The sequence below is a fragment of the Thunnus albacares genome, chromosome 10 (assembly GCF_914725855.1).
Source record: "Thunnus albacares chromosome 10, fThuAlb1.1, whole genome shotgun sequence".
Taxonomy (NCBI): domain Eukaryota; kingdom Metazoa; phylum Chordata; class Actinopteri; order Scombriformes; family Scombridae; genus Thunnus; species Thunnus albacares.
This window is the reverse complement of record NC_058115.1, coordinates 9,133,293-9,255,188: the sequence shown is the minus strand read 5'-3', so window position 1 is coordinate 9,255,188 and position 121,896 is coordinate 9,133,293. Positions and strand designations below refer to the sequence as shown.

The window sequence follows — 121,896 nt, the reverse complement described above, 5'->3', positions numbered from 1 at the left end:
AGGTATCATGGTTCATATGAAATCATGCAGCCCTGTAAAGGAAAACACATTCATCACAGTGGCACTACACAGAGGTGCTCACATTTTACATCCCATGACATTTAGTTTGACCTTCCAACGATCTCAAATTTGGTTATTTATAGTAATAATAATTAATATGATTATCATTATTATTATAACTGTAAATTAAGAGATGACAAAGTGCTTTACAAAAAGGCAAAACAAAAAATAATGAAAATACATTGAAACAGTGAAAACTAAGATCATGTAAGATGAACACTGTAAAAATAAGGAAAATGACAGACAATGATCAGCAACAATCAATGGAAAAACTGTATCTGAAAAAAAAATGAAAATACATATATATGCTATATTGTATATTTATACACTTCAAATGCATTTAAGAAACGATTTAAAGGAAATAAATCTTCATGTATTTGTAGCACTTTCTAATAGGGCATCTGTTAAACAAGATTTAAGTTGTAATCACTGGCTTTATAAATGGTTAATAGATTATTGATTTCTTTTTTATAGATTAATAATAAGAAATTTAAGAACTTTTATGTCGGCAAATCCCTTCAGTTGTTAAAATTCTCCACTGTAACCTACCTGTCTATTGGTTTATTTCTGATCTTAAAAACCTTAATTAACCATTAATAAAGCCAACAGTTATAACTTAAAAACCTGTAATAAAGAAAACTAATAGTGTAGTTCAAATATAAACTATTAAACAAAATTGTCTTTGTCTTTACTTCTAAATAACACCACTTATAGTTCTATTTCATTTTTGGAGGCATTGTTTGCCTGGGGGGAGGGGTGATGGGGTTGTTATTACACCATATAGTTTTTTGTTAAACTTTTGTAGTGAAAGATCTTTGGCCAATAAACAACTCTAAATCTCTTAAATAACAAATTGGAGTATTGATTTAAAAATGTCTATTGAATTGAAACGTATGAAGATTGGTTCAGCATAGAAGGAGGTTCATTCAGTGGGTGCCTTCTTGTTAAAAACAGCTTCACGCTGACACACATTCACATCTAGGACCTGCTCACTACAGCCACAGTCCTCTACAGAAGGTCCTTTAGGGTATTTGGTAGTAAGGCGCTTTGCTCAAGGGCACCTCAACAGTAGTTGCAGAGAGAAAGAAGTGTCACTTTCCCCATATTTTCCCTTTCATCTTGGGGTATGAACTAATGACCTTCCCGCTTCTTCTTTAACATGTGTTGGCTACTAAAACCTTATTAGGGGCATTTAGAGTCCAGGGAGGACTGCAGCGTTGTGGCGTTCAGCCATAAGAGTTTAAGTCTGTCAGTCCACTGCTTTACCGCACCGTATGATGTGAGGACAGTTTCTCTCTGAGTTCAATAAAGGAACTAGGATTAAAAGGCCTTGAAACGACCTCTGTGTCATAATTGAAGGAAAAATACAGATCAGTGTTTCGCCCTCCAGTGGAAAGGTGCTGTGTGTGTGCATGTGTGTGTGTGTGTGTGTGTGTGCTTTCTGCTCCTCCTGTGAACCTGACAGAGGTGACGTCACTTAATCTGGAAGTGATTCGACGAGACTATGATGCTATTGGCTATGATTCAGCAGAGGGTGTGTGCGTGTGTGTATATGTGTGTGTGTATATGTGTGTGTGTGTGTGTGTGTGTGTGTGTACTCTAAGTCAACATGGCCGAAGCATAGCGCTCTGGAGCAGTCTCCTGATGATGAGGTAATTTCCCCAGAGTTTAACTCTCAGGAACACAACAGACATCCGTCCATTTCCATCCGTCCATCCCTCTGAACTCTTTCATCCTTTATGATTCCTTCACTCTTCCCTTTCTACCTGCGCCAATGGTTTACCTTGAGTTGTCCTTCATCACATATACTGTACATGTGTGATCCACCTTTTTTCCTTGTTTCCTGTCCTAACTTTTGTCCTCTCCTTCACTCCTGCACTCATTCAGTCTTTTCATCCCAGCGTATTCTCCTTCTTTTCTTTTCACTACATCTTTGCAAGATGGACAGTCAAGCAGCAACATTAGGTCACAAGTCTAGTAAAAAGACCCATTTTTCTTGAATATGGTCATATAAAATTATTTTAGCCTCAATAAATGACTGTTAGGTTTTATATATTGTTTGCCCCCTAAAACCCGTAGCTAATTTTGGAAGTTATGCTCTTAACCTCTGTGTTAATGCAACACAATATAGTAAAGTTTGAAACTAGCTAGTAGTTAGAACCAAGCTGAAGCTTAGAAAGGACTTTATGCACAAACTTACAATTAGCCGGTTCAAACTAATCCCGATCTTTGCTTTAACATCCCTCCCCTACCACCACCACGACCAGAGCTCCTTCAGCATGAAATTATTACATTTCCCCGAGGTTAGCCAAGCGGTGAGGATGAAGAGTACGAGACACGCAGACAGGCGGTGCTATGGGAGAGCGAAGGTAGCTTTAGAAGCTGATACTCACAGGAAAGACTCATTTGTCACCCTTGTCTCAAAGCCATATGTGATTGCCAAAAGTGTGTGTGTGGCGGGGCAAGGATCATCAGAGTGTGATGCATGCTGATTTTTTTTGGGGGTGGTGGTGTTGGGGGTGGGAGGTGGGAGGTGGGGGTGTCTGAAATGGCTTTGAAGCAGCATCACTGCCCTCAGCCACATGTCTACCCATGAGATCTGCTCTTCTCTTTCTCTCTCCTATGATTTCCTTTTACTCACTCTCTTCTCTCTCTCTCTCTCTCTCTCTCTCTCTCTCTCTCTCTCTCTCTCTCTCTCTCGCTCTCTCTCGCTCTCGCTCTCTCTCGCTTTCTGTGTCTGACCACTAAATGTTCTCCACTCGAGGCACATGGTGATTATGGTGGGTCCACATGAAGACATGTCAGTGACGTTATGAAGAACTGAGCAGTGTCTAACTTTTTGGTTCAACGCAAATCTGTGGCCAGCTGTTACCATAGCAGTTTTTGGGTTTTGTGTGTGTGTGTGTGTGTGTGTGTACCAGGTATTCCTCATGTTGTGGGGACTCGCCTCACTTATGGGGACAAAAAGCAAGTCCCCTTAACGTAAATCATCAGTTTTAGGGTGAAGACTAGGTTTAAAGTTAAGGTTAATTTAAGGTTATGTTAAGGTTAGGGTAAGTCTCCAGGGAAATGAATGTAAGTCAATATAATGTCCTCTGAAGTGATGGGAATATTACTGTGTGTGTGTGTGTGTGCGCGCATGCGTTGTATGTATGTCTTGGGATCAGGGAAAGGGACAAAGTCATTTGTCACTTGCGGCTTCACATGTCTGGTATTGAAATTGATGACAAATCTATGAGGTGTGTGTGTGTGTGTGTGTGTGTGTGTGTGTGTGTGTGTGTGTGTGTGTGTGTGTGTGTGTATGTTCACATTTTGTTGGCTTGTAAGTTGGTGATGTCATGCATGAGAGCTTATTTTTTCTCACACTTTATGAAGCCAGCCATGCCCCTGCAGACTTTCACAGTTTGCTGACAGAGCAGGCAAAGACTGTGTGTTTGTGTACATACATGTGCATGCGTAAATGCGTGTAGCCTGTGTATTTTCATTGCTTTTACTGGACGTTTGCTGCAGACCACAGGGAAACACCGGCATTCAGACTCCATCATACACGCCTGCCTGTCCACCATTATGACGCCCACTGCCTATGCGCGTCTGCGTGTGTGTGCACAAAAACATGAGTGTCCATTTGTGTATGTTTTGCTCTTTTCACTCTGAGAGGCACAGAAATTCTACCTAACAGGCGTGTTAGAAAGTTTGAGAAGTAAACTGGACGGACGGCGAGTTTAATCTGCTGTTAATCAGCTCCTCGGAAAACTCACTCAAGCATCAGACACTGCAGATTGCTCTGCCTCTCCCTGTAACTCTCTCTCTGTGTTTTTCCTAGTCATCACTTTACTCTCCCCCTGAATCACTCCATTTCACCCCCACCTGCCTCCCCAATCATCCCTTGTTTCCCTCTGTGGTCGCCTCCCCACTCCCTCCTCTGCCTTTTTTCTCTTCTTCTGTTGTGTGTGATATGCTGAGAAGCCCTCAGGATTAAATCTAAGTCTTTTGTTTATCATCTCAGCTATTACTGCTAATGCTGGCTCTGCCTCTCTCTCACTGCGTGTGTGTCCACGCATGCATGTGTGGGCAAGCTCTCAGATCAAACACAGCGTAAGACGAGCCCATAAACAAGCCTTCAGGACCACTTAGGGTTTTCTGGGAGAGTCTGTGTGGGGGGGGTACACAGAGGGGGAGTTAGGTACAGAAATCAGCTGCTCTGTTTATGTGCCTTTCAGTGGTGATTACCGGTCCAATCTGTCTGTTTAACAGAGGAAATATCATAGCCTCGCAGAGTGCGGGTGTGCTTATGTGTGTGTTTGTGAGACTGAGGAGATGCTTATGGTACAGTTGCAGTGCAGAAGGCTGGAGAGATGCCACAGATTTGCGTTGAAGTAGAGCGCCGGTGCAGCAGTAAGTGTTTATTTACTTATATGTACAAGCCTTACTGAGTCAGGAGAGTGAAAGCAGAGGAAGCAGAAGACCACCACAGACCAGAGGACTGAGGATATGTGTCAGACATACTGTACGGCCTTGGCACTGGCCTGTGTTTCCACACAGTGCAGTGAAGGCTGTGTACTGTGTGTGTGAGTGGGCACACATGCTGGCAGGTAATACCCAGCCTGTAGGAGGGAATATATTTAGAGTCAGTTTACAGACTGGAATATTCATAGAGATGAATAGGCTACATTATACACTCAGCATATTATTTCCAAGTCATTACTGTGCAGTCAGTGCAAGTTTGAGTCATTTGTATGTCATGTATTGAACAGCACATAGCAGGTAAAGTGTAACTGAAAGTGTAAATAGTTCAAGTCTTGTGGTATTAAATTCAGTCTGATGAATAGAAGCTGATTTTTCCTGATGGGAAACATTTTCTAGAAAGAGAAACATGTTGATAGTTTCAACTGCGGCCACTAGATGGCGCCAAAGCGATACAAATTAACCCTCAAGCGGTGCAATAAATGAGAGTGTAAGTGGTTTCTGCGGGCAGTGTCAAACCAGGAAAAACATAAACTAACCAGTAGCACCCTGTCTATATACGTGTTGTGTTTTGAGGTTACATACAGAGAACTTCGTTTCAGTTTCGGATGTCCTATTAATCTCCTCCAGCCACCGGAAGCGCTATTAAAGCCGAGGTTGCAAAGTGCGTCACACACACACACCGCGGAGCCTGCAGTCTAGCACCGGTAGTCTCCCCCGTTTTTTCTGTCCGCACAAGAAACCCGACCCGACGTTTCTACTCCAACATGGTGAAGATTGCTTTTAACTCGGCTCTGGCGCAGAAGGCGTTAGGAAAAGATGCGCCAGCCGCTGAGAAGGTGAGGAAACGGGCTTCAGCGCAGTGTCTGGTCCCGGTGTCTGTTTTTCAGACCGTTAGCAGGCCTCATGCAGCAGCTGTGACCGTGGACTTCACCCATGCACATTTTCAGAAGGCCGGCATGCGTTCCTCAAGTTTAGACGTGTTATATTGTGGTTTGAAGTGTTGTTTCGTTTTTCAAAGTGGATTGAGAATGATATTGCACCTGATGCAGCAAACTGCCGGACCGCCCATCTTCCGCACAGCTGTTGTGCAGAGGCCAAAGATTCAGTGGGATAAGAGGATTGTTGAGACAAAGCTTTATATGATGTTGATTTTCAGTGCATTCAGTATAATTATTCACTGTATAATTACATATGTGTGTGTGGTCCAGGTATCCCTCATGTTGTGGGGACGTAAATCTGTTTACACAGTCATGTTGTGGGGACTTGCCTCCCTTATGAGGACAAAAAGCAAGTCCCCACAACATAAATCATTAATTTTAGGGTGTAGACTTGGTTTAAAGGTTAGTTTATGGTTATTTTAAGGTTAGGGTTAGGGTTAGGCATGTAGTGGTTATGGTTAAAGCTAGGATACGTCTCTAGTTAATGTAATGTCCCCTTAAGTGATGGAAACACAAATGTATGTTTGTGTGTGTGTGTGTGTGTGTGTGTGTGTGTGTGTGTGTGTGTGTCTAGGATCCTGAGCTGGCCTCTGCTCCAGTGAGCACAGAGGGCTCCACAGGTCGCTGTCTGCTCACCCTGCTGGGCATCGCCTTCATCCTCAGCGGGCTCATCGTGGGGGGAGCATGTCTCTATCGATACTTCACCCCAAAGGTTAGTGAGTGTGTGTGTTTGCTTGTGTTTGTGCATATTGTTCATTGTCAGTATTCTATGTATTATTGTCGTGAGACTCACAGTGGGTTCTTCTGCCTGATTAAAGTGTGTAAACTGTGTCAAACAGCAACACCCTATGTGCCACAGAGGATGTGATGTGATCCAGTACATGATTTAAACAACTATAAGCACCTGCTAAGGGTGATTAGCGTACCACATTTGGTATCTTAAATCTAAAAAACTGCTTAGAAATGTTTAAACTGCATCTTGTCTAGAATCAAAATATACATATAGACAAACGTGGGACACCATTATGCGCCAGATTTTCTTATTTCATTTAAGTGCAGCAGGTTCCTGTCTATATCTGCATCTATATTGTCTTATAAAGGCAAAATGCCAAAAAAAACCCCAATCCTTGAAATGCCTTCTAAAGAAGTTAAGAAATCCTTTAAATATAGTTGGGCCGTTGGATTTAAAGCAACTGAATTTCAACCACATGTAAACATAACAGTTTAAATAATGTCTCAGAGCCAAGTGTTTGGAGTAACCTGAGAAACATAGTTGTATTCAAAGTACTGAAACTACTTTGAATTCTCTTCTTTAATTTTGGCCAGAGACATGCAGGAAGGATGGTGGGGGAGGGAAGGGAGTGGGGGTTATTTGAGTTTAGGAAGAATTATTATGGCTGCCTGTGACTGCTGATAGGACCCTCTCGCCTTGCTTTGGTGTGAAACGAGTGCTGACTCTTGCTCATTTCTGTCTTCAGAAAAAGTGCAGGCTTCACTTATTTGAATCTTGCTGTGTTGCAAGTGGGAGAGTTTCACATTCAATATGGTGTCTCTGTGTTTAGGGGTTTCCTCTCTTATGAAACTGAAGCAACGCCTTAACCATCTTATCGAACTGTTATTACAGTAAACACCTCATTTCAAATGAAATTCAGCTTTGCTCAGGAGACTCATCCTACATGCATGCCGTGGTATTGACGGCTCAGCTTCTTCTTTCTTTAGTGCGTCAGATTCTGTCTTCTGTCTTGTTGCAACAAACAGTACGTTTCCTATAGCCGAAGCAAACATTTTGATATGTACCTTTTAATATCATATCACATTTCTCCCTGTAATGTGATACGGTTAATATAGATTGTACTGAGAATAAACACCAGTTACTCTTAGCTCATAATTTTGGTTTGGTGTCCCTCACAGGCTACTATTATTACACTAATATTCGACAAGTAGTGAGAAAGGTCGCAACAACAGGATACCAGTGTTGCTCTGTCTCTGCAGGAGGTGTAAATTACACCAGGAAGTTGTTTCATAAGTCATTACAGGAACATGATAAGACCATGAGTTTATCTTGCTTTTTTTATATAAAACAATATATATTAACATATATAATATATTCATATAAGTACGATTCTACTTTCTACCCGTTAGTGGTAGAAAATAATTAAATGCAGCCAAGTTTAACAATTTTTACTCTGAGGCTGCACATCTTCAGACAAAAATTTTATAAGAGGATGTTTCAAGACTAAGAGTTTACAGCCATGTTAGCAGTTCTGTGAGGCTATATTTAGCCTGTATTTAGTAGTGCTTTGAGCCATAATGCTACACCAGCATGCTAACATGCTCACAATGAAAGTGCTAACTGATGTTTAGCCGACATATTCAACATGTTCACCATCTTAGATTAGCCTCTTAGCATGCTAACATTTTCTAATTAGCACCAAACACAGAGTACAGGTGAGGCTGATGGGAAAGTCATTAGTTTTTGGTTTATGTGCTCATAAACCAAAGTGTTGGTAAATTTTTGACCTGGTGCTGGTGCTAGATGAAAAGTTAAGGAATTACCAAAGTGACTATGATTCATCCTAGGGGGAACATGAATGTGTGCACCAAATTTCATGGCCATCATTTCAATGGTTTTTGAAAAATTTTACTCAAATCCGCAAATTTAAACCTCATGGTGGTGCTAGAGGAACTGTCCGGGGGTCACCAAAGTCATCAGGATACAACCTCTGAGGACTATGAATATCTGTACTGAATGTCATGGTAATCCACCCAGTAGTTGATGAGATATTTCAGTCTGGACCAAAGTGGTGGACCGACTGACAGACAGTCATCCATAGATAGTTGTACAGCAGAGGCCAAAGACAAACCACTGGCTGCATAGATCTGAGACCAGTTGAAGTACACATGGTTACAGAAGCAGAGACCCACTTTATCACCATGTGAAAGTCACAATGTACTTTTGTTGTGAGTGTTTCTTGCTACTGAGAATGAACAACCAAATTTCTGGGGCAAGTGGTTTGTGCTGATTTTCATCACAAAATAACTATTTGAATTTGTTCACCATAAACTGCTAATGTCTAAAAATATAACAAGATCCGAGAGTGTTTTTTCTTTAGCTGACCAGCTATATCTGGGCACCATCGTTCTTTTCTGTCTTCGTTCTGTGGAACAGTGTGATTTAATTTTATTCTTGTGTCCTCCAGAGGCTGTATCACGGCGCGATGCAGTTTAACGACGTGTCAGCCGGAGCTGGAGGAGAGAGCGAGCCGTACTACCTGCCACGGGTGGAGGAGGAGGTGGAGATCTCTGACAGCATGGCCGTCATCAGTGTGCCCCCTCCTCGCTTCAGACCTGGAGATCCCGCCTACATCCTCCATGATTTCAACAGGGTGAGAAAGGAAACTTAACACCTTTACATACAGTACTTGTGCGCTCTGATTCATGTGGTTTAAATTCATTCCTGATTACTTCACTCATGTGTGTTTGTGTGTGTGAGTAGAAGCTGACGGCATATCTGGACTTGACTCTGAGGACCTGCTTTGTGATTCCTCTGAACACCTCAGTGGTGCTCCCCCCTCAAGACCTCATTGACCTCTTCTCACAGCTGATGGTGAGTAGTGATCAGCTGTGGATCTGAAGATGCAGCTGCCAATAGAAGACACCTTGCTCGAATGATAAAGGAAAAACTATACTGACACTCTCTCAAACTCATGCATAAGCCCTAATATTAAGGACTAAATATTACTTGGGGAAATCCAGATTTATAATTGAATTTAAAGATTGTTTTTGTAAAGAAAAAAATTTAACTTCCTATATCTGACGAAGTACGCATTCTCGGATATTAGTATTAGAGATAGACTCTGTATGAGTCATATTCACTAGAATTTGCCTGGCGTTTCCCTTTTTTTTAAGATATGAGATATGAACACTGGTGTCAGTCAGTGGAACCTAGAGTAGGTTTTCTAAATCATTAAGTTAATGTGTTTGTTTGTTTTTTTTTATCAAGGACAACTGTGTCTTGGCAGTATCAGAAACCTTTTTACTCACATGCCAAAACCTTTCAAAAATACTATTTACCACCACAATATTTATTTTTATTTATAAAGAATATGTTGTACCACCTTAACTCAGATTTTTAGGGTATATTATCAAGTTTTTGTAGAGCATTTGAAGTAGGAGTGGAATGTGGTCAGCATGTTTTATAACAGTTACTCCCAACACAGTTTGAGAGCACGGAGAGTTCAGTTGGTTTTAAAAAAGTTATTCTCACCGAGCTATCCAGTATAACGTGCAGCATTTGGTGTGTAGTGGGTGGTGGTTTCCGTCAGCAAATTTCATTATGCAGTCTTAAAATGTTTCATAAAATGCAGAAGTTTGGGGATGATTTATTAATTCTTCCTCCCACTCCCCGCTCTTAGTGTTCACACTTGGCTGCAGTCATAATTCACTGAGCTGCTTTTTTCTTTGGAAAGACTAAAAGTGGTTTAAGATGTATCATGATTCCCTCATGATCCTTTCTGTCTGTCTCAGTCGGGCTCATACCGCAGCTACCTGGTGCACGAGGACCTGGTGGTGACAGAGCGTATTGATGATATCAAACCTCTGGGCTTCTACATCCGCCGGCTGTGTGATGGCAAGGAAACGTACAGAATGCAACGCCGCGCCAGCCTGCCAGGTCTGGATGTGCTGGACAACTAAAAACTTTAACAGACATTTTGTTGTGATTGTTTCATTTACATCTGAAGAGCAACTGCATGTGTTTTTAAATTTTATACTTCCATCGTTTCCTTCTAGTTGATGCCACTTTTCAAAAATGTGCCTCTGTTTTAAAGTCAAACTGAAATGTGGATTCTCCTCACTCTTTATGTAAGGAAACATTAGCTCACTTTGATAATGATACAGCAAATATTGTGCAGATTTTTCCACTTTTCAAAAGAAGTTAAAACAGCTTCTAGGCTTCAAGTCTCTGAGTTATTCCCATGGTAATAGAGTTGCGAAGTGGGAGGGACCACTGATTCCGACTCACTGATGGGACTAAGAAATGGCTAACATTGTTAGTGCTCAGCTAGATTAACCGAAAATTCCCCCTCTGGACCATACTAATGTAGGGGGGTGCTGCCATTGCAGAAAAATGAATATGAATAAACATGAATTTCTTTTTGTGTAATTACAATTTTGACCAAATTTGTACACAGGTGAGAACAAAGACCAATGATATACGTATATACTGATTTCTCAGGAAAAAAAGACTTTAAATTTCAGTTTGACTTTAAAAAGGAAATGTGTCAAACATGCAGTCAATTCATTATTTAAGACTAATTTGCATGTATCTTTGTGTTTGTCAGGTGGAGGCATCCAGAAGCGCTCTGCAGACGATTGTTTCACCTTCCACCACTTTGAAAACAAGTTTGTGACGGAGACCCGGATCTGCAAGGCTTGATGGGAAAGCATGAGCATAGGTCAGAGAAAGTAATGGAGAGTGCCAGAATGACGGAAAAAAAGAGAGAGAGTGGGAGTAGGCGAAGGAGGGAACAACTTTTATCGGAAAGTTACTTTTGTATAAAATTCTAACTCCAGTTTTTGCCTCCCCTGCTTTTAACCCCCCAGTGATATGTGAATTTAAGTTACAGCACTCTAGCATAAACCCTTTCTCTGCTATATTTCCCTGAACCTGCATATGTCATAGCTCTCTTGCTCAAGTATTCACTAGCTAGTCTTGTACCAATAACCTGCATCAGCCTGTTAACCAAGGATTTACTAAGTTTCATTTCTTATGTTAGTTTTTTGTTCTGTTACTGTTGCTTCCTGCAGACTGATCTCATTGTTGTTACTGTGCTACAACATACAGTCACCTACAGACGAGAGAGTTGTTAGTCATTCTACTGGATATCCTAGTGATGCTGAGAAGTCATTCATATCAGACCTGTCTGTGTGTCAGCCTGCTGTTCCAACTCTTAACAGACATTAAAAGGGTTTGTCTCCTGCTGACGAGAGAAACTACGTGTTATAGTAGGATATAGCGCAAATCACCCTGGAAATGTATGGTACGGTACAGTTGCAGTATGTAACGTGGTTGTCATTGTCTTTTATGGATGGTACCAGAGATGCACAAGCCCAGAGCTTTCAGTCACTATTTTGTAGATATTTCCCAGAGTGCCCTGCTGCTCCCAGAGGCCTCTGCTGTCCTGCTGTGTGATGATTTTATGTCATTAATGGTGTCAAACCTGATGGTGAACAGTCTAGCACCCTATATGACCAGTGTTTGTGTTTGTGTAGAAACCTCATTTGTGATAATAAACATGAAGGATGGTCGATGAAGGAAAAGGAGTGTATAAGCTAAAGGGAAATTTCACCAAATTTGACCTTGAAAATACTTGTTCTTTCTGCCAGATTTTTTTTTAATTCTTATGAATGAATTTGTAGTCCTGTGATGAAATTATCTTTACAGAGACATTTAGTTGCTGTAGGTTCAGAATCTACAAGTTTTGCAAAATCCTAGATATTTTAAATTGTTATAGGAACATATTTGTAAAAGAAAAAAAAAAAAACTTCAGCAAACCCTCAAGTATGGAAAAAAAGACCTTTTGCCAACTAACCTCCAAAATAATTTTCAATGCTTTCCCACGTGATGCCTGCATAGAAAGACAATCAGACAGGAAGTGAGCGTGTGAAAATGTTTCTGTCTCAGCTTTTTAACAGACGATTAAGAAGATTAGATCAACAAAAAAACAATGTTGTGTGCAGCTATTGAACCGAATCTCACTTTGTTGTTGAATAAAGCTGTTTCTTTACCTACTGAATATTTTTGCAGTTTGCTTTATTATCACAGCGCCAATGAAAACAGCACTTTGGAACATTAACGTTTTTATCATCCTCTGCAAGCTGTGAGCTTGTCATAAAACTGGAGAGTCTCTAGTGGAAAACTGTGGCTGCTTCAGAGGTTTTCCGGTATTCTGTATTTCCTGATGCCTATTAGAGATGTTGGCACTGATGGCAGGTTCATCCCTCATAACAGGAACTGCTCACTCTTCACCAGGGCCATATAAATTTAGAAAGAGCAAACACACCTTTTATTGAAAAAATAAATAGAAAAAGTTCCCATTTTGAAACTCACATCCTGTCTTACATGTAAATGACGTTTTCCTCTGTTGTAGGAACGCATAGATTTCATCTCAGGGTTTAGTGGGTGAGTTTAGAGAGAATGACTGTAGTCTACTCATCTTGTAAGTCCTCTCCAGCTATGCAGGACAAACGCCTGGTGAAAGTCATGCTCTCTGTTATCTCTGGCTTGCTCAGTCGCCGCTTGAATTCATCCGTTGTGAAATAGTACATGAGTGGGTCCAAGCAGCAGTTCAGGCTGGCCAGGCAGAGTGTGACAGGGTGAGATCTTTGAATCAGGTCCCTGAGGATGCAGTCTTTGAAAGTGTTGGCCTTGACCATGAAGTCCAGGGGCATAGTGATATGGTAAGGAGCAAAGCACACTAAGAAGACCACAGCACAGCTTAGCACCATCCTTAACGCCCTACGCTTCTCCCCTCGGTCAGAAACCGCCCCCACTGTTGACTTCTTAAGGCTCCCCGCAGTCAGGCAGGTGCAGGCTATCACCAGGATGAGCGGGATGATGAAGCCCAGCAGCTCAGCTATGATTAAGAGGGCCAAGGCTGCTGGGGTACTGATGTCCTGCATGGGCAGCTCTGAGAAACACACTGAGGTGAGGTTACCATGACTAGAGTTAAGGTTTGTTTTATTGCTGGGATTCCTCAGCAGAGGGAATGGTAGACAGCCCAGGCAGACCAACAGCCAGCCGAGGCCACATATTAAGTTGTCTCCTTTTCTCCTGGATGAGTTATACCTCAGTGGTCGCATGATGAGCTCACAGCGGCGCACGCTGACACACGCCAGGAAGTAGATAGAGGCGTACATGTTGACGTACTTCAGGTAGAAGCAGATCATGCAGAGAGACTGACCAAAGGGCCAGGATTTGTTCAGGTAATAGTAGATCCGCAGAGGCAGAGAGAGAACCTGAGAGGAACAAAGAGTGTCAAGATGGTGGTACAACTACAAACAAACAACAGCAAAAAACAACAAAAAAAAGAAAAAGAAGCAAACAAAACCCTCTTATTTTTGTCTTATTGTGATAACAGGTCAGTTAATGCATCCGCTTTTTTTCTGAAACAATCTACTGTAGTTAAAAACCATCATTGGTTAATTGTTGAAAGGATTGGTTCACATTGTTTCAAGTATGTTGTTGAAATCGTGGTAGATACCCACTTGATTTGAAAAACTAAGACCACCGTTGCCTCATGTTAGCTACAGCTGAACACTGGAATGCATTTTTGCCCAGCTTCTCAAATGTTTTATATCACTGCAAGTTCAATAACCTTTGCAGTCTGAACTGTTGGTTGTACAAAACAAGCAACTTGATGATATCACCCAAAACTTGGAACGCGTGATGGACATCTTCCAGAATTTTTGATATTTAATAGGTTAAAACTTTATTTTAATTTCCCTATAACACACTATAAAGTAGTTGTAAGGTGAGGACATTTTTAAAGGTTTATGTATGTATGTATTTTTCCACAATTATAACTCCTCCCGTGAAACACCTGTAAACGGTGTATAAATTAATAATAAGGGATTGACACAATTTAACAGTCATCCCCAAATAAATTGTTATATAAAATATTATTGGATAAAAAATAATAATTTAGTCATAAATTATTGGATGAATATGAAATATGTTATATCCATTAATTATATTTATTAAGTGCTTATAATTTATTGTATTTATTAATGTAGTATTCATTATGCTCCATGACAACTACGTACACTCCATCTGCTAATGAAGGCCCTGAGATTTGCCTGAAAGTCCTGCAAGAAATCAAGTAAGTGGACCTTGAGTTAAAGGTGCAGTGTGTAGAATTTAGTGGCATCTCGCAGAACAGACTCAGCATAAAAGGAATATAATATTCAGTATATTAGTATATTTTAATTACTGTATAATCACCTGAAAATAAGAATCATGTTTTCGTTACCTTAAAATGAGCCTTTTGTATCTACATAGGGAGCAGGTCCTCTTCCACGGAGGCCGTTATGTTGCACCACCATGTTACACCAATTTGGTTGTAATTTACAATCTCACCACTAGATGCCACTAAATTGTACACACTGGTCCTTTAAGATTTTTTTTTTTTTTGTCAAACAAAAGAATGAACTTTCAAGCTCAACATGTCATGATTTGTACACATATAAACACAGTTAATATATGTTTTAAAATACAAGTTAAGATTTCTTCATGTATGTTTGTTCATATATTGCACATAATAGCTATGTTATTCTGTATTTATCAGTCATTCATTCAGTCATTCAACTGTTATGGATGCTCTAATTATTGACAAATACATTAATAAACACTGAAAATGTATAAATCTATTTACAACTACATTATAGTGGATTATAAACAATCTACTAAGTGTTATACACTGTTTATACATGCTAAACAGGGGGGTTTATGTGTTTAAGTTTTACCAATTAAACTCTTAATTGAAAAAAAAAATTTATACAATTAATAATAACTCTAACCCTTGTAAATTAATCATTAATGAAAATTATCATTACTTGCAGCCTTTCCATTCACCCAAAGGATTTATCTTAACATGATAAAAACTTATCCCTAGTCAAATTATATTAAATGAGATGTGACAACAGACAGACTGATGTATGAGATAAACAAAAACCTAAGAAAATAATCATATGTATAAGAGACGTAGAGAGATTCTTACCTGCAGCAGGTCGGCCATAGCCAGATTCATCATGAACACCACAGCCTTCTTGGTTTCTCTGATATAAACCCTGAACACCCACAGCGCCAGCACGTTACCCAGCAGGCCTGGCGCTAGGATCACGCTGTACACCACTGCATACACATAGCGTTGGTATTCATGTAGATCACTTTCTTCACAGCTTACGTTGGTTGAGTTCATCTTAAGCCAGGGGCTGTTTTACTGTTAACTGTTAAGACAAGCTGCCCTGTGAACCAACAGGAAGCTTGTATCAGGGGAGCTGTTTGTAGTCTGGTGATGGGTGAGCATCCATGTTGACCATCATGGTGAGAAGCAGATCATGCTGTGCCACTAGAGTCCTGTTCCCTACAGCATCCCACAGAGATAAATAATGTTCTATTTCAGTGAAGTTGAAGACAGACCTCCAGAGTTTCAGTCTCAGAAGCACTTCATCCTGGTAGGAGAGAGAAAAGTGGGTCAGTTCAAAGATGTTTCTAGACAGATATGTAAAACTGTGTCCAAGCACCATAAAGCCGGAAAGAAAAACCGTCCGTCTGTCTGACTGTCAGGTGCAATGTAAGCTCACAGCATGGAGGCCTGCATGAGTTTCCTCTCACTTACCAGAAAACAGGCAGATCAGGCATATCTGAAACTCTGAATCGATCTTGTGCAATAGATGTGGTTGTCTGTCTGAATGTGAGACGTGACTGTGACAAAGTGGACACTTGCTCTGCCTCCCTTCCACTGCATGCTGGGATATGTGAAAGCAGGTATCTAGACAAAACAGGTTGATATTTGTCACTGTAAATCATCCTCTAATGGCCGCATGTTTTGCATGTTGTCCAGATAGCCATCAGGTAATGAGTGAGAGCCTTTCTTGATCAGACACATATCACATTGTACAGCACATACAGACACTCGCACTCACATGCAAACACGTTCACACCTGACACCTCAGCATCAGCCTGTCCTAACGCCTTTTAAGACTGTGCATTAGACAACATACAGATCTTTGTGTGTGATCACAGCTTTTGCAATGGCATTTACAGTAAATGTGTCAGCCCACAGAGACATAAATGCGACAATTTCCCACACAGCGTTCCCTATTCAGCATCTCCACCTGCAAAGGGGCCTATAATAAACCAGTGTGAAATGCCTCTGTGCAATGCATCAGTGAAACCCGTGGTTGACAGATCAGACTAGGCATGTGGTTAGCGGGTCCGACAAAGGCAAACCAGCCCTCAGTCTGCTAAGATATGAGGAACAACTCTTTCTGTGGTGAATCCACCATTTCAGTGTAAGTCATACCTAAAAGACTGTTTGACAGTTCCAACAGCACAAAATGAAAGTCATTTCAGAAGGGTTTAAAGAGTTTTAGACAACCTACACTTGATTTTTGCTTAAAATGGAAATGCACAGTCATATCTGGAATTGAACTACTAACTTGTAGGCATGGTACACCTACTTCTGTTAACAATACTAAGTCTATACTGTTTCTGTGTGGGTTTCTTTACTGTTTGGTACAACAAACCGTTCATGAAGGACTAACAACTAACAATTATTTTCATTATCAATTAATCTGTCAATTAGTTGATTAGTTGTTTAGTCTACAAAATGTCAGAAAATGGTGAACAGTGTAGATCAGTGTTTCCCAAAGCCCAAGATGCAACCTAAAATGTCTTGTTTTGTCCCGACAGATAATCCACAACCCAAAGATATTCAGTTTACTATCATTTAAGACTGAAGAAACCAGAAAAGAGTCCAATTTCATAAGCTGTCACCTGAGAATGAAGTCATTCTTTCTTTAAAAAAATTACTCAAAATGATTCATCGTGATTACACATATATGTTGTGTCATCTGTCTGTGAAGATTCATCCTTTTGTGATGCAGTTTTCTCTCTGATCTGAGCTGATTGGGAACAAAGCAAAGAGAGGCTGTTTTGTTTTCAGTGTCCTGGTCTTTCACACATATTTTACAGCTCAGAATTTATGGGGTGAATATCATGTGGTATTTCGAAACTGAAAAGAAAGATTTGAAAGGTTGAAACTCAGTGTCAAAGCTTGAAAACAAATAAAAAAGGTTTTGCAAGACTGAAACTAAGTTTTGAAGACTTGTGTAATGTTTTGATAGGCTGAATTTTGCTTTTTATCTCTACAAACATTATTCTGTATTTGAGTTTTCTTTCTTCACAACTGCAGCTTTTTTACTGTGTTTCTCCAACACATTTTCAGTTTCAAATTTGTCACTGTTCTCCCAGTGTATTAGTTTGTTTGAAACCTTGTAAATGGTGATCTGAAAACTGGTGCATATATGTTGTCAAAAAAGTTTTGAAAAGAGTTCTGAAAGGGCAAATCTTTATTCTTTACTGAAACTTAAGTAAACTTATGAAACTTATTTTGCACTTGTGTTACAGACTGTTCTTTCAGAGCAGAGTTTACAACACCCACTTTTCAGATATCTGCCCACACAGTTGTGAACTTGCGAGTCACGTGATTGCTGGCAGTGTTGCCCTGCAGCTCTGGTCTGAAACTGTCAAAAAATAACACCTGTCTGGCTGAGGTGTCATGTGAAGCATTGTCTGTTTTTGATGAGGGTGGCCGCTGATCACAGCTGGATCAGCTGTCAGTTAGCTGTGGAATTACAACTTCTGGGTCCTACGGGCCCAAAAAGCATGTTTCCCACACACAATCATGGGAAAAGGAGCGGCTGTAAAACGGTGGATACATTTTTTTGAGCACGACAACACCCACAAAATGACTTGTTTCACTATCAAAATTTGATCCATTCAGTCCGATCACATTTCAAAAGTCTCAAAGAACCACATGATTGAACTGTTTTATTCCCATTCAAGTTAGCTGGAAGGCTAAACCGCAAGTGTCTAAGCTGGTGGAAGTCTCTAGTGAGCATGCTCTTTGGGTGCATAAGTGGGTCATAGAGTGTGTGCAGTATGTTTTCATCTGGGCAATTTCTTTACAGCAGTAAATGGATTTTTTAGCTTAATGTACCACTGAGCAACTTTCATAGGAATGAACGGGGCCCCGCCTCTGACGCTGTATCCAGTTCTCTTTATACATCTATTGTCAGCTTTAACAGCTGTAGCAGCTTTTGATGGAGTTTGTGTCTGCACACGTGCGCTGTTCTAATACTAATAAAAGTGCACAGTTAGTATCACCATCAGAGCAGCAGTGTTTATCTCTGTAGCGAGACAAATACCTGCACATGAATAAAAACCTGCATTCTGTTTTTATACTGTGTACTGTGTCCTGCTCAGAGGCACAAGAACCATTTCTACTGCCAGAATGTGTTTATATTATTTATGTATGAATTATTAGTGTCTGTATTTGTTGATATTATGAGATTCATCATTTAATAACCCAGAATATGATCAGAGTGTCTTTTGAACACTGGAAATTATTTATTAGGCTAAATGTTTCAAGGAAAATTGAAATTATGTAACTCATATCAAACCTGACACTCAGGAATTTACAGCCTCACATGTGACTGAATGAAAATGATGATAAATGATGTAAAATGTAAATGTGTTTAAAAAATGTTTCTAATAAATGAAGTTGTTTACAGTTCTTTTGTTGATCAGACACAATTAAGGAGTGGGAGTGATACACTTGAGTTTAATCAGTAATCTGTCTCCACACAGTTATGATGTGATGTTTCAGATCAGTCTGATCAGCTGCAGCATCCAATCAATAACTTCTTTCCAATAAGGGGGCGTGCCTGCCAGTAAAAGACTTCCATGGAGGTTGCTCTTGTGTATCGTCGCTCACGGCTCTTCAGAGATCCCTCCTTGCTCCTCGCTCCTCAAAGTAGAAATAAGGAGCAGGGTAGGGATATAACCAATTTAACTCCTAAACCTAAAGCCATGTTGGCCAATCAGAAGCCTGAAAAAATTCAGGCCTATTTCCGGTAGCTACCTGTAATGTAGCAATGTGGCAGTGACCTCTGTAGTGCATTTTGACGCCTCTGTTCCTCAGTACAGTGGAAAAGTAAGTGAACATTTATCTGTAAACATATAAAAAGTCCTGTTAGCAAGGTTAGAACCAGCACTAATTTGTCCACATCTGCCATTGCATGAAATCACCGCTTGTAAACAAAGGAGATAACGGCGCATATTCTAACACCACAAGTCAAAAACTCAGTTTTCCTTGTCCACACGTTAACACTGAAAACGGAGTTTATAAAAATCTTCACCCTGAAAGGAGTTTTCAAAAGGTCAATTTTCAGTGATCTTAAATGTAGCTTGCATGTGGACGAAAGGCCAAAACGCATAGAAAAAGTTTTCAATCATACATGTATACATGTGGTTCAGACCTCAGAGTTTCAGACCAGAGCTGCAGGACAATGCTGCCAGAAATCACATGACTCACAAGCTCACAACTATGCGGGCAGATTTCTGAAAAACAGGTAGAAACTGAAAATGTGTTGGAGAGACACTGTACAAAGAGAGCTGCAGTTGTGAAGACAGAAAACTCAAATACAAAATAATATCTGCAGATATTTTTATTATGTTTTTTTCAGCCTATCAATACATTATGCAAGACTTTAAAACTTATTTTCAATCTTGCAAAGCCTTTTTTAGTTTAATTTTAAGCTTTCAAACACAAGTTTCAATCTTTCAAAGCTTTTTTTTTCAGTTTCAAAATGTGAAATGATATTCATTCCATGAGAATGTTGTTTTCCTGATGAACTGAAACATAGCAGGAATACTGTCAACACTTACTGCTTTTTGAGGACATTTCTGAAACCCTCAAGGACCATTTTATCTGGAGTAGAGGACAGAGGATTTGTACATCATCCAGGAAAGTGCTTATAAATCCCTCATTATAACAGGACAGATACTATTTGGAACATCATTGCGTAAAGAGGACTGACCACTAGTACAACTACAACAGTTTGTTAAAAATAACAAAGATGATGCACAACTATTAAACATTAATCTCTTCAGGGTTCAACATAGGCTGTCTGAGTGTGTTACTTCTGTACTGGAAAGTCCTTTTAAGATGAGGTGTTTTCCGAGTAATACTTAGGATTATTTATATCTTTAACTGTCAGACATACTTTACTCTGCACTGTTCTCTTCCCAGAAGTGGCACAATAAGTATTCAGAGACTTCAATTAAGTAAAAGTACCAGTATAACAATGTAGAATTACTCCATTATATGTAAAATCCCCACATTTAAAATCCAATTTAAGTAAAAGTACAGATATATTATCAGCAAAATGTATTTAAAGTATCAAAGTAATCATTATTCAGGAAAGTGGCTCCTGTTAGTGATGTATTATTATTTATTACATTGTTATTAATACAGAAGCATCACTTTGAAGTACTGTTCTGTACTGTAGCTAGTGACCTTTATATACAGTTAGGTGGTTTAGTGGTTTCCAACCTAACTCCAGTTCCAAAGGGTCACGAGATAAGTCTGAGAGGTTGGTGAAATGATTAATGGGGTGTGAAAAAAGAAGACACTACTTTCCATTGACACAAATTTGCATTCATTTTACTGATTTTTCTCTAATCTTTGCTTTTTTGTGTGAAATATTGGGATAATTTTAGCTCTTTGGGCTTTGAACAGTTATTTAAATTGAGTCAAATGAGAGGTTTAGAGGGTAAATGTCTCTTTTTGGTGGTTCTGCTAACAACTCATAGACATCTTAAACATAATAAGAGGCCCCAACTACAGTCACTGCTTTTTTGTAAGGAGTTGCACGCCAAAAAGCTTATCATATGTCTTTGTGTTAAAGTAACTATTAACTGTAGCTGTAAAATAAATGTAGTGAAGTACAAAGTACAACATTTCCCTCTGAAATGTAGTGGAATAGAAGTAGAAGTAGCATACAATATTAATACAGTTGTATGTACAGTACTGGAGTAAATATACTTCATTTACTTTCCAGCACTGCTTCCCAGTGAAGACATTAACAAGCAAAGGAATTTTAGATAAGTAAAGAGGGGATTTTAGTCAATTTGGATGCTGTACAGCTCTGCTTTTATAGATATAAACCCTCCACAGCACTCTGGCCTCTCTGCCTTTTATCCTGCTTCACAGCACTTGGAAAAGGCTCCCAGGGGACCCCTCAGTCTCCAGTCTCCCTTTTAGCTTCAGTGACCTTTGGCCAATGTGATTTTTTCAGTGTGATTCTTCTCTCATTACTTGTAATCTCACATGTACAGTATGCTTCTGTCAGAGGCTGTCTACATGATCTTGAAGGACTTCTTAGTGATAATCAATCTCTTAATTTCCCCCTTGCAGCTTGTATCAGTGGACCAACATGTACAACAATGACTGTATCAAAGCTGTGATGACCAGTAGTCACACATCATCTCATTATGAGAGAAATATCTTTCTGTAACTTATGAGTTTTTCAGTACTCTGAGAGGAAGACTGACGAGTTACAGTTGGGATTTAGAGTTTTATGAAATTTGTCTGTTTCAGAAAAGAGTTGCTCTTGATAAGCCCCTACCTTAGGATGGAACAGTTTTAGTCCTCAGGTCTTGCAAATGGAAACACATTCTTTTATTCGCTGTGAATCATCTCTCTGTGGGTTGTTGGCGCGTTACAGCTTTTCCATTCAGACATTACATCCTTCGTGTATCAGCATCCAAAATGTTGTCGGTGAGCACCCAGTTCCCTCCACGTGCACTGGTCCAACAAACAAAACATGTCACTACCCATGTCCCAAACAACACACAGATGTGGCACAAAGTCGTGGACAGAGAGAGGAACACAGGCCTACACACATGCACACACACACCCTCAACACATTCCTCACATTGGAGAAACATATGAGATCCCCCATGAGGCATGACTCTACACTTCAAGCATCCAGATGTGAACTGCTTCTCATACAAAAGCTCAATTCTTAAAAAAACATATTGACAGTCAACACCTCACCTCTGTCTTCAACCTTGAAGCTACGTCGCATTCACAATCAAAAAGCAGAAGAGTTAAGAATCAGCCAACACTCATGCAATCCCCTCCCTCCTCCCACCCCCAGTTTCACTGCTCCACCCTCCCACCGCCTCTCTCCCCTCACACTATTTTCTTCTCACTGTATCTATTTCTCATAAACAATAACAACTGTCTTTTTCTGTTCTAATAAAAAGTTATTTCCTGTTTTGATTTTCTTACCATTATCTCTTTATCGCTTTCCCTCTCTCTCTCAGAGACATACTGTGCTGTACTGGGGGATTTTAGCACACAGAGGGCTTCCTGTGAGTGGGGGGGGGTGTGGTTAGCAATCATTTCTGACACCATGACTTCCGCTATTCTGCTTGAGGCAATTATTTCCTTGCGGACGATGTCTATTCACCATGTGTGTCCTCTTGATGATAGAACTTAAAAAAAAGATTATAGCATATCAGGACTAAGAATAAATGCTAAAACTGAAAAATTGGAATGTTTTTTGAAAATAAAATTTGATAAGGGTTTGAGGGGAGGGTATATTGTGGTGGGTTAACCAGACACTTGTTAGTTTTCTTGTGGTGGGTTGCGTGCATGTGCCTGTGGGCGGGGATATTCTCAGAGTTGGCTCAGACTTGGGTTTAGCAGATGCAGGAGGGCAAAGGGCTGAATTTCAGTTTAAACACCGACCTCAGAGCCTGACAGTTTACCGGTTTTGAGAGCAGCTGCAACTGTTGGCAACTGTCTTCACCACTTTACACTGGGAGAGGAAGTTTAGCAAAAATGAGCGGGCACCTGTTTTCATTTGCTGTCACTCAGAGAAGAACCTCATTATGTAACTACCTCAGATTCCCAACACAGACAAAACACATTACACTCACAGATAAGAAAGAAAGCGCAGACTTTTATTTGCAGCACATTCGTACACTTTTACATAAAGCTTTAAAGTTTATGTCGTAGCTTATTTAAAGTTGTTGCATTTTTACTAAGGCTGTGGTTTGAGAACATGAGACATATGATACAGAAAATAAACACAGCCCGTTGTAGGTAAGCCTATCCTGTACCCATTCACTGTGAAACACACAAAAGGCAGACGCCATTTCAGTTGCTCATCTGTTCTGAAATGTGTCCTCTAGGAGGCTCTTCACATTGAAGTCAAAGCTCGCTGGATCAGGTTGTACGTAACAGCGGTAACATTCGTGTGGTATAATTTTATTGTCCAGTTTGGATCTTGTAAGTCTGTTTTCAAGCTCATCAAGATCTATCTGTTTCTCCAGAGGAACAACCAAATCTGATTAATGCTATTCTCTGTCTGAGTGGTTACTCCTCAAGCTCATCATTCTGTGCGGTGCAGAACGCTGGGACGGGGAGCTGACCGGAGAGGAGAGGAGTGTGGAGGTGAAGGAGGAGCTGCGTCTGGTGAGGTGCGATCTGAACTCAGCTGTTAGAAAGTAATAGAGCAGAGGGTTGAGGCAGCAGCTCAGGCTTGCCATGCACAGAGACACTGGGTGGAACTGACGCACTGCCAGACTCATGGTGCAGTCGGATATTATGTCCTGCGACACCATCAGGTAGAGCAGGAAGTTGAGGTGGTAGGGGGCGAAGCAGAACAAGAAGAGGGCAGTGCAGCTCAGCACCATCTGCAGGGCACGCCGCTTGTCACTGTTTGTGTACTTCTCGTGATTATCTGCTGACGTGACTGACTGAGTGCGAGAGCGTGAGAGCATGGTGGAGTTCTTCTGATCCTCCACTGTCTGTCTCTGGTGGAGGGAGCGGGCGATGCGGATGGAGCTGTAACAAATGCAAGTCAAAGGAATCAGGAAGCCAAACAACTCAGCGAGAGCCATCATGGTGACTGCCAGAAAGGGGGACAGATGACGCATGGGCAAGTCTTTAAAACAGCCGGCTTTAGCAGAGCTGGAGACCTGAGGGCTTGTACTCAAAGACGACACATAGAGCTTGATGTAAGTGGTGGGATGTTGGGTAGAAGCGGCATCCAAAGGATAGGACATGTTCGAGATCTGTGTACCCACGCTAGCAGTGGTGGCACTGCTGCTGCTGCTCCGCATAAAAATGAAAGGTGAGCAGGCCAGACTGACTACCACCCACACTATAAAACTGATCAGCACGTCGTAACGCCGCCTCCACTGGCGAGCAGAGAATGGGTTGAGCAGGAAGACACACCTCTGCACACTAATACACACCTGAAAACAGAGGAAACAGAAACAGTGATGCAGAATTATCTACCAGTTTCACAGTCAGAGGAAGTACATTTGTTCGGAGAAGCGAGGCGAAGGGAGTCACTGGCATACATTCAAATGACTTCCTGTTATTCCCAAAGGAACTTTTTTATCAACAAGGACATTTGCTTGCTTTTAAATGGAAGAGAAATCCCTAAACTATCATTTGACCTTCCTTGTTCTCCCTAACCTTCAGGATATTCCAGATTATTTTCACTGTGCTGCCTGCTTACCAGGAACACTATAGCGGCGTACATGTTGAGGTATTTGAGGTAAAAGCAGAACAAGCAGAGGTTGTGTCCAAAGGGCCAGGTATGAGCGAAGTAATAATAGATCCTGAGGGGCAGAGAGAGGATGTGGGCCAGGTCGGCTAATGCCAGGTTTATCATGAAGATCACTGCCTTGGTCTTCTTACTGTGGAGCAACATACAGAAAAGTTAGCTACATGTCCAAAATGTATTTGAGGCTTTATATGTGTGTGTGTGTGTGTGTGTGTGTGTGTGTGTGTGTGTGTGTGTGTGTGTTTGAATGTGCACACCTAATGTGTCTGCAGAGGACCCAGAGGGCAGTGGTGTTGAGCAGCAGCCCAGGAATGAAAAGCAGCAGGTAGAAGTAGGTGTACATCGAGTCCATGCGCTGCTCCCAGCTGGTCATATTGTAGCCACATTGTGAGGAGGAGGACTCCTCCCCCGATCCAGACGTATTCAAAGTCATTCCCTCTCTAGCACAGACACTGTTGGTATAATTCAATTCAATTATTCTTCATCTTTTCACTCAGACGCCCACAACACCTGCAACAAAACAAGGAAAGGTTACAGATAATGGAACTGATACTCCAAACATGATGTAAATGTTCTCATAAGGCACTCTTTATAAAAAGTAGCAATTAATGTTGTAATTAATGGCTTCATTAGTGGTCAATGACACATTTACTAATGCTTTATAGGTTAGTTGTAAATCATTATCAGTAACAGCATTTGCGTTTCCCAGTTGTGACAAATTTGTGAGGTCATGTTTATCCTCCTGCAGCATTTTAGGAGGGTCTTGTATTCATCAAGAAGACCACACCAATGGATCATGACCATTTATTAACATTTGCTGTACAAATGCAGACTTGATAGATTGTTGAAATAAATCATAACAAATTACTTTAATAACGTTTATATCTCCAGACATGATGGTTTTAGAAAGAGTAAAACCCAATGACATTCCAAGTCTGCACTTGTAACTGTTAATAAGTCATCCTAATAAATGGACTGTGGTCCAGACACCCTGCAGCCTTTTTCCAGAAGGTAAGTGGTTCGGAAGGTTCAGCTCCTGACACAGTAAAGCTTGAAACGGGCATAATGCAGTCAATTGTTTTGAGGGGCACAGTCTCACAATGCATATATTAATGTTCACACCAATTCTACTTTGACTTCTATGTATATGATCAAACTATGTAATATGTTTATGATACATATTACATACTATATTAACACTACATTGCATTTAATAGCAATATTGAATGAGAAAATGTTAGTGAAACTTAGGGCTAACGTTTGCTGGTTAGCTAGCCAGCACTGTTGATTATTTAATGTTAAGTATAGAAAGCTCACAAACACGTAGCTGCTGTTTTTACTGACACTATTTAGCTCTTGACTCTGTAAAAAATCTCCTTTATCCATCCTGTTTTGTAGGACACATTTCAGCATTTTGACAAAAATAATAATTTAGCTGCTAATAATAGCAAAAGACAACAAGCTAACACTAATGTTAATGACTTGTGGGTTACAGTTAAAACAGCTGATGTTAAAGTCACTCCAAATAGGGAAATTTTGAAGCTCTAAGTAATTTACAAATTCATTCAAGTCAAACTTTTACAGTATGAGCTGAGATTGGCTGTTCGTACATCAGTTAACACAACCCTAATTTGCAATGATTCACAGCTTCCACACAGCTAGCTCTGCTAGCTTCACTTTTAAGTTAAATATGATTAAATACATACAGAAAAGTGACTTTTGTTATACACTATATTGTTAAGGCTAATGAAAAACACAGGCTGTTGTGAAAGTAGAATTTAACCAATTTCTAACGCTATCATATTTCACATGTTCCCTCAAGTTGAATAGGCACAGCAACTCTGGCAAGAGATTAAGTTATCATATTGTTGGATAGTGGTCCCAAACCTTTAGGACTTGTGACACTTGAAAATAAAGTACTGTCTACTTGTGACCCCTCATCACAAATTAGTATAATCCATGCACAGTTAAACCAAACAGAGATTTTACGCATCCAATTGCTTCATTTCAAGGACTAAGAGGCCTGAAGAGCTGAAAGTATCCAGTATTTCACAAGAAAGCTAGAAAGTATCAGAGAAAAATCTGATAAAGGCATTATCTTTGACATATTTGGTGACCCCTGAAGTTTTTCCACAGCTAACCACTCTGTATTTTTAAAGTATTAGTAAATTTATTGACCATTAATAAAGCCCTTTGTTGCAGTTTATATGCACATATAAGGGGTGCCATATTAGCAAGTGGTACCCAAATATTACATCAAATATATTACAGGATATTAATAATATAATATGTTACAGCAAATGTGACACAAAATATTTTTCCTGCATGTATCATCTGGATGTGTTCCAGTTATATTTTCTTAAGGTACTGGGTTATGAAAACAGCAATAGAACATGTAATAAATCAGATGTCTGGCAAAAGACTACAACAGGAAATGTCTGAAAGAAAGACTGAGCATTTATTCTGCTTATCACCGAAGCATCGCCCTTCCTTCTGCCATTAAGGCAACACCACACCCTTCCTCTGCTAGCATTGAGAGCAAAGAGAGAAACAGTGACAGTTTTTTTTCTTTCTTTCTGTCTCTTTACTGTCATTTTGATCAGATTTGACTGGTTACCATTAGCTGTTGTAGGGACTGCCCTATCAGTCTGCTACAGTCAGACAATGGGTTGCTTCATGTTACCTGTACAGTAAACTGTTGTGCTACAGTACGTCCTGAGGCTTAAATTTAAGGAAGCAACATGAAAGTCCCTTTTTGTGGGTAGTGGTGAGGATAAAGTTGTATTCTTTTATTTTAACTGCATTGCTGTGTGAGAAACATTTGTCACTTCGAAAAACATTTGAATAGTTTTTCAAACCTTTATCATAATTCGTAAAATTTAAAAAAAATTTAAAGACATTTTTAAGTGGTTGGATCAAATAGAGCGGAAATAATAAGATTTAACCTGCACAACTACAGTGGAGACAAATAATACAAGTAATTTTTTATTCACATTTTACAATACTCTTTGATTTGAATAATGATGCCTATAAACTCGTGATATGTTGCACGCTGATAGATTTGGATATTCAAAAGCTACGTAAAATAGGACTTAATAACAAAACCCTTGTCATCAGCAAAATGTGAGGCATGAATGTGACCACAAATGTTCAGACAAAGCACAGCAGTGTGACGGACTCGTGGACATTATTTCTATTAAAAAAAAACAAAAAACGCTGTCATTACCTTGTGCTTTGCTGTCTTCTCCCTAAATGATCAGCATGGATGAAAAGGGGAGGTCAGACCAAGGAGTGACCACCACATGCTCCAGCAGCGTCTCAGCTTCACACTCTTCTGTAAACAGCAGACGGATGCACGAGCATGCCTTCCTCTTCAAGCTCTGCTGTATAGGTCAACAGCATGGCGCACTTTTTGCAGCTAAGAGAAACCTGTCAATGTGTGTGTGTGTGTGTGTGTGTGTGTGTGTGTGTGTGTGTGAGCAAGACAGCAACAACCCACCAGTGATAAGGTTTCTGTTTGAATGTGTTGTTGCACGAGGTGGTGGCATCTGGTGTGGGCTGTTCTTAGGCTCCGCTGGCTCAATTTTTTGGGTACGGTAAATGAGGGGAAGGGGAAGCTCTGCCCTTACGTCTGCAAATGTTTTTCTGTCGTATTTTACGTCACTGAGTATTCTGCAACTGAGACATAAATGGTACTCTCAGTAGGGAGGGTGAGTGTGCGGTTTAGAAAAAAGACTGACAGCTTTTACAGGTAAACAAATAAATTTAACGAAAGACAGACAGATGGGCAGACAGGCACGAAAATATCAGTTCCTCTTATCTATGAAATGTTTAGGATTTCTAAAAGCAAGTGATCTGGTCAGTGGACAAAGCAGAGACTGACCACACTGACTGCTATTCACACATTTTGCATGTACACATCTATACTATATGCAATGGTTATTCATCTCCCTTCAATCATTAATATATAGTCTGGTCAAAGGATCTCATTTTGCATCCTGCAACTTTTGGAGTTGATGCAAGCGTTTGCCCGCTTCCCCTATCAGATGTTACACTTCCTTTTTTAATGCTGTTGTTTATCAAAGCATAATTAGGTGTAAGGTAGATTTGCATGTAATGGTTGACTTTTTATTTGTGCTTTAGAAAGTCTCGATTTTCTTTTTTTTTGTGGTTGCTGATACACAGGAGTGGCTATTTCCCTTATTGACATATGGTAACATTTTCAGTTGAGTGGGTCTAACAAAAAATGTTTTCACGTGCTTCTGAAAAGCAATACCACAACTCAGTAGGGTGGCAGCGGTTTCATCTACCCTGTTAGTTTCATACCATTAAGCCTCTTGTAGTGCTACAGTTGAGTTTCACACGAACAAGCAGTTCAATATACAGCAACAGGAAGATGATCAACAAACACAAAGAACTGAAAGTATCACAAGGTGATTCAGTGTCAGTGAAGAAGTGGAGGTCACACGTGGTGTTTTCACAAAACATTACTCTTTGTTCCAACTTATGGCCACTAGAGGTCAGAACAGGCCAATACTCAGTTTACTAAACATGTGCAGTTTTTTCATTTACAATCAGAGGAGCAGATTGCTCCTTTAAAGGAGACATTTGAAGTGAAAGCTGTTGTCCTCTGTTGCATTTGTTTTTCAGCCACATTCTTGACACGAACCAGTCCAGGAGTAAAGGCCGGTTGTTGCATGTTTTTCTTCACTCCCACTCTCCTTATTTCCTGCTCCTCTTCTATCCACTCCAGTATCCTCCTCTTTGCTACCCTTGACCCCACAAACATCTACTGTTGTCTCTCTGATTTTGATGCTGGTTACACATGGTCACATCACTCACAGTAACAGAGACACCTACTTGGATTACTAGATTTTTTTCGCTCTCTCCTCCTCCTCTATGTACATACCACTGCAGCAGGTATAGAGAGACCTGTTACATTCCCAAGTAAGGCCATGAATCTGTAACTCTGCACTGGTCTATGAATAAATGGATAAACAACTTGTACTAACATCTTGTATAATGTCCCAGACTGATATCAGTTCCCTTCTCCTGGAGCCTGTAGCGTACATACAGAAACATGTAGCTGACCCTGCTGCTGGATGTTATATTAGCTCATTGTACTGTCACTGTTAAAGGCCTGGTCAATTAGTGCATATAGCTGGCGAGCGTACGGCTAACATGGTAGCAAGCTGGGAACATGCTAGCACTAGGAAGTCATAACAGCCCTCAGAAATTCTTCCTACTTTCTCTCTATTGTGCTGTTTTCTTCCCACTGGCATTTTGTTCTCAGTACTGTACATAATTTTATTCAATTAAGAGTTATTAGAGAGGGAAGGAAGCTCTCCAAGCTTGCTAGCTTGTTTAGTTAATCAGCTTGTTTACTCAATTGATAACGGTAAAGTTCACAGTTTATTCAAGAAATATAGTTGTGACTCTTGTTTCCTAACTGTCTTCAAACCATTCCTCTTTTGTGGAGCAGTTAGCATTTCGACAGAGGGAGGGTTGAATATAGGTGGATGATGAAGCTGATAAGTTATGATACTTCCATTTTTGACTCTCCGGCCTTATGTTCCCTCAAAAGGTTAGTGATGTCAAGACGGTCAGCCATTGGTCAGCAATACAAATACAAATTTGTGTGTCATTGTTCACCAGAAATGAACACAATACAAAAGATTCACTATGAAATTAAAAGATTTTGATGCAACAAAATCAATTAATTTCACTGTTGTATAATGCTAGCGTGACCGGGTTCTTATTCTCAGTGGGGTCAATCATGATAAAAATTGATGGCATACTCAAGGATAAAATATTGATCAAATATTCCCCCCGCCCCCCAAAAAACATGCACCCAAACTCAGCAATACTAAATTAAAATGCCCAGATCTGCTGACTATAATGTCTTCACTGTTTTGTTCTTCATGTAGTGTAACACAATGATTTTGGGTGAGTATTTAGTCAACAGTGTTCACCCGTACTTTGGAGTGTGTGTGCACATTGCAGTATGTAAGAGACTTTGAGCAGATCTGCAGTCTAAGGCCAGATTAAGACAGAGAGACCTCATTCAGGAGCAAACAATGGACCATTGCTCCAGTCATAATAAGCATTTGGCCTGTGACACAGCACACAGGCCAAACTCCTCGACTGGATCAGAGCTGCCTTCTGCGCCCACAACAAGATCACATTGGCTGCTTGGTGAAAAAAAGAGCCTGAGTAGAAAAACTCCTCTATGAGTTCAAATGAACAGTCATGCTGATAAAGGCCGGTTCAGAGTAGGTTTGACCGAACGAACAGGCACGAGGCGGGGGACAGAAATAATAAATGCAGCCAAGAAAGCAATTCAAAACAGTCATTTAATGGCCTCAAACTTCAACATGAGACACGTTTAACTCAGCAGGTCAGCGCACTGCTGTGCTATAATAACAATGGGTCTCACCACTAAAGAGTGTCATAACATTAATGTCTAAAATGATATACTGCATTGTGAAAGCTTGAAGTTTATAACAATAAAACTTAAGGGCTCAGTGTGTTACAAAAGTACTTAACAGCATATTTCAACAATGTGGACGGAAATCTCCATCTTATCCACAATCCAGTGCATGTGTAAGTGTTTGTGTGTGTTACACCTGAGTGATGATGTGTTTGAGTCTCTTTTAGAGGCTCTGCGTGTCCCTAGACTATCACAATTGTCCTGGTGTGGCTGGGTCTCTGGTCCCCGTAGTGTTTGCTCATAATAAACAGATACATTCCTCTCCTCTCCAGTGGTGGATTAATCTGTAAAGCCAGGGCCATACCTCAGGATTTACCTCAGGATTTAACTAATCTGCTGAGTTATGCGTTTGTCACTTCCAGGACCAAGCAGCTGATTGATTTATTTTTCAAATTCAGGGCTCCTGTCTTTCAAACCCACTCTGCCCTTCTTTACCTTCTGTCTTCCTTGTTGGGTCAGAACTCACTCTCAGACATCTTTGTCTCTTTTCCATTGCTGGCCAGAGCGTGTGTGTCTCTGGGGAGAGTGTTTGCTGTGTCCTGGGTCTCAGTGTCACTGCGAGGGATACTCTCAGGCCGGGAGCCGGACCCTTTGCCTCCCATGGTCAAGCTTTTCTGGAAGCTCTCTGAGGTGAAGTAGTAGACCACGGGGTCCAGGCAGCAGTTGAGGCAGGCCAGACAGAGCGTGATGGGGTAAAGAGTTCGGGCAAAGCGCTCCACAGTGCAGTTAGCCAGGGCCTGGGTCCGCACCAGGGCGTACAGGAAGAGGATAGAGTTATAAGGGACAAAGCAGATGATGAAGATGCCAAGATGGACCAGAATCATCCTTAGGACACGTCTCTTGCTGTCACAGCCATGGCCAACAGTCACTGGGCGACGCAGCGTTCGTAGAACCAGCGAGGAACATACCAAGTTGGCCATGAGGGGGAGGAGGAATCCCACAATCTGGAAAGATAATAAGATGCAAGACAAATATCTAATGTTATGTCTCTGATTAGCTTAATAAAGATGATAAAATTGTATAAATGGTGTATATTTTAGTTTGTGCGACTATCAGACCCTTCACCTCGATGAAGATGGTGATTTTGGACAGGTACGTCTTCCAGGTGCTCTTGGAGAAGCCCTCAAAGCAGGTTGTGGCTCTATTTGTGCTGTTGATGGTGGAGAAGAAGGTCACTGATATCCCTCCTCCCACAATGGTCAGCCACACGGCGGCACACACCAGCGCTGCGTTCCTGCGCGTGCGGATAGAGCGGGAGCGGAAAGGGTAGACTATTGCCAGGAAGCGGTCAACGCTGATACAGGTGAGGAAGAGCATGCTGCCATAGATGTTGGTGATGAAGGCTGTTCCTGATACCTTACACAGTCCATCTCCAAATGGCCAGTGGCGGTTAACATTGTAGAAGACCTTGAATGGCAGCGTAAAAACAAATACTAAATCGGATAATGCTAAATTAGTCATAAACATTGTGGTCTCGTTGCGCATCTTCATCCTGAAGCAGAATACGAAGAGCGCAGCACAGTTGGTGATCAGGCCTAAGACAAAGACCACACTGTAGACCACCGAGTACAAGTTGTACTTGAAGGAGTCGTCGATGCCACAGTCTTCCATTCCAGTCTCGTTAAGCACCAAGCTAGCCATGATGAGAGCTTAGAGGTGAAGGGTTCTCCACAGCACGAGGTTACACCAAAGTCTTCAGGAAAGGGGGGAGTCAGGGCGGATATCTGGGGATCAGAGTTGTCAGCAGGGGATCCACCAGTCAAGCCCCCTCCAAGCCATCGTGGACATTCAGACACACAAATGGAGGCAGAGACAGTCAGGATGTACGGCTGCAGGGTTGGTCAGTCCTCCTGTGGAGAGAAAAGGAAAAAGCCCATGGTCACTTCCTCACAATAAAAGTTATGCACCAAGGAGCAAACAACTCCAACTCCAGTTATATAACATGAAGCATAATGGTATACACGTTTAGCCATTACACCTTCAAACAAAACTCTGAGTATGTTTAATATTTGAATGTAATTGTACAGAAGATAGAAATGTATTCTGTGTTACTTGGATTTTATAACTCAATCTTACAAAAAAAAAAAGACCATATAAGAGCCAACATTGCCAATATTTTCTGAGAAGACACCAGGCACAAATGAAACCTCCAAAAAGTCATTGTTTTGCTTATAAATGAGATACTATTTATCAGCATCCAATATAAAACCAAAACCTATTAACATTATCCTCTTGCTTGTAAGTGTATCTGTATGCGGTTCATGTGTTATCTGTCAGTATAAATAAAAGTCTCATCTGGTCAGAGGGTTTCAGTTCTCATGGCTGTGTGGCATGCAGCACTCAGGCTGTCATCAGAAGTGAGAGAGTTATATAGCTGCCAGACACAGGAGCATTTACTGTGGATTAGGAGGTTAAACACACTCAAGCTACATTCATTCATGAACCAATGTTAAAGAGCTCAATGTAAAATCCACTTTCAACCATAAAAGTACAGAAAGGATCTGAGGCTAAGCTCCAACTGGAAGAAGTAAATAACATTTTGGCTTGGTGCAAAAGCAGTGCAGAGCTGCTCACACTGTTGTCAAACCTGAAGAATTAAATGCTTTGACATTTTAAGATAAAGATGGTTTTCTACTCATTTACATGAAGCAATATTTAAGGTCAGTGAACTGTCATTGTGCAAATGTATTGGCTCTCTCAGTGTAGAGGCTTAACATTCTGCACTTCATCCTTGATGGCTGAGGGGATGACCAAACAGTTAATCAGATCATCAACAATTTGCATTTTTTGTTGTTTGTAAATTGATCATTTCTTCATTACTCAAATCATCAGATCCATACCTTCCTAATCTATTAAATATTTGATTACAAATGTTAAGTTTGGAGTTAATCAAATAACTAAACCTTTAACCCTTAAACCCTAAACTGACTTTAAATAGAGATTACATATTTCCACCTTTAAAACATTAGACAGTCAACAGGAAACACATTCAAGCCCCTATGCGTATATTTTTTATGATTATAGCATCTTTCAAATTTTTCTGATGGTGTAAATATGTGGCGAAAGTTGTTATCCTGTGTGGCCAAGTCATAAACATTCAAATCTTACATATACAGAGGCAATGAGTGACTACAACAAACCTCTCTTTCAGTTTGGAACTCATTGAACCTACTGTACAGGTAAACAAACATTTTCATTAAAACTAAAACGGATGTAATGTGCAACACACTATCAGTAGTTTTCCCAAGAAACTAAATATTGCTCAAATTCCAAACCAAACAGGTATGTGCCAAAAAACAGATCCTGGACTAAATTGCTGACCACTTCAATGGCTCTCAGCCAAAAACAGATGTTGTATTTCAGTTACATTTTCCTCTACCTTCACCTCTCTCAGTCTTAAAAGGGAAACTCCAGTGATTTAACACATCAGTATCAGTCATAAGGAGAACTACACGGCATGTGAAAACAGTTGTATAATCTCTTCTGTGGTGTTTCCAAAATGTGAAAAAGATATCCCTCATGATGTCACAATGGGTTATATTGATTTGGGCTTGGAGGTTGCAAATTTGTGACGGAAAGGCAACTTTACACACTGGAAGTTTGTTGTTTGAAAGCCACAGGCAGGCAGGGAGGGCCTGACAACAGACAGTCAAGTTGCATTCTGGGAATTGTAGGATCCAATGTTTCTGGAGCTTATCAGGGACTTAAATGTCGGGACATCTCGGCCTCTGCTGCATTGATTTTGACCGTTCTTTCATCTTTCTTTACAAAAATCTTTCTCCCAGGTGTCCCAACTTTTAAATCACCAGAGTACTCCTTTAACTAGCAAGACTGGCCTAATCTTGTGTTATGCAACAGAGCAAAACTAGCAGTGAGATGGTTGGTCTTTGGCATTGTGTGTCAAAATCCTGAGTTTGTCTGGATAAGATTCACTCTGTCTTTTCACCACACACACAAAAGCATGCTGTGTGTGTGTAAGCAGTCCATCAGGCCTGTCCTGTGCCAGCTGCAGTGTGACATCTTTACTGCGTTTTCACACGCCTACCAGAAAGCCTCCACCGGCCCTTACAATGCCCTCACTGTACCCGTCTGCACCAAATACACACTTACATATGCACATTCTCCACACGTGCATACACAAGCAGGCAAACACCTACATGTGCCAGTCCTCACACACACACACACACACACACACACACACTGTTGGGTTCTGTGTACTGTGGCTCGGTCCCAGGACCCCTGACAGTGCCGGCTTCATATTCAGCTGATGTTGTTTCTTCGGGCAGCCGAGCCTATAGAACATTGAATTTGGCTGCTACACAGTTTGTGTTTGAAAGAAACAAGAACCGCCTCAGCTTCAGACCTAGAGCAGAGACACATTTAAAAATGTTGTGGATTACTAGAAGTCCTGCTGAGGGATTTCAGGCCTGTGTGTGTACAGGTCATGGACAGCTGCACAGTTACAGGGTTTCCCCCCCTTATAGTCAGCCGCGGCAGTGACAGAAACAGGCCTCTGGGACCCGCTGATCTGAGCGGATCGAGTTCAGGCTCAGCTCACATCCAGCTGTTCCCTTCTCTCACTCGCTAGGAGGAAGAAGGCAGGGAGGGTTGAAGGTGGAGGACAAGCAGGCGCACAGTGTTGTGTTTGAGAGGACATCTTCACACTTTACAGCCATGGCAGCTTGCGTTACTACACAATACAGAGTGTATTTTTAATCAGGGCGGTCTTGTTTGAACTTTGCCCTAAATTACATCACAAACTACTAGGCCTAATATCCTTAACACAGGATACGACTTTATAAGGTTCATAATGTTCAGTTTTATCAGCTCTTAAACGATTAGTTGATTAATTGACAGAAAAAAAGAGGTCATTTCAGTTCACTGATTTCAGCTTTATGTGAATATTTGCTGGTTTTCTTCTATAATAATGAATTGCATATCTTTGAGTTTTCAACTGTTAGTTGAACAGTACTGTTACTTATAAACCACACAATTGATCAAGGAAAAAAATTCATAAGTATCGTGCAGCTCTAATTAATTTGAACCACTGTTTGATAAACAAAAATGTTCAGTTTTTGTTGAGACTATGGAGGAAAAAATAGGTGCTAGAATTCAATTAGCAGTTCTTGGAGCTGTAACTGTAATTTGTAGTGATGTTTCTGTGAACTGAAATGGCCTAAATGAAGGGTGTTTGTGCTGTTTTCTCACTCCAAACACATTAATTAAGTCTTGTGATACTCAGTAAATATGTAATACAGCTAAAAATGTTCAATTCCTATAAATAAAAATGTTCTTTCTAAGTTAATCAACACCTACTTGTTGATGTTACCCTATAACTGGTGTGTAGTAAATTACATTAGATTATACTGAAATATGTTAATTTGTTCCTCCAGCCACAATATTTAAAGCCAATCTAACATCTACAGCCTAGAGAGGCATTTTTCTTTATTTTCAACTATGATAGATGACAGATGCCTACAGCTGCTATAATTACTGTATTTACGTGGTCTCAGAGGTTGTGGGCTAGCTGTGGAAAACAGCTACTCAGAAGGTTTTTTTTCTCTCTCTCTCTCAACCAAAGACAAAAAAATGTTATTGTCTTGATACGAAGCAGTGCAAACTTACTGGCAGCTGAATGGATGTTGACAGCTCACCTCCCGGTCACTGATGTTTGTCAGTCTGGCAGCAGTGCGGCGGCGCAGCTGTCAAAAGATAAACTCCATGTTTTTTCTCTCAGTGTTGCTGCTGCTGCTGCTGCTGAGTCTACAAACTTTTCTCGCTTGGAGTTTCCAACTAACCCGACTCAAATAGAAAGGAGCCGTTCTTCTATGTAACGAGAGAAAACTTTTCCTCCCGGTGTGAGTTCTTCAATTAGTCCCGGCGACTCACTCCGTCCGCTAGAAATGGGAACGCATCACATCTACCGCGCCTGCGTGTGAGCGTGCGTGTACGTAGAGAGTTGCTTGCACTGCCACAGGAAACGAGACAATAGCACCTCGGTCAGGCAGTGGGCAGGAGGAGGAGGAGGAGGTGGTGGTGGAGGAGGAGGAGGAGAGTGAATAGCAGATTGCGAAGAAGGAGGTAAAGAGAGAGTGAGTGAGAGAGATAGAAAGTGTGAATGTGTGTGTGTGTGTGTGTGTGTGTGTGTGTGTGTGTGTGTGTGTGTGTGTGTGTGTGTGCGTGTGTGTGTGTGCGTGGTGTGCGCGCGCGCGTAGAGGAGGATCTGGGGTCATCAGCGCACAGTTTATATAGACCAAACTCGTGATATGTTGCACGCTGATAGATTTGGATATTCAAAAGCTACGTAAAATAGGACTTAATAACAAAACCCTTGACATCAGCAAAATGTGAGGCATGACTGTGACCACAAATGTTCAGATAAAGCACAGCAGTGTGACGGACTCACAGATATTATTTCTATTAAAAAAAAAAAACAAAAACGCTGTCATTACCTTGTGCTTTGCTGTCTTCTCCCTAAATGATCAGCATGGATGAAAAGGGGAGGTCAGACCAAGGAGTGACCACCACATGCTCCAGCAGCGTCTCAGCTTCACACTCTTCTGTAAACAGCAGACGGATGCACAAGCATGCCTTCCTCTTCAAGCTCTGCTGTATAGGTCAACAGCATGGCGCACTTTTTGCAGCTGAGAGAAACCTGTCAATGTGTGTGTGTGTGTGTGTGTGTGTGTGTGTGAGGAGGATCTGGGGTCATCAACTCACAGTTTATATAGACCAGACACACACTTATTATTGCACATGGTTGTTTTGATTAACTTTACTGGAACATCATGTTAGTTTATCAAAGTAATAACAAGCAGTATCTGAGACATTTTGCTTTCGAAGGGGCCAGTGGTGAAAAGTAACTTTACTCAAGTACTGTAGTAAAAAAAAAAAAAAAAATCTAAAGTACTCATACTGAGTATCTTCCATGTTACTACATACTCCACAACATTTCAGAGGGAAATACTGTACTTTTTACTCCACTACTGGTTACTTTTTAGATTCAAACATTCAAAACAAGTAATCAACAAATTAAATCTGATACATTGCTATATATTAAATTTTAAACATTAATGCATCTAGTAACAAGTAAATATTACAATCTATAACACTGGAAGGGACAATTATTCTATGTATTCTATCATGGTAATACCACTTTTATTTAGGTAATAGATCTGAGCACTTCTTACAACTTATTCCAACAATCAAAGAAATCCATCCAAGATAGAATATAACTTTCATTAATCATTCATTCATGTTTCTGTTTGCTGTTTAAAACCAGTTTCTTAAAATAACTTGCAGTATATGTGTTTATTCTTGCACTAAAATGAAGTTTAATGAGTAACAAGTAGTACGTTAAATTGTAATGTTCAGAACGGTATTTGTTTCTATTGCGTTTTGTTTATTTCATAAAATTAACATTTTTTTAATTTCAAATTGCATGTGCATTTTACAGTGTAAATGTAGAGACTTGTATGGGCCTAGAAGGTCTCATTGACTCCATACTGCAGTTAATTTACTTGTGTATATCAAAGAATTCCCATAGTGAGAGACTGATCTTCAAGCTTCAGACCTACTGCTTACCAACTGTGAAGTGGAATGTTGTACCTGAAAATGAAGATGAAAGTTTATATAATAAAAGGTCGAAATGGGGTGAAATCTATAGAAGCTCAGCCAATATTACATCAGACAAATACACTGTGATTATGATGCCTCAGAATAACAGCATAGTGCTATTTTAGCTGATCAAAGTCCTGCCACACCATTGTTACAATACAATCTTCATGTCTGAACCTACCAAAACAGTTATTTTTAGCCAGGTGACAGGGCGGTGTTGGACAGGTTCCCATTGTGTTCAGACTGGCATGGGGCTGTGTGTGGGTGTGTGTGTGTAAGCGACAGAGAGAAAGAGGGACACTTGACAGAGGAAGTGGTCTTTGGGGGTAGCGTCTGGCAGGCTGACCACTCCACAATAGCAGCAGGGAGGACAGGACATCCTGCTTACTGCATAAGCTGAACTCAGAGCACACACAGACACACACACACACACACACACACATACATTTAACATGCACACATGCAGTGAATTAAACACCGCCAGATGTCTTTAGCCACTTGATTGTTGGTGTTGAAGTGAGTGTGCCGTTAAGACGTATGAGTCACACATTGTGATAAAAACATGTTTCCTTATTGAGGTTACATGACATGATTCCAGTGTTTTACTTCATTTAGACAGCTGACACATGGCACTGCTTCAATAGCAAGTATTTTAAAATCTTCTCAAAGAGTTTCCCATTAATTTGGTAAAGACATAATTTTGGCAGCAGTGACTAGCTAATTATAGAGGTGATATAATGGAGTCCACATCTTTAGCACAGTGGTGCTTTAAGCTAAGTGCTAACACCAGAATGCCAACAGGGATACTATGACAATGCTAACATGTTATTGTTTAGCAGGTGTAATGTTCTCCATGTTCTCAATCTTAGTTTAGCATATTTTTAGCATGCTAACATTCACTAATTAGCACTAAATACAGTTGAGGTGTGACGGGAATGTCTTGAGTTTAGCAGGTATTTCTTCACAAACCAAAGTGGACAAGTTGAAATTTTGATATGATATATGGCACTGGATCCGAATCCATCCAATAGCTGTCAAGATATTTCAGTCAGGATCACACTGGTGGATCGACCAACCAGCCAACCAACATTGCTATCCAGCTCCCCTAGCTATCTAAAAAGACATTTAGAACAACACATTATCATGTTTGTATGATAATTACATAAGAACATACAGTATTTTCTAATTATACCCAGTACTATTAAAAACACTAAGTTGACCATAATATTTTTGAAATGTGAAATTTTCCTCACAAAACTAAATTGAAATTGTCATGACAACCATTTTAGGTAAATTCTTCAAGTTCAGGTAGGGCTGAAGTCCCAAAAATGTGATTGACAAGTTTTCATGTCCTTTGAGTAAATGTTTTTGTACAAATAAATAGCCTACAGAGTGTTTGTTTATTCTGTTTAATCAAAGAAGAGATATTACTGCAAAAGACTACTGCATGTTCCGGGTCAGTTACTTAAAAAGTTACTTTGTGTAACTCCCACAAAAGTAAGTTGGACAATCTGTCTGTGATGTCAGCCGAAGCAGCCAATTGGACCCAAGAGACAGAAAACCCCAAGGCAGACCAGTAAAAGCTGCTGAAATTTGATGATTGGATAAGCCGTAAGACAAGTGAGGTTTGATTGGGCTGCAGAAATATCCCCCAGTCCTTACACACATCCTCCCTCCTCTTTCTCTGTGTTTGGTAACGGTAACTAAGCTCTGCTGCACCGGCCAAGGCTTTGTGAGTCACACCAACCAGAACAAAGACCCTATTACTGCAACCCCCCACACCCCTCCTCCACCCTCTCCTCTCCCTCCCTCCATCTCCTCTCCTCTCCGACCTCTCTGTCCTGCTCTCCTTTAATGCGATGATGAGTGTATTTCCTTTGCTTTCCTCCCTTTGCCTCCGTCCATCCTCTCATTCATTGGCTCCAGGAGGGTTTAGGGGCAGCCCCATCGTGCCATACATACCACTGCCCTGACAACAGGGCTGGACAAAGGCAGCAAGGCAGTACAACACGGGAGCTGTGGGCTTCACAGGCTTTATGGACTGATAGTAACATGACTGCAGTGGGGTGTCCTAAGCGTGAATGTGTGTATGTCTAGAGCTGACCTTAGCCCCTGTGAGCCAGCGCTCAGCTTTGACCTGAATACAGGCCGACTCATCCACAGCGCAGCGGAGCCCGGATCAATGCTCCTGGCTGTGACTGAGGCCACAGAGGGACTGTCTGCAGCTACAGCCTGAGATCAAGCAGGAGCTGTTTATCCCACAGCACTGATAGGTGCAGCATGAGCAGCCATGGGTAAGCGCTCGTTCTCCAGACTGAGAGGCGAGGCAGACAGGCTGACCAGACTGACCCCGGCCTGTGCAGACAGAGCCGGCTGTTTGTCTCTGTGATATAATGGGCTGATGTAGGCTACCTTGCCTCAGGGCACATAAAGTAAAAAGTCAGCTGTCACAGATTTGATCAGTCCATTTCCAAAGATGGTCTTTATAGAGGAAAATTGGCATGACTTGAAGGGATAGTTGAATTTAGCTCTATTCTAATCTGCTTTATTGGTGTGATACAGCAGATAAAAGATCTATGTTGCAAGGGCCGGAGCCATTAGAAATACTGATGTCATAAGTCAAAGTCCCCCCAACATCCCACCACGATACCTAGAAAAACATCTCAAAATGTTTTAATTATCTATTTGTTTGTTTATTGTTTCTTTTATTTTATTTATTGGATCATAGTAGGTCAATTTTATTTTCTGCAAGTTTTATTTAAAGGTGTATTATACAATATTCAGTACAAAAGTAATCCCTCTCAACCATCACTTATGACCCACTAGAAGTGTGTGGTGGTGTATTTATCTGCCCTCTGCCTGTATTTTCTTATTTTCTTATTATTTTGCTGTGTTCAGGACGTTTCTGGGTGTCAACCTTTGTGCAGTGGGTGTGTAGCCCCCAGTCAATAGCGTGCAGGGTGTGAGGTCTGGACTCGTAGCATAGTGACCAGGTTACATCGCTGTCTCCGTCTCTCTCCTCTGCTCCGCTCTGCTCTCTGTCTGTGTGTCATGGATGTATAAAGAGCTGCAGGTCTATGTGTCTGCTTGACGGAGGGCGGGGCTGAGCTATACACACGCAGAGCAGAGAGGCCACAGTGGACAGGATGAAGCTCTGCATTCACACAAAATCCGGTAATGTGGCACCTTCCTGCAGGGTTGTGCGGAGGTGTGTGGAAGTGTGGGTGTGTTTATTTCTGCTTTAGAACAAAACTACAGTGAAACAATCAGAAAATAACATTTTATTCATCTGAATCACAGCTTTGCTCTCTTCATTCACCCTCTAGCTTGCTTGACCACCACTGCTCTCTCTCTCTCTCTCTCTCTCTCTCTCTCTCTTACTTGCACAGTGAGCCGTGGGGACCAACTTTGAATGCTGTGTTTACAAACACCAACCAACAAATCCTGCATAGTATACCTTTAAACAGAGCAGTTCTTTCAAGGAAACTCCTCTGGAAATCAACATTAGCTTAACTAAAAACTAACTAATTTTAATTAAAGTAACTTTGTCTTTGTTGTCCCTATAATCAGTACCGAATTAAATCATTATTTCCAGGTAACTTTCTGGAAAATTACTGGGAAATTACAGCCGTGTAAAATAAGCGTTCCCATTTCATTTTCCTACATGCTGATCAAAATGCTGTTTCAAAGTCTTCCTCACTGTCAAGAATAAAATTCTGTTGGAGAGATGCTAAATCATTTATTTATGTTTTACTCATTCATTTGTGTTAACCTAAAAGTCTGAAAAAATACAGAGGTCATGATCTCAGTGTCTCATATAAAGGCAAATCAAGTTAATGATGAATGACTTTCTGATAGTTAGATGAAATCTGAAAGCTTGTTTATCATTTCTGTTATATTTGGTGTTATTAAAAACATTGGACCAAGACTGAATTTTTTGACAATGAAATTATTGGATGTTAGACATAATGTTCTATAGACATTTATAGCTTCCTTGTATTCATTTTATATCTCTATATTTTGACATGTCACAGTGTAAATAATAAAGTGAACAATGGCTGAATTCCATTTAGCTGCTTCAGTTTCAGGGTCCTGGTATTGTGCATGTTGCTAATTCACACTGTTGGGTAAATGTTGGTGTATCTCACCACTGTATACTAACATGGCCAATATCACACAGTCCATAGGGGGGTGGTAAAACTGCATGTCACAGCAGGAGGACATACTGTACAGTATAATGATTGGCAAAGAGATATGTTGCAGTGTTTCATCCATGGGGAACCAGGACTGTAGCTACCTTTGTGGACTTTGAGGTCATTTTTGTATTATTTCTGGGAATTTGAGGGATTTAGCAGTCAAGGGGGAGTTTATATTCTACCATAAAAAGAAACTTAGACATGGGGGGTATTTTACAGGCTCATTCCAACATGTTCAGACATACTTTAATTTGACTACTTTTAGGCCATTTCTACCTAGGGCTGGGTATTGACATAATGTCAATATGATACCTTTGAAACCAACATCAGTGTTAAAAGTTTTGCCACAATAAGATATAGTCTAAAGTTTTCTGATTTTAATTAGGAAATGTATGATTAAAGAATAAGCAAACAAGCCTACAAACCTGACCAAGAATTCAATATCAACTCTAGATAATTGCCACTTTACATGTATTACAGACACATTTTAGTCAGTACTGAGAATAAATGACCACGTTATTTCTAAAAAATCTTGTCTATTTTTCATTAGTCTACATCTTTTTCGTGCTTGAGGAAGTCACCTCACAATTCTGGATTTGAACTCATCATCACAATCTATTGTCCTCCCTCCATTGAAATGAAACATAAATTACCTTGACTTGTTGAAGAGGACAAGGAGGATCCATTGTTATTTTTAAGTCTGACCTCCCACATTGTTTGCTGATAAGTGACAGCTCCAGTGTCAAAGTACATTGTGCAGGGCCGCCACCACCGTTGCTAAACAGAGAGCATCATGGGAAGGAAGCTGCCACCAGTGTTCCTCCCTCACTCCTCTTCACCCCGTAGAAACACTTGAAGTTATAGCTACACACACACTGAAGCAGCCATACTAATCAGCCTGGCGCAGTAGCTGAGTCTCTTCAGCCTCTTCAGCTCTTTTCACTTGTTTAGAGCTTTTTACATATAAAAGCAGACTCTGTGCTTCCCTCTCCTGGACATATCCTGTACAGCAATAATCCTGAATTACTCACAATGGTGCCATGACTTTAAAGGAAAATGAAGCTGTGCCATTAAATGTGAAATAAATCTACAATAATTTTATATAAAGAGCATTTCTCCTCCTTGCTCACAGCATCAAAGTAGAACAGACATTTTTCAGCAGTGGCTGCAGTTTGTAATGTGGTTACATCACAGATTATGTCCAAACAGTTTACTCACAGGATGTACACCTTTGATCTTTCATATCCTCAGTGATAAATTTGTGTAATGCATGGATGATCATAGAGGCTGATATCAGAGCTAAAGCCACAGGATGGCTGGGTGCTGCCTGCAGGCATAAAGCCCTGTGTTTGTGGCACTTGTCTTATCAGCCTGACCCATGTTTGACTCATAAGCAGCAAATGCCTTTCCACTGTGTATGTACGTGTTGTCTGCACAGTAGAGTAGCTGGGTGGATGGCAAGCATTAAACAAATTAAGCTGGAGTCATTTCCATCAATTAGAAAAGAAAAACATTTTTTTTCTAGCTACTGGACCATCCTAGTTCATGTCAGGCACGGCTCTTGCTGTATTGCATCAGACATAGCAAAATGCTAGTTTCCATCTGTTGTCCCTGACAGTGTATACATGCACATATAACAATATAAAAATGATAATTCCACATGACACTACACCTACAGGACAGACCAGTGCATATACATTCAGAGAGGCATTATCAGACCTTAATGACAACATGACGGTCTGTCTTTCAACCATTTTTAACATTAGTTTTAAACTGATTCAAACTAATGCACTCTTGGTATTTGTAGTTATAGAATTCCACTGTTTTGTTGCTGCAATTGAAAAAGCGGTTCGAGCAACTTTGGGCAATGTTTTATGTAACAGTTTCCCCTTGTTAAAGATCTTGCTTATCTTATTTCACCATGAGCTGTTAGAATAAATTGTTTAAGGGTGGGGGAGCTAAACCATGTAGTATCTTATAAATTAAATAAACATTGGTCATACACAAAAAGTTTTCAAAGCTCAATAAGTTGTATTTTTTTGATAATATCGCAAGAGTGGTATGAGTTCCTTTTTTTCTCCTGTGCTTTAAGAGCTTGTTCAAACAGTTTACAAAGTGGTTGTGTTGTTGTTGTACAAGCCTGTGACCAAGAGGTGGCACAATAAGATAAGTCATAGTTTAGAAGTCATAGTTTGTGAATTATTGCTCAACAAGAGAGAGATGATATATAAACAGAACACATCTGTAGAAATGCATTAGGGGCTGTGAAAAGCAACATTAAATAATACTCTACTGAAGATATTGCCATGTGCTGTTTAACATTTGTCTACCAGAGAGTTGTATTTTATACTAACATCTTATCCTGGGCTGTCTGCCAGATCAAACAGCAGTGAGACTGCAGCATATTTACTGTCACGATTCCTGCCTCTGTCTTGTGTGTCCTTCCCTGTTGCCACTTTCCCAGTGTCTCTCTCCTTCTCTGTCCTTGTGTATGATTGTGTGAGTGGAGACAGGTGTACTGGAGTCAGAATGAGACCCCCTCTGGCTTCGACCCATTCCATAATCAAGACCTCTGCTTGTACTCAGCCCTGCCAGAGCCACACAGCCAGACTGTAGCCTCTGCACCAGTCAGTCTATGCTTCAAGCCGTTTGTTGCCTGTATTCATCCTGAGCGTTTTTGGTGTGGCCTGTATCCTCTTCTGATGCTGTTTCCCCTGTTCCCTGCAGTCCCATCTGCTCTGCTTCCGTCCCTGTCTCCTGTTCCCTGCAGTCCCGTTTGCTCTGTCTCCGGTGCCTGGCTCCTGTCCCTCATCTCGTCAGCCCCGCGTCCCTGCCTTGAACCCATGCTCTGCCCAGCTTCCACAGATTCTGGGATGGGTTGCATCAACTGGTCTTTACTAACTCTGGTCCTATCTGCTAAGTCAGTCTTTGTTAAGACCAGTCTTAAGAATGAACTTTACATCAGTTGCACCAACCAAACTCAGGCCTCGGGTGATCCGATCACAAGTGGACAGCTCTAAATACAGGTGTAAACGCACCCAAGACGCATTGAGGACGGATTGAGATCCGATCACTCAGACCACATTCAGAGGTGGTCTGGGCCGCATGTGACCACATTCATTTAGCAATGTAAATGCAATCGTCCTGGACCATATTGAAGGACCACCTACTCAACCGAGGACCTCTATTTTCTGGCAGACTAGGCAGGGAATTGTATTGCTGCCTCTGGGTCCAAAGCAGTATAATTTGGTTTGGTCTAATTTTCTGAGTGCATGTGTCCTGAAGCTGAGGTGGTCCTGGTGTAAAGACCTGAGTGGTTGATGTTTCGTTCAGCCTCAGGACCAGTAGGCAGAGGGGACCCCTTCCTGGGTTCAACTCCTGGCTGCGTAGGGCTTTGTATGAAAAGGAGAGTGGGTCACTTGTTTTAATGTGATTCCAGAAATTTAGGGCTCGTTTTTGAATGTTTAATAGTAGAGGATATTGGCCTAATTCAGCTCTGCAGGCAGAGTTGGGAGCTTTTCTCTGCACCTGGAGGATAATTTTGCAGAACTCTGTATGTAGGATTTCAATTAGATGTTTGTCCCATTTTGTCCAGTCTTGTTGAATCTGTGTTCCCCACACCTCACTGCCATATACTGCAATGGGTTCAATGATTGATTTGAATATTTTGAGCCAAGTTCTAATCGGTAGTTCAGTGTTTATTGATCTCTTGATGGCATAGAAAGCTCTTTTTGCTTTGTCTTTTAGTTCATTCACAGCCAAGCTAAAATTTCCTGTTTGAAATTTTTAGTCCTAAATATGTGTAATGATTTGTTTGTTCGACAGGGTTGTTTCCAATTGTGAAGCGGGTTTTTCCCTGTAGTCTGGATCTTTTCTGAAAAAGTTCTCTTTCTCTCTCTCTCTCTCTCTCTCTCTCTCTCTCTCTCTCTCTCTCTCTCTCTCTCTCTCTCTCTCTCTCTCTCTCAATTCAATTCAATTCAATTCAATTCAAATAAGCTTTATTGGCATGACAGATCAGAAATCTACATTGCCAAAGCAGTACAGAAAATTATAAACATTGACAGATGATTAATAATTATACAATAATATGTAAATATAAACAATAATATTGAATACAATATAATAAAAGGCATTTTTACAGATGTAATCACACAGAAACATTTACTACAGAGCTTATTTCTCTTAGATTATGACAAGACTTAATATATTTTGCAGCTATTACTGCACATTGACTTTTCTCCCCACATAGATAGGACAGTTTCTGAAGATCTTTATATCTTTATATCTGTCACAGTATAGTAGGAAGTGAAATTCTGTCTCAGCTTCTCCTTTATGACAAAGTGAACACACCCTGGCCTTCCTGGGGAGCCTGTTCTGCCTGTGACGGCCTGTTTCTATGGCCAGGCTGTGACCACTCAGTCTGTACATTGTCAGCGTTTTTCTCAGTTCTCTATCAGTCATGGTGGTCAGGTACTCTGCCACCATGTAATCTCTGTTTAGGGTCAAATACAATTCTAATTTACTTTGTGATTATATGGTTTCGTTCCAATATTCAATATAATTTTCTTTTTGTTTTGAGATGATTTGGTTGGGTCAGATTGATTTGGTGTGTGTGGGCAGAGCTTCAGCAGCAGCTGGCAGAGGGGACTCTGATCTTTGTTCAACTCTCTCTCAACTCAACTCAACTCAATTCTCTCTCTCTCTCTCTCTCTCTCTCTCTCTCTCTCTCTCTCTCTCTCTCTCTCTCTCTCTCTCTCTCAAACAAATTTGGTCTTTGTGAGCGAAAATGATGTCCGTGTTTATTTGCATTTAGAGCGGGGAAGTGAGATCCGATCACAAGTGGTCACTTAAGACGCATGTGGAGACGGATGTTAATACCAGGTGTAAACAGGACCTTGAGCATAGTCTTAACTAGGCCCAGTCTTAGCCATGCATGTCTATTTGAATGCTCGCACAACTATGACTATTGCCTAGCAGCGTGCGTTGCTAGGATACAATGTTAACAATCTCCTGCTGCCTTGCTGATTTGTAGCTAATCATTTCTAATTTGTGGCATAGTTATGGAAGATCAGAGAAAACGAAAAGGCAATTTCATTCTTTCATATTTAGAATTAACATGAGGTGATGATTTAAAAGGAAAAAAGGTTTACACATTTGTTTAGTAATTCAGCATAAATTTGCAGACAGTTTTAGGTATGAAATGACTAATTCAGCATAAAGACAGCACAAAGGCCATTACTGAAGTTTAAATGGGTGTAACTGAAGAAATAGGCTAATTATAGTTTCTGTTCAAGGTGAAAAAAAATTGTTAGAAGCTGCAATGCGGGTGACAAGTGCATTTCCGGTGACAGCTCTTCAATAAGTTCAAATAGATCCCTCCTACAAGATTGAAATCTCTTGATCAGCTTCTCATCATTGTGTATTTCCAGTGGATTGCTTCTGTCCCAAATAACTCTCTGCTGTCTAAAAGCCTGCTCATTGGAAAGGCGATATATACGAGACACGCTATCATCCTTACAATGTTGATCAGTGTTACAAGGAGTGTTGTTTGAAGTTGTTCATATAGAAATGGCCTACATTTTGACTTAATGCCTGCTCCTGACTAGGCATAAGGTTTATGCCCGATATTAGTGAGAAGAGGGCTTAAGTCTAGATTAACTATTAGGTCAGACTTAGAATGCCAAGTTATGACAGACTTGGCTTAAGACCAGGTGTAAACCCTGTTGGTGCAACAGGCCCCTGGTTCCCAGCTTCCAGTCCAAGCCCTCAACCCCAGGTTTCCGAGCTACCAGCCCGAGCACCAGTTTCTCAGTTACCAGGGCTAGTTTCCCCTGGCATGCTTTAAAAAATACCTTGTCCTACCATGTCCCTGTCTCCTTGCCTCTGTGTGTTTGCACTTGGGTTCACCTGCTCCACCCCCACGTAACAATTTACAAGTTTACATGAAGCAGATCATAATGTCCCACTGTTTACTTTACAAATTCTCACTTCTCTTATGTAAACCAAGGAAACCTGTGGTTGCAAATCCCACGTAAAGACATGTCTAACAATATTTATCTGTCCACTGTAACACATTCATTATACCTCAAGTTTTTACTATGTTTTTATGACATGCTTGTAGCTCATAATTTTCACATGTTACACTAAGAATGGCATCTTCATTAAAGTTGGCACTTTGTAACTTTTGAAACAAAACATAACACAACCTTTCTGTTACAAATGAAGAGTGTAGCTCATAAGCATAAAACACACACTTGCTCAGTTCAGTAAACTCAGGGGTTTTGTTGCTACGAACTCACTTGGCATGTTATGACCAGTAGTTTATAGTGACTAATTTTAACTAGTGTTAGCAAACTCTAGATAGATATTGCTGTGTGACTGACATTTACTGAGTCCACTGACTGACTTTTTGACTTGCCTGTACCTGTGCCATCACAAAATGTTGCAGCATGTCACACATAATGGTTTTAATAGTTTTATCACAAAAGTAAATGTGCACAGAAGTAAACACAGGGGCCACTATTCTTTTAAATACATTTTTATTATATTTTATGTAAATAATTTTTACAGTTTAATTATATTTTTTGTATTTTTTATTACATTTTATGTTAAAATACAAATTGGGAATGGACTGTTGTTTAGTTGAACACATGATCATTTACAATCAAAGCTTTCAGTGAAAGAAGCTCTTTCTCTTCTGTGGTTTGCTATAGAGGACAGCATAATGCAGCCATAAATTCAGCAGCCATAATGTCCTCCTCAGACAGAAGGAGAAAGCTGGCATGGAGGGAGGAGGCAACAGACCCAGCGGGGAACTTTGAGAGTCCTGAAGTGTTGAGCTGTTAGTATGAGGTCTGGGGTGCTGTAAGAGTTTTGAGTTTAGTGAGAGCCCAAGTTCTAGCAGCACAAGTATCCAGACCAGGCTGCAGCTGAGCTGAGCCCTGTGAGAAGTCCTGAATCTGCGGGTCTGCTGAGGCCAGCGTGAGACCAGCATGGCCTCCATTCCCAGCAACCCCAGCAGGAGCAAAGAGGCCAGGTGGTGACCATCAATCATCTGCTGACATAGCACACTCACCGCCTCCTTCCACTGGACTGATCCCCCCTCTGTCATGAGGCCCATCTCAACCTCACGGCCCGCCAGCAACCAACAGACCAGTGTCGCTCCAAGCCGAAGACCCCAATGCAGCAGCACAAGACTGTCAGTGAGAGCCAGCTGGCCCAGCAGCACAGTGGAGGGCTTGGTGGATATGTGGGGGGAGCGGAGCAGCAACAGGGCTCGCAGGCTGAACAAACAGCACACCAGCAGGGGGAGGCCTGCTCCGTCGGGGAACAGCAGTGCCGTCATCAGCTTCATGAGTAAGAACCGCCGCAGCCATCCTCTAGAGGCTGAGAGCCCTCCCTCTGTGACTGACTCAGGCCAGCACCACAAGCCTATCTGCCAGACTGACTGTAAAACTTGGTTTAATCTGTAGAGAGTTCAAAACGTGGAGGTGAGCTCTATGTGACACTCAAAGCACATGACAATTAACTGTTGGACAGTTTCTTCACTGCTCCACCCTTTGAAAACATACACACACACACACACACACACACACACACACACACACACACACACACACACACACACACACTGGTGGTTTATCTCTTCCATGTGATCCTTTTTACACCTTTCTCCTTCTTTATGACTATTTCACAGTGCTATATAAGTAGGCAGAGGCCCGAACAAGCAAACAAGCCACCAGTAAAGTCTTCAGTTTTACAGGTGCCATTTAACATGAATGAGGTTGAACCTCCTCTGGCCTTATCTACTCCATGTTCCCTTGAAAAAACATCAGTGTGGCATGCATTTAATTTGAAAACAAAAGATAAAGGTGCTTAATAGACTTAAATCTTTAAAGAAAATAAGTATAATTCAGTTCATGGAAGGCAAACAGTCACAGAAAAGTGTTCCTACATGTCAAGATGACTCATCCAATATTTACACATAGCAGGCCTTTTCCTGATACTTTTATTGAACTATCTATCAATCTATCAATGTATCTATCAATCTATCTATCTATCAATCAATCTATCTATCTATCTATCTATCTATCTATCTATCTATCTATCTATCTATCTATCTATCTATCTATCTATCCATCTATCTATCTATCTATCTATCTATCTATCTATCTATCTATCTATCTATCTATCCATCTAACTATCTATCTATCTATCTATCTATCTATCTATCTATCTATCTATCTATCTATCTCTAAACTTGTATACTATTTCTGCCTTACAGAGAATTGAATCATATTTACACAGGACTCACCTGTGTATTGGCAGGAAGATGAGATTGAAAGTCATTGTCCTGTGTCAACTAGATGTGAAATGATAGCTTTTTTTAAACCATACCAGCTTCAAAGAGGCTGAAACAGGAATGCGGGTGTGGATCCTTCTCCCTTCTCTTTTTCCGTGTTAGTTGCTTAAACTCAACTGTCTACTCATGTCATCATGACTGGTCTGGAGAAGAGCCAGACTGCATCTGAGTCATGTTGGTGGATAATCTGTGCCTAAGGGGGTTCCACACATCACTGACTTTAAACTTATGTATGTGTGTGTGTGTGTGTGTGTGTGTGTGTGTGTGTGTGTGTATGTGTGTGTGTGTGTATGTGTGTGTGTTTGTGTGTATGTTTGTGTGTGTGTGTGTGTGTGTTTGTGTGCGTTTGTGTGCGTGCGTGTGCGTATTTCCATGCAACACAGAGCTAAAAGAGGAACTCTGTGTGATCAGGGAGGAACTCTGTGTGAAAGTTGGTATCAGGGAGCGACTTCTCAAGATGTCTTGTTTATATAACCCAAAAAAATCTTAACTGCTAGTGGGGAACCTTTCAGATGGACTGATATTAAATATTTACTGTAGTGTGTCTGTACCTCCATATGAACCCAGAGGGAATGTGGGAAATGTTTCTGTGGCTTGGTGTCAGTCACTGAATAATGTATGTCCCCTGTTTGAGCGTAGGTGTGACACCTTCTGTTGGCAGAACTTTGGATGTGTTGTTGTTTTAGAGCAGGCAGGCTGAAACACACAACTGTATCCAGAGCAACTAGGGTGTGCCATGTTTAACCGGCCTTTGTCATCTCTGCCAAACAATGTGAGTCTCTCCTAAAATGACTAATCAATCGACTCACTTTGGCGTTACGATTTGCATTGCTTAATTCATTAGCCGCTACACTTCTCTGATGGTTGACTGGGAACAGGTGGTTTTAGTTTTAGTTTTAATTTGGTGCACATGACATGCACGTGATGCTGTTTAACTGGACAAATGTTTGAGTAAGTGTGTATCACAGAGCATGTGTGTGTTTGTGTGTGTGCTCTTGTATGGACAAGAGCACACACACAAACACTGTCCAAATCTAAAATGAGAAAAGTAAATTATGTTTAAGGTCAGAATAAAGACAGGAAATTATTATGGGAGGAGTTGAAGGACACAAAATGCCCAATTTTAGGCATGAGGCAGGAGACTAGCATCACAGTGCTGGTCTAGTAATGTATAGTGATGAATAGTCATGCATGAATGAAAGAGGCCATAATCATGCAGGAAACCTTAAGTTTTTTTTTCATACAAATCACTTCCATATCACCCTAACAAATGAACATTATGCTGCCTTCAGGTTCCTTTTTCAAATATAAAAAAATATTTAATAAAAAAAGTTGAATAATACAAACAAGAGGTTGAATTTGACATCAAAAATTTAGATTTTCTAAGCTCCTTAGGTTACAGGTGTTTATTATTTGTGATATTTATTTGCTCTACATGCATCCATATTGTGAGGAGCTGTTTTTTAAAGGATAGGTTCACAATTTTTCAAGTCTGTCTTCCAGCAAAACAACAGTCAGGTGCCCATATAAACAGCGAAAGAGGTTTTCCTCACTGTAATCATTCCTCCTGTTCATACTGGCTGTTAAAAGATCCTCTTCAAATGTGCTTTCAATGTAAGTGATGGGGGTCAAAATATACAGTGTGACCACATAGTCATGCACAAATGCATTTAAAGGTTTATCTGAGGCTTATATGAGACTTTAGCAGTCTGAGTTAGTCATATCAAGTGGATACCTGCCACATTTACAGTCTGTTTAGCAGCAAATTCCTTCTTTGTGTTTACACATACAGTGTTTCCCTATTGAACTGCGGTGGAAGAATGGTAACAAAAAGAGGGACTTTGGCACTAAAAAGACTGTAACATTGAAAGATATCTGCTTGATTTGACTCATTTGGATGGCTGAAGCTCCATATTAGCTTCAGATAAACCTTTTTGCACAAAAGACAAAAAGGACTCCCATTACTCACATTGTAAGTGCATTATGAAGGGATCTTCTAATGGTCAGTGTGAACAGGAGTCGTGTTTATGGCAAGAAAAACCTATTTCAGCGTTCATTTGAGCACCTGGCTATTGTTTTAAGAGAGACTTGAGAAATTGTGACCCCGTCCTTTAAGTGGACTAAAGTTGCAAACTGTATTTTCTCCCCACTCACAGAAAAATATAGAAGGATGTGTTTATGGTCCTGATAATACAAATTTAGTGGTAAAACAAAACAATAATTATGTCTCATAATTCAAACATATAATGTAATGTTGCATCATGCAAGACAAAATACACAAGCATTTTATTTTCATATAAAATCTCCACAGATGCTCCAAATGCGCTTACAGCTCTCTGTAGCTGTACAAAAACACATAACATTATTAAAGGTGGTATTTTCAGATGATGATGATGACGTGATTTGTGTCCATTCATTTCATGAAATACTCCCATGATGCCTTAAATTAATCATGTGTGGACACTTACAACTCACAGCCATCACAACTAAATTGCACAGATAACTTCATACGACCGGTTAAAGATTCACAACCTCTTGACTCACAACCGGATTACTATCAGTGATGACAGCTTTACTCCCACTGAAAAATAACTTGCATCACTTAATATGGATTCATAGAGTGCACTGTAAATTATCAGATCAGCAATAATGAGAAGCTTCCTGAAAGGGGATATAACTTGTTTTTCCTCTTTCCACAAATTGATCAAATCTGTTTGTGCGTGTATGTTTGCATGCACTCAATACACTAGTTTTATTCATGCTGGAAATATGTCAGATGTTATCTAAACAAGGCCTGGACCTGTCTGTTGGTGAATGGAAATGTGAAACATGAGAGAAAATACAGACCTCATATACAACCACAGAGTACAGAATCATTTGAATATAATGTATCTTTCTGTGAGTGACTTTACAGCTCTAATTTTTTATTATGTTTGCAAAATTAACAAATAAAGTGCTGTTCTATTATAAAAAACTTTGTATACTCTGTAGATGCGGTTCATGGTTTTTGAACAGTCAGATATACCACAGTTGTAACTGTCCTGAAGTATCCAGGAAGACAAAATCTCTACATCTACTACCAACGCGCTTTGTTCTCTTGCGTGTACAATGTCAGCAGCTAGAAAACCACAAAGTTTTTATACATGTTTTGTAAGCTGTTTGTTTCTCTCCTGTGGTTCTGGTAGGGTCCTTTTTACTCTGACACACTCCAGCAAACTGCTGATGAACAGTGAATCTCAAAGATAAGGTGACCTACATAAAGATCATAGTCTGCAGGGTATTACCAGTTTTGTCAGAACAGAGAAAGAAAAAAAAAAACATTTGAAGTTAATTGAACATTTGAAATTAATTTGAATTACAATTGAGCTTAGTGTAATCAGACCACCCAGGTATTAAAGTATTAATGGTGTTTAACAAGCCATGTTTTTTATAATTTACCTCCACAAATCTGATTAATCATGATGGATGTAAAATAAATGGACTAACCTTAACTGTATTTTGAAATTAGTTAACTCAAAGCAGTGCCAGGGAGCTTAACAACTTCCCAGCAATGCAAAAAGATACCACTGATCAAATAAAAATAAAAATAAAATGCCACAATTAATGTGTGTTAGCTCATGGCCAAAGAAAACAGCTGCAGTTCACTTCCATGAAAGGACTCGAGCTGCTGCTGCTGAAAAGACAGCGGGGTTGCTGGGTCCGGCTCAAATATGCATCCAGTAAATACAAGTGAACAAGTGGTCTTACATCAATAGCAGTGTAGGCGGTTTGATAAAAATAATCCTAACAACTACTTTTGCAGAGTTTTCAATCTTCAGTCTCCATCTTACAAGGAGAATGGAGGACAAGATACAGCAGAACAATGCAAAGGAGGTGTGGAATGGGATGAAGAAAATGACCCACACCACAGTGTGGGCCCAGTGGAGGGCCTAGACCTTGCAAATGAGCTACACACTTGAGCACATACCTCTGTGTGCTCATCCACTATATCTGCCCCCATTCGCACCTCTGCTGGTGGTTTCAATACCTCCATCAAAACCATCATCTCTTCCACCCCCAGTATGCCTCAGATCTCAGAGAAAAGTTCCCCGCTGCCACCTCCCATCACCCACTCCCAACACATTTTTAACAAAGGATGACACTTCTACCACGCAGACCTGAAAGTGATGAGAAGTGACAGTTTATCTGTTGCGCACTTAGTCACACCACACAGTCTGTCTGTCTGGCAGAAGTTACAGCAAATTGCGACATTACGTAATGACATCATCACCCAATGACATCACGTCATTTAACAACTTTTAGCAACAAATTGACCTGCCTGTAGCAACTTCCCCTGAAAATTGAACATTGGTAAAGAAGATATCTCAGGATTTGGCTACACAGGCAATACTTGTTAGCAGGATACATTCATTTGGTTTTGGTCTTTTCATGGGATTTGTTGACAGTAAGAAAAATAAGAATATGACCAAAATGATCCTTTAAGGAGGAAAAAGTGCATGTCCATGGCCGTCTTCTATTAGTAATTAGCATCAGTTTCTTCTAACCATTACCACAAAAATACCTCATTGTAATCATATCTTAACCATAGAGTTGACATATCAGATATGAATGCTTTCTGGAAGTACTGACTGAAAATGTTGTAAGATAACACTTTATTTAGTCAGTCCAGTGCGGTGGAAACTGCCTTCCCATGATCAAACGGACGTGCCAGTGAGCGTGCAAAGATAACATTATGTCAATAAGAGACAGTTCCCAGGCAGCTAGAAAGAAGCTAATCAGTGGTATAACATTTTGGTTTTCTGTGTGAGATGATTAAAGGCCACTAGGCCCATTTTATTTTGTGAAAAGGTGGAAGATGCTGAGATAGTATTATTTTTAAGATAAACCAAAGCGTCAAGGTCACCAATGAATTCAGCAATAATGACCACATGGTTTTGAATATGATTAAAAAAATGACGTGGAGTCTGGAAAATAAGCTCCACAATATGAGGGGTTATGAGAAGTATATAATATCATGTTTTATGATTTTGCATTAGGTTCTTTATCCCGGGATAAAGGCCTCGGTTTACTTTGTATTGCTCTTTATGCACAGTAAACCTATTCACATTGAACTCTACCAGCTTCAAGTGTATTTTTTGAGTCTTTCTCTTGTAAGTTGTGGGTGACCTGAAGATTTATTGGCCCATTTGAAGATTTTTCATGACACCATGAAACAAAAAGTCAAGTAAAATTAATTCAAGTAAATGGAATTCAATCTATTATATATCATTATAAACATGTGTATACTACACTGTCCTCCCAACTTCAATAAGAACGTGGGTCCAAACCTCCGACCAGCACATAAATATCCACATACATACATACTGTACATACAGTATACACATGATATTTACATATACACATACTGTACATACACATACACATATATACTGTATATACATACATATATACACACATATACATACATATACATAGGATGGAGAAGTGTGTGGGGTGGGATGGAGATGGTGGTAGTTAGCCTTCACAGCTGTATTATCCTGTTATCACAGTTATACAGTCTGAATGAGCTGTCCATTTGCCACAGTTCACAATTGGGTGGGTGAGAGGGTTTGTCACGGATGACACTGATCTTGTCTCTCATCCTCCTCTCTGCCATTTCCTCCAAAGTGTCCAATTCCGGCCCAACCATAGATTTGGCTGCACACCACTGCAAAGAACAGTGTGCTCAACTCCACAGACTGGTATAACATCCTCAGTAGCTTGTTGCACACATTAAATGAGCACAGTTTCTGAGGAAGAACAGTCTGCTCTGTCCTTTCTTAAAGAGGGCATCTGTGTTGTTTGAACCAGTCCAGTTCACTGTTAAATTTGCATTCCAAGATATGAATGAGTCAAGCAGGTAGTTCAGGGCCAGAAAAATGAAGCCAATGCGGAAGTGCCTTAAACCTGAATTCTTTCTAATGGCCATCATGGGGCGACTCCACTGGCTCCAAAAAGAAGTCCGATTGTATGGACGTCTATGAGAAAATGACCCTACTTCTCACTTGATTTATTACCTCAGTAAACTGTTTCCTGATGAGTTAATGATCTCAATCGCCAGTTTCAAGTCTTCTTCAATACAGCATGATGTTTATTTTGTAAATTATGGTCCCATTTAGAGTAAAATAGATGATAAAGCAGTGTATGCTTTAGGGCGTGGTTACGTTGTGATTGACAAGTTGACAAGTTGACATCTTTACTTGACTTTGCTGACAGAATCAGCGATCAACTCAGTTACACACACAGTTACATTTTATTCATTGACACTGTAAAACACAATGTGTTATTTGATGTGCTAGACTTTTTTGGCTTTGTTCAATACTTCAAAAGGGCGATACAAACTCTGTATAGTGAGTGCAATAGTTCAGTTAAACTTCATCTCTAAACAGCATCTCTCAAGGTATAAAACGGAGATTCTGCAGCTCCATTTTTGTGTCTTTTAGTCATGCAAATAATGGCCTACATATATATAATGACTCTTTTCAAGGCATCCAAACTTCAGGAAAAGAAATCAAATGTTGTCAGCTAGCTGATGATACTGCTCTCATTAAATTGTCTTAATGCTTTCTCTAATATATGTGCACTATCTCTAAACATTAAAAAAATGCACCCTTTTTCCACTTAAACTTGACAGTATTCAGACAACAGAATACAGAAGGTATTCCAGTCAAAGAAGAAGAAATATATTTAGTAATTAATATTTGTAAAAATCACGCAGACAGAATACAGTCAAATTTCCATTCCCTAATTCCAAAAAATGAAAAATTATTTATTTATTTATATTTATTTTATTAGAAAGGGATCATATACAGTTTTAAACATAAATGTTGCCATTTCATGCACTGTACCAGAGTTAGCTTATGGCTATGGCTGGTTTTCATCTAAAAGTACTGAAGGAGCTGCAGCTCTTCATATCATCAGGTAGGACATTACACTGACTTGTGGCTTTTACAGAAATGCTGACTGCCCGAATGCGGAGTGACAAAATGGTCTGGTACAATCACATAAAGAGGATATTCTGGAGGATTTTATAGAGTCCAAATAACGAAAATGCACAAAGTCACATAATGGAGGAGGGGCCAAACCACTTAAAATTTTATAAACAAGGCTCAAATTAGAATATAATCTAAAATTCTCAAAGCTCAATAAATTGTATTTCTTAAGTACCCTACAGTGATGGAACTGCATTGGCATTTTGTCCAGAGTTTTTAGAGTTTGTAACAACTCAAGAGGTTATTATGGCTGTTTCTCCAGCCTGCCCTCGACATGTAATACAATAAGACATATGGGAAAGGATTATAGCATGCATAAATATCTTGGCTGAGTCCAGAGAGAGACAATTTCTGATGTGTCTAAAGTTTGCCAGATTATTCTTTATGGTTTTTACCATTTTTTTAACATGATTCTTAAAAGTAAAATTTGGATCCAGTACCACACCATCTGTGTCCCATCTGAAACATTCATACCCTGGTACCATAAATACACTAGCAGGAGTTGATTCTTTCCATTCATCTAACAATTAAACAAAGAATGAGTTAAATTGAGCTGAATTAAACATTTTATCAAAAATAATGATAAGTTATGGTACTTAATTCCAAATCTTATCTTTAAAAAATGTTGGTATAGAGTTCCTTCTTAAAGGTTATTTTGATGTAAATAAACTTTTCAGTCATCTAATTTCACAGGAAGGCTCTTTTATGTTGGCTTCTCATCTATGTTTATAGATGAGAAGCCAACAAATCCCCAAAGCCCCACAAATATTTGATATGGAACAAAAATATCAAATATAAAAAAAAGGTCAAGCTTTTAAAACAAATGGGTCAAAACAAATATTTTGTTGATATCACAATTGATTAATTAGAAAGGTCACTTACTTACATACACTGAATTCTTAAAAAAAACATTTGGCATCCCAATACCTGTATGAGATTATAGCAAAGTACTTGATGCAATACCAGAATGTTTTTAAGACTGTTGCCAGGCAACCGTGTATCTAATGAACAGTCAGTGTTTAAGACGTTTAAGATGTTTTGTTAAATGGCATCAATATAAAGGATAATACATGTAATAACAGATGTTTAGACGCATGATACATTGCCCTGCAACTTCTCATAGCAAACACTATTGTAATAATCACTTTGAGGACATTAATTGGGAAATGATTTGGACTTGCTGTAACAAATATTTGGTCACTTAAATTCTTCTGGATTTATGTTGAACATGTATGTGATGTGTTATGTGGAACTAAGATTAATTTGCAGAAAAGAGAAGTTCTTCTTTATTATGAAAAAAAAAGGATATGGTCAGAGGTCATGTTTTTATTTTAAATCTTCTTTATATGGAAAGTTTTATATCCATAAATGCAAATGGTCTGAAAGGAAACAGCAAAAAGCTGTCAACTAATTGTATTCCTCATATTTTTGTACAATTTTTATGATGACTGAATAAAGGAAAATAAAAAACAAATAATTTTCAGGGGAAGTTGCTACAAGCTTGCTACAAGTTGCTAAATGACATTGTGGTGTCTGGGTGATGACATCATTGACATAACTCAAATTGACTGGCCATCTCTGCAAAAAATATGATGTGAAATGTGTTAGTTTAGATGTGTTTGTTTAATGTATAGTGTTGTTTGTTTATTATCACTTATTTTTATTTGTAAAAGTCATATAAAGACAACACATTTTTTTGCTCTAGTTTATGTTATTAATGAAAGCTTCTTAGCAATAACTTATCTCTTACTTAATCGTCAACTTACCGCACCCAGTAGACTGCCTGGTTGATGCACAGATAGGGGAGAAACACTCGCCTTGGCCGAGTGTTGCAATCTATTGCCACTTCCTGCCAGGCAAGCCATTGTAAACGCATAAACTGTCAGCTGTCATCACTTTCATGCACTTTTGACTGTGTGACAGAGAAAATAATTTTTGTGTCACCTAAAGGGACAGTGCATGCATTTTAGTGTTTGAGTCAGTTTAGTGTTTTCAAAAGTTGCTAAAAGGTTCCAAATAAATTTTAAAAGTAGCCAAATTTGTCACTAGGTGCTTTTTGGAAAAAAAAAAGGTTTCCAGGGTAGGGCTAGGGTCTCATTTTAAGGAGATTTTGCAGCAGCATAACATGATCACGCTACCTCTGTCTTTGCTACTGCAAGAGAAATGACATTTTGACAAATGACCAGTGCTGTCAAGTTTGCATTGGAAAAACAATGTTCCCTTCTTTCATATTTTTCCATTTTCATTTTGGAAAGGTCCAGAGCTATACATTTACTACAGTCCTTGTCAACACTTGTTGAGTCGTGTGTCTCCTCCAGTTCAACAACCCCTGTCTTTGATGAGTTTCACAAGATAAAAGACAAATGCTGTGTCCCATTTCCATACTGTATTGTACATGCAAGTTGTACACAGGATGTACAGTATACTAATCTTTATAGTATGGTAGTTTTTACTGTTAGTATACCAAAGTCAAGACACTATTTTATCCTAAATTTAAACTTAAAAATGCTTTTCCAAAAACTGAATAGTTATTTACTGTTTTTCTGAAGTGTTCTTGGAGCTGTTTCATCACCATCCACTTCATCTTATCTAGCTGTGAGCAGCTCCTCTGAAACACACTAAGCTCAAAACTGGTTAGAAGTTAGAATCAGTGTGTAGTACAACACTTCAGATTCACCATCCACTCAACCCCCTTCTGTCAACTTACATCTGTACATCTATAGTTACTGACTCTGTACCCGCCAACCGTGCATTGTGGCCTCCCACAATAATGGTTGCTATTCATGTAGGAGTGTCAGTGCTAGGATTCTGGTATTATGCATGCTGGCTCACTGACACACCTAAAGACGCCAATATTTTATGAGGTATAACTGCTTTTCCTGTTATGACAAGTCAAAATATTCACAGTGAAAAAAATAATGGTTTTGCTTAGAAATCCCATACCATTTGAGACATAAAGCATTTTTTCACAAATTTTTTTCACTTTAAATGGAGCTTAGCGAAATCTCAGTCAGGAAGATCTTTTGCATGCTCAGTCAGGTCTGTAGTTTTATTCCTCAAACCATCCTATCACTCACGTATGCTCACTCATAACTTCATTGCTGTCATTCACCTGGACGTCAATTAAGACATCAGCTGTTCACATCAGCTGGTCACATCTAACCAATAACATGGTGACACAGCTTCGTTATCAGCCTGTCATCTTGTGGCTGTCTTTTTAGATTTGTTGTTTTTCTCCCTCTCTGCCTTAGTGCTTACAGGCTGCCATTATGTGCGCCCCACCACCTCCCCATCACCACCCAGTCTCGGCAGATTCATCAGTTCATCACTTCATCAACCCCATCAGCCTTATCAGTCTCAACAGAAGACATCAGCCACCACCACCAGTGTCTGGACTCCATAGGGGCATTTATCTTGCTGCTGCTCAGAACTAATGTCCCTCGATTCAAAATCTCCTTGTAGAGTCTAAGCGCCGATGACTTTCGACAACTCTTAATCATCAATGTCATCTGCATAATAAACAATTCTTTTTGCTTTATTCACTTGTCTCTCCTGATTGAACTGACATCCTCCGAGAATATACAAAAACTTCTGTGAATATCATTCATCTTGACTAAAAAAAACATCTTTGCCAAACAGTAGCAAATTACTTGGATTTGCTGAACAAATACAATGCATTCAGCGTATTAAGTGCTCCAACTTCCTTATTGAATTAAGATCACTGCAGTTCATGATCCACAAAACAACCACAACAGCTTATGGAGCTTCTCTTGAATAGCATTTGTTGTCTAACACCTGTTGATGCAGACAGGTAGTATTTTTACCCAGTGGTCATGTACTCTGTTCACCTATATTTTAACTTGCTGCCCCTTATCCGTCATTTCTTGGAAGTGCTGATTAACTTGTTAATGTATTTTTAATGTACTATTAAGTGCCCTGATTGTGGAGAATATCTCTTGCCAGCAATAAGTCCTCAATCACTCTGCAATCCATAAACAATCAATCATATAGAGTAAAGTTGTATAGAGTAAATGTACTACAAATGTAAGAAAAAGCACTGTGGCTTCAGCCCTTAGCTGGCTACTTAAAGGAACTTGAGCAAGGGAGAAATTACAAATGTGTTTTCAACAGCTCTCAAAAGGGTCAAAACACTTACTGTAGCTCTCTGCTGCAGCACTTATTCTTTGTAGTGCACTTAATGCACTATCAAGCTAATAGAGTAATGACTCTGATCATGCGGAGATGCTGGTGTTGATACAGACAGGCCCCCGAGGGCAAGTGGGTTTGAGTGTGTTCTTTGCAGATGCCTAACCACTAAATGAGTTACAGATGAATTATCCTGCCCTTGCATAACACAGATGAGTTTGCCCATTTCCACTGTAGTTTCCGTACTCCATTTACTGAAACACGCTCATTAGCAACATACAAAGGAAATGCAATGGCATACACAAAAGTCTTTCATCATCAGTGATAAGCGATCACTTCGCTCCCTTTATCACCTCACACTATCTGGTCTCAGGTTACTGAACTTGTTCTCAACTTGCTTCGTACTGGAGAGGCTGCACCAAACTCAACAGATAACTTAACAAGGTTGCATCTTATGGTATCTTATGTGACACACTGAATAAAATGAATCAGCGATGCTGTCTGTTTAAGTGTTCTTCCATATAAACATATCAGATGGTACAAGATTGTTGACAGGTACTTCTCAGATTCCAGTATACACAAATTGTTAGAGTGGAACAGGTTAGACAAGCAAATACAAGCAACTCAGACAGATATTTGAGATGGCACATAAGGAGTTTGTTTTGAAACTCAGTTCGTCACATGGGGAAAAATCCAGCTGGAAATTCTGTATGTTCTGGACAAAGAGTAAGAAGAGGTGAATTCAGGTGAATGGCGTTCATGATGTCAGGAGCAAACAAAAAACAATGTCAGAGATGCTACTCTCCTCCTTTACCTTCAGTTCTCTTTCATTTACAGTAACTATGTGGCTGCATGTCTGATGATGTCATCAGACTTGATACTGTTGTGCTGCATACTAAAACCGCTGGTCGGTCCTACATTGAAAAGTTTCCAAACAACTGAAGGTCTAAAAAGGCAAACACCTACTGTAGTGTCCTCCCACAACTGCTGAGACATCTGGCAGATGAGCCAGAGAGGCGGAGGAAACGCACTCTGAGGAAGTGCTGCTGCTGCCGCTGCTGCTGCTGCTGCTGCTGCTGTTTTGTACAGCTACTGAGACTGAAGATTCACAGACTGACTGCACTGCTCTCACCAGACAGGAATTCAAGGGTAAGGAGAACTTGTCTGTGCTCATCCAGATTTATATCATTGAAAGTTGAAATGTTTTCACTTTTGTTGAAGCGGCAGTAACTGGCAGCAAATTAAAATAACAGCATGTAACTAAGATACACAATGTTATCATGCAGTGTTTGAGCAATGTCAACATTTCAGTTTGTACAGCGGATAAAATACATTCCTCTCATTTAAAAGACATACAGTAGAGACGCAACGCAACTAGATATCAGGATGAATGAATGAATGTATCTGCAAAGTGATGACTTTCATTAATGTTAAAGTTTACAGCATTAACATGCATTTTATATTATTAATGGCAGCAAAAAAGGTTTCTATAAAGTGCCTTTTATTTTAAAACTGAGGCTGCCAGTCAGACTCATCATTGTGCAAATTATTTATTTTATTTATCAGCCAATGTATACGTTTATAGATGATGACACAGACATTTAGGCTTCAATACAGTAGAGTTAACCAGATTATAATCCATCCGTCTGATTGCAATTTTGTCTGCAATTATAAACACGATTCCTGTCTTCTTAATCAACTTTAGGTATCTGCATTCCAGCTTCTCTCAGTGTAAATCCACCATGAACAATATTATCGCATCTCCCAAAAATGAACTTGCACAGCAGAAACAGAAATGGTCCGTTTACCTTTTTTCTTACCCAGAAAAAAAGCAGAACCATTGTCATGTGACAGGATAAACGCCTAAAAATGCATATCTAATTTCTAAATTTCCCTCAGAGTCTGAACTGCAGCAGAAAACAGACTATCTCTGAAACAATCTGCCATATCTATCACCACGCTCTGCAGTGTTCTGTTTTTTCTTGCGCCTATGTTTCTTGGGGTTAACTCTACAGATGTCTCTTTCATTTTGACACATCATGTAATTATTTTGTCTCTGCAGCCACAAGTGTACAAACAAATGGAGCAAGTCAATCTGACTGACGGCATAGAGAACGACTCTATTGAATGTCCATCCATCGATGACTTCCGTAATCAAGTGTACTCCACATCCTACTCCCTCATCACCGTGTTAGGCCTGGCTGGGAATGGCTTTGCCCTGGTTGTGCTGATCAGAACGTACCGCCAGAGCTCTCCCTTTCATATCTACATGTTGAACCTGGCTGTGTCCGATCTGCTGTGTGTCAGCACGCTGCCTCTGCGAGTTCTCTACTATGTCAACAAGGGCCAGTGGAACCAGGGGGATTTCCTCTGTCGTATAAGCTCCTACGCCCTCTATGTAAACCTATACTGCAGTATTTACTTCATGGCTGTCATGTCCATCACACGTTTCTTGGCCATTGTTTTCCCTGTGCAGAACCTGCAGCTGGTGACAGAGAGCCGTGCACGCCTGGTGTGTGTGGGTGTCTGGGTTTTCATTTGCCTGTCATCATCACCCTTCCTGATGTCTGGCCAGAAATTAGACCCCATCACAAACAAAACTAAGTGTTTCGAGCCTCCACAGGGTAAAGGTATAGAGAAACTGGTCGTGCTGAACTATTTGTCTCTGGTGGTGGGTTTTGTCGTGCCCTTCCTGGTCATCCTGCTCTGCTACGCAGGCATCATTCACACTCTTCTGTCCCGCACCCACGCTGCCAGACGCCAGCGGGGCGCGGGCACCAAAGCCATCCGCATGATTGTCATCGTCCTGCTGACCTTCTTAATCAGCTTCTTGCCGTACCATGTGCAACGAAGCATCCATCTGAGCTTCTTGTCTCAGAAGGACACCTCCTGCGCAGAGCGGATTGCCATGCAGAAGTCTGTTGTGGTGACACTCTGCCTGGCCGCTGCTAATTCATGCTTTGACCCGCTGCTTTATTTTTTCTCTGGAGAAGGTTTCCGCAGCCGCCTGTCCTCCCTGCGCCAGACAATGAGGTCCAGCACCGTGCACCGCACAGATAGGCTGAAGCCCATCACAGGTGCCGAGCTTAGGGAGAACCACCAGTTGAATACCAGTTAATTTATTCCACGCAGGAGGCTCATCGAACAAATATAGATTATGGTTAAAGAGCTCAGGATGTCTTGTGCTCATAAACATGAATGAAAATTGAATCAGGTGAAAATCAGGGAGAAAAAGGTTTTAACAAATGAGGGCTAGTTTGTTCATGAAATAACAGTTTAAGTCTCAGGAGGATGTTTTCAATTAAAAGTGATATTATAATAATTATTGCTCAGTATTTCAGTGAAGTTGCTCTGAATTATCTTATGAGATTAATCGGTACTTTGTGTAAATTGTAGCTCAAACTGTTCAATTACAAACATACATATACAGTGTATAAATGTGAGAGCAGGTAATATTGTAATGTGTCTTTATCTGGATATCTAACCTGAATATGAATGTATATCAGGAAGGGCTCAACTCGGCATTAAGCTGACTACTGTATACCTTTACTTGTCTTGGATATTAATGTTGTAATGACCATATAAGAAAATAGCTATATATATGTAATGTATATAATTTTGTCATTATGCTATGGTAACTTTTATTTTGTTGTCATTATCTAATGACTATTTTTCTCTATGTATTTTGTACTGTTTTTTTGCAAATAATAATAAGCTTATTTAAGCTTTTACCACCTTAAAGATCAACTTTGTCTGCACTCTGATTTTCTGCACTGTAATACGTTTAGTTTCAAACACTGGCTCTAAACTAGGAGGAATTTTTTGGCTTATTGAGCTCTGTAATACAACCATGAAATGTACTTTTAAACACCTGAAAATATGCTGCTGCATTCCTACTGCATTTCATGTCATGTATGATAACTTAATCAATAAATCATCAAGTGTGTGTCAATCATGGTCGGATTAAATTGTTAGGGGCACCAGAGCAAAAATTTATCCTGTAGTTCAGCCACAATGCCTGGTTGCTAATCCAGCCTTGGTTTTGGTTCATTGTAATCCACTCCAATCCACTGCATGAAGAGCTGCAAAGTCTGTCCACTGGGTGTCGCACCAGCACAGATATTGTTACTCCTCCTGTTGGTGATTCAGTACTGATCATTTTCCACTTTTGCTTCTCTATTATTATTTCTCAAAGACAAGAAAGCAAAGAGTTGCTGTTTTTGTGTCTAGTGCAGGATTGAAAGAGGGAATGTGGAGCAGTTTTACAAAATGCTTTTGCACTAAATGTAAAAATCACAAACCATTTCTGTCTGTATGGTTATCTGGAGCTATAAAACATGTTGTATTCCTAGAAAAAGGTAAAAACATCTTTCTATAAGATCACAATATCCAGACATACATTTAGCTTCCAGGTTAATTAGAAACACAAAACAACCAGAGACCAGACTGCTGAGGCCGACCCTGCTGATTAGAACATAGAGGGCCACTGTATTACCACTTCATAAACAGATAATATCAAGCACATGATCTGCTCCCTCCTCCGTTTACACAAAAAGATGTTTGTTTCAGTCGGCAAAGCAGGCCTATCTTAGAGATGGGACTCTGTGGTTGCACTGTTAGTGTACCTCACGGTGGAGAATACTCCATCTGCTCGCAATACAGGAAGTAAGGAAAGTCCCGGCTGAATTCCTACTCATTTGTTCCTAAAGAGGTTATGGATAACAGTGCACCCCGTTGCACTGCAGGGAAGCACTGATATGGTTTTATTTCTTTCATCTGTGCTCCAGGTTCACTGATCTTTAAGTGATTTGGCCTCAGAATTGATTGGTTCTTGGGAAAGGTTGTGGTTAAAATTTGTTTGCCTTTAGGGGGAACAGTCTCAGTTTTGCATCATGTATTAATGCCCTACACTTCATTGTATTCCCTATTGAAAAAAAATTGGAGGCCTTATCTCATAATTGTGAATTCTGTATCTCATAATTACAAGATCTCAAAATTATGACTTACTATCTCATAGTTATGAGAAAAGATTTAAAAATTATGAGATCTTTTCTCATAATTATGAGATATTAAGTCATAATTATGACATAAGGCCTTTGATTATTTTTGTCATTGGTGAATGCACTGCAGTTCCATAAATGCCCACCATGTGAGTTCAGAAACAATTAGAGGAGCTTTCCAGGAGATGTGCACCGGCATTCAGTCTGTTATGTTTTTAAGATGCATATATACTTTGAGACCCGATTTTTTTTTTTATGTGATCCTAATTTCTTTTATGCTTACATACCTTGAAAGGTACCTGTCCATAGTGTCTTATTATAGATTAAATTTTCACAAATCAATATTCACAAAGCAGCAAAACATTAAAAGAGCGCTGCAGTAATTCAGTAGCGTGCTTTCATAAAGTTGAGGGACTTCAAAATTGATGCAACAGAGGCCAAGATATCCGCCTGACTTCTAGGGTCAAGCCACAAAAATCCTGCATCCTACGCCACTGGCAACTACATGTGCCCAGTCTGTAACAGAGGCTTCCTGTTAAGAATTTGTTGTCTCCAACCCCATGCCAAGAGAACAACTCAAGTGACGTCACATGAGTACTTTTCTAAAACTTGAAAAAGCACCCCAAAAGTGCATAAGAGCAACTGCATACTCCCCGTAAGTAATAAATTTACTTAGTCATGTAAATCTGTGTTAAAGTGCAACTGAAATTAAATTTCATGTTGTTTTTCCTGCAACACAATACATATCTGCTCTGTGAACACGTCTTGTGTTCTCCTTTGAGAAAAAAATCCTAAACCAAAAGGGTGAAATTTATATTTTGGTTTCATGATAGCACCCCATATATTTGCATTCATCCGTTGGAGCACCATGTGTACTTTGTTTTGTACACTGTTTCCATACAGCAAATCAAATTGCTTCATTTTAAAACATATCTGTATAAAGCTAAAATGTGGCGTTATATCATAGGCGGAGCAGTCAGTCTAATAGCGAGACAGCATCCTGCTACACAACACGAGAGCCACAGACTCTAAACAACCCACATTAGCTTTCCTGATAATTTCAGTTGTACTTAAATACCATATGTAGGCTACAGGACATCAAGAATGGTTCTCTCTCAGCTTAGATCTAAATTAACGGATTTTTTGGCGACATCTGGGGCATCACAATAAGCTGTACACATATTGACATACAAAGTTATCATGGTGAGTGTGTTAGCAAATAATTGCTTATTTACACATCCAGCGGACATGGAGCAACATTAGTATTTCATTGGCAGTTCTGTTTCTGAGGGCCTGACAAATGAAAATCAAAATTCACTCTCCACTCCTGAGGGAAATATCTGCCTTTTCAGCTACTAAATGCTCCACTATGTTCACCAGCTAGTCTGTAACTTTGTTTGTGCACTGTTTGGTGCTGAGCAAGTAGCATGCAGGGGGTTTATCAGTGTTTTTTACTTACTTTACTTTCAAATGGCTTTTCTCTGCTTAAAAGCTGGAAAAAATGCTGATGAGAGCGTAGAGATTAAACCAAAACAATGGGCTGAAAGACACTACAACACTCCATAGAGCTGAGATGAGCCATAGAATTGGTGATGATTCTCTGTGGGTTCTCCACTATGAACAACCCCCTTTCATATTATACATAGCAATTTGATCCATGGATAGTATAAAATATTGATTAGAGCAGCTGAATACAATTCAAATTTAATTATTTCTGTTTTTTAAAGATTGTTTTGGGAATGTTAAGTAGAGATGCAGGTAGGAATTGTATGGAGATGACATGCAACATAGTTTCCCAGCCAGAATCAAACTGGAGACACTGAAGTTTAAGTGCTATGCATCATAACCTCTAGGCCAATGTAATTTCTCCAGATAGTGTCATGATCTCAGACACATCAGTTGATAATTCTGAATTTAAAGGACCAGTGTGTAGGATTTAATGGAACTAATGCCCTTCTCCCTCCCCTTCCAAGCACGTAGGAGAACATACAGTGGCCATTAAACTTGTGAAAAACATGAAAGGCCCTCTCTAGAGCCAGTGTTTGGTTTGTCTGTTCTGGGCTACTGTAGAAACATGGTGGTGCAACATGGCAGCCTCCATTGAAGAGGACCCGCTCCCTATGTAGATATAAAGGACTCATTGTAAGGTAACAAAAACACAATGATTCTTATTTTCAGGTGATTACACACTAATGAAAATATACTTATGAATATTATATTCCACCTCTGCCAATAGATCCCCCTAAATCTTACCCACTGGTCCTGTAAAAAAAATCCCACCCAAATGAAATGTAGAATGGGGAAATTTACAGAAAATTGTCCATTCTTGTCTTCATGCTTGTCACAGTTCATTGCTTTCCTGCAGTTAAGCTCTATTACAAACCTGAAATTTGGTACAACCAGACTTGATTTGCCACACAGCCTGGCAGTCCTCACCTTGATGATGAGCACTGGAAGTAGCAAGCAGCCAGCAACCCAGAGTGCCCAGTGAGGCCTGAAACTATGTTGGTATGTGCACAGAGTAACACTAAATCAAAACTGTCTGCTCCACAGCAGGGAAGCAGAATCACTGACATTAGATCTTTTGTCTCTGGTCCCTTTAGTATCTTAAGGTATATAACAATCAGAGGTTAGTCAGGTCAGTAGACATTACCCTGCCTTGTGCAGTTTACTGACTGTCACATCACATGATTCCTGCATACTGGAGTTCACATTGCCAATTCAAACATACCTCTAAAACATGTTAAGTCACTTACACGCAAAGAAGATGAAGGACACAAGCTGAGCACGGCTGTTTCTAATGAGTGCATACATGCTGTGTGTGCACGTTTGTATGTACACATTTGTATGTGTGTGCGTGTATGTGGCTGCCTACATGTGACACATACACTTTGAAGATGGCTATTCAACCCACATCAAAGGCCACATGCAGACTGCATTTTCTTTACCTCCAGAGTGTAAGGTTAAAGGCCAAACTGAAGGGTTATGGTCGTTCTTGAGTTCAGGCAGGAGGAAAGTGAGACAAACGGCTTACAGACAGGTTAATAAGCAGTCTGGACCCTGAAGAGCCACTGGAGTCGCGCTATGTCAGGCTTTTACTCAGATGTCTGTCATCAGCCACCCATTACACATTAAAAACAGACAAAAACACTTCTCAGACTGCTGCTTTGTCACACTGTGTGTTACCGAACACACCAACTCCTTGTTGCCTTATCCCAAACGTACTCATCCTCCAGACCCACCCCTCGCTCACAGAGTTTGTCATTACTCTGACGGGAAGCTTGTGAACAGTGCAACAGTGTCAGTGACAGCAATTGTGTATCCCGCTGGAAATATTTTTGGGCCGTCAGTGTATTTTTGTCCATGCTGTGACGCACAAAGAGAGAAAGGCCCCTCAGTTTGCTTTTCAAATGTTATCACCGCATCACTCTCCAAATCATATAAAGCCTTCTAGCAATTGAAAAACTGCTGTTTTTGTCAGAGCAAATACACATAAGCATGTCTACGGATTTAGAGTGATTGCATTTTAAATCCATAGACATACGCAAAACAGGTGTTTGTCCTAATCTCTGTGGGAATATTCAATATCCTCCTTGAAAACACTTGCTGAAGTTTTCATCCGGCTCTCACTGATGTCAGGAGACAGAGAAAAACAAAGATGATGTTACATAGACATAAAACTATCAAGATTTTAAAAATGTGTGAAAGTGTAAAGGAAAGAAATCCCCGCTGTCCATCCAGGAATTATATTAAAGTATGACACCTAACTTTTTTCTGTTCACTGACCTCTTTATCCAATTTCCTGTTAATGTTAATCTCTCTCTGCATACCTTATGTCATTTCTTCATAATTTGATGTGATATTTCAAATTAATTAAAGCTGTTAATATACAGTCCCTTGTGGTGACAGAGCAGCTGTTCATAACAGCAGCCACAGAGTTGTGATTCCTCTCCCTGAACATGTTGCCAGAGGCACAAATTACACAACTTTTTTTTCTTTTAGTGAGATAAACAAGACTCCTCTGGAGAGTTGCACATTAATTTCATTGAAGATTTGCATAAAAGGCTGAAACTCTCAGCGCATACTCTAACAACCCTAAATCTTGTCAAGTGTATTTGAACACAAAGACTAAGAGAGTCATTGACTTGCAGATGTTTCATGAAGAATAAACTCAGCTTCTTTCATCACATTTCACTCATTTCCCATGATTTTCCAATCCAAGCCAATGTAATCTAAATCGGTTTCATCGTAACAAAAAAGGACTCCACAGCTGTAGTGTTTATCTCTTCAGATATTAGATCCTCAGTAGGAGAGGAGATTAACGCCAAAACTGGAAATGGATGTTTGGCAAAATCTTGAGTATGGGAACGATTATTCAAACAGAAAGCTCTTTGTTCAGGGTCAAAAGAAACAATCGCTTTGCAGCTCTCAGTTTGAGTCTTTCTCTGACAACAGGGGCAGAAAACGTCTTTGTAAATCAATGAGGTGAAAAAAAGAGGATTTAAAGGTTTACTGAAGCAGTGAGCATGGAAATTAGAAAGAGGGAAGCGGTGATGCAGCGTTCACTAACACACTGTAACAAGTTCAGTAAAGTGCAGTGAATCTGGGTCACTTTGGTAGTTCGAGTTTTCTGACTCATTCTTCAGTGCTGTGGCTGTTTGAAGGCTCTTTTTGTCCCGTGATAAATTGGTTAGGAGCTGTACATATGTGCAGTGTTTGAGTAGGCTGTCACAGTTTATCCAGACCAAATAGACCACTGTAAACAAATATTGGCTCCTGAGGGAATAAGGCTGAGGTTTGGCTCTGAAACCTCCTGCCACATGCTGGAAAATCAAATCAAACCAAAAAAAAAAAAACAACTGTAAACATCTGAAAACGAAATTTGTCTCCATCTAGACTTTATTCATATTCCAATGCAGAAGTCTTATTTTTTTAAGTCATGATCTAATTCCCTTTAAAGGACCAGTGTCTAGAATTTAGTGGCACCCAGAGGAACGGACTTGGCAGAAATGGAATATAATAGTCATACATATGTTTTAAGTAAGGGATAATGTACAGCGAGAGGGTCGTTATTGTGAAATGAGTCCCGACAGGGTGATGCAGGACACAAAGCAGAGGGGTCTTGAATCACACTGAAGGCGTTCATTTCACAATAATGACCTGTGCGCTGTACATTATCCTGCTTATTACACGGCTATTTATTAAATAAATCAATAATCTGAGTTTTCTGATTAATCTGGTTATTGATTTAAAAATGATTTTATTGCTTCCGCTAAAAGAATAGTTGATTAGATTCTACAGTTGGAACTGCATGCATAGCAACGTAAATATCTATGAAAGCTCTGTAGCCTTCTTAAGATTATGACGTTTCTGTCATTCATTTCTACGTTTCCTTCTTGCCGGGGCTTTGCAGTTGACACACCTGGAAACACAATTGTTACTAATGCTACCGCTGCTAATGCTAATGCTATCACTTAAGTTAGTGTGTAGCGATGCGCAACTAAGAGAGGCGCTCACCAGATCTGCTACCATTGCCTGGATTGGAGGAAGGAAAGGAAACTTCCTTTTCTGTAATGGTTGGAGCCCAGTAGCTCTTCAGGCTGCCGTCACATCTGTGCCCAGTCACAGACATTATCTTTAATGTTTTTTTGCCACAGAGTGTTGTGAATGAGCTGCCTTTGGTAATTTTACCGGACATCTTTCTGTGGATTGATATGATTGGACGTGGTCCTCCGGAGTCTATGAACAGCGTCCTTAGCAACGGTCTATTATTCATAGCAGCAGTCTGCTATTCAGAAATAACAGACTGTAGAATGCTGTAATTGACCAATCAGAATCGAGTATTCAACAAAGCTGTGTAATAAATTAGTGGATGATCACCTGAAAATGAGAATTGTTGTGTTTTTGTTGCCTTGAGCCCTTTATATCTACATAGGGAGCAGGTCCCCTTCATTGATGTATTACAAGAGCTGGGTACGGCACCACAGCTCAGCCTTGCAGCCAATTTTTCCCAGTGGCCACTTGTGGTATTGCAGCAAAAAATCCCCCTGCAGCCCAAAAAGCATTTTCCCCACAGACCACCATTATAAGAGCCATCTGTAAAACTGTTGACAGGACACCTTGAACTGCAAACAAGATCAGTTATGACTCTTTCTGTTATAAATTTTTGATTCACGGAGGACTTATATTTGTAAAACATTCCTAAAGCTGAGAAAAGCAATTTAAAAATCTGTGACATCACTACAATGTAAAGTCTATGGGCTGAATGGGAACTTGCAGTCAGGGCCGGTGGGAGAAACACTACTGTGCATGTTCAGTGGGCTGCACACCCCCAGAAGTAAACCTGGATGCTAGAAAAATTTTTGGCGTATGCTCCAGACGAGCAGTTCTCATTAAACTGAATAGGGTCCTTTTTCCGTCCGGTATCCAGCTCTTGTAACATATCCATGGTCCTCTTCCACAAACCAAACAGTCGCTCTAGAGAGGGCCTTTCACGTTTTTCGTGAGTTTCATGGCCACCGTAGGTTCTCCTACACGCGTGGAGGGGGAGGGTGAGGGGAGTAGTATTCAGTATGTTGCAATCTGCAACCTCACCCCTAGATGCCACTAAATCTTACAAACTGGTCCTTTAAATTTTGTGAAATATCAGCTGATTCACTGTTTGTAATGCAAGTATACTGTCCAACAACAATCATGTGATTGAAAAATGTTAACTTTTCATAACATAAGAAAAATAGCCTCTCTTTAAGGTTCACCACTGTACATTTCAAGACAACTCAATGTTGTTTTTAGAAGGTTTTATCTGCCAGACACATAACACATTATAGTATGAACATGAGCAGGAGCATTAAAAATTTAATCACCAAATGCAGAAATATACCAGATCTTTCACTGGACAGCTAAATTTAAGATGATATGAGTATGTTTTTAGCCTATTTTTGCATCACGTTTGTGAATTTGTCTGAGTTATTGTAATCTGATAGTAATCTGAGTTGTTTGAGTTATTTTGCAAAACTTTACAAAACACAGTAATGTGGGTTTTGTTGATGCAAGAAAGAAAAACAAACAAACAAACTAACCTGCCTATTTTCATGTTGTCTATCTTTGAATATTGTTTTTCTTCAGGGCCTGACTGCTCATGCAATGAAAGCTGACTATTAAATATCTGATGGAAAAGTGTCCAGCAAAAACAACAAGAATAATTTTCAAACTATCTGTTTTGCCTAGCATTGGTAAACAAATTAAGAAAATATATAGTTGACTAAATGTCATATGGTTTACTTCATATCTCATGTTGTATCGCTTAGAAGTAAAACAGCTTTTTGGAACAAAAGTCTAGTAGAATAACTAAAAATGTTTTTCATTTTCCCAGAGACCTTTTAAAATGATGTCAGATCAGTGTGTTTGTGATGCCGGGGGGAGGTGGGGATAATTCCAATATAAAGCTGTAATCTGAAGACAGCAACTTGTTATCTTAATATTTGCCCGTAAAAGTTACTAATGTACACTTTAATTCAATATACCTCATTCACGTCTCATTGAGCAGCTCGTGGCTAGAGATTCAGCAGCAACGAGACCACAACACTACAAAATAATACCATTAATGCACATAAAGACCAGATGAGTGTTCAAGTTCAACAGCACATAATAAAACTGCTTGCAGACACTGTTGAGAGCACTAAACTGTACGAAATGACCAATGACTGTGTTTACTGCTGACAGGATTTATGGTGTCTGGAATAAAACCCAACTATTTTCCGTTTGTTTCACATGTGGGGCTTCTTAAGCCCTTCCCTGAAGGCATCATGGCAAAACAAGACACAACAGTGTGGTGACTAAAATGACATGAAAAACAGAATCATCATTCATTTATTTAGGAGAGAAAGAAAGCAAGAAAAAAGAAAGAACTATAGAAAACTAAAAAGCAAACAAACAATAAAAAAACTGAACAGGACTTAAGTACAAAAAACATAAATTAAGGAGCTAAAGTGACATAATTAATGATTGTAAAAGGTTTTATTTCTATATTCTTTAACAGTTTTAGTAAATAGACATTTTTGTAAATTATGCTATGCTTATCTTGCACTGAGCCTCATGTAAGATGACTCGGTTAACACAAACTCATGCTATACTGCCAACCATTGTTCAAACCCACAAAACTTTAAATTCAGATCCCAAAGTTTCCAGAGATAAACATACTGCGTATGTCAGACTGATTTGGGGTGAAATGTGTATAAAATGATGCACAAGACATCTGGAAAATTTCCATTTGATGGAATGATGCAGCCATAAAAATATGGAGGCTAGGGTTTGAATATATTCTCTCTCTCTAAACATCATAAAACTCCAATGAAGAGCTGGAACAGGCCAATAAAATACGTATGTGATTCTGTCAGATAGTTTGAAATATGACCATTTTTCATATCTTAAATCTATTTAATGGGGAAATCAAAGACAACTGGATGTTAACGGGTTAAAGCAAATGGAAAACAGTTGTTAGACCAATGTATGTACACTATTTATTTAGATTTATTTAGATTATAGATATATAGGCAATCCTGCTTTTTGGGGAGACAGGGTAAAGTCCTACATGCTCGACAGGATTTAAAAGAAACGTTAACACTGAAAGCCTGAAGCGTTGTGTCATTACATGGCTGTAGAAAGCTCCTGTAGGGATGTGTGACTCTCTGTGGGTGGGTGAGGGGTCACTGCAGCGGCTGGATACACAAGAAGATACCAGCAGGGGTTAATGTTGTTTACTTTCTTCTTCAAGTGGCCATTGTGTTCGCTTCCACCCATCACATGACACCTGGTCACAGTCTCCTCATCAGGGTTGTCCTCGACCCTCCACTTCCACCATCACAAAGACACACACACACAATCACGCACTCAGACGCACACAATGGGCTGCTTGTTATCCCCACAGAGTGTACAGGAAGCCTCCCCTTCAGATTTGAGTTGACTAAGGAGGGCCCGGATCATGATGTTGGCACGGCCCCGCATGTGTCACCCGCTGACCCCAAATCCTCATCAGTACAGCTCATTGATACAACTCTCATTTCCTCTAATTAACTGACAACACTCATTGCTCTTCCTGTTGCCGTTATCAATCCAATCAACATTGAGAGTCAACACTGAAACAGAGAATATGGTTATACTGAATCAGCCACTTTCGCTGCTCTTTTATGTGTTAAATTCTGTATAATTAGTGATTAATATGTTGTTAACTGCAACATTTCTGAATCAGTTACTCCTATAACATGGGACAATAGCTACTACTATGGTTGTTACAGAGCTTGTAATCAGTAACATACCATAAAAACGCATGATGAGGTTCTTAACCCCATGCTGACTTCTGACATTTCCCGATATTTTTTTCATAATTCAATTCTATTTCACCAAACAATTCAATTTAGAAGAAACTTGTCGCAGTTGTTTTCTTTTATAGAGTTCAGATGCAGGTTTATACAACATGAGAAAATATTAGATTTGCTGATGTTGAGTATTCGTCAAAGACTGGAGACACAGAGTCTGAAGGTTTGATGACATTTGCTCTTGCTGTTTCAGATAAGTTGTCCAGCAGTTATGTCCTTTTGAAATTAGTTCTGCTCAGTGGTCCTGCTGCAAAATTCATGTGGGGAGAGTTTTGAACGGAGAACTGCCTATATGCTTGTATTTTGTTCAACAAAATCATCTCTTGCAGTTGAGATACTAACAGATGTAAATAATGTTGCTCAACAACATATGAGATTTGTTTGGGTCATAAGGCCTGCAGAAAACATTTTCTGTATAAATTTAAAAAACCTGTGTGTAAGAGACTTTGAAATATGGCAAGGGAACCCCTAATTCATATACTTCCTTCCGAGGCATCTCCTCCTCCTCTTCCGTCCCTGATGATGGTGATGATGCTGCACGCTGTTTTCAGAGGCCACCAGTCAGCCGAGCAGAGGAAAGAAAAATGTAATGCAGATGTCCAGCTGGGTTTGAGACCCAGAACAGCCAACTCCCCACCGCAGCATCCGTGTTGCGAAGCAAGAACATAAATTCTGACGGGATGTTGTACTCAAAGCCAGAGAGGTTAGAGATTTCATAACACATTTCTTTTTCTACTGGCTTTGTTGACCTAATATCCCATCAGGTTTCTCTGGGGCCCTACATACCTACACATACAGACAGTAAGTAAATGCATACCGCACACTGAAATGCAGAAAACTTCAATTGTAGTGGACATTTCACAGGCCTGGAGCCTCAACAAAAGCTTTTTGTGCAAATATAGATGTTCTGCTGTCAAATCAAAATCTCAAAACAAATTTTTGCATAGTCTCTGGATGAATGTGATATCATGTAAAACAGAGTTTAAATTAAAGTCAGTTGGAGTGCACAGATGTGTTTTTTCCAACCATCGTCCTTTCCTCAAGTGGATTTCCTCCTCTCTAAACTCCTTCATTGTAGTATAAAAGAATTAGTCACAGTGACATATCTTTGCCACAGATGTACGACGTATACTTATCTAACTGAAAAACAACTGGCAGCTTTATGTCCCCAGTTACGCTGTCTGCCAGCCAGTAATGGGACACATGAGAGCTTCATTAAGAGACGGACAGTGAGCCCTGCATAAATGACCAAGAGATTTGCATGTGTACACAAATACACTGCAAACATACAAGAAGCCTCAGCAGACAAACGACGTTTGGGCAGACAAATACTCCACATTCCTCAGGATGGCCACACACACACATTTACCAGGGTGGCCTGGTAGTTAGAGACACCAGTTTCAACGGGAGGACCAACGACATAGACCTTTGTTTGGAATCATCTACAGAAAATGTCCTTGAGCAATTCAACTGTCCTCTAGTAGACCCATGCGTTTGATTGAAGGTCTCATGCTCTGACCTTCCTGTGGAGGGGGATCACATAGGTCAAAAAAGGAAAAAACAAAACAAAACAAAAAATTTCACACATACAAAACTCTTTAAATGGAAATTCTGGTGTTTTTCAATCTTGGTGTGTATAAGATATTTAGTAAACCTAAATTTTACTTGAAACTTTTCAAATGCTTATCTGACTACAAACAAAAGTAAATTCTTAAGTATTCCCCTGAATTAGCCACTGAAGCTAACTGCATATGGATCTACCTCCAGGGCAACCAGCTGGCTAACCAAGCTAGCTGCCTGTTTAGATGCACACGCTGGCATGTTTACATGTGAGTCACTATCAATTTAGCATGTGTGCATGTTTAAAAAGTAGTAGCTGTAACAGCAGAATATTCAGAGCTAAATCACATGGAAGAGAAAGACAGAAGAAACAAACAAGTCTAGACACATCCACAGATAAGAATAATGAACAGTCATCCCTCCACGCAGTAAGCAACAGTCATAACCACCACTACACAGTACAGCCTTTCAGGACATTTTTATAATGTCTGGAGAATCATCCTATATATGAAACAAAAAGAAATAAATGTTTGTTACTACTGTAGATGAATAGATTGGATAGCATGCTAGTTGGCTAACTAAACAGCTAGCTTGATTAGCTAGCTGGTTGTCTTGTAAGTAAATCCTTATACACTTTGCTACAATAGCTAATGCAGGGGGATCTTTTCTGATTAATGTTGTTTGGACTCTGAGTCAAGACCTGATATATATTGTTATGTCAGAATTGCGTTTCCTAAAATCTACAATGGAGGTGGCAAGTGCAAAGCTAGCATGATGACTCAGAATAAGACCAAAGTTGAAAAATACCAGAATCTCCTTTCAAATGGAGAATTGAATGATTTTTTCTTTTCAGTAATTAATGCATTAGTGCATGGAGGATATTATTCATCAAATAATCTAATCTAAACTAATCTACAAAATATAGTTAATGCTCCTAAAACCAGTGACAGTGTGTAGGATTTATAGGTCAATTTGGTAAAGTCATTAGCACTTCAGAAATTTCGAAGTCGGTCGTCTCAGCAGGAGTTGATTATAAAAGATAGCGTTCAAATTTTCAGAATGTCAGATTTTCCAGAACACATGAAAAACCATGAAGAAACCCCAGCAGACACTGACAGAAGATGATGGATGGACAAAAAAGGCCCCACTGGCAAATGCAGCGTGCCATTCAGCCTCCATGCCATTTTTTCAGACAGCACAGTGAAGACAGACAGGAGTAAGAGGAGCCCAGGCTGCAGTCTATAGCAGATTCAAATCAATGAACTTACAATACAGGTTTCTGGGTTCCCTAATGCTGGAAACAGACCACCTCCGGCAAGGATGCATCTGGACGCACCGGATCACTAAAGGCCTTTTCATACTTTTTGCGTTCCGCGTCCGTGGATAGCTGCGGACTTGCACACAAACCGCGGACGTGCATGCAGTTCCATTCATACTTTTTTTTTGGAGGTCCGCAGACACAGACGCGTTCCACATGTGCGCACTGGTAAACAGGGTTCCGTGATCATTTTCTAGAGTTGTAAAATCCAGTCTATGAATATTACAAACCGCTGTGCAGTGTTTTTCTGATCAGCCTTTAAACACAGTAATCTGTTACTCTAACCGAACTGGCTGGACCATGTTTCATTGTCTCACTGGCACTTTCAGCATGCCCACAACAACACATCCCCTAGTATTGTTTTACACAGGGCTGTTTTCAGTCTGAATGCAACTGAGGAGTTCCTGTACACTGTGACAGCTTAATGAGAATAGGAATACAGTGCATACACACAGTAGACGAGACAGACATTCCTGTTCTCTTCTCTTCACTCATGCTACTCAGAAAATCAGGGTTACACAAGTAACGTAAAGTTTGCTTTTCTAGCATGCATGCCGTTGACGCGCTTGCTATGTCTACAGTCTGCATGGTCACAAGTTTTGGGCTGCACGCAGACGTCCGCAGAGGGGCCATGCAGACCTTTGCTGGCATGGGCGGAGGATGACATTTATGTGGATGCGGAAAGTATGAATGGCCTCAAACGCTCTGGCGGTTGGGTGATGTGGTGGGTGACATATTGCGAGTTGGGTGGTGCTTGGTTTTGGCTCATCTGTTTTCAAAATGATGGCCTGGTCAAAAATGTTCTCATGTTACAGCTAAACAGTACACTAAAATATGTTTCTGGAAACATTTAAGACTGGAAATAGGCAATGCAGTAACAGAATTTTGATTCATATTTGATGCCTATAGTATATTGACAGTTTGAACTGAGTTTCGTGAGCTGCGTGCATTGTGCTGGACAGACTCATTTGCATAAAGTTGAGGTGGAGTCGTTATTATGGGATATGTGCTTTTTCTTCAGTACAGTTACGGATCAGCATGAAATCTTCAGTCAAGCGAATACAGCTGACTCTGAAACAGACAGAAATGCTCACAGCACCTGCAGCATAGCCAGCTCACTGTCTGCTCACAGGAGTACTGGATGACATAGCAATGTCTCTGTTTCACTATGGAGTTTCATCCAATTCCAGCATGTCAGCCTCTCCCTCTTTCAGTCTGTCTCACTTTTTCATGTTCTTATGTCCCCTTTCTCAGCAACACCTTTGACTTAAGAGCTGAAGAATGGAAAGATTAGATAACAATATCTTTGTGTAAACTGCATTCAGGGAAAGTACTCCACTTAAAATACACAACATACAAAAGATCTGATGATGGAAAACAAAGGAAATATGAATTTATTGTATGTGAAATTCCCTTTTAAATGCTGATTATCACATATCCAGCATGTATGTATGGTAATTATGTTTTTAACGTAGGGTTTCGTAAGGTAAGCATGAACTACAAACACCTCCCAACCCTCTCTATCTCTGTCTGTCCATCCATGCTGCTGTCGTTGCATATCAGCAGTTTCCTGCATAGGGACAGAGTGAGAGGAAGTACCCACCTATCCTGACTCTGGCACTTTCTTTCTCTACTTTCATAGGGTTGCTAAACAGGGAAAAAAGACTCTTTGCCCTGACACTAACATTGTGCTCCTTGCAAACGTAGCTCGGCCAATAATAAACCGGATGTGTGCAGCAGGTCTCCCAGTTGTTGATGTCAGCTGGAAGTCACTGTTCCTGTTCCCAGGGTAGACTTGGGCAGAGAGGGTGGGAATTGTTACAGTGGTGAGGGAAGTAAGAAGTGTGTATGTGTGCATGTGCAAATGTTGCAAGTTCATGCTCAGTGTTCATATGTTGGTCTCTGGGGTTATCATAAAACTGCTAGGGGGAAAAGCTGTCAAACAACCCAAAAAAAGAACATCTCCACACAATGTGAGGTCACGTTCTCCCCGCATCACTCACTGCAGCCCCAGTTCCCAGAGTATCCATCAAACCTGAGAGGATTTTTTACGAAATACCCCAGACAAGTGTGGAAAGAGCAGAGAGGGGGAGTGGAAATGTCAAAATGAGCTTTCCTTTTTCAGCCCCATCTTTCATAATAGCCCCTATAGAGTACCTCCTATTCTTCAATGGTAATATCATGTAGCCAGCAACACTAAAGCATGCCAGCAAATACGCACAGACACATTAGGGCACACACCTATACACTAATATATTGCAGACTGAGCCACAGGACAGATCGCAACCAGATGTCGCTTCGCTCAGTACTTAACTTGGAGATAATTTCCAACATTATTCAATTATCTTTAATGTAGTTTTCTGGTAAACATTTGGTACAGATGTCTCATCATTCTTTAGTAAGCATAGCATATTCATTACAAACTGTTAAGGTCATATCATCTGGAAAATCCCTCAGGACTGGGTAATCGAAATCATTCTTAGTTCGTGCATTAGATTTTGGCATGAAGGGTATTTTCCTTTTTTGAAACAAGAAAAATACTGATACTGTGTCAGTCACAGACTTGATTGCTTACATGTGTACATCAAAAACTCATTTCCAACAGTTCTAAGATTTAGACCAACCCAAACAATACCTGCACACCCAAAGCTGTATGCAAATGTTTCCTCCACAATACTCCCCACTGTTTTTCGGCCTGCTGCCAAGTACAATAGTATTATACTCTCAAATAGCAGGCAGAGAAAAGGGAAACATTATTAGAGCACTTATAGTGCTTTCTTAGGCAGGATTATGATCATCCTTTTCTCATCCTCTAATCCTCTTGGTCCTCAAGCTCCTATTTTCTGTTTTATTTCAGCTCAGCTTCAAATCCAACAATACAATGTAACGTCCACCCATCACACCGATTATCAATTTTCTGTAGGCGTTTAGGGCTGGATCCCATCCCAGAATGATTTACAGAGATTTACAGAGTTACATGTGGTAATCCTGGTTCTATGATGGCAGGGGAGCTTTCTATCACAGCTCCAGCAGTGTAGGAGGAAGCCTAATAATCGGGCCTCCTGCCATAACACTGAAACTACACCATAGTGTTAAGGTCTGATAGGTTAGCTCTGTGAGACGCCACCCTCCCGCTATCCCAGCTGCGATGCAGAAGAAGGGCAGTCAACAAGGCTGCAAGGCACAAGCCTAACTAATCTCACATATAAGCATATATAGTTTGCACAAGGTAGAGGGTAAGAGCTTTAGCAGCAAAACAGCTATCTAGTATGTTACATATTACATCAGGATGTAAACAATGCTAATTTTCTAACCTGGGAACCCCACCCTCTGTGGAGACCCAGTAAGATCGAAGAGTAGAGTTAATAACTGCAGGAATTCAGAGATTAACAAAATTAGCATCAAAACCATTGTCGCCTATCATTGCCATAAAGTCATTGGATGCATGATGTGGAGGTCAGTGTATTTGTTGTTTGGCCCATGGTTGTATTAAAAGAGCTGGACACAGTACAGACTTGATGCCAATTTGCTGCTGTGGCCAAGTGCAGTACTACAACGAAGAAAAATCACCTGTGGCCTATAAAAGTATTGTCTCCATAGACTTCAGTTCAAAAAGAGACATATGTAAAAGTGTTGTCAAGATACCTTGAACTGCAAACAAGTCAATGATTTCTCTTTTCAATCTGAATTTTTAAACCACCAAGGTTTGATATTTGTAAAACTGACCAAAGGTTACTCACGCATACAGTTATTTTGTTAAATAAGCCTTGTGGCATTTGTGTCAAGATACTTATTCTCAGTGGCTTCTCCTGTAGCTTGGATTGCACCTCATTTGTGAGTTGCTTTGGACAAAGGTGTCTGCCAAATGAATTAATGTAATTGTAAAATGTATTGTAAATGAATAAGGCAGGCCCCTCTTTAGCAAAAGCATGAAAAGGCAGCACACAGGAAATTGAGTGACTCTTCTTTCCTTTTCAAAACAAAACCATTTTGCACGTTCACCACGGTATCTGATTATCCTACATGTACCGACCTGTTTCTCTCAGGATTTAATCCTTGAGAGGCTGCTCCTCACTGGGCAATATGCCCATCATGTCATCTTTTTGGAACAAAGGTTAGCACAGTGCCAGAAGCAGGTGAGTCCATGTGTATAGTACCATAGTGCTGTTGGATATAGGATGGCTTACCATGTTAAAATCTATTCAGCAACAAGAAGATCTGACAGAGGAGAAGGAGCATGCAGCCTAGAGTACGTGTGTAGACTTGACACATCAACTCCCACGCTGTGAAGACCAGGAATGTATGACCTCAAAGAATGGACAGACACAGACTCTCTGTAGCCTCTAGTTGAACGCAGGCCTGCTTGCTGATAAGCCTCCATGGTCCAGTTGTTTGCTCCTCATCTGGGTCTTGAAGTTCTGCAGGATCAACAATGCTGCTTTCATTTCAAGTAGTCTGATATGGCAAAGCTCCTGACACCAGCTATTTGACTTCATAAAGCCAAGCATGAGTGGTTATACTTTCCACAGATTTTTTAAGCACTGACAGCCTGGCAGAGTCCAGCTGTACCCCCAAATATGTTTTCATTTTTTCTTGACCAGTTTCCTGTAGGTAAAGCATGCAAAACGGTCTATGTACAATTTCGTACATTTCGTGGGCACCCGAAAACAGCCAGAATATTTGGTGTTGTGGTAGCCTAGTGGTTAGGACGTGAAACATTTACTGTAACTGTAATGTCCCCAGTTTCACAACCCGGGACTTTTGTTGCATATCGCTCCCCCTCTTTATTGCATCACTTCACTACTGTCTACTTTTGAATAAAGGCAGAATTTCCCAAATGGCCAAAAAGAAAATGCCCAGAATGCCCAATGGAAATCTTTTCATTACAGTTTTCCTTGACCGCTTACACACTATAACTGGGCCTGTTAACTTAATATCCCAAACCATGACGCCATCTTTCCCAAAACTATAAACACTATTCCCCTGTTTTCACTCAGGTGCTCATTTAGAAAGCACTGGCATTCAATATCATTAACTCAATTCATCACAGCTGGAACCCAATTAACACACAATTCTCCAGGTGGAAACACTATGAGTCAAAATTGTTCACACACCAGTCAAAACCTCAGGATAGATAGATAACAGGGCCATGGGTCAGTTCACTTATTTTGTAAAAAAGGATCCACAAAGACCTGAAGCAGAATAAATGTGATTTCTTTCTTAAAGTACAAACAGTTTTTTCATTGGTTTATATCAGTAAATACGTGGAAAAGATTTCACTGTATTCTGCGTTCTTTATCGGTTGCATATTTTTACAGTACATTTACTTTTTCACTCAATTTCAGTTTATGACTACAGTACACTGAGGAATTAAAAATGTTGAAAATGTATACATGTGTTGTGCCTTTATATTGTGTTCATCATGTAAAGAGATTGTTCTGGGGGCAAAACCATAAGCACCATTATTCATTGCAGTAACAGGTTTTTACGGTACTGTTTTGAATTGATATCTCCAGTTTGTAATGACTATTTTGTAGTGTTTGTGTATTTGATGGCTTTTCTGTGATGTCTGAAGGCAAAGTTTGGTTTAGATGCAAGATTACATGGTTTTGAGTGGAGAGTTTGGTATTGACGTCGGAGTTTGAAGTGTTTGAAGATGAGTGTGCAGTTAAACATTTGTGTTTAGAGTTTTGGCAAATGGAGCATAATTTCAAGAAATGTGTCTTAGCAATCAAGAAAAACTGTAACTTGGCGGGAAACAGCTGCATTGTCACTACTAGAAGTATTTTGCAAAAGAACCTGCATGCAGCTCTGAGGTATTAAATGGGTCACTATGACACCCAGTGAACTGCCTTTAAGCATCGGCCTACATCTATGACAAGCCCTCCTCAAACATGTTTAGCTTCAGCTCACACGAAACCAAAGATGATCAAGAGTTGTTCTGTGAAAAAAGAAGGAAGTATAGCCAAGCACTATAAAATAAATGTCCAGAGGGATGATTAGTCCTGATGTTATACTCCACCTCACAGCAGATCACCGATTGGGGAAATCCTTGGAAGAAGACCCACTATTGTGAAAAGAGCACATACTGGCCGGTTCAGGAAGCTGGCAATGCCTGATGTTCTCTTTGCCAATGAGAACTGATGGTAGCTACCGAGCTGAAAGAGGAATAGAAGAACTTCTGGTGAAGTCATTCTTGGCCAGGTTGTGTCATGGTTGTTGAAGAAACTGTGAATGAGGAGTAGGGTTGACCCTGCCCTTTCTCTAAAATAGTATCCATAAAGTTCAGTAGGTTCATCCTGATTTACTGAGCACATTCATCTATATTTTCTGTGCTCAAATATGTGAAGATACAGAGGCTGCTGTATGAAACTAGACTACATGAATAGGCACATTGGAGCAGCCGTGTTTGGGGTTAAGGATCAGATTCAAAGAATCATACACAAACATCAACACACATCATTACCTCAAGGCTTTGGTCCAATGGGACATCAGAAGCACGAACAACATCCAGACAGCTGCAAGGTTGCAACACTGTGTATGTGTGAGTTTCTTTGTGTGTGTGTGTGTGTGTGCGAGTGTTGCAATGTTGGGTGGGGTGGTGGGGGTGCAGAGCGGTGGGGGTTGTGTTATTTGGGGGAGTCACGGGACAGATGAAGAAGATTTCTGAATGCCTTCGCAAAATGTTTTTCTTTATTCTATGCTTTTGTTTTTCCTTTGCTGTGTGCTGTTCTTTTATGAGAAACTCAGTGACTGACAGAGTCAGAGATTTAATTATTTTCTGTTGTGTATATTTGTGCATGCAAACCATTGCATGAGACCACTGAATAAACCAGCTCTCCCCCCTTGTGTTGATCCCTCTGAGTTCAAGAGTTCTGCAAGAAAAAATCATGAAGCAATGGTTGTTTGTCATGTTTGTTACCATTACAGCTTTGCTCTTATGAATCTTTGCATTTGACCTGACTCATGCGTTTTTTCATAGACGCTACAATGAAAACAAACATGCTCCACATTCTCAGAGTTTATCAAAGCAAGGCAATCACAATGCAGTTACCATCTAATCCATTTAGCAAGCTTCAAAATAATCAGATTTTCATTTTGAAAGTTCATATTGCAGATGCTGTTATTGAGGGGTTGCAGAAAGAGTTTTTGGTTTTAGACATAAGTTTTAGATTTACAGCATAAGGAAACATTCCCATACACTTCTCTTCAGGAGGAAACATTCCCCCCTGGTGCTGGTTGATTTATGTCAAGGGTTATATCTTTGGTGCCTGATTTAGTATGAATCATTGGCTTATATCAGTACACACTCCCAATCTGGAGTGTCTATCGGCCAGTGATTTCTTGAATTTTCTCCCATAATCCATATCACCATGCTGGATGTGCCTTTTATAGGACTTCAGATTCATTTATAAATATGTATTCATATATTCTTTTTCAAAGATTCAGACTAAGAAAAACAGTCTTGTTATTAGCTTGATGTCTGTTGAACTTCTCTGCTGGGTTTCAAAGGTTTTCTTAAGCCTCTTAAGAGTTCAGAGAATTCTTTCAACCCATGGATGACCATGTAATCCTTTATATGAAAATCACACATGAAAATCAGCAAATTTGGAGTTACAGGGTTTTCACATGATAGCAGTCATATATTATTTTAATAGACACAAAGACAAAGCCTTAATGTGATTTGAGATGGTGCCAGGTTACCCTGATGTGTCTCATGTCTCAAGACTCCGAGTTATGCAAAGATGTCGTGGGAAAATGTGCATGATATGATGCACATGCATTTAGTTTTTCTATTTGTTGTAACACTGCAACTGTTGTGATACAGTATGATTTGTCCCCCTAAATTTAAAGTCCCCCTCCACTCAAAAATGTGTTTTGCTTGTTGTTATTTCAGTTGTGCAGAATGATGTTCGTGCAGAGTTTGACACTAGCTGTTTTCACATTCATCTGCTGAAAGTTTCTCTGAGCTCATTGAAAACTGTAGTTTAAACCATACCCACAAGCAAGATTTGTGACACCACAACTAGTTTGGAGCCAATCACGGTCCAGTATGCAATTTACATAAGTATGATGTGGAAACTTGAAGCCTCTAGTGCACAAACACTGACAATGGACTTTACAGTGAAGTTGGAGACATTTTGCGTCCAGTAGTTCAACTTTTGAAATGAAATATATTTGCATATTCATAGAGGCTGGATTTTTCAATGAGGGTGATTGAGTAGGATTATAAGGTAATTGAGCTTTTTTGTGGAAAAACCACATCAGACACAAATTATTATTTCAAGCAGACTATTTTTTTATTAACTGTATCTTAAAACTTGTCTTGAGAGGATCTTTAAAGGAACTTAAAACTTCAAGAGGTAAAGCTAAGGTAATTAGAGCATAAGTGAGCAAAAAAGATAATTTTTGTGACTTAAACTGTGTTTAAATGAAGGGAACAACACATTGAAATTTAATTTGTCACATATGAATGTCTGGTTCTAGTTCTTAAGGCAAAGTTACTGAGGAATGAAGTGATAGAAAAGTTCCAGTAATGGGACATTTTTTAAAAAACATTCCCAGAAAGATTAGAACAACACTGGGGGGTGGGGGGATGTAAGAAACAGAGACTCTTTACAAACTTGAGGATGACATCTCTGCACCCCAGCAGCCATGTGGTGCACAATGAAGCATCCTATCCTAGAAATTTTAGTCAGGTTCCTCCCTCTAGACATCAGCCTGAAGACGGAGCTCTGCCTTGTTCCTCAGCCATTAGCTCCGTTGAAAGACATGAAGAGTGGAATCCGTCTCTCACAGTTTGTCTTTCAGTCAACCTTTGTTTTTTTTCCGTCTCTGACCCTTTTTTGGTTGAAAACGAACTTGTTGAAATTCAGACGCTATCAGGAACTACAGTACACGACTGTAAAGTTCAAAGTAAACTTGTTTCCTACGCAAGAGGATGAAGGGTGTTTACAGATCAGGAAGAGGTTTACAGTAACTATCCAACTGCATCCTTATGCCAAGGCCACAGCATGTTGTCTCCTCTGTCTCTCTCACACATACACACATAGGCTACACACATACACACACACATACACACACAGGTGCAGAGCAATTCAATATTGAGTTGAGGGGAGATAATGCATAGAACTATGTGCATAATGGTGATAATGTCTACTAATGATTTAATAATATGAGACCGTGCTAATGACAATAATGATGCACCAGGAATAGTTGCCTCCTAAAATAGAGCAGGGGATGGGTGTCATTAAACAGACTCCACAGAAAGGTCCTTTGTTTGGTGTGTTAGTGTGTTAGTGTGAGCGTGTGTTAGCGTGTGTTTGTGCGCCCACCAGCTTAATGGCAGTGGTGACGGCGCGAGGGGTGGGGACGTTTTACGAGATTGCTCCTGTTTTTTTTTGGTGTGAGTGTGTGTTTGCACATGTGCAAGTGTAAGTGTGTGTGCATGTGTGTGTCACAAGCATTGAAAGAGAAGTGAGTTTCTTGAAGTGTTGTGAGTTGTTTTGGATTGTTACTATGCAATTATTGATATGTGTTCATTCACATGCATCTGTTCATGAATTGCTCTCTGTATTACGTTTTTTTGTATTATGGTCATGCATGTGTTGATCTGACGGTGGATGCGCAGAACAACGAGCACTCACAAACTCTTCCTGCTGGCGGATAGTGTCTCTACAATATTACATAAAATATTATGCAAGAAAACATTAAGATTAAGGATAACAAATTGCAGTTTCAAGTAATTGTAACAGTTGATGACAGATGCCATGCATGTTAATGCGTCTGGGAGACAAAATGTAGCTCACTCATGATCAATAATGTCTCTCAAATTCTCAATCAAATTCTGCCACATTTACCGATCAAAATGGGAAAAAGTGTAGATTTTTTTTTTTGTCTTAAAAATACTAAATGCAGTCCATTCAGTAAATTCAAGATACATAAACCAGTAAGAAGTTATTTATTGGTTGTTGCTGGGTATAAGTGTTGCTGTGTCTAATTGCTTTATATTGCTTTAGAGATGGGTCTCTCATGGGACGAAGCACAGGCGAAAGCACGAGACAGGGTAAAGGGGCGGCGTAATTGCGGCCTTATGTCCCAGAAGAGGGACATAAGGAAGAGGATAAGTAAGTAAGTAAGTGTTCTAATTGCTTTATACTGTTAAATCAATGCATCAAACATATTTTTTTCCCCCAGAGTAACTAACTGTATAACCAAAAATGCAATAATCCCCAATGCAATTTGGTGTAAACATAAAATGTCACAAAACGGAGGTGGAGCCAACATCTACCTGAATAGTTTTGATAGCCTAAGTGCTTTTCCCGGAGGAAGATGATGTCAGGGAGTGTGTGTATCTTGTGTTATAAAGTAAGATCCTGAGGGGGAAAACCCTGGAGTCCTCTACTGAAGCTTTACAGCTGCATCTCGTCTTTCATCTCCACGCTGCAGCGACACTATGTGTGCGTCATCAACGAAATAACCAAAAGAAATATTTAATAGTTGTAAGAGAGCTGAAAAACTTCATGTGTGCATTTTAGTCGCGTCCTGGCAGCGGAGAGGGAAGGATGCTCGTGTCTGGGATGTGATTGGCTGTTTGTGCAGCCTCCCGGCTCGTGGCTATAAAGCCTCGTACCGTCGCTCTGTGCGTCAGAGCGCAGACGAAGCAGGGAGAGGATCCGGACACACTGCAGGACACGCTGGACACACCGTGAACTTTCACCACTGGAACACATTAGAGAAAACGTAATCATAAAAAAAAGCATCAAGCCAAGTAGCGGAACTCTGCTGGAATATTGATCGGGAAACTTTGGCCCTGAACACGCAGGCTACACAACAACATCACGGTCCGGTAAGTCTAGACTAAATGTTTGGAAGATAAATTGATAACGGCTTTAATTTAATTAAACGCAGACTTCAAGTGTAAGTGGTAAAGGAGTTGTTTGAAGTGTGCAGAAGTAACCACAACCACATGACTTTACTTACTGCGAGTTCTTATAACGGCAAGAAAACCTATATTTTACATGAAAAAAAGGCTCTTTGTCCATCTGTCTTGTTTTTGAGTTTTTGGAATCTATCTGTTAACTTATTGGCTCAAATAAAGTTTGATGAGTTTATTCCGTGAGTCTGCGTAAACCATTTCACATTTGAAATAAATGCAGAACGACAACTTTGCATGTCAAATATGCCTCGCTGTTTTGTTCATACACCGCAGAATTTCAGATTTACCGCCATTAAAACTCATTCAGTCTTTCGTTCTGGAGTTTTATAACCTATTTAAAGCCGACGTGTTGGACTGAAGGCTCTTATATCATGGTGATATCAAAAATTTCATGCGGTTACGCAGATGAAAATAGAAGGCTTGCTTTGTTGCAGCTCGAATAATCACTGATAGTGCTGATGTGTCTATACCAGACACACAGTTTACACACTTTTTCAGTTTCACCACCTGCAGCTATGTGCACCTTGTGCGTTGGCTTCATGCAGCGCAGTCTGACACATGACACAATGTGCAATAACATGTTTAAATTAAAAGGGTGAAACTGAGCTCACTGGCTTTTTGTCTTGGATAGACAGGATTTATGGGCTGTTTTCATGGTGGAGGCCTCTAACAGCAGGGAACTGGCAGAAAAACTACATTTCACACTTTGACAAAGAATCTAAAATTGAGCTATAAACTGAATCTGTCACATCCGTGTATTTAAGTGCAGTAAAGTTTAAACTCTGCTGTTTTTTGTTTTTTTATTCTGAGTCATCCATCATTAATCTTTTCCCATCTTTGGAAAAAAAAAAGGCATTGTAATGGCATGTATATTGGTGTTTGCATTTGGACTCTTATTCAGTATTCCTGTTATGACCATGAGGTGTTCCTGTTATTCCAAACTGGACACATGGGGGACAAAATAACAGGAACACCTTGAAATGTCAACACTAAAAAACTACAGAGTCAAAAACACTTCTGTGACTCGATTTCAACAAAAGCATGATATTTTTTTATTTATTTCAGAGTATGTTGCCTTACATTTTATGCTGTTTGTGTTATTGCGTCCTTGATCATAGTCTTGTAATATTTGTGAGGCATCTTTTTGGAGTTTTTACATCCAGCTAAACACATCCTAAAAGTTCCTGAAAACATCTGATAGATTCTGGCCACAGAAAAAGCTGAATTATACTTTGAACTGGTTATTACACCTCATCAAATAATCAAGCCAGATCCAAAACATTCATGATAACATTACGCCATCCCATTCAAAATATTATGTAATTTTATAAGACTTTCCTTTTTTGTTGATCCAGAATATGAAGAGACTTGCACCCAAAAAAGCATCCGTATGAAAACAAAATAATGTTGTGGATGTTAATTCTCCAATTTGTCCAAATTAATGAGAATCCATTTTATAAATCTGCTGAAGTTTCAAGTTTCATTTTGTAACTTTGGAGCAGTACTCTCAGTTATTTGCTGGTGTGGATCCACCCTCTCCACGTCTTCCTGCCATCTTCGCTGTCCTCCTGCCTTCAGGTCACTCTCATGACTCCTGCGCTCTCAGGCATACCTCAACTCTCAGTCTTTCCCCTCCTCTGACTTTGCCTTTCCTGTGCTTTCCTTTTCCTCCCATTGTTCCTCCAAACACTACAGTAGATCAAACTGTCATTCACGTTAATCTTGACCTCTTTTATTGCCATTTTGTTCCCGTGCTTCGTTGTTTTTCGCACTTTTCAACATGCCACTCTTCCTGCGTACAAACATACATTTTCTGATTCCCTCCACTTTCACCCTGCAGCTCCTCCTCCTTCTTTCTAAGATGTGGCGCCAGCAGAGCTTAAAGGTCAACGATGGTTACAAAAGTGAAATCTATTAGATTAAGGGGATCAGCCCAATTAAAACTCAGCTTTCCAATTAGATCAGACAATCCTGCTCTAACATAGCCTAATGAGCTACCGTCTTGTGTAAGGGCAGGCCAGCACAAAGGCATTATTGAGATGATAAAGATATGAATGGAAGATGGCCAAATTTTTCAAAACTGATTTCTTGTGATATGTGTGTGAGTTCATCCATGTGATTTTGTCTTTGTGTGTGTGAACAGAACAAGCCTCTGTGTTCTTGAGTCAAATGCAGCTATCAATGCCAGTTGTGTTTGAGAGAGTATTTGTCTGCGTGTGTGTGTGTGTGTGCGTGCGTACGTGTGTGTGTGTCTGTGTTTTTATGATGTGTTAGTGGCTCTGCATATAAGTGTAAGGACATGCTTAGATGTGTTCAGAAATGCTGTTTTAAACTTTCCAAACCATGGTGTTTGGACATCTGTTCAGAGATGGAGAGATGATTGAGAGAGTGTTTGTGTGTGCATATGTGTGTGGTGTGTGTGTGTGTGTATGATTGTGCGCCTTTATAGCATGTCTCTATGGATATGGTCACCATTGTCAATCCGCTCATTTATCCTGAGACGCCTCAGGGCATTCTGGGGGCTACACATGATTCTTGGGAGGCCCACAGCCTTGCTAGAGTCCTCTATGAGAGAAAGCATCTCTGTCAGACACACACTCACTAACACGCACACACTGAAACACTGTTCCCCATCTAATATATAAACTCAGTTATCACTATTCCTATTTTTCTGTTTTATCTTTCACCACCCCCCTCTTTTTCTGTTCATTTCACCCCCTATCCTTTATTTTATAGTACTTTTCCATAGAGCTGGGCGATAAAACGATAACAATAATTATCTTGATATAAATTTCCTATAACAAACATTCAATAAACGTTCAATATAAATAAACTGAAAGGCTGGGTTAGCTCTCACCAGCTACTGGGGGATAGTTCAGTCCTTTTGGGCACAATAGCATCACGTGACAGACCCAGAAGTTGTAATTACATGGTTTGGCCACTATGTCAAATTGGCTTCAAGGCCTGCGCTGTTCTTAGGGGCTTGGTGACAGTAGCCCACATTTGAGGCATTTAGGGAACATCAGTAAATTGTAGCACCTACCAATAGTCTGCATGTGAGGCATTTATGGGACATCTGTAATGTAGCTTCAGAAAATAACCAGGGTTACACTTACTTACACTAACTGCAGTCTGAGCCATCTTACATGTGAACTGTATCACACTGCAGCACTGAATTTTTCTATTAAATTAAGCAGCACCTAATCTTTCTATTTTTTAATTAATTTTGTTGAGGAAAAAGGGCTGAAAAAAGATTTTACTTAATTTATTCATGCATATTTTGATATTGAAAAAAGATTTCATCATTATAATTGTTTTGAATGTTCATGTTTGACAAGTGTTTGTCATATTCTGACCATAAAGAAAAGTTTAAAACCACAATTAACTTTCACTCAGGAGCAAAAATCAGCCTTTAAACTTAGAAATAAGTTTAAATAAGGTTAAATAGAAATAATTATTTGACATTCATCATGATAATTATCAATATCGGCTGATCAATAATTATCACTGATCGTGATAACATTTTTGGCCATATCACCCAGACCTACCTTTCATCATACAAAAGTTTTAATTTTCCAATTTTTTTTTCAATTAGTCAATTAAGTTGTTAATCAGTTTAGACAATAAAAAAAGTGAAAAAATGACCATCACAATTTCCCAGATTACAAGGAGATGTCTTCAAATTGCATTTTATGTTCGACCAACAGTCTAAAACACAAATAAATTTCATTTTACAAATGTATAAAATGTAGAAAAGTGGAAAATATGCACATTTTAGACACTGGAACCAGCAAATGTTTGGTATTTGTGCTGAATCAGTAGTGAATACATGTTTTAAAAAGTTAGCAGTTACTTTTCTGTCGATTAATCAACTAAATGTTTCAGCCCTAGTTGTCATAGTTGTAATGACATATATTGTGTACATGTGCTGGTGATGTTCTTGCTATTTTAATGGATTTTTAAAAACAAAAATTCTGATGAAAATTCCTATGACACCTGCGATCAAGCATTGCATCTCTTTTAATTAACTGGGGTATATATGTGTGTGTGTGTGTGTGTGTGTGTGTGTGTGTGTGTACCCTACATATGATGTTGTAAACTGGTGATACCCAGGATGCCAGACAAAGACTGATATCAGCCTCAAACGTTAAACAAGTTTGTCTCCCTGCCGTGTGAAGATGCTTTTGCTCTTAGTTCATCACCAAAAATAAAACAGTTTGTACCGGTTACACTACTCTCTTTGTTGTCAACAAATTAACTCACAAGCCTCTCCTGTTCATTAAAGACTTAAGTATCACCAGTTCAATAAATAACCTCAGCATGCATGTTGGAAAGCATGTATCACTGTTTTGCTGAACACATGCAACTACTTTCCTCTCTGTGTGTAACATGATTATTTGTCCATTTTCTCTGCAGGAAAAACCAGTTCCGACGCAGACCCGCGCTTCCAGGCCCACGGCAATGCCCAGTGTGTGAATATGTGTGTGTGAGTGTGTACTTGAAGACTGCTGTGTGACTTTGAGTGAGCAAACGTCTTGCTGTGTGAGTGCGAGGCTCGTGTGAGGATGAGGGCCGTCGCTCTGCTGTGTCTCCTGATGGTCGCCGAGGTTGGAGCCTCTCGGTTCGTCCGTGACTCCCGAGGCGGGCTTGAAGCTTCAGAACCCTCCAAGAACAACGCCTCCATCCTGCTTCCACCCTCACGGCCGGGCCGACCGCGGGGCTCCTTCCCCCCCATGTGCATAAAGCCTACGGAGATCAAGCACGCCTTCAAGTATGTGAACACCATCGTGTCCTGCCTGATCTTTGTGGTGGGAATCATCGGCAACTCAACGCTGCTTAGGATCATATATAAGAACAAGTGTATGAGGAACGGACCCAATGTCCTGATTGGCAGCCTGGCACTGGGGGACCTGCTTTATATTATCATCGCCATCCCCATCAATGTGTTCAAGGTAACCACGTTCATCCTGTGTGTCGGTCTGTTTACAGTGTTTCCTCTGACTGATGATCTCTGCCAAGTCTCAAACACTCAGAACCTTTTGGAACTGTTGAATATGTCCTTATCATTTATGTAGCCATTAGATCAGATTTCTCTGTTTATTTGACATAAAATCATAAGATGCCATAACTTCAAATTACTTAAATTAATTCAATTTATTATACAACCCTGGGCCTGTGTCTAATTTAGTATGACTTTAATCTAAAGCCATTCCCCTGCACTGGACTTTCATAGTTATGGTTGAGTTGTTTTCAACGCCTTTCTTGGCACATCCTGCGGTTAGTTGTGATTTACAAGTTTCTTTCTGCGGTTTGTCTCTACGTTCACTGTGATTTGTGTGGTTTTGTTCGTTTCCTTTTTTTTTTAGGATAGACTGAGCAGACTTTACTACCATGACTATAAGGGATCGCTCCAACTAAAAACTCAATAAAAGCAGATGTGAGCCAATTGTTAGGGAAAACTGAAGTGTGGGGATTTTAGGAAAAACTATGCCTTTGTTTTCTTCACTCGCCTCGCGTGTGAGGCCCAATGTGCCAGTCATACTGTAACTACAACTGTGTGCCAGTCGCAGGTTCCAAGAAAAAAGAAGAAAACAATATGTAAAATGGGTTTTATTTTCCAAATCTGATAGGATTCATTTCGATTGAATGAAACTGGGACGCTGTGCTGCGTTATCAAGGAAAATCAGAGTAACAGTCACTCTGATTCATACTTTCATAGCTGTAAAGGTCCTGCAGTTCTGGGATATTTTTTTTTCAAATTTGCAACTCAAGCTGTAATGTTAAGCATGAAAAGAGTGGGTGTATTTAAGATGATGATAAGATTCAGCATGTGCTGAATTGATAACATGGGTGGTTTTATATGAAAGGTCATTCTTTCAAGACCCTAGAGACAATACTGTAGATCTGCTGACTTGTACAAAGTAGATTTGTTGTTAAAGACACGACATGTCCTGATGCTGAACTGATTTGGTCCCGCCTGGGAGAAGGACTTTATCAGAGAGGAGGCACACTCTGTTATTGGTTTTGGCTTTGGCTGCTGTAGTAATAAAGTAAGACACGAGGAAGAAAGGACCCCGAAATGAACCTCAAAGAGTCTGTCCGTGTGTTTACACAGGTGACCCTCCTCAAATTTCTCTAACTTCAAATCTCTTTCCTGTCTGTGTGTCTCCACTATTTTTGTCTGTAGCTAATAGCTGAGGACTGGCCCTTTGGGGTGTACGTCTGTAAGTTGATGCCGTTCATACAGAAAGCTTCAGTGGGCATCACCGTCCTCAGCCTGTGTGCCCTGAGTATCGACCGGTGAGTACACTCCCACTCTACACACACACCTGACACATATTAGTGCTTTATTAACACGGCTAAAGCATATGTTTGTGTGTGTATGTGTGTGCAGCTACCATGCAGTGACATCATGGAGCAGAGTAAAGGGGATGGGGATCCCTCTGTGGAAAGCAGTGGAGGTGACTTTGATCTGGCTGGCTGCTGTGGTGTTGGCGGTTCCCGAGGCGCTGGCATTTGACATGTTGGAGATGCCGTACAGAGGCAACAAGCTGCGTGTGTGTCTGCTGCATCCAGAGCAGAGCGCCGGCTTTATGAAGGTACGTACTGTGAGGATTAGATGAGTATCATGTCAGCAGTTGTGGAAGAGGGATTTTAATTCTTTACGTCAGTAAAATAATTCAAATTCAAATGACAGATCCCAAACCAATATTGCCAAAGCAGTACAGAAAATGATTAAAATAAAACTCTATTAAAAGACATGCATTCAAAATCTTAAATAGAAGTACAGAAGTTTCTTTAAAATGTACTTTAAAGGCCTAGAGAAATGGAAGTTAGAGCATCTTCAGCGTCTGTACTGTTACATATTTCCCAGTGAAACTGAATATTTGAGCGGTGTACAAATACAAATCAAACCCTTCGCATTTGATTGATTTGATTAAAGTACAGGTATTTCAAAATCGTACGTACCTATCTCTGCTTTGTAAATGAACAGAGCCAGACAGATGTTAAAAAAAAATGTCATTTGTGCTCTCTGTGCGCACAGAGTGTTAACATCTTACATTCGGCCAGACTAAGAGTCTGCAGCCACGCTAGCTGCTCCTTGAGGCTGTTCAAAGGCACACCAGTGTTTTGAGCTAAATGCTTAACTCATGCTCACATTGACAATGTTAACATGTTGATGTATGTGACCTAGTTTAGGTCTTTTAGCATGCTAACATTTGCTAATTGCTGAAACTGACAGAAATGTCATTACTCTGCTGGTATGTGGTTGTAAACAAAAGTATTAGACATATTTAAATTTTGAACTCATGGCGCCAGAGATCACCAAAGTCATTAGGCTTCATCCATGAATGTGTCTACAGAATTTCACGGAGTCCGTCTTATAGCTGTTAAGATATCTCAGTTTGGACTGAAGTGGTGGGCCAACCGGCATCCCTGACCCTAGAGTCACGCTGCTAGAGGGGCTAACAAATTATTCTTGACACCTTCTGGGCTCTTTTTATCCAAAAATGACAACCCAGGTTAAGGATGAAAAGCTGCATTACATTCACATGGAAATATGTGAGATCATAACAGGCGATGGAATGCCTTTTACCACATAATAAACTTAAACAGATAACCAGATGGATAATTCGATTTTCCTCAAACGATCAAAATAACTTCAGCTTTGCAGAATGTAATCAAGTATCAATTCGACAGTTTTGCTAGGGACTGCATGTTATCATTTCTTCACAGGCATTTGGCCAAAACATCTTGCACATTAGATCTCTGATCTCATCTGATTTAGATCTCTCTATTAAGGCTAACTTATGAAAAAAAAATACTTGGACTTTGCTCAGCCTGCACCTGATGTTACTTTCAAGTTCTGAAGTCCTGAAGAACTGATTCACTTCAAAGCACAGCGCCTGAGCAGCAACAACACAACTAGTGTGTTTCTTTAATCAAGACTTGTTTTTTTCGTTTTCAAGCTCTGCCAACAAGAATTAGTCATTCCAAAAACTGTAATACAATACATACACAATGCGTCTAAATCATGTGAACGTGACTGTTTCTCATAATATTCATGGCATGTTTATGAAGCTGCACAGTAAAATGAAAATGCAGACATTTCCAATGTGTAGATATGTCAAGTTTATTTAAACCAGAAGGCCTTGAAGGGATTGTGGACACGGTAGAAATAAAATATAAAGTTGCGTCTACGTCTTTTCACGAATAATCTGTCATTTTAAGTCAGTGAAGTGTAATTTGAGTTTAATGTCATTAGCAGAGAGTCATAATTCAGGCTGAGCCAGTGGTGTATTGACTTCATCGAACAAATGTCCTCAATTCACTCAAAACTAAAATTTCCACAAGAGCCAACAAGTACAATAAAAGATAGATAGATAATAGAATGTGTATCAAACCAAAGTCTTGACCTAATTTAACATATTAATATTAACTTAATTTAACAAATATTAAGTTCTGGAAGTTTGCTAAAAAATCTCTCTATATTCAAACCATAACCAGCTGTAACAATATGTCTCAACTAAAATCATATTGCTTCAGACAGGTAGTATTAAATATATATATATATATATATATATATATATATATATATATATATATATACTGTGTGTGTGTGTGTAATCATTGGCATTGACACAAAAATAGTACTAAAATATGTTTTAAAATATTTCTTGAAACAAATAAGCTTGCTGACCATTTAGTATTATGAATAATGCCATGTGCCAACAGGTAAGACTGATATTGAAACATATTTCAGTATTCTGTGTTATCATGAAAATAAAAGAGAGTTAATTTTTTTTAGGTTGAAACTGAAAAAATCCTGTAGTTTAATCTTTGAGATAACACTTTCAAAATACTGTAAGTCATCAAGTGTTTCAGAGTTTCACATCACCTTCAACTTCACGTTTGTACAATGTATGTTTTGACAGGACCAATTCTATGAATACGTTTATAAGAAACATCTGTAACCTTGTTTATAATACGGTATTTATGTGGTGTAGTGATTGCTCTGTTCCAGTGCATCTGGCCCAAGGCCGCATTCCTGCTCTGACTCATCTGTAGGAACATACTAATGTTGTACATGTTGTATTTGTTGCTGCACATTTTGTGAGTGGTTCTTTCTTTTCCAGTTCTACCAGGATGTGAAAGACTGGTGGCTTTTTGGCTTCTACTTCTGCTTCCCACTGGCCTGTACAGGAATCTTCTACACTCTCATGTCCTGCGAGATGCTCAGTCGCAAAAAAGGCATGCGGATTGCACTCAACGACCACATGAAACAGGTATACATGCAAATTCAAACCACCGTAACCATAATCTGTGAGCCTCGAGGGCACCCAGTACCAACAATATTGGTCTTTGTCTGTTTAGCGGAGAGAAGTGGCGAAGACAGTGTTCTGCCTCGTGCTGATTTTTGCTCTCTGCTGGCTGCCGCTCCATCTCAGCCGTATTCTCAAGAAAACAATCTATGACCAAAATGACCCCAACCGCTGTGAACTGCTCAGGTAGCTACAAATATAGCAAAGCAAATACATTGCAAACTTATTGAAAACATCGTTCTCTGCTTCCTGTAGTCTTTGCTGTTAACTTTGCCTTCTCTCTTGTCAGCTTCCTGTTAGTGATGGATTACATCGGCATCAACATGGCCTCCCTAAACTCCTGCATTAACCCCATTGCCCTCTACTTTGTCAGCCAGAAGTTTAAAAACTGCTTCCAGGTAAGAAGACACACACTAGCTAAAATATGGTATTATTAGAAAAAAAAATCAACAAAAAGCCATTAAAGGGGACATTTTATGCTTTTTGTGATTTTCAGTTATTTTTATTCTGTTATGATGTTGGATATCTACAGTATGTTAAACATGGTCAAAGTTCCAAAACTTGAGGTGAACGTATATGAAACTGCTCCCTGCAAGTCAAGTGCCCAGGTTTCAGCCTGCTCTGACTGCTACGTTTGCAAACTTACCTCTACTTGCTTCTGGTGATGACATCAGATTGTTTGTGAAAGCCCACAAATGGCAAATGGCAATCTGTTCCATTGCCTTAATTGCTAAGGTTGTTTCACACATTGTTGATGTTGTCCCTTGATTATTTCGGAATGGATTTGGGCTCAAACATATACAGACGTATTTGTTTCCATTTTGAGTAAAGAACAAGAAAAATAAGTGAAATCCGACTACTGTTTGTTTACGTAACCTCTGGAGCCACTGGAAGCTAACCAATCGGGAGGGGGGCCTTGAAGCGACAGGAGCTAAAACAGCAGTTTTAGATAGACACTAACCTGAGGGGCTGCGTAAAGCACCAGTACAAGATAAAATAGGAGGTTTTTTTACTTTAAATCATGCAAAAATATTCCAGTAAAGCCCCAGAATAAAAATATGGGCCCGAAAATGTGCATGATACGTCCCCTTTAATAACTCTGTGTGTGTGTGTGTGTGTGTGTTCTTGTCTCGTAGTCTTGCCTGTGCTGCTGGTGCTACAGAACATCTCCCCTGGATGAACGAGGTTCAGGCGGACGGTGGAAGGGCTCTTGCCACGGGAACGGACTAGACCGCTCCAGCTCCCGCTCCAGTCAGAAATACACAAGCTCTTCATAAACACACACACGCACACACACTCATCACACACCTCTTCTGCCAAACCCACGTTCCCAGCAGCTCCCTTTACAGAGAAACAGCGTCGTCACTGCCAAATACCCGGTGATCAGACACTTGTGAGGAGGGAAAAGTGGAGCGAGGTAGAAATCACTTCAACAGGACCCACAGCAGACTGAAAGACTGTAATAAAAGGATCGACCGCAACTGATGAATGAATTAACAGGACTGTACCTGTTCATGCTGTAACACTAACTGCAAAAAAGTATGAGGCTACATAAATCTGTTCATACTCGACACTGAGGCTTGTGTAGAGGACTAAAAGTCTCTCAGAGGACCACTATGGTAATACATTTATGGAGAATGTTTTTTAGGCCACATGTAAATTTATGTACAGTATTATTTACTTTCAGATTGCAGACCTATGATTATATCTAGCCTTAGTGCTTCATGTATGAATAACAGCACTGATAAGTATAACCTGTTGAAGCTTTAATACCTCACGGGGAAAAATAGAGGGAAAATGTAACCCTGAGCTATTTTCCAAAAAGCCTCAAAGGTGTGAGCATTTTCATTTATTTTAAAAAAGGCACAAGCATGTCTCCTCATATATAAACGATCAGTGGCTGATTATCCGGCAATCGACTGCATGTTGTCACCACTCAACGCCCATGTGCCCTGGTGACATCATACCAGGGTAAAAAGGGCTCCAGTCATGGGGAAAGTCGTACATCGGAAATCTTTTATCTGGAAATCATTGCTGCTTTAAGTCATGTGGAGGGCAGCTGTTGTCCGAGAACACTGACAAATACCAGATGATTCCCATTATGCTACACAGAAGAGGTCATTATTAGTACTTGTATTATTGCAGTATTCATGCTGTTGGTAAATGGTCTCCATTTCCACTGTGTAAAAAGTCTCAACTCATCTCAATGTAGCTTCTATTTTTCTAAGAAAATATCACAAAACACACGGAGCTTATTTAACCTTCTACACGAGGTGATCGTCTATTATTTTCAAATATTTCACCTCCATCAGCGTGTGGTCATGTTTCATAGATTCCTACGGCTGGAAACTACTTCTAAGAGCTTCTTAAGGAATACATTTTCTAAAACTGACCCATTTAAAAGCTTTCCGAGGGTAAAAGAAATTGTGTACAGCTGGGTGTTTTTAAGAAGTGAATGTTTTTTTTTAAATTTCTCTTACTACCTAATGAGCATAGAAATTATTTAGATGTATTAGTTCTTTCCATTAAATATAGTGATCAGATAAATGCAGGTAACATTTATTATTGATTTAATGTGTTTAATCAACATTTGTAAAGGAGAGATACAGGCTAAAGAATGATCTCATAATGAGAAATTAATTATGTAGTGGGTGGAAGAGAGAGATAGTCCCAATATTCCATAATAACTTTAGAGTTAAGACAGATGTAGCTAGAGGTTGCCGCAAACACTAAGTAGTCACATACTTATGATAAATCTTGTGATGCCAACATATGAAGAAAAAAGTATTTACACTAGTTTTGGCTTATTATCCTTTGAGGAAACCTGCACATTCATGCATTAAATCATCATGAGTTATGCATTAGTTAAGCACTACTTAAATATATGATTTGTACTCTTATTATAAAGCTTTACCAAAACTTTAAACCTAAATGACTTTTTAACTCTGGCAGTAGTGAGCACATACACTGATGTACAAGCAAGATGAATCCATTTTATCCGGTGCTTTTTTTGCTCTCAGTACATCGTGACTAAGATGTGGTGTTGGAAAACTCACATATCCTGTGTTTTCTATATCACACTATTAAGCAAATGTTCTTTTACAACCTAATTTGTGCTCAACAACCAGACAATTGGCCTCATGAAAGAACATTTTCCTGTTTTTATTCTAAAACTCTTTTTTTTCTGTGAGGTTTGCTCATACGAGCGTCCACAAAACACTAAAATTTAGGAGTGTCACTACTAGGAGACCCAGAACAATTAGAAATGTTTTAATCCAGCTGACGTGTCATCAGAGCAGCTCTGTGCTGTGACAGAAATAACGAGGGAATGCTTTGACATGCTAAAATGTCTTTCTAAAGCAAAGCCGTCCATGATAGGAGGTAGTCAAGGGATTTGACAGTCACAGAGATATTAGAGAGAATATAAAGTCTACAGGTGATGTTTTACTGTCAGCTGCAACGCAAGATGATAGTGGACAGAGACCTGCAGAGACACACGGAGGCAGCTGTCAGAGTGAGAGAAGTTTCCAACAACTACTGAAATGTAGAAGCTGCTGCGTCAAAATATGGCCATAAAAATGATAAAATCTAAGAAAACCTTTCAGCCTTGATGGTGATAATATGGTAAACAGAATATTAATTTAGCCTTCAATTTGTTTTGTTAATTTGGGTATCATAAATCAAACAAGTGTTTCTCCTCTATGAAGAAAGGCAGAGACAATCTGTTCATGGCAGGTACGACAGGTCTGGACCACTCGTAAATTGTGCTTCTTGCATGAAGCCCAATGTGTTTGTTCACACAGCAGCATTTCCTAATAGACTGGATTTATGTTTAATAGATGAATGTTGAGACAAAACATTTCCTTTGCCACTGTATTACTGTAAGAGTTTGCAACAGCGCTCCAATCAGCTGATCATGCAGTATGTGATCACATCTATTTATACCATCTTCACCCTGTTTTTAGCTACATCTAAAAGCAACTGGAAGATCTGAGCAGCTTTGCAAGTATGGGACCACCAAGCTAGACATTAGGAGGTCATGTGAGGTTGAAGTAAAATGTAATGTGAATATTGGCCCTGGTGTTTTGAATTACATTTATATTGTATGTATTTGTTGAGAGTATGCAGTAATAAATATTATTTTATAGCATCTGTGTTGAGTTATTTACCGAGCACTTACAGTGTAATTCATTATTTTACAGTTATTCCTGGTCACCAGTGACATGATCTCATAGTTGCTGACATGATATTTATGTGTACATAATATGGTGGGGTGAGTTTTCAGTTTTCATGTAACTGCTGTATGCTAACGAGTATCCAAAAGGATTAATTTTGCCTTAAAGGAGCAGTGTGTAGAATTTAGTGGCATCTTGTGTAACGGATTTGGCAAAATGGAATATAATATATATAAGTATGTTTTAATTAGTGCATAATCACCTGAAAATAAGAATCATGTTTTCGTTATCTTGAAATGAGCCATTTATATCTACATAGGGAGCAGGTCCTCCTCAACAGACCCCACCATGTTTCTACAGCAGCCCAGAAAGGTCAAACCAAACACTGGCTGCAGAGACGCCACTAAATCCTACACACGGGACCTTTAAATGCTGCAAATATTTTTCGTTATAAATAAATGGCTTTAGTTATATTAATTGTGTAAGAATAAGATTATATTAATAAATGTTCAAATATTCTTTACCTTCCCCTTTAAAATCAGAGTAGCCTACATCTGTGTTATAAGAGACCAGTGCATGCTTGACATGAGCGAACATAAACAATCATTTCTGCTGTTGAGCGCCTGTCAAAGGTTAACAATTACGTCACGGGTTTCATGTTTTTAGAGGAAAGGTTACATTTGGTTTACATCTGATTTCAGAGAAAGCTAGGCAAAAGAAAACATGTCAAATGAGGTACAAATGACTGTGGCGGTTTATAGAAGTCTTTTCCTGGTGGAACTGGGGGCCAGTTCCAAGAAGCAGGTGTACAGCGAGAAATGCTGATTACATCTAAGAGAGGATCTACTGTATTATATCAGCTCATGGTATAGATTTGAATGAGGTTCTGTGTTTTTCAGTAAAGCTGCTTCTTGGAAACAGCCACAAGTTATACAAGGCAGCATGCTTTGCTATTATTTATTAGTGGTTATTTCTTATTTTGCCTCTAAGGTTTTCTCTCTGAGTTTCCACGTCCATGTTACAGAGAAAACTAGTAAGAGTGGGGAGAAGAATTTTGTTGGGGTTTTTCTTGACATCTCATGAACCACACAGAACTGGCTGTGGTCAGTCATGTCATACTGAATATTCGTACTTGAGGTCATTAAGTACACTGCTGCATTAATAAAACTTAGTGTTGGATAAACAAAAATAATTATGTTAAATTAAATAATTAAATCAACAAATACAATCCAGTACAATGCATTACAAGTACTGTAATAATGATATCAGGAAAAGTGAGGAGAAAACTAAAAAAAAGCTCATAGATATTCATTTTGGAGGAATTTCCCTTCGAAGTGGTGAACCAAACATGCATTGAAAAGATAAAATATGCTTCAAATTAAACTTGGTATGAGCTTGAATTTCATCCCTTACGTACTGAATTCTGAGCTTTATGACATAGTGACATTTTGAACAAAACCACATCAAGCGTGGTGCAACAGTTGAAATTATTGTTTGTAGAGAAAATGATTTATTCACATCATCAGTGCGCAAGTCCCCCAGTGTTGCTGTGGATAATTGATTCTATGAACAAGCAATATTTTAAGTCTTGTGCCCATGCTTGATGTGGTTTTGGACAACTCATAGGTCTTGGGAATTTCCCCTTGATGGTCTGTGTAGTTGAATCATGTTGAACAGACAGTTTGAGTCCTCTAACCATCAATACAGCATTTCTTCATTACTGACCTCAAGCTACCTGTTACAGTAAGTAATTTTACCCATATTTTTCTAAAGCTCAAAGTACTCATTTTTGTGCAGCATTAAGGGAATAGTTTAAAATTTTGGGACATAAGCTTATTAACTTCCTTCATGCCAAGAGTTAGCTGAGAAGACTGATCAACTCTCTGTACAGTAAAAATGAAGCTAGTCAGGAGACCGTTAGCTTAGAGATAGCTAAGACTGGAAGCAGGGGGAAACAGCTAGCCTGTCTAAAGGTTCTTAATAAAACACCTACCACCATCTCTAAGGAGTTTTACACTTTATTCTTTGTACAGATTAAACAAACAAGATGTGTTGGTGAGTTTTAGAGGCTACCAAACTAAGCTAAGCTAAGCTAATCACCTCCTTCCTGGCTATAAGTCCACATTAAGGTAGCATACAGACATAAGAGTGTCTTCTCTAACTCTCAGCAAGAAAGACAATAAGCTTATTTCCCAAAATACTGAATTATTTCATTTTAAAAAGGAAAGTCAAAATTCTGTATTCTTGAAAAGAGCCTGTTTCCCATATTGCACATATATTTTGTCAAATATTAGTTGTTGTTAGTTGCTGTTTTTCCTCAAACTATGTTCCATACCCACAGAGGCAGCCATGCGCAAACATGTGACTGACAGAGGGATATGATTAACCTCAAATAAACCTCATTATTTACACTTCTCTCCCCTCATTTTCCCTCTCTGTCTTCCTGGCACCGTATGAAGTCCCTCGCACCACATTCCTTTGCTAATAAGGACATTCTATCTTCCACTTCTTCCTTTACTCGTCGAACACAGCTTCAAAGGACAGATGAGAACAATTTGGTGTTTGAGGGTCTCATCACTTTAGGTTTGGACGTCCCTCAAACAGTGTTACATGAGTAGTTATGAAAATAAATATTAAACGGCACAAGTCAAATGGCTGGGCGGTATTCGTGCTATGAAATCTTTCAGAGGATTAAAACAAAAACAGAAAATGATTTGTGTTTAAATTTAATGTCTCAAACATGTTTTTCTTATCATTCCAACAAATCAGGAATGATAGACACAAGACTGAAGTAAAAATATCATACATTACACATCAATTTGATCATGATACAAAAATGAAAACTGTACAAAGGAACCTTCCATACCTCTAACTAGGTGACGTACAATGAAAAATATCAAAATAACTAATTTTTACACTTTGTTTTTGTAGATACTGTGTGTCTGACAGCTCCATACTTCCACATATATGATGCTCTTCATTCCATGGGCTGCTCCTGCCTTTCTTTGAACTCATTAACTCTGGCCTGGAACAAAATAAAAGAACATGTAGGAGTTGGAGTTGAGACAGCAGACTCAGTGTTACATTTAATCAATGCTGACAGACGTTCCTTTCACTATACAACTAATATACTGAGTCAACCAGCCAACCCAGGGTTTATTCCTGCATCCCACATGAAAGTAATATTATTCCATCTGTGGAAATTGAGGTTCGCTTCTTGCTTGCTTTCCTCTATAGAGAGGTCAGAGCACCGGGTCAGTTGCTGAGCAGGAGCACTGCGGTGGGCCGAGACAAGGGCCCGTCACCAAGTTACCGACAGCTGACACAGGAGAATCACTGATGAGCCTCCCTGCTCAGTGCACAAGGTTGCCAGACCGCTAAGGATCAGCGGAAATCCAACTTTGGTGGTAAGTCAACAGAGAATGTGAGCTTGTGCATTATCTGTAAACTGGCCAAAATTGAGTTGGACTGCATTCCACTTGCAGCTACTTAAATGAAAATAAACCTGACACTGAGACACAATCATAATAATTCAAAGTGATAAGTTCGTGCTTTTCTATATGAACTGAAGCCCAGAAATCAATATCAGACTATTGCTGGTTTTTCTCAGGAAAAGATTAGTGATTGGTTTACCACATGGAGGATCTGAAGTACGCAAAGGCTTACCTGAAAAGTGTTGAGAACATGTTGGCAAACATCGCTGAGCTCATTCAGGCCCCTCCGTAGAGGCTCTGTGGCTGGTGCTCCCCCTAAAACAAAAAGCAGATCGCTCTGAAGAAAAGAGATATCCACTAATAACGAAAATAACCAATCATCTGTAATTTTCCTTTAGCAGTCCAACTTTTCGTCCTGCTCCTTAAACAGCTGTCTCGGCCCAATGCCTGTCACACTAATGCTTGATTTTGCACATTCATTTATGTCTAGTGAAGCCATGATGAGGGCTGCCAGGGTTGTTAGAAAGCAAAACCAATAAAGAAAGAAATGCTATCGAAGGGCTTCGCCAAATTTGCAACATGCAAGCTCAAATTTGCAACATGAGATCACTCTCACTCAGTTTGACATGTACTAATCAAAACAAATGTCATTTTGCTACCCATGCATGAGCATGCAAGGCCCTCGGTAGGACTGGCAAATTGTGACAATCGTTTGTGAAATAAGTCAAATCATTTACGATGTAAACAGTGCTCACAAATCACCTTTGTGAAACGAGCCTCAGTCTGACCAAACACTCAACCAAAGGAAATACACTGATTTAGCAAAGATAAAGTACAAACAAATCCAAAAGAAATACTGAAGAACAAGAAAGCAATCATGCAACACTTCTATATTCTGCCTTAGAAAGGTATGGCATTTCAAACTAATTATAGCACATGCTGCTGAAGCTGATCAGTGCTGATCTGAACACGGCACTTCAACAGGAAATAGATGTGCCACAGAAGTGATTACGGTTGTGCAAGGAGTTGCAAGCACTTTTTCAGATTCTTATCATAACTTGAAGATCTTGTGCTTTTTTTGGCTGTCGACTAAATTAAGAAAACTATTTTTCAACATCACGTTATGCTTGTGTATCTTGGTAAACTAACGGATTAATTGATTGCATGGAGGACACTCACTCACCAATTTTCAATGGCATGGCAGGGAACAATTATGACAAACATGAATATGGAAGCACAGGAATGAAAATCAGGGTTTTTCCTAGTGCCCGGGAGGTAATCGTCTTTTGCTGTGATGAAGCTATGAGGAAAGATCCTGTGGGCATCCTGTAACTTAGCTCAACAACAAAAACAAGTTGTTATCTCTGTCTTGCAGAGTCCTTTCATGTGATGTGTCTGCTGTTATCTGTTGGCACTTTGTGTAAAGCGGATGACAGATTATTTATTTTTTGCAACAAGTGGAGCAGTTATCGTTCTCTGAGAACACGGGGGGGGGGGCGTATGTGCATGTGTGTTACTGAAAGTCAGTCCCTGGCCTTACTTGTTAAGCTGAGTGGACAAAGTGAATGCACCAGACACCAATCAACATGTTTACTCTGCAACACAGCCAGAAAATGTTTACTCTCTCTAGCTTTGCTACACACGTATGCACACGTAAACAACCCTAGACTAGACGACAAACAGGCATTCAAGTGGTGTCTCTTACCTCGTGTCTGAATGCGAAAGTTGATCTTGGTCTCAGACGGATGGGTGATGGTGTAGCCACAAAACTCCACATCCACACTGATGAAAAACAGGACAATGAAAATGAGATTTGTGCTTATTATCACTGTTTTGTTTAAAATGGGTGGAGGTTGTTTCCCTATCAACTCATCCCAGCTGACCTGGACTGTCTGAGAGAACTGAGAACATAAACACTGAGAACAAAGAAGGATGAAATAAATGATTAAAGCCTGTTTGGATGTGGTAATTATTACTAGTCGAAAAGATATCTTTCAGTTGGACAGGGGGAGGGTGTGATAATATTTGTACTTCAAACGGGCCACAAGGGAGGTTGAATGTAAATTTTAAAAGGAAAACAGGTCAAACCCATGACCGAGACATGCTCAGTTTAATGTAGCAGGAAAAAAAATACTGACTTCTTCATGATCATGTATCGCAGAGAGTTTCCCAGTGTATGGTCTTCATCATGCAGCACAAACGTCACACAGCCCTCATCAGCCCCATCAGCCTGGACCTAAATCACAACAGAAATACTTATTATAACATCACACATCCAACTCCAGAAATATTAAAACACCATGGAGTTTAGTGAGTGGGAGAGCTGAGTGGGAACTATTATGCATTGCCAATGAATACATGCAATACTTATTATCTCACAGATGCATTGTCACAAGTATCAGTTTCCCATCATTGAACAGCGTGGTGAGAAACTAGAGTCTGAGACACATTGTGATCTGTGAAAATACTGCCCCCCAGTGGAGAAACTCTGACTAAACTGTAAACTGAGAAGGAATCAGATGTAAATTAAATCAAGTGATATGCCTTACAGATCATCTTAGATTTACATCGCTTACGACACGTTATATGTGTCGACATCTCAGCTTGCATCCCAGACATCAGCTGATGTAGTTTGTTTGAAGTGAAATAACTGTGTCGTCATTGCTAGCTACTGTGGCTACCCACGTGAGGGGTTCACAGACAGTGAAAAAGCTATCATAACTTCTTTTGAACCGACTGTTTTCTTCCAAACTCAGTTTAATTACGGCATGGTCATGTAGGTGTGTGATATATGAAAAGTAATTATGCATTGTCGCTTCTTACCATCTCCAGCACTGGTTTCTTTTCGCCTTGTGCAGCCATGCTTTTGCTTCACATATCCGACTGTCTGTCAATACAGATGTTGCAGGGTTTAAGCCCTCACCGCTGTCTCACAGGCAAGAGGAGGGGCAACGGGACTTTGCTACAGGAGATAGTAAATGAGACAGCTGATTCTGGTAAATTGGACAAACTGAACACAAGCTACACAAAATACTTAATTTTCAGTGTGTAGTTTTGTGTATCAAACTACATGTTAGCCTATTAGATTGTTTCTTAAATACTCACTACTAAAATTAGCAGATTTCCCATAAACTACCAATTTGTAGTCCTGAGAATTGACAGTTACACATCAGCTACTTTTAGGCAATTATTTTAAAAAAAACAAACAACAAAATGCATATACATATCATTTGACACATTGAAAACTAAGCATTTTCTGTCAGTTAATTTTTCCAAATTAAAAACTACATATGAACCCAGATATAATGAGTGGGTACTTACCCAGTTGTATCACTCACTTTGTAAAATGTCCTAAGAATTGATTATTAAATACGTGCAAATTAAAAAAATTTCTAGGAGTGGTTTTATACTAATATAAAATGAAAGGACCTGTAAGATAAAGCATTACCAAATTATTGTTTATATTAAAAGTGGGTCAAGTACACACACATAAATGGCCAAAAACACATAACTTTAAAACGCGTCATCAATTCTTAAACAACATTTGATGGGACAATACAGGAGATGTCATGTTAACAGTATTGCACAGATGTAAGACTTAACTTTAATGTTTCAGCAGTGTTGCAGTAGTATTCCACAATAATATTCATGCAGTTGGATGTTTAGTATGAACAAGACATTTTATTTAATGATCCCCCCCAGACATGTTTTAAGATGTATACAAAATATTCTACTTTGAATAATAATTTGTGTCTGATGTGGTCTTTTCACAAAAAAAGGTGCAATTATCTTGTTAAAATCCTTAAAATTACATCTAATCCTTCTCCCTCATTAAAAATTCCAGAATCTATAAATATGTAAATATTGTTCATTTCAAAAAACTACTGGACACAAGACGTCTCCTACTTCACTGTAAAGTTCGTTCTTGGTGTTTGTGCACTGGAGGCTTCAAGTTTCCACATCACAGTTGTGCAAGTTTAATATTAGACCAGGATTGGTTCCAAACTAGTTGTGATGTCACAAGTCATGCTCGTAGGCCCACCCCTTAAAACTGGATTTTCAACAAGCACGAAACTTTCCACTTTCAGCAGATGAATGTGAAAACAGCCTTCTAGTGTCAAACTCTGCACATACATCATTCTGCACAGTGAAGCCAAAACATTCAAATGAAGTAATAAAAAGAAAAACATTTTTAATGTTCATATTAATGTGTAGGAACTGCAAATTGTGATAGAAATTGCTGATGTTTAGGTGAGATATTGATTAATGTGGGCACCACTGTATCCGACTGATCCCATAAATTGCTAGCTTTAGCTTATTGCAAGACTTATAATATAAAATTTGATGTTAAATATGAAGTCATTATAGAAATATGTATGATATAATGTATTAACTTAATTTCAGTAAGCACTCAATCATTTCTGTAAAGAGTCATTCCTGTAAGACACTGACGAGGGCTAAAAATGCACAAAACTGTCGTCATAACGTGGTGTAGGTATGAAAACATGTGACGATAACACTACATATCAGGAAGTTTTAAAAATGTAGTTCAAAAGTGAAAGAATACAATTGGATATGTTGGGTAAGGAACGTGGTAAGAACTACATTACCCAGCAAGACACTGAATCCATTTCCGGTCTGGGTGATTCGTACAAGCAGAAGTCACTCGAAAGGGATTAGCTAGCTTGCTAGCAGCTGAAATCTCTTTAGATGTTGGAATTTGCTGTAAACGAGCTACTTTGAACACCACTGACACAGCAAGGTATTGGATTTATGGTTATATGTCACTGTGAATTGTCTTAGCTCCGTAGTTAGAGACAATATTAGGTAGTAAGGGAAAACAGCTACCTACTTAACGTCAAGTCAAAGACATCATTAGCTAACTAGCTAGCCTGTTGTTTTCCAGTCATCGTTAGTCTGGTTTTTGCTTTCATTTCTCGTTACAATTAGGACGTGCAGTTTGTGGTTAATTGGTGGCCTGTCATACATACTAACTGTCACGTACACAAAACGCTGAAGTTAGACTCTGATTCGGGGTTAAGGGGAAAGGTAAGGGAAATATAAATAATGATATTGAGCGTTATTTCACTTCCTAGACTAATGAAAAAGTGTAGACATGGTAGCAAAAGCCTTGCCGCTGTTTAAACTCACTTTCAGGTTTGTGAAACCTTCATTTTGCTTAAAGACACAGAAAAGGGGCGATTTCACTGCTTTTTCCACCCAGATCAAAACCCACTATACTTACACATGTCAAAAAATCTAGTCTGATTTGGTCTGAATGGAGAAATATCAGTGAAATTTTAATTTTTCACGAATAGAAAAAAGGTTTCAAAAATTTGAAACTGTGTTTTAATGACTGTTTGGAGTCTCCTTGTTAATCTAATTCACATTTGAGTAGTGTAAATATAGTGGTTTTTGATCTGGACCTGGTCTAATGTGGTCTGTGGGGAGAAAAGCAGAGAAATCACCCTTTTTTCTGTTCTCAAGCAAAATAAAAGAAAGTGGGCTCAAACAGCGTTAAGGCTTTTGCCACGATGTCTAACATTCTTTCACAATCAGCTGCTAAATATCATCAATTATGTTTCCCTTAACTGTACCCTCAACCCTGAATTGGAAGTGAACTCCAGCGTCATGAGTTACACACAATTTTCTCTGCTTCATCCCTTTACTGTCTGTATCATCGCCCTCAAACGTTTCAACAGAGGCATTCTCTGTTGAGCAATGTCCTCTTTCCCAAACTCATTCAGCTGACCCCTTGCTTGGATCATCCAGTAACATCTCTCTGCTCTTGTTCTTGTGTTGTTAGCGAGCACCAGAGCTGAAAGCCCAGCTGTTGCCATGGCAATCCTCTTTGCTGTGGTGGCCCGTGGAACCACTATCCTGGCTAAGCATGCATGGTGTGGCGGAAACTTCCTAGAAGTGACTGAACAGATTTTAGCCAAAATCCCCTCAGAGAATAACAAATTGACCTACAGCCATGGCAGGTAGGTCTTATATGTATGTATGTGTGTGTGTGTGTGTGTTTGTTGCGTTTGTTGCTCGCACACCGCCATACTCATCTGCACACCAACATCACACACATGTCACCGACCCATATGTTGTGGCTACACCTGTCTGTCAGTTTGGCAGAGTCTATATATTCTTATCTTAAACTTATCTAGAGTGCTGTCAAAACTGCCTTCAATCTGATGAAATAGCTGAACTGTACTGTTGTCAAACTGGACTCTACATTTCACATCCCTTGCTTAATTCCTGCACTTGTCACTTTCATATATTTCATCAAACTGGACTTTACATTGTATTCAACCTCCACTGTTACATAATTTAATTATTTATTGCACATCACATTTAATTTTTGCACTTGTCACCTTCATTTCATACACTTTTCATACACTTTTATTCATACACGTTATTCATACACGTTTCTTTGACCACAGTACAGTTCATATTTCCTTTGTTTAGTTTTTTTAGTACTACTTTGTATATTTCATTATTATTATTATTATTATTATTATTATCTTACTCTTGTTCTATTTTTATTCTTGTGTTTTGTTGTGTTTGTGGGAGCAAATGCCAAGACACATCCTTTGTATGCTGCAAACTTGGCTGATAAACAGATTCTGAGTCTGATGAACAAGTTATGAAGGCAGACCTACAGCCATTAGTTCCTACTGGTTTCCTCAAATGCAAATTTTGTCAACAACAATGACTATGCACACAAAAAACAGGCTACACTTGTCCTCAGATCTGCATATGTGTGGGGAGATAAGTTGTGGGGTTCCTCTAAAACCCAAGTTCAACTGCAGTTAACATTTCACCCTCTACAAAATGTTCTATTGTAAACAAAGATCAACCATGTAGAACCATTTTTCACACACTCAGATGTCATGTTTTACAGAATATCATTGCCAATGATAGACAATAACATTAATTTCCAACATGATCTTACTTCAATTATTCAGGATCTTTTTCATGCACACTTATTCACACATTTAAGGAACCTAAGGAAGGGTGTATGAGGCAGGTAAAGTACACTAAACCTTTAAAGTGAAAAACAAATCACTATCCACGGACCTGTACCATACAAAATCAAACTCATTAATGCTATCATCTCAATGCTCAGGTCCAGTGTGGACTGTCATATATAAGCACCAGTGAGAAGCTCTAGATGACTAAATACTGAGATACCAGAGCATGCAGAGAGACATCTACAAGATTTCACAACCTGTAACAGGAGCATGGCATCACATGCCTCAAAAGCAAACGCTAAGTGCTCTCATGCAAGTGCCTTGGCAGTGAAGAGGGTAAAGGAGAATACCAGTGTCATGTCAACACAGTGTTATGTTTACTTAGACATTTTGCAGAACATGTTATGGAATGAAAACAGATTAAAATTTGACTGTGTGCTTTCAGCTGTCGACACATTTTTCTTGTCTTTTCAGCTATCTCTTTCACTACATCTGCCATGACAGAATCATATACCTGTGTATCACTGATGATGTAAGTATTGGCTCAGATATCTATGGCTAATGGCCATCTGTAAATGCTCAAGGTAACTAGAAATGGTTTTGCAAGTGTTATGTCCCTCTGTTGTGTGATGTGCTGTTGTATTATACAGGATGTGGAAGGATTTAATATTGGGAGGCACTTTTATTGATTTTTTTCATTTGTATTACTTAAATCTGAAAATCTGAATATAAATAAGAGCTTAGAAGAATATTTGAGCCACTTTGAAAAATTGACACATACAATGACACACATGTCAAATACATCTGCAACCACTCAAACTGCTGTTCGGACTAATTAGGACCAGAGAGGTAGGACCTGCAGGTTGTATGATGGGAGGGTTGGCCCCAAATGTTATTTTTTGACATTAAGAATCAGCAGATACAATGTTCACAAGGTCTTTTCATGAATATGGGATTATAACTGATATAACTCTTGTGTGCTAAAGGACTTTGAGAGGTCACGTGCATTCAGCTTCCTGAGTGAGGTCAAGAAGCGCTTCCAGACAACCTATGGGTCACGAGCACAAACGGCCCTGCCGTACGCCATGAATAGTGAGTTCTCATCCACACTGTCAGCTCAGATGGTGAGTATGACAAAAGCCTGAGTATATTTAGCAACATTTTCTTGTGAGGGCTTTGTGACCGCTGTTTTCTTCAAGTCCTACAGACTTCTGTAGTCTGTAAAATGACTCTCAGATTTCAGCTGGAATTATGCTTCTGCTGAGATACATGTGAACTTCTTTGCCCACACAGAGAGGGATGTTATGTGTTATTGTAGGTTGCAGATGCTTGCAAAAGGTGTCGGCTGGCACACCTCCCAAATCTCAACGTTGATAAAATGTTTTTTTCATGTTTGTTACACAGATGTAGTGGTTTGTTTACACTGTCACAGGGGTGAAATTGATTTCTGTTTCCTGATTTCTCCTACGTTTTCTTTACATTGCCATTTACTAAATGTGACACTGTCCCCTAGTGGACTTGTATGTTATACCCCCAATCTGTACAAGTATAAAGAAACAAACAAATAACACCAGTGTGTTTGTTCACATACAGCTCAGAGAAGCATAATTCAAGCTTTAGTGATGACAAATGACTCTTAGATCTAATTTTTCTGTCTGTTCTTCTCTATGTAGAAACATCACTCAGACCCACGGGGATCAGATCGTATTACTGAGACGCAGATGCAAGTGGATGATCTGAAAGGCATTATGGTCCGCAATATAGGTGAGCTTCTAATCAGTTTCCCCATTGTTCAGTGATTCTTGATACACCTTTTTCATAAAGAGCTGTAAGATAATAAAGGAATTAAAGGTAGAGTCGGCGATTCTGATCCAATACACTTTTTGTCAAATTCAACAAATATCTCCTCATGGTCTGCTAGCTGTCTGTTCTGTGTGTGTCCTGAAAAAAAATCTGGTGTTCATACGCAGCGCTGGCTTTGTAAATGGACATGTAAGCACAGTGGCTCAGAGTGAGCCACATAACACTACTCTGGCCAATCAGCAGCAGGGGGCGTTCATGCTCGTGCACAGGACAGGGAAGTCATCAGAGCAGCTGTCTGTGTGAGGACATGACAGTCTCCCATCTCCAGCACCCACTGAATGGTGGAGGAGGGCTGGCAAACAGGAGAGAGAGAGGCTGTGACCAATTCACATAGAAAGTGTTTTTGCGTAGAACAGATAGACTTCCGTTTTATTAAATGTATCAATCCACACTGAATGCAAGACTGACGGAGACCTCTACATTTTCAATGGTCCGAGTCTGTTTGTCGCATTTAGTGAAGCATTATCTGAGCAGGCAGCTGTTTAAATCATACAAATATCCTGCTGTATATGTGTTTTCAACTTATTAACCATATCAATAAATACAAACACTGACGATTTCTTCCCGTGGAGCCGATTTCTGCTGTTAGTCAGCCTGGTGAAGGCAGTTTGTCCAGCCTTTGTCCTCTCAGCTCCCCAGGAGCTGCAACTGACAGATGGCTGCTTCTGTGGACAGAGACGCAGGTTGAGCGAGAAGTGGGGAGGCTGCAGTGAGACAGAATTTTTTTTTCCGCTTCTGATAATGTGTGAGATTAGCAGAAGTGACACTACAGCTGACGCATCGCTCTGGGTTTCACTATATCTCTCTTTTGGTCGTTGCCTTGGCAATGTGCGTCCATGCATTTGGGGGACGGAGCTGCTCAAAGAGCATGAAGGGAGGGGTGTATTTGTTTGGGTGTTTGGTTCAAATATCAACAATCTTTCTCCAGAATGACTGACTCTACCTGTGTGTCCTTGTGTCTTTTTTACAGACTTGGTCGCTCAGAGAGGAGAGAAGCTGGAGTTGTTGATTGACAAAACAGAAAATTTGGTTGATTCAGTGAGTTTATCATCCTATTTGTTTTCTGATGCATGATATTTGGCAGTATACAAGTTTATATTTTGATGATAATCTAGCAGGCTATTTATACACAGAAATTGTCACTGATTTGACTTTCTCTCCGTCCTCCATTTAGTCGGTCACATTTAAGACCACAAGTCGTAACCTGGCACGTGCCATGTGTATGAAGAACCTGAAGCTGACTGTTGTCATTGTGCTGGTGTGTTTGGTGAGTACAGACTATAAGGGGAACTGGTGAGACACAATGTTATGTTTCCAATGTTTAACGAAGTATGGATGATTATTACTTTGACATTATCTCTGTTGAGAAAATGCCCTTAGTCTTGAAATCAGACTACCAATTTAAAAATGTTATTTGTTCCCCAAATTTACTTCCAATTGGCTGTTCATATCACACACAGTACATATTTAAGTTTTTTTTATTTAGTAACATAAAATATTCTCCATGTTACTAAGATACAGTGGGGGAAATAAGTATTCAACACATCAACTTCTTTTTCATTAAACATATTTCCAGTGCAGCTATTCATATGAAATTAAGGCCAGACATTGGTGATTACTCAATAAGGCAATACATCTAATAAAATCATAACATTCCAATCAATAAAAAAAAAAAGTTCTGTAAATTGTAATGACACAGGAAAAAAGTATTGAACACGCAGTAAGAAAAACCAAGTGAATCCATCAATTAGCTCTCTTATGTGTGCTAGTTAGAATCAGCTGGCTTAGTGCATGTGGCTATTAGTATTTCCACTCTTTTAAAAAGGGTTAGCCATCTGAATGCAACATGTGCTACCAAGCTGTCGGGCAAGAACCATCTCTTGATGAGTAGAGGCAAAGAGCTCTCCCAAGACCTTTGCAACAAGAGTGTTGAGCAACATAGGAACGGCACGGGTTACAGACTGATTTCTCAACTCCTAAATGTTCCCATAAGCACCGCTGGGGACATCAACCGCAAGTGGAAGAAGCATCACTCCACCACCAACCAGCCATGTATCGTGATATTCTTGAGAAGGATCTGTTGCCATCCACCAGGACAATGAAGATGAGACACGGATGGACTTTCCAACAGGACAAAATCAAAACATACTGCAAAGGAGACTGTTAACTGGTTCCAGAGAAAGAAAATAAAGGTGTTGGACTGGCCCAGTCAATCACCTGACTTGAACCCAATAGAACATTAATGGAAGGAACTGAAGACAAAGATTCACCAGCGGGTCCCCCCGAGTCTTCAACATATGAAGACTGTCTCCTTAGAAGGATGGGCCCAAATCTCCCCTGGACATTGTGAGAGATTAGTTTCTTCATACAGGAAGCATCTTGAATCTGTCATTGCAAACAAAGGCTTCTCCACCAAGTATTTCAGTTAGCGTGTTCAATAGTTTTTTCCCGTGTCATTCAAATTTAATGCACTTAACTTTTTTTATTGATTAGAATGTTATGATTTATTTAGCTGTGTTGCCTTATTGAGTTAATACCAATGTCTGGTCTTAATTGCATGTGAATAGCTGCACTTGAAATATGTTTCCTGAAAAAAATGTTGACGTGTTGAATACTTATTTCCCCCACTGTATTCCTGCTTTGTTTTTCAGCCTCAATGAGGCTCAGCAGTCTTGTGTTAAGTTACTTAAAACACATGGCAGCGTTGATTTTCATAAGAGACTCTTCAGCATTGTTTGACAGTGACTGGAGGAATTCCCCCAGTGTGTGTTTTTGTGACTCTTTTGCCCACTGTGTGTTTAATCAGACAGTTGTGTAGGAAGTGAACTTTGTCTCTCTGCTCTTTTCAGGTGGTCCTTTACATTATTGTCTCTGCTGCCTGCGGAGGCCTTACCTGGTCCAGCTGTGTCAAATGAGAGGAGAGTGGGGATTAAAGAGAGGGAGATGAAGGAAAAAGGAAGAGGGGGGAAAAGCGCCTGTTCAACTCTGCTTACCATTGGACACAAAAGGAAATACAACTTTCCTTGCTTTACTCCGCTAGCTTCAACATCCCTGGAAGACGCATGCTGCTCCTCCTCCTCCTGCCTCCTTCTTTTGCCTCCTCCTTGATAGTGTGCACATTGACTTGCCTTCAGGACAGGGAGTCCCACCTCATACCCACACTAATGGACAGCAGCCATGTGGCCTAAAACTGATGTGGAAGAATAATCTTGTCTTAAACTAGTCTGTTAAATTCATCCTGTCTCATGCACTTAGTGGCCTGATGTATCAGTTTGTAATACTGTTCTGCACCTATCTGTAATTAATCCATTCAGACTGATATCAGAATGAACCACAAAGATAGCAAAGATTACTTTGTTATTGTCCTGCTTTTCCTTTGATGTCAACAGAGACATATGGGACCTGCAAGTGCAGATCTACCAGTTAGGACTTCCACAATACAGTGTCAGGTTCTCTGTGAAATCACTGAATATTAATATTTGACAAAACCGATGCAGTATATAGTATGTCTCAAGGTACAAGTGTCTTTAACAAACCCTATTGGTGGGGTCTCTAGAATAACAAACAGATTTTGTGATTTCCGTTACGTTTCATCACAAAGCACAGTAGTATCTTCTACAATGTAAGTTGTAAAATACAAGATATGATCATACAAATAAATATTGTAAATTTGATTGATATTACTAATTCAAAAGATGTAATGCTTGCCTGATTTTGGAGCAAATCCGTTACTCGTTCCCACCCTGAGGCTCTCCTGTCCCTTTTACCTCTCTTAGGATGTCCAGTGTGCCCATATGTTCTCTCTGTTAACACAATGCACTTTTTACATTGTACATACATTTGCTTCCCAGCATCATATGGTTTATAATCATGTAATTATTTAATTATTGTACATCCAGATTTGAAATAATAAAATCTGATGCTATCAAATGGTTGATCTCTACAGCAGGAAAACAAAAAAAGGCTGCTATGACAATTTTGTTTTTCTTTTGAAGAAAGGAGAGACTTTCAGTGTGATTATATTAACCTTTTAGGCACCTGCATAATGGATACAATTCAATCATTAATTGATTAAAGCGAGTTGTTTGTACTAAATGTTAGCTGTGGACGCCAACTCAGCACATTATGTCTCTCAGGAGTCAAAGTTCAAGCAAACAACACTGGTTCATCACCTCTGCAGGGAAATAAGAGCTGAACTCCAACATGACCAGTCTGCTCTTTTGATAAATAGATTTAATTAAGACACTGGCTCCGGAGGCTCTGAAAAAGTGAGGGAAACGACCAGGTGAATAACCGGACCTCGTCAGCAGCGCGCGCGCTCCCGTTGGTGCTGCGCGCTCCTGTGGCAGGTACATGATTTCAGTCTGGCGCTGTGTTGATTTTTCTTAGAGATTAATGTCAAATTACGTGCTTTGTTAAACCCTATTCTAAATCTTAATTGTTCGGCAGGTGGTAAGGCAGGCTATCTGTCTCCGACACAAATTAACTACTTTAAATACTTGTGTAAGTTACTTGAGGTACCAAGAAGTTTTACTCCCTGTCAACAGAAATTAACGTTACCGCTAAACACTGCTGTTGTTTGTTTGATAGCAAACGTTAGCTGTGCTAATATTTTAGCTTGTTTGATTTTCGACCGTTGATACTGGTAAGACCTCATGTAACGTTAGCTAACTTTACTGGCAGTGATTCAAAACCACTTGCTAATGCTGAGGTATTTTAACATACTAACTCATTCCCTAATCTTTTAAAGAGTCTGTTGTTATTATCTGTATCGCTAGTTTAAACCATTTATGGACTTGAAAGAGCATTTTCCTTGCTATTTGTAGCTGCATCCTATGTTTACTCCTGGTCTAATTATACACTTTACTTGCCGCAGGAGGCCTCACACGGAGATAATCTGTCAATCAGGTGCAAGGGGCCATTTGTTTTGATCAGAAACGTGTGGTGCCAATGACCTCATGTGTTAGAGGAGCCAGGGAGGATTGAGACACTACAAATAAAACCAGCAGGATTCATTCAGGCTATTTTCTGTCTTCCTAAACTACACACCTTTAGGTGAGTGTGGACTCTTTTATCTGCTTGCAAAATGATTTGACTGTGTTCATTTTCAAATCAATTTCAGTATGTTTGTGGTATGAGTTGGACTGTATTAAGTTGTGATTTTTTTTGTGAAACAGAGACACCTTATAAAACAATACTACAAAATACACCTCCACAAACACTGCCCTCAAAAAATAACCATAGTACATATTTCAGCATTAATATTATGATATATTAATATTAAACATTTTAGATTTAGAATTCATGTTGTCCAACCCCCTGACGATGCCTATGCATCACAGTTTATTCTCTGATACATCTGACATGCTTGTTTTTCACTAGATGGCATAAGCCATCTGCTTTGTCTTGAGCGCTTT

At 39.8% G+C, this 121,896-nt stretch overlaps 9 protein-coding genes and 1 long non-coding RNA gene across 18 annotated transcripts in view; 5 read left to right on the top strand and 5 right to left on the bottom strand.

Moving 5' to 3' along the window:
- Nucleotides 1–5,011: 5,011 nt before the first annotated feature.
- Nucleotides 5,012–12,262, top strand: LOC122990228 (integral membrane protein 2A-like). 2 transcript variants are annotated; one of them, XM_044363469.1, is made up of 7 exons: nt 5,012–5,363; nt 6,040–6,177; nt 8,666–8,851; nt 8,962–9,072; nt 9,993–10,137; nt 10,808–10,921; nt 11,274–12,262. In XM_044363469.1, exons 1-6 carry the CDS (start codon nt 5,292–5,294, stop codon nt 10,900–10,902), a joined length of 747 nt encoding a protein of 248 aa, XP_044219404.1. In that variant the 5' UTR covers nt 5,012–5,291; the 3' UTR covers nt 10,903–10,921; nt 11,274–12,262. The 2 variants fall into 2 exon arrangements, with proteins under 2 accessions (XP_044219404.1, XP_044219401.1); XM_044363466.1 differs by having other exon boundaries at nt 10,808–12,262.
- gpr174 (G protein-coupled receptor 174) lies at nt 11,055–22,412 on the bottom strand. Of its 5 annotated transcripts, none has more exons than XM_044363463.1 (5): nt 22,391–22,409; nt 21,723–21,901; nt 15,866–16,018; nt 15,245–15,698; nt 11,055–13,484 (listed from the first exon to the last, which is right to left on the bottom strand). In XM_044363463.1, the coding sequence occupies exons 4-5, from the start codon at nt 15,443–15,445 to the stop codon at nt 12,675–12,677; spliced, it is 1,011 nt and encodes a 336-aa protein (XP_044219398.1). In that variant the 5' UTR covers nt 15,446–15,698; nt 15,866–16,018; nt 21,723–21,901; nt 22,391–22,409; the 3' UTR covers nt 11,055–12,674. The 5 variants fall into 5 exon arrangements, with proteins under 5 accessions (XP_044219398.1, XP_044219396.1, XP_044219399.1 ...); XM_044363461.1 differs by lacking the exon at nt 22,391–22,409 and adding an exon at nt 22,154–22,235; XM_044363464.1 differs by lacking the exon at nt 15,866–16,018 and having other exon boundaries at nt 22,391–22,412.
- Nucleotides 22,413–23,046: 634 nt separating this feature from the next.
- p2ry10 (P2Y receptor family member 10) lies at nt 23,047–30,663 on the bottom strand. 2 transcript variants are annotated; one of them, XM_044363636.1, is made up of 4 exons: nt 27,910–30,663; nt 24,941–25,193; nt 24,636–24,816; nt 23,047–24,366 (listed from the first exon to the last, which is right to left on the bottom strand). In XM_044363636.1, the coding sequence occupies exons 2-4, from the start codon at nt 25,114–25,116 to the stop codon at nt 23,464–23,466; spliced, it is 1,260 nt and encodes a 419-aa protein (XP_044219571.1). In that variant the 5' UTR covers nt 25,117–25,193; nt 27,910–30,663; the 3' UTR covers nt 23,047–23,463. The 2 variants fall into 2 exon arrangements, with proteins under 2 accessions (XP_044219571.1, XP_044219572.1); XM_044363637.1 differs by having other exon boundaries at nt 24,941–25,135.
- A 359-nt stretch (nt 30,664–31,022) lies between these two features.
- lpar4 (lysophosphatidic acid receptor 4) lies at nt 31,023–43,991 on the bottom strand. 2 transcript variants are annotated; one of them, XM_044363639.1, is made up of 4 exons: nt 43,640–43,991; nt 37,626–37,828; nt 32,239–33,023; nt 31,023–32,117 (listed from the first exon to the last, which is right to left on the bottom strand). In XM_044363639.1, the coding sequence occupies exons 3-4, from the start codon at nt 32,812–32,814 to the stop codon at nt 31,629–31,631; spliced, it is 1,065 nt and encodes a 354-aa protein (XP_044219574.1). In that variant the 5' UTR covers nt 32,815–33,023; nt 37,626–37,828; nt 43,640–43,991; the 3' UTR covers nt 31,023–31,628. The 2 variants fall into 2 exon arrangements, with proteins under 2 accessions (XP_044219574.1, XP_044219573.1); XM_044363638.1 differs by lacking the exons at nt 37,626–37,828; nt 43,640–43,991 and adding an exon at nt 36,799–37,197.
- Nucleotides 43,992–63,505: 19,514 nt separating this feature from the next.
- On the top strand, nt 63,506–66,477 carry cysltr1 (cysteinyl leukotriene receptor 1). The gene is made up of 2 exons (XM_044363796.1): nt 63,506–63,674; nt 64,588–66,477. Exon 2 carries the CDS (start codon nt 64,606–64,608, stop codon nt 65,641–65,643), a length of 1,038 nt encoding a protein of 345 aa, XP_044219731.1. The 5' UTR covers nt 63,506–63,674; nt 64,588–64,605; the 3' UTR covers nt 65,644–66,477.
- A 9,045-nt stretch (nt 66,478–75,522) lies between these two features.
- LOC122990484 lies at nt 75,523–80,225 on the bottom strand. Its single transcript, XR_006405375.1, has 2 exons — nt 79,728–80,225; nt 75,523–78,422 (listed from the first exon to the last, which is right to left on the bottom strand). It is a non-coding gene; the product is annotated as an uncharacterized LOC122990484 (long non-coding RNA).
- Nucleotides 80,226–90,218: 9,993 nt separating this feature from the next.
- Nucleotides 90,219–104,189, top strand: LOC122990747 (endothelin receptor type B-like). The gene is made up of 8 exons (XM_044364216.1): nt 90,219–90,626; nt 95,133–95,668; nt 96,904–97,016; nt 97,111–97,315; nt 99,854–100,003; nt 100,092–100,225; nt 100,329–100,437; nt 101,176–104,189. Exons 2-8 carry the CDS (start codon nt 95,282–95,284, stop codon nt 101,314–101,316), a joined length of 1,239 nt encoding a protein of 412 aa, XP_044220151.1. The 5' UTR covers nt 90,219–90,626; nt 95,133–95,281; the 3' UTR covers nt 101,317–104,189.
- A 2,735-nt stretch (nt 104,190–106,924) lies between these two features.
- polr1d (RNA polymerase I and III subunit D) lies at nt 106,925–110,577 on the bottom strand. The gene is made up of 5 exons (XM_044364716.1): nt 110,472–110,577; nt 109,787–109,884; nt 109,354–109,430; nt 107,881–107,963; nt 106,925–107,239 (listed from the first exon to the last, which is right to left on the bottom strand). Exons 1-5 carry the CDS (start codon nt 110,508–110,510, stop codon nt 107,192–107,194), a joined length of 345 nt encoding a protein of 114 aa, XP_044220651.1. The 5' UTR covers nt 110,511–110,577; the 3' UTR covers nt 106,925–107,191.
- A 1,696-nt stretch (nt 110,578–112,273) lies between these two features.
- On the top strand, nt 112,274–120,408 carry sybl1 (synaptobrevin-like 1). The gene is made up of 8 exons (XM_044364650.1): nt 112,274–112,410; nt 113,455–113,632; nt 115,091–115,148; nt 115,603–115,740; nt 116,290–116,380; nt 117,450–117,517; nt 117,654–117,746; nt 119,329–120,408. The coding sequence occupies exons 2-8, from the start codon at nt 113,487–113,489 to the stop codon at nt 119,392–119,394; spliced, it is 660 nt and encodes a 219-aa protein (XP_044220585.1). The 5' UTR covers nt 112,274–112,410; nt 113,455–113,486; the 3' UTR covers nt 119,395–120,408.
- A 331-nt stretch (nt 120,409–120,739) lies between these two features.
- Nucleotides 120,740–121,896, top strand: part of mtus1a (microtubule associated tumor suppressor 1a) — a 32,408-nt gene continuing 31,251 nt past the window's right edge. The window contains exons 1-2 of one of the 2 annotated variants that reach the window (XM_044364644.1): nt 120,740–120,828; nt 121,356–121,534. The gene's annotated coding sequence lies outside the window, so the exon portion shown is untranslated. Of the gene's footprint in view, nt 120,829–120,848; nt 120,983–121,355; nt 121,535–121,896 lie in introns of those variants that run through there. The other variant, XM_044364643.1, reaches the window with a different exon arrangement.

Coding starts and splice junctions, on each gene's coding strand:
- LOC122990228 (XM_044363469.1), top strand. CDS start 5,292: ATGGTGAAGATTGCTTTTAACTCGGCTCTGGCGCAGAAGGCGTTAGGA. Junction 5,364..6,039: donor ATGCGCCAGCCGCTGAGAAG/GTGAGGAAACGG, acceptor GTGTGTGTCTAG/GATCCTGAGCTGGCCTCTGC. Junction 8,852..8,961: donor TCCTCCATGATTTCAACAGG/GTGAGAAAGGAA, acceptor GTGTGTGAGTAG/AAGCTGACGGCATATCTGGA.
- gpr174 (XM_044363464.1), bottom strand. CDS start 15,445: ATGAACTCAACCAACGTAAGCTGTGAAGAAAGTGATCTACATGAATAC. Junction 13,485..15,244: donor CTATGGCCGACCTGCTGCAG/GTAAGAATCTCT, acceptor TGTTCCTCTCAG/GTTCTCTCTCTGCCTCTGCG.
- p2ry10 (XM_044363636.1), bottom strand. CDS start 25,116: ATGACTTTGAATACGTCTGGATCGGGGGAGGAGTCCTCCTCCTCACAA. Junction 24,817..24,940: donor GTCCTCTGCAGACACATTAG/GTGTGCACATTC, acceptor GTTGCTCCACAG/TAAGAAGACCAAGGCAGTGA. Junction 24,367..24,635: donor ACGCCGCTATAGTGTTCCTG/GTAAGCAGGCAG, acceptor CTCTGTTTTCAG/GTGTGTATTAGTGTGCAGAG.
- lpar4 (XM_044363639.1), bottom strand. CDS start 32,814: ATGGCTAGCTTGGTGCTTAACGAGACTGGAATGGAAGACTGTGGCATC. Junction 32,118..32,238: donor AAATCACCATCTTCATCGAG/GTGAAGGGTCTG, acceptor TTATCTTTCCAG/ATTGTGGGATTCCTCCTCCC.
- cysltr1 (XM_044363796.1), top strand. CDS start 64,606: ATGGAGCAAGTCAATCTGACTGACGGCATAGAGAACGACTCTATTGAA.
- LOC122990747 (XM_044364216.1), top strand. CDS start 95,282: ATGAGGGCCGTCGCTCTGCTGTGTCTCCTGATGGTCGCCGAGGTTGGA. Junction 97,017..97,110: donor TGTGCCCTGAGTATCGACCG/GTGAGTACACTC, acceptor ATGTGTGTGCAG/CTACCATGCAGTGACATCAT. Junction 97,316..99,853: donor AGAGCGCCGGCTTTATGAAG/GTACGTACTGTG, acceptor TTTCTTTTCCAG/TTCTACCAGGATGTGAAAGA.
- polr1d (XM_044364716.1), bottom strand. CDS start 110,510: ATGGCTGCACAAGGCGAAAAGAAACCAGTGCTGGAGATG. Junction 109,885..110,471: donor AGAAACCAGTGCTGGAGATG/GTAAGAAGCGAC, acceptor GTTGTGATTTAG/GTCCAGGCTGATGGGGCTGA. Junction 109,431..109,786: donor CGATACATGATCATGAAGAA/GTCAGTATTTTT, acceptor GTTTTTCATCAG/TGTGGATGTGGAGTTTTGTG.
- sybl1 (XM_044364650.1), top strand. CDS start 113,487: ATGGCAATCCTCTTTGCTGTGGTGGCCCGTGGAACCACTATCCTGGCT. Junction 116,381..117,449: donor CATTATGGTCCGCAATATAG/GTGAGCTTCTAA, acceptor TCTTTTTTACAG/ACTTGGTCGCTCAGAGAGGA. Junction 117,518..117,653: donor CAGAAAATTTGGTTGATTCA/GTGAGTTTATCA, acceptor TCCTCCATTTAG/TCGGTCACATTTAAGACCAC.